Source organism: Condylostylus longicornis, unplaced genomic scaffold, assembly GCF_029603195.1.
Source record: "Condylostylus longicornis isolate FDR11 unplaced genomic scaffold, ASM2960319v2 ptg000005l, whole genome shotgun sequence".
NCBI classification, from domain to species: domain Eukaryota; kingdom Metazoa; phylum Arthropoda; class Insecta; order Diptera; family Dolichopodidae; genus Condylostylus; species Condylostylus longicornis.
In genome coordinates this window covers 3,402,433-3,546,611 of record NW_026577974.1, presented here as the reverse complement: position 1 = coordinate 3,546,611, position 144,179 = coordinate 3,402,433, and the positions used below count along the sequence as shown (strand labels likewise).

The window sequence follows — 144,179 nt, the reverse complement described above, 5'->3', positions numbered from 1 at the left end:
CTGACAGTTTCTTTTCTCTTCTCGTCTTTATAATATTTATATATGTACAATTTAAAGGTGTTGTGTATACAAATATGTACAATTAGTGTTCACATACACATAATTTTTGAAATCAGCATACAAAGAGAAAAAGCCACAAAGTAAAATCATATTTTTCTACTTTTGAGAATTCCAAAATTTTTGAGTATGATGAAATTTTATAATATGAAGCACGTGTTTAAAATTGGTCCGGAGAGAAATGCGCTCTTAATTTTTTTTTTTTGAGAAGTGTTGCAAAATTTAAGAAAAAAATTAAATTCAGGTGGTGCTATATAAAAGCATCAAAAATAACATACAAAAAAAAATCAGTAGAAAATTAAGGAATTTTTTATGTTATTTTCTAACATAGTTGTTTCTCGTATGTTTATATTAAGAATAACGGTAAAAAAAAATTACAAGTTTATGTTGATAAAAAATAAAAAAGTTTGTACAACAAAACATTTTTGTGTTGTTTTTTCTCTCTGGTATTTTCTTTTTCTGTTGTAAGAAAGGATAATTTAAATTACAGTTAAGTATAAATATTAGCGATGACGATGAAAAATATGCTAGCATGTGCCTTTTATAGCATATTTTTAATGTTATTGATGGTTATGCGATTTACATTATCCTTTACCGCTAACATTTTAATGTTATATAACATAAAAGAAAAATGTATTTACATCTAAACAACCATAAATATTATTATACATTTGAGTTCTTATATATATCCTCCTTGATATATATATATATATATATATATATATATATATATATATGCACACAGGTGGATTTTTTTTAAAAGGTAATTTGCAATAATTTTCTTTTTAGAGTTAATTTTAAGTAAATAACTTTTTTTATTCTAGAAAATTTGGGAGCTTAATAATATATAAAGGATATGGTTGTTAACAAGATTAAAAGTTATAATAACATTTTAAATTTAAATAAAATGGAGGAATAATTCATAAACAAAATGGAGTTATTTAAAATTTTATGCAGAAAATTCCGTATTTTTCAATAATAATCTTGTTTTTAAGCATATTATTAAAATTTGATCAAAATATTTCATTTTAAAATAGGCAAAGTGTTCTCAAATTTTTGTTGATGTCTCATTTTTCGAAACAGCATTCAAAATATGTGTAAATTGAATTATAACCTTGTTGAACAGATATAGCATATTTTGGGCTCCGTGTTGAACAGCTATCCCAAATTTTTAGGCCCAGTGAGATATCACCTGCATAGGCTGAGAATTTCGCGCTCTTCCCTGGGCAGATTTTGTAGGAACAGTGACGAAACCGCCGTGCACATTCTTTGCGACGGCCCGGTACTGGCTGTCCAGCGTCGAAATTACTGTGGACAGGTTTTCCTAAGCGTTCGGAAACTGCGGAGAATTTTAAAAATCATCAATTTACAAATTTAATTGCAATAGTTATTAAAAATTTATTACTTCTACCTCAAAGTTAAAGATCATCAACTTAAGAACCATATTATATATTCTTCCTAAAATCCATACCAATTACATTCCGAGTATTCACAATACCTGAAACAATAATAATATGAATAGGTATATGTGTTTAACAAATGATTTATAAATCTCACCTAGTTATATTATACGTGTGTATAATATGCGCCTATATTCAAATTGAATTGCAGTAAGTAATTTTACTCCAATGTATAAAAGAATTTTTGTTCCAGAGAACAAAAAAAAAAAAAAAAAAACAAAACAAATAAAATGAAATAAATTTAATTTTTTTTCCTTTTTTTTTTTTGTAATTCTGATGAAAATTTCAACTTTTATAAAAACAGTTATTTATCAACACAATTTTCTCCAATTTTATTTATTTATCCGTTACACAATGTAGTTATGTACCTTTAAATACCTACCTAGGTATGTAAGTAGATTTGAAGGGAATCGAGTTTGGTAGGAGAACCCCCCGAACTACCACAACCATTCCTGACTTATTGTAGCCTCGAACAAATCTAGTAAAACACTACTGTAGGTATATAGGTACTTTACTTTCATTTTTCAATTCATATTTTAATATAATATTATACATGCCAAGGATGCCTGTTCTATATACACACACTTGTATATCTGGAATATGAAAAAAACAAATAGAATTACTCTTTTCTGTCTATCGTTTATTTTAACACATATTAAAGATTCGTAAAAATTTTGTATATGCTCCCATCAACTCTTGTTCTACAATAAATTAATCATATATGAATAAACATGCATACATGTGTTATACACATATATGATTTTTATATTCTCTTATTATTATTATTTTTTTTAACTCTTTGTATTTTTTCTTTTGTTATTTTATATTTGTTATTCTTATTATTTTTATACTGCTAATATATATCCTGCAAGCACAGGTGTTGTTAACATTGATAATGGCTTTTATAAAAATTATTGTTGCTGATTTGAATATATTTTTTTTTTTATTTTTTTTTTTCTTTAATATAAAATAAATATGTTTGCAATAATTCTCTCAACAATGTTCAACATAAAACAAGAGAAAAATTGAAACAAAAATGAATTAAAAAAAAAATATAAATAAAAATATAGGCAAAACAATAACAACAATAATAGAGAATATACGAAGGATATCGTATATGTACAAAAAAAAAAAAAATGTTAAATTAAAATTTATTTGAATAAAAAGAGAACACGTTTTTTTGTTGTATTTTTCAATAAAAGGATTTCAATTATTGTAATCGAATTATTTTTTATTTTTTTTTTTATATTGTAATATTATTTGTAATCCTGAATTGTTATACGCCTATATTTATGTTATACACACACATTATATATATAAATAAATAAAATATATTGTCAATGAAATCAATAATTTTATTTAAATACACACATTGAATTCATGTATAAATTTTACATACATACGAGTATATACCTGTACAATTATACATAAATATTATACGGTATAATCAAATTAGTTAAATACAATTAGTCTGAACAATTAAAATTTATTATTGAATTTCAAATTGAGTTTAAATGGACCAACGAAAAATACAATAAATACAAAAACAAAAAAAAAAACAATACCGTAAAATTTTTTAATTTTTGATTTTAACAATAGTTGGGAAAAAAAATAAAATTTTATTGGAAAATTCACATACAAAATACAAAAAAAAATATCGAAAAAAAAAAAAAAATAATTTTTATTTATAAAGAATTTTTTTTCTACCGTTATACCTAGAATACAAATTTGGAAAATTTTATTTTGATTCTTTCTGTTTAAAATTTATTGCAATACTTTTTTTTTTGTTTTTTTTTGTTTTTTAATTTAATTGCAATAATTTGCAGATGTTACAAAATATTGTGTGTATTTTTCTTTTCTTTCATACAATAATTATGAAATGTGTAGGTCGTATACGATAGTATTGTTATTGTTGAGTAAGAGAGAGAAAAAAAAATTAAATTTTTATAAAAAAATTAATTTTTTTTTTTTTTTTGTAAATCATGGAACATGATTTTAATAGTTCAACATACTAATGAAAACAATAGAATATAAGTGTGATGATTTAAAATTTTATTATGTTCCTTTACCTATATAGAATTTGTAAAATTAATTTTAATGGGAACAAGGTAATAGAGAAATCAAATACAATAGAATAATTATATTTTAGAATATAGATTTTTAAAAACATAAAGAGTTTATATTTATACTAGTATTTGATAATGTTATCCAGTACTTACGTATTTCCTATCATTCTTGTGAATGAGGAGAGCCCTACATTCTTTCCGTAATGGTACTAAGGAATATTCACTCTCTAGGCCCGGGTTTTGGATACATTCTCTAAGTTCATAATCAAGTGAAAATTTCTGCCTAATTCAATTATCGAGCTCTTATAGTGTGCCCAAGTAGGCTATAGGCAAAATTCTTCCAATGCTCTGATAAATTTCTTTCAAATTATTTGCTATATTGGTAATTCTTAGTTATCTCCTTCAACAAACTGTGACTCGATTCTTCAAAGGTTTTTTTTTTTTTGGTTTAAAAGAGGAATATTAGTCCGATTCTTCTGCCAGTATGTGATCTATCTCATTTCTTTCTATTGCTCACATATCCCAGAATAAGGCGCACAGTAACTCGATTCAACCTAATCTATTTGTTCGACTTTTTAACGCAACTGTACCTTGTTCTAGAGTATATTACGAAAGTATTCAGCATTTTGTTGGCAGACAGCCGCCCTTTGTCATCTTCTATTTTCTCTTTCATGTTTGAATTTCGAACATATCACGAAGACAGGCGTTTCTGTTTGACAAAAGGGTGGTTTAGTAGATTCATACATTCGAAGAATTTGTTTTTTGGTCCAAGTCCCAGTACCTACACAGGTTTTTGTCTTATCTAGGTAAAAATTGATGACATTTAACCTAATGGAGTAATTAGTAAATTCACTTTTCGATATGCTTTTGTTTTTTAGTAACGAGGCATAATTTTTGTTAAAGGTGCGTTGATGTTCCAGGGACAAAAGCTCCTCGATAAAGGCAATCATTCCAAATGGAATGAATCACCTAAAATCAAGCATACTTGCATATTAAATAATAATTCAATGGTAAACAAAGGATAAATTTTGATTTTATTTATTTCTAAACAAAAACCAAAATTCTGTATTGTTTTTTAATTTAACATGAAATTTAAAGTATTCTAAAAGAATAATCGTTGCATGTAATTTAAAGTGCATTTCTGTTAAATTTCATTTACACAATAAAAAACTAAAAATGAAATTTTTGTTTTGAATAACAAAAAAGAAAAAAAACTTTTTTTTCTCGTAAACTTTTTTTTTTTATCTATTCAGTGATTTTGTATTTGAATATTATTAAAACAAAAAAAAAATTTAGATTGTATAAAGTAAAAATTGCTTCGGAGTAAAATATAGTCGAAAATTGTATTAAGAGAGCAAAAAAATTTAAGATTTTTAAAATTTATTCTAAAATGTTTTAGAATTTTGTTTGGAAAATGATCATATTAAGACCTGATGTCCTTCTTATCAATTCTGAATAATGATCCTATAGAACTACAGCACGCATTCTAAAGTACACATGCATTTTAGTGTATATTTCAGATACACTAAAATACAGATTTCAGATTGTGATAAAATTTTAGCGATTTTTCAATTACTCATTGGTTACTAGTGATTCTTAAATCAAAATTTTTAAATGGCTAGCTACTAAAAATAATTCAATGTTTACAGATCGACATCACTTGTGCCTCTTAACTCACTATACAAATTATACTTTTGGTTGAAAAAATTATAAAGCTCCCGACTATTTTAAATTTCCTTATTGCATTCAGAACTTCTGTTATACTGAGTTTATATCTTGTTTTCCGGATATTCCTTCATAAAAAATTTAATGAACACGTCATTTTTGCTCACTTAAATTTCAAAACCATAAATCATAAGCAAATTTCCTTTTCAATTTATTTAACGATGTGATCGACCTCGCTTGATCTTATTTATGTGCTGAACATTAAAATCATATTATTTTCCTTCCTTTTCAAAAAGAATTTCTGAAAAATAATTAAGTATTTTTTTTATTCTGTTGAATTTTTTTATTTAAAATTTAGAGAAAATATCCTTTTTATAAAATGTGACATAGCTGCGTTTTATTTTGTTATAGTTTTTTTTGTATTTCATATCTTTGGCACTGTAACAAAACTATTTTTAAAAAGTTTTTTTTTTTTATGTAAAATTAAAAATAAATGAAATTTCATTTTAAATTATTTTGAATTATGAATTTTGTAATGCTTACAACTCTTGAATTTTTCACTTTATTTTTTATTTTTTTTTTGTTCAGAAAACTTTAAAGTTGTTTTCTCTTTCCTTGTTCTTATGTTTTATGCCTGAGTTTTATTTGTAACTTTGGAATTACAATATTATACAAAAAAAGTATAAAGGACTCGGAAAAACAAAAATTAAAAATTTCAAAATATAAATTCACCTTAATTTTAATTATATTTAGTGTTGACAAAGCAATTTAATTTATTCCTCTTCTTTGGTCTCCCACAGAAAAAAAAATCATAAAAACGAAAAAAAAAAATTCAACAAATCCAATAATAAAATGGCCAAGAAGGAAAGAAGTAAAGAAGTGTACCTACAACTTTTAAACATGAAAACTTAAAAAACGAAAAAGAAAGAAAAAAAGAGATCATCTTGCAAGTATATTTGACACCAGAGTTTTGAATAATTTCCCTTTTCTTCCTATTGTATTAGTATAGTGGTGAGTATAGAATCAGTTGTGGTAAAAGAAGGCAGAATATATTTTGTTGTTGTTTTCCTGTTATTAAATGATTTACAACTACGAATTGCCATAAAAATCATTCTATTAATCATAGAGCAGACTATTACTCATTTGACTTTTTCTTATATTCTGATATCTCACAAAAAAAAAAAAATTTTTTTTTTGGAAAAAATTAAAAAAAAAACTTTTTTTTGTTCATTTCATCCAAAACTTTATGAAAACTTTCCGCATCGTTAAGTTCCCATTTAGTTAAGTAGAAATTCAAAAATTCTTAAGATGAAAAGAGATCCTTTTCGACCTACTCTATAGAACAACGAATTTAATAAGAAAAAAAACATGAAGAAAAACAAATGACCAAAAGTATAAGAAAAGAAAAAAAAAATAATAAAAAAAATTTATTGACCATAATGAACTAATGTAAACTTCTTTACCTTCAGGCAGCAAAAAAGAAAGAGGACAACAAACCAGATAGAATAAATACGATAGGATATACAAGATATTACACAATACATACATACATAACATATTAATATAATGTATATATATTTTTTTCAATGCAATGTAATGAAGAAGCTAAGATAACCGAAACTAAAGGAATGTGTTGAAAACTTAAGATTTATTTATAGTTTCAAAAAAACAAAAGTGCAGAAAAAAGAATAGGAAAAACACAAAATTTAACTTGTGAATTTTCAACAAAACCACAACACAGCAAAGAAACTAAAAATTCAAAACATAAAATAAAAACAAAATGGTGGATTATAAGGAAATAACTGTAGCAAAAAAATGTTAAAAAAAATTTTTTTCCTTAAAATTACAGTTTGATTAAAAACGCTGCAAATATTGGGAAAAATTTAAAGAGTGTGGTAAATAAAAACGCGATTGAGAAATTATGAGCTCAAACATTTCAAAACAGTTCATGAAAACAGACGTGAGTCATGTAAGAATGCGCATACTTAGATTTGCAGGGTCAATCTTACAATTCATAGAATATTCATAGAAAAGTGAAATGTTGCGGTGAGTCCATTTTGTTCGTTGTGATTGTAGTACGGAAAATTTATTCAAGTTCATCAGATGTTTCAGGAAAGCGTTGCAGGTAAGGCATTGCTTGCATTGTAAGAGGCACAAAAAAATTTTTACTGAGTGGCGCCCGACAGTAACAATATTTTCTTTGTTAGAGTCCATAGGAGAATGGAATGTTGCAGTTGGTTTATTTTGTCCGCTGTGATGTCAGTACGAAAAATATACTTAACTTCATCAGAAAATTCAGGAAAGCGTTGCAGATAAGGTATTATATTTGTAAGAGGCGCAAAAAAGTTTTTATTAAGTGGCGCCCGACAGTAACAATATTTTCTTTGTTAGAGTCCACAGGAGAATGGAATGTTGCAGTTGGTTTAGTTTGTCCGTTGTGATTTTAGTAGGAAAAATATACTCAACTTTATCGGAAAATTCAGGAAAGCGTTGCAGGTAAGGCATTATTTGCACTTGCAAGAGTAAGAATACTTTATTTGTTAGAGTGCATAGGAGAATGGAATGTTTCGGTTGGTTTTTTTGCCCGTTTAGATTTTTCTGTGGAAAATTTGTTCAAGTCCATCAGATATTTCAGACAAGTTCTGCTGTTAAGGCATTGCTTGTTTTGTGAGAGGCGCAAAAAACATATTATTGAGTGGCACCCGACAGTAACCATATTTTATTTGTTAGAGTGCATAGGAGAATGGAATGTTGCGGTTGGTTCAGTTTGCCCGCTGTAAGTTCAGTACCAAAACCTTACTCAAGTTCATCAGAAGATTCTGAAAAGTGCTGCAGTTAAGACATTCCTTGCTTTGTAAGGGGCAAAAAATTTTTATTGAGTGGCGCCCGATAATAAAAATATTTCATTTATAAAAGTGTAATTGAAATACGAAGAAGTTTTACTACTGCGTGTCCCTCCATTTTCTGCGAGTGTTCATTGATTTTCTAAACAAACTGTTAGATTAGAAATACTTTAAGCCATATTGAGATTAGCTTATGATTTAAATAAAAGAAAATATTTATTTAGTTGCATACTTTTTTGCAACAAATTTTTATTATTCTTTTTCATTTTCTTCTTATCTATTAGACAGATATGGTCTTGGATTGCTTGAAAAAAAAAAATTAAAAAATAACTTGTAATAAATTTCAGTAAAAGTTTAGACAAAAACAAAAAATTTTTGAAAAATTTTCTTTTGTTTTATTTATTTTTAAACTTTTTTATATAAAAAAAAAAGATTATATTTTTTAAAAGTTTGCTTACTTGAGGGTATAAAATTTAGGATATTAAGAAAACAAAATTGCGTTTTTCAAATGTAAAATATAGTGATGTAAATAAGTTGAATTTAGAAAAATTTAAGATCAATAATGAAATTTGTTATTTTGAGAGCCGAACGTCTGATACTCTGTGCTAAGAATTCAGTTCAATTTTATGGTTCAAATTATTTAAGTTTACGTGCAAAAATAGTTATTACACATAATTGTAATATGGCATGGTTGATACATAGTCTGGATTAAAAATACTATGATCTTACAGAATGACTAAAATGTCATGGCGAAATCTCGTAATAAGCATTAAGATTTTACTAAAGCATTAAACTTAAAATTTTCGTTAATGTGACAATAAAAAATTAAGAATTAAATAAGTTCAATGTGCGACACTTTTATTAATCAGAGTATTTCTCATTATTATTTTTTCATTTAATGCCAGGAACAATGACTTTCAATATCAACTTTATGTCAGCACCAAATTTATCTGTAGAATAATTAAAATTCGCGAATTTCAATTTTATTTTGGAATAAAATCATAAGAACTCTTTCTACTTTATATATTCCATTTATATTACCCAGATTATATACAAAACATAAAAACTCAAAATTTTCTTTAGTTTTGTAACCTAATTAAAAACACTAAAATATAAATCATATCAATGGAACACACAAAAAGGCTTATTATTTTTAATAATAACTCTCTTTGACATGCAAAATTTTTGCCAACCCTCACAAATATTAAAAAAATAATATGAAAAGAAAATGAGACCATTCAATTCAAAGAATACAAAGAGAGAAAAAAAAAGGGCTCGTCAAATTTTATAATGAAAGAATATTGAAAATAAAGTCAGAGAGGGGGTGGGGGCAGGGGTGGGAGTGAGAGCTAACTAAATTTTTTTTATTAATTTTCCTTTTTAATCATGGCTGAGCATATAAACGACAATGATTATGCTTTATTTTAAAATAGAAAATGGTGAAATACTATATCTATAAAGGATTCAACTCACATACCTTTATAAAAACAAAAAAAAAAATTATTACCATTTTAATTTTCTACAAATCATTTTATACTTGTAAATATTATAATTTCTATATTTAAAATAAAATTTCAACCTTAAATATAGCTGAAAATTTCATGTGTATACTCAACTCTTATGTATATTTACACCATTTTTTGTATAATGATGAAAAAAATTATGGTTTACTTAAAGGTATGAATATGAAAGCAAATCATGTACTTGTTTAACTTTTAAGCTTAACTTTATATACTTAGATATATAATTCGTTTAGATAAGATTTAATTTTTACGATAAGTTAAATTTACACAAGAATTTACATACACATTATTACATAATATAATAATGTTTATGTAATAAAGTTCTAAGTATGCTATACTTATTGTTTATATAGCATCGATACCTGAATAAAAATTTAGTACGTGCTTTGTATTTAATTTTCCCGTTTGTTTGTTACCTAAATTTTAGACAAGAGTATAACATTTATAACAATTGAAGTTCCCTTAAATTTATTTATAAATTTTAAATTGATTTGAAATTTAGATGCAGGTCAAATAGATTAAGTCATAACGATAATACCACATCGTAATCCACCAATCACAGCTCGAACTTGAAATAAGAATATCTAAATATTTGTAACAATAATATATAGTAGAATCGACTGTCTGTTCCAATTCAATCTCGAACATAGAGTACCCCTTCTAGATTAAACCAACTTGCGGGTTATACTTTTTGGCTTTAGTACAACCCGCATGATGGGCAATAAACATAAAATATTAATTGCGTAAATTTAAAAAAAATTTCACCTCAAAAATACTCACCACACTCGTGGTGAATTAAGTGAGTAATTCGAAATTGAGATTACATTTTCGATATCTGGTCTAAATTGAATTGCGAATTTTGAAACTTGCAGGTGGGTATTAAGTCTTCGGATTGAGAACATCATATCTGTGAGAGACTGAGTGTCAATCGGGAATAAAACGAGAAAAAAATAGAGTTGACCTTGTCAACTCTGTGATACCCGTACGAATTCGTTATCCTATGTGCGAGGATAAAGATGCCATAACTGACTATGTAGTTGCCGTATATTGATTTATGAAAAATTTCAGTACAATGTGTTTTTCAAAATACTGTGTGTGCCAAACTACTGTTGTAAGTTGTATGGCAGTTACCAGAAAGAGCCAAGAAATTTTAACGAATTTTATCAAGCACATCGGCCCTACTAATATATTCCCTTGTGTGAAATTTCAATACCATAGCTTTTATAGTTTCTGAGATGTAGCCAAATAACTTTTGCAGTTGTATGGCAGGTACCAGAAGGAGCTGAGTAATTTCAACGACTTTTATCAGACACATTGGCCCTACTAATATATTCATTTGGGTGAAATTTCAATACCATAAATTTAATAGTTTCTAAGATATAGCCAAATAACTTTTGAAGTTGTATGGCAGGTACCAGAAGGAGCCAAGTAATTTCAACGACTTTTATCAGACAGATTGGCCCTATTAATTTATTTGTTTGTGTGAAATTTCAATACCATAGCTTTTATAGTTTCTGAGATATAGCCAAATGAATTTTGAAGTTGTATGGCAGCTACCCGAACCGGTACCTCGATCATGTCCAATTTAAATAGGGTTCTGGCACTTAGTACAATAAATCATTTGTGAAAATTTGGTGAACTTAGCTCAATTAGTTTTTGAGTTATCGTTGGGACGGACGGACGGACGGACGGACGGACGGACGGACAGACAAAGCTAAATCAACTCAGAATTTGACGCTGATCAAAAACATACACTTGAGTCTATATCTAACACCGTTATTTCTTAGCGTTACAAACGGTAAGGCAAATTTAGTATACCCTTCGAACATACGTTCGTACGGGTATAAACAATGTAATAATGTACATGTACCCCATGTTATTCAAAAAGTTGCCAGTTAGAATTATTATGTTGTGAATGCTTATTATAAAAAGTTGTTAACAATATACGACCAAATTTAGAAGAACTGTTTTAATTGAACTGTTAGAACTGAAATTTTAATTTATCAAAAACAAGTTTGAATTTTCTAACACCGCTTTTGTATGTAGATCCGCTTTCGTGGAGAATTATGCGCCTTCCATTTTGGTCCTAAGCAGATTAATAATTTTTTAAGATTTAGTCATTTTTGAAATCCAATCATTCTGGCTATGATTACAGTTTTATTACTCTTTTATCTAAACACGTATGTATGTATGTATATAAATTTATATTACAACATTGTTATAGGTTTTATTATTATTTTTACTGTTGTGTATATACAACGTAGGTAACTTCATCACTTTTGTATGCACGGATGTATTTTCGCACAAAATCTACTTTGTCATGCTCATGTAAAAGGCATAAAATTTTTTTCTAACGAATGTAATTTGTTAACTAACTGCTTCGTTTATAACATTACATTAAAACACTGGTAAAATTTTGTAAACTGGTGTAACATTTTTTACTGAATACACAGCCATAGATGAAATAATAAGACTAAATACAGAAAACGGACACCGAAAACAAATGAAAGCGAAAATAAATGTCCACTGTCGGGCGCCACTCAATGAATTTTTTTCAAATCGAAATTATAAGAGCTTGAATATAGAAGCGTTCAAGTTTTCTGCAGTTATTTAACATGCGGACTTTGATTTTTTTTTGGTATTCGTATTCAAGCATAACAAGCCTTTATATCCACACCTGACTTAGTGAGTGATGGGTAGGTTTTCGCTGTTCTACCATCGAAAATTAATTAAAATATTTTTTGCAATGAAATTTGAATTGTCTTCGGAATGGTAAGGATAATAGTCAAATTTTTATTCTTTTTTTTCAAGTTTTTTTTTTCTATTTTAATTTTCTTTTTTTAAATAAATTCATCAGTGTTTCTCCACTTTGTGATTTTTCCTTTTACAATTCTTTTTAATTTTTTTTTGTTCTTATTGCGCGCTTTGTGTTAGTTCTGTGAAACGTAAATAATTGCAAAATCGTGACTTGGCACTTAATTCATGAGTTTTCTTAATTTTTGTTTTTCTTTTCTTATTTTATTCCGTACTTTTATTATTCTATTTTTTTTCTGTTCTTACTTTTCATTTTTAAAGTAAAAGCCCCTGGAATGTAAAAAGAAGAAAACAAATGAAAAAAAAAAACAAAAAACTGTGAATAATTTAATGATGTGAATACGTGGAATAAGGATCGGTGTTAGTTATAAACAACAAAAAAACAATAAAACAATGAAAAATTAGAAAAGAAAAGAAAAACTTTTCCTTTTTATAATTCATATTTTTTAGAAAGCTTATAAAAGGACTATGAATTAAAAAAGATATAAACCAATAAGCGACCCTAAACGACTCAACTTTATTTTGTTTTTCTCGTTTGATATTCTTCCATGTTATTGTCCTATACATTATTATACCTATATGTTATGTAAGTATGTATTATAAACTGCGAACATGTCAACGAAACACCTTGGGTCATATTTTTTAGTTGAAAAGCGGAACAACAGTAAAGTATAAAAAAATAAAAATTAAATCAACTTCGTCACAGTAAAAATTCTCAAATTAATGTTCTCTTTCCTTCACTTCCCTCCACTTCTCTCTCTTTTTCTCTTGTTTTTTTTCGATATTTTAATTTTATTTTATTACTTAACGCCTAGCGTATAAAATAATAACAAAAATGTGAATGATTGAGTGAAAGAAGGTGAATTATGATGATGGTGTGGTGACTGGTAGTATGTAAATGAGACGTAAGAGTATATTCTCTGTTGATGAGAATGATATGATGGAAAAGGGTGTAATGGGGGCTTGGTATACATAGGCATGGGTAAAATGGTGCTACGAACTTTTTAATATTAAAATTCAAAATGTTAAATAGAAGTTACAATATTAAAATAATGACAAATGTAATGATATCTTTATGTAATTTTTTTTAATAAGGACGCTATTGTACGCGAATACACAAAAAAAAAATTTGTACATGAAAAGGGGAGAGTGTTATCGTTGACACAAAATGGCTATAAAATGACTAGCAATTAGTTACGCTAAATTTTTTTTTTTTTTTGCCATTTATTTTTTAATTTTGCAAAGTGAATTTAGATGGCAATTTAGACATTTTGGATTTTAGTATTTTTTTTATATATTATAGTTTAATTTACTTAAAAGTCACACAATTTCTTTTATTGATGTTTAAAATTAAGAGTGAATAATTTATTCAAGTGGGGATAAGAAAAATTTTAGAAATGATAGATTTTGTTAAGTAAAAGTTGAAAACAAATTGACTTTCACGAGTCCACGATTGATATGGAATATTGGGCCGCCTAGGTTGGTTGGATACCAGGCAACCCCAAAATTTCTTTTTTGAGTACCATCACTATAATGAGTACAGCTCTGGAGTGACGTGAAGGGTCTTGAGAATAAGACGTTTACTGCCGTCTATGCAAAATTCTGAAGTAGTCTCTTTTGTTTTTTTGGAACCAAACCCCGTCGGCTGCCTTTTAGATATTTTTAACACTGAATTGGATGACAACAATTTACAATTATCATGGATTTATTGTACAGTCTATCTCGGATACAAGGCATTATCTAAAGTACTTCTTCGAAAATCATCACTATAACAAGTAAGGTTTTGGAACAACATGAAGAGCCCGCTGTCTATACAAAATTCTGCAGCAGTTTATTTCTTTTTTTTGGTTTAAAGCTTAGCGGCTGCCTCGTTCCATATGTTTTATTAAATTAAATTTTTTTAACACTAAGTTTGGAAACAATAAATCATGATTATCGTGGATTTATTGTACAGTCTATTCGGGTATCAGATATCACTCAAATTACTTCTTCAAGAATCATTGGTCTAATGAGTGAAGCTGTGGAGTAACATAAACAGTCCAGCAAATTAGGGTTTCACTACTGTGCATACAAAATTCACCAGTTGTTTTTTAGATTAAAAGTCTGTCGGCCGTCCTCTTCCTGGTGATGTACTGGGTTATGTTCTGTGGTTTATCAAAGATTAAAATTATTATTCGCTTCTTGAAATGAAAAATTGAAAAAATTTAGAAAACAAAATAATTTTTCAATATGCACTAAATCTCACGTCTCGTATGTGTTAAATGTAAAATTTTTTTTTAAATGTTGTCAAAATATTTTTTTTGATAAATGTGATTATTTTTTGATGAATTGTTGAAAATGATTATTGACAGGCAACTTTACCTACATCCATAAAATATTTCCCATTATTCTCTTTCTTAAAGAATGAAAGCCTATAGTTTTTCAAAATGAAAAATTTTATAATGCAACACACCAAATCCAAATTCTATAATAAATTTTTTATCTTTTATCACGATAAAACACAAAACAAAAAAGGAGAACAAAATTTAATATCTAGGTCTACGACAATTTTTTAATCAAAATTTCTTCAAATATTTGTCAACCTATTAAAAAAATTTAAGAGAAATGTGAGTAAGATATATGTAGGTCCCAAGAATAAAAATCAGAAGAAAAATGATTTATATAAAGCATAACGTATTTAAAAAACGTTCTTTTTAAATATTTTTACTAGACAATAAATCATAAAAATTTTTTGAATCAAAACAGGTTTGTTATAATATCTAGCCTATAATTCAACCATTAATAAGGTACGTTAAAAATTGTAATCGTAGAAAACAAGGCTATTTGTAGATTATTACTGTAAGGAAATTATAAATTTACGATCTGTAAATGTTTTTATTTTTTGAAAATTCGAAGAATTCGTAAAGTTCTTGAGTGTTCTGGGAGTGTGTTTAGACTGTCGTTTTTGCCTTCTGAATGCGACTTTCTTCCTAACTTTAACGCCGAATTTTAAACAAATTTTCTTTGATCTACCTTACAAAATATTGATGAATTCAAATTTGGAAAGGTTTTTTCATGGATTGAGGGTTATAACAGAGGATATTTCATAAAACTTGTTTCAAAACTGAGAATTTTCGAGATCTTAGAATAAAATTAACAAAACACGGTAATGTCGTTCAATTGAGAATGACAGTTAAGGATTTTTAAATTTCTTTCTATTATTTTTGAAGGCTTTTGTCGATTTTAAGATTTCTATGTTCCATTACTGTTTTCAAACTGGATTAAATAGGGATTATTCCAACTTTCAAGTATTCTTAGGTTTTGGGTTAGATTATGTTAAATTATCGCGGCCCCTCGAAAGGTACACATAGGCCAACTAGGCCCGTTGGGTACCGTCGGATCTCTCCTTTTCCGCCTTTCATTCGAAACAGCCCGAGCTCTGAGTTTTAATTGTTCTCAAATTATAAAATTCCATATTATAAACGTTTCTATAAAATATTTTTAAGCTTTCTAATTTTAAATCCATTTTTCCGTTCCAAAAATTCATAAATTTTTCTATAAATTTTATAAGTTTAAGTTTAAAGTAAAAAAGAAATTTGTAGTCAAAACATATTCTTTAATTTTAAGATTTTTCCTTTATTTTTGTTTAGTTTTGTTTTCTATTTTTTTTTTTTATTATACTATTATTATAAATTTTCTATCCAATTGGTCAACATATTAGGATTTTTTCATTTCATCACTATACACAACTATAAGAACTAATGAATTTGTATAACCTAAGAAATATTGTATTAAGGATACTAAATAATAATAAGACAAAAAGTTGAAGAAAAAATAAAAAAAATTGAGGAAAAACAAAACTTTTCATAAAAATTTTCCGCAAGGATGTTATCCTCATTTTCGGTTTTTGTTTTTTTTTTTTATTTTTTTGCTTCAACTTTTTTATTTCAATGTTTACTTATTGCTATTCTCGAATGTGCTATTATTCTTATATTTTTTTTTTTTGGTGTTCTAATACATAATTCAATTGGTCCTGAAACGTGATTAGATCGATTATTTTCTTCACCCTCCAATTTCAATACATTCTTAAAGGCTAAAAGTAAGAAAAGAACAAAAAAAATAAAAAAGAAAGAGAAAAAAAAATAAAAAAGAAAGAGAAAAAAAACAAAAAAATATAAGAAAAAAAAAACCAGAAACATGCAATAATAATAGCAACAAAAAAAAAATAATAAAAAATAAGGAAAGCAGAAAAAAAACTAGAAAATTTACGATCATATTTTTACCGTTATAATGATAACAGTTGTTTAATTTTAATTATATTGCTAAATTTCGACTTTAACTTCACACTTCCGTCAATAGTAATCGTTTTCGAAATAAAAATTTCGTGAATGCTTTCAAATTTCCGAAATTCGAAATTATTATTTTCATAAATATGGAAAGTTAATTTACGAAAAAGAAATTCTGAGAGTAGAGAAAATAGAAATTCAAAGAAAATTGTCACTAGATTTTTGGAATGAAATTTGCTAACAAATTACCCACAAGCGAATAATTGATGTGTGGAAAGGATAAATTGTATTGAATAATCAAATGCTGATTGTTAAATCCAATATAAACTGGAATATTAATTAGAGTTTCTTTCATAAAATATTTCGCTTCCTTGGTTTTGAAATATAAAAGGGCAATTTTCCACAGATTTTCTCTTAATAATTTGATTTTTTCGCTCATTTATTCAGAATTAAGCCGCTTTCAATTATGCAGCTTAAATAAAAACTGGCTTTATTGTGCCTAACACAAGAGAATACCACAACGAATAACATTAAGATAACCTAAAATTTGAAAGGACAGTCATTACACTGACAACTTTCTTTTGTAATCTTAAAATTAATAAAATAATTTTTTGTTTTTTCTAAATTAACTACACATTGGTCCTATGAAAACACAAAAATAATCTTTTATACTGATGCTTGCTTTTCCTTTATTATTTTCTTATAACTTGATCAGCATTTTTATATATTATTACAATCATATAAAAAATTTGACAAAACAGATGAAAAACCAAAAAAAAAAAAAAACTCCTTCATTGTCCTTTTAACAAAATATTATGTGTGCACATACACACATATAATATATAGGAAATAGCACAAAAAAACAAACTGAAACAAAATTTTCTTGTAATATTTTATGTACAAAGAAATACGGAAATAAAACATAAAAGTAGAATTATGTGAGTTGAATTATATTTTTGTATGCATGTATGATTGATGAACATTTTGTAAGAGTACAGCAGAAAAAAATTTATCCTTTTATATTTTGTAATGGAAACGAAACTAAGGATTAAATAAAAAGTATTTAAAGAAAAATATAGAAAAATATAAGGAACAAAATATTATTAAATAATTTTCTGTCAATATAAGCAAAATTATGGTGTCACTAATGATATCCTTCAAAAATTTTCCTAACTTAACTTTATTAAAGTGCTATTTAAAAAGGCTAATTTTGATAGTACTTTGATTACAGTTTTGGAAATACAAGCAATAATATTTTAGGAAAAGAAATTTTAAAATTAAAAGAACAAAGAAAAACTATGAAAAAGTGCACGAAAGAGAAATTCGATTAAAAAAATTTCGACCCTTTTTTTGTTTAACTAGCAAAACGCATTTGAGGGTGTAACTCTCCACAAAAAATTTAAAGAAAAAAACTCTTCACATAAGGTATGCCTTCTTCGTAATAAGATTATGCTATGTACATTACTGTTATGTAGGTTTATTTATTGAGGAAAAAAGTTATGAACAAAACAGTGCTACGGTTTCAACGACTTCGAAGCTTTTATGGATATTAATCGGACAAAAAATTCCAATTTGTATAAGAATCCCTAGAAAAATAAAAAAAAATAAAAATAATAAAAAAATGCCATCCGCAGCTTCCACCGAGTCCGTCCTATTGCCTAGTTTTGAAGTTAAATTTTTCTCAAAGCTATAACTTCTAATCGTGTCTTCTATTGAGAAAGGCAGAAACGGCACGTCCTTCAAGAAATCCTCCCACTTTATCGAGATCGCAATATTCCGCCCCCTCACAACCCCTCGCAACGCTCCTTACAAGGGAAATGATGTCTGTCCCAATAACATTCGTAAATTTTCCTGGAGCTTTAGCAATGCAGTCGCATTCAAATCTCAACAACTTTACCAGGCTGGAATACATTCACGTCAATATAGACGGATGGCAGCCTCACATTTTTTCGCAGCTGAAGCGGCATATCATGAGTCCCCTGGTGGATCTTGTAACAACTGCTTTCTCGTGCTTTCTTCAAAACTCTTTTATTAGAGGTAACTCGAATTTTTCTTTTTTCTTCCATTTGCTTGCAATGCCGTATGGATGTAAAGTGAAGACTGATGCACATGAAATATAATACTATTAACTATTATGATTATTTTTACTGTAATATTCATATTGATCTCGGTACACACCTGTATATTATACTAATTAGAGATAAAGGCATATTAATTATGTTATGCATAAAAAGATTTTAAATGCTAGCATATAAAATTTCCTTTTGTTTTTTACGACATAATACCGGCAACGTATGAACCTACTCATGCTTGATGTGTAGAATTTTTGGTATCCATACTCACTATGCATTTAATTTGAGTTATTTATTAGTTCTTCATATTATAAGCTTACCTATAGACTTGCTTCCCTAAATAATTTTTGTATGACAGTTTTTTTTTTTCTCTTTTTTCTGTTTTTACTTTAATAGTAATTTTATTTTCCACTCACTTACTAGTGTATGGGGTATATTTATATGTTTGTTGATATATTATAGTTAAATAACATATTTATAAAATGATGATATTATCCTCAAAGGACATCTTTTTGTTTTATTTATTATTTTATTACTTTGACGTATATTTACTACTTAGTTAATCGTTCTGTTGATTACCCCAATATATAGCACACCTTGTTTCCCTCCTTAATATTATATAAGTATAGTATTATAGTAAATCGTCTTGATTTTATTATATGGTTGTCTTTTTGATATTGGTTGTTGTTGATTTTTTTTTGCTTATTATTGTTTGGTGTGATTTTGTAATTTTTTTTTTTATTTCATTATACCTGTTGAACAATATTTTACAAGAGAGGAAATAATTAAATTTGTCTATGTGTGTATTTTTGTTATTATTATACTGTTAATATTTTAGAAGAATATGGGTACCAGTAGAAAATAGCAATCCTTAGACAAATTTGTATATTTTGTAGATACCATATTATAGAAAGTTATACAGTGTTACCATTATAAATGCTTGATGATTTCAAGACTGTTGAATGTAAAATTTCTTAGTTCAATTTTATTAATTGTTCATATATATTTATGTAGTAAGGTGTGTATGTTATGCTCAAGGTGTAGATACCATTGATTGTAAACAATGATAATGATGATAATACAACATAGTAATGATCATTACGACGATGATAAAAAATAATAATAATAATTATTAATGGGGAGTTATTGAAAACAGGAAATTAGAATATCTTTCTTTTTATTGCTTGTTTTCTTATTTTTCTTCCTTGACATTAAATTATTACGGTATATGAGAAAAAAATTGAATAAAATATTAGTGAACTATTGTAGTTTCATAAAAATATTGTCCCAGTACCGGTATAAAGCAGCATGGAGCACGTTATGTGGATTAACAGATTGTCAAACTTAAACGAACCGAAAATATACAGCCCGTGGGTGACACCCGACTTAGTTGGTTTTTGACGGGTATGAGAGGAATATCGTTTGTATACCGTATTACTTGTAAGCAGCCAGAGCTACATACATTCTTTACGGAATATTAATTGTCTTTGGAATATTAAAAGTATAATTTATATTGTATTGAAATTAAGTTTAGTTTTAAAATTAAATGAAGTGAAAAAGTAAGTGAATAAATTAGCGAAGGATTTTTTTTCTAACGAAAACTAGTATAACATTATGATATCAAACTAATTTATAGTATCACAGTAATATTACATATTATACAACTTTGTAAAGTAACAAACTAATTTAATGTTAATTAACTATAAAAGTTTTTACAAAAATTTTTATTATTTAAATTGACAAAACTCTTATATACGAACTATATGAATTCTTGAAAACATTTACACAAATATAAAATGAAAAACTCATATACAAATACAAACATTATTCTTACAATTCATTCTTAAAAGCAAATAACTCTTATTAACAATAGCATTTTACATACTTACTATAAGTTTTCTATAAGATTTCGTATAGGATTTCAATTATCATCACAATACAGAACAGTAAACACACAGTAAACATACAACTACATCATATGTAAATTTTCCATTATAATTGCAATAATTCTTAAGAGTTAATAGAGAAATAAATGTATTTTAAAATAAAATAACTCTTTCTTATAACGCTATGATTACATTTATAATGTAAAATTATTTTATGTAGGTTAAATAAAATTCATTTAAAATTTTATTTAACAACAAACTCAAATTCTTATTATAATTTTCAAATAAAAAGAAATGTTTAAACTATTTAAGAAAAAAGAAGTAGCGGAATTACTTTTTTTTGTAATTTTAATTTTTAAATTTATTTAAAAAGTTCCTTGAAAGTAGATTATGTAAATAAATTTAAAAAATATTCTTAAAATGTAAATGTGTTAAAAGTGTAGTACGTAATGTTTAACTTGTACGAAAAATTACACTGCTCTTACTCTAATAAATTTATGCTACTCCTATGGAAAAATATGTAAAATTAGGCTCAAAATTGCGCTACAAAAACTTCATACAGGGGGCTATTCAATTCTACTGGTTGCTCGACTGTCAATATAATGCCAGAAAATAGGCAAGAAGGAAACTATTTCTCACTATCTCTGCGAGTGTCCGGGTCTGAGCAGAGCTGGACTAGTCAGGTGTAGGATATCACGACTGGCTCAACGGCTTGCTGGTGATCACGGGACAGTTGTAGTAAAACGTTACATTTTTACTAATCGGGATGCGGTGGACCTGCTGCACCGGCTGCGCTAACCAACCATCCAATCATCAATGTAACTATGTTCTACACTACACTCACGTTTCTTTTGAATTTCGGTCTGTTCTTCTCTTAGACTTCTGTTCAACTTTCCTACTATTCTATCGTGCATTATGAGGCATATTATTTTGGTCACATCATTAAGTACTGCTATGTCTCTCCGACTATGATATTCTAATAGATCCCCTTTTTCTTTGGGTAGGCTGCTTATTTGTCCGATCTTCTCGTCCCTAGACATACCTTTATCTTGCCACACTTATCTGTTGTTGGTATTAGTGCACTATCTGATAAAATCTCTCCTGTTTTAAGCACTTTAGCTGGAATATAATCTAGTTCTTCGGCTTTATTGAGCTTTAGCTTTCCATTTGCCTCCATTTCTTCTTTAATGATTGATTCCTTCTTTCGATTGCACTGTCTTCCCTAGTATTTAGTTCTTGACTTTCAAATTCAGTATGTTGGGTAGGTGGGTTGGTTTCGGCAAAGTATTCACTTCGTCTTCTTAATAGCTCCTGCCTTAATATTAGTAGACTGCCATTCTTACTCTATATCAGTTTTAATTTGCAGCAGTTCTTGTTGGAGAGAATATTAATTTTTCAATGGAGTAATCACGTGATATTTTGTTCTGCGGCTATTCGAGCTTATGTTGATATGTTGTTGTTGAATTTTGTCTGATCACTTTTTGCCATTTTTTTACTGTTGTTTCTTAATAATTGTTTTCTTATGTCCTTTCTTTGTTCAATAACAACCCATAATTTATCTGAGCTCCATTATTTCTTATGTTTGACGGTTTCCAAGATTTTTTCCAGTCCGTCTCCCTTCGTCTTAGTGATAACAAACAAAACAAATTTAGCTAATATGAGTTACTTGAATTTCGTACGAATATTTCGGAATAACAAAATATCAGAATCTTTTTTATTCGGAATCGCCTTCTTAGTTCGGATATGACGGTGTATCTAGTGCTGAATTTAGATTTGAAAGTACTGTGACTTTAAAATTTTTGACGACGGTAACAATAACAGTAGAAATTATTTTAAAATTTTCTTTTCACTCCGGTTAGTTTAGTTCCGTTTCTCTTTCCCTTATTTATATTTTTTAAAATAAAAATGCTGGAAATTTGCATATGTCAAATTATTTCATTTTATTATTAGTGGTGGCTCTGCTATTGCTATACAAGTAAAATTATATAAATTTCTATTCATGTATGCTATATTCATCCAGTAACCTGAACCTAGGAAAATATATAAAATGTAGAATATTTTTCACATTTTTACATAAAATATAAATTTTGAATTTTGTCAGAGAAAGTTTTCATTTTCTTCTAGAACCACAATAACAATGCCGCTTAATGATATAAGGTGAAGTTTCTCTCCATGGCATACATTTTGTGTATAGGTATGTAAAATGTTTCTGGTAGCAGATCAGAAATATTAAAAATCAACGTCATCATGATAAGCGCTTCCAATGCATCTTCTTTTATGATGCATTTCTATATGTTATATTCCTTAAAATCGTGAAACAAAATAACAAAAATAAAATATTATAATGAATGGGTACTCGTTTATTTCTTTCGCCTTTTACAAATTTCTTATTACTTCAATAGTTCAGTTTTTGTTATAATAATAATAAAATATCCTTAACAGTTACAAAGTATTTTTCCTGCACATAACTTATATATTTCATCTTCCGTTCACCGTTTTACATGCTAAAAAACAAAAGGAAGAAAAAAGAAAATCCCATAATGAAGACAAATAATCAATCTAAGAATTTTTTTTCCCGTTTTTTAAGCTGATTGCTGTCGACTAGTCAGTCAGCCATATAATGAAGTCGATTATAATGGTGGTTTGTAATAAGAAAATATTTTATATTCGAAAATTATTTTTAGTAATCTGTTACATATACTCTACACCAGCATATAGATCAACTATTGATGTGGTCAAATATGTGTGTGTGTAACAATTCTCTGTAAATTTGAATTGTAATATTTTCCGTGCATAACTATTTTTATGTACTTAATTTACATTGTTTTATATATCATATGTAGCATAACATTGTTTGTATATAGATATGCAATACTTGTACATTATTTTCTGATTATTTTGATTAGCGATGATGGTGGCTATGATGATGATGATGATGATGATCATTATTATGATTATGACAGGCAAATAATAATAAAAACATATAAAATATGAAATGTGAAATGTATAATTTTTTTTTTTGTTCTCTAAGGTATGTAGAAGCACGTATGTGAAGCGATATAATATGAAGTTAGTGACTTTATAGGTTCGATACTGTGCATATACAGTAAAGGAAAAAATGAAATGAAAATAATATGTAAGTATATAATTCCAAAATAATATTTCAATTTTATCACAACTGACGGATCAGCTCGGTAGGTGGTCAGGATCCTTGAAGGAAAAGTTTTTGAGGAACTCTCTTTTTATGCTTAGTTGGTTGGCATCTGTACCGACTCATAAAAATTGATCCAGCGATTAAATTTTATTGTAATTGTACATATGTGGAAGCCGTCATTCAGCAGGTTCTCGATAATATATCTTCGCAATTATATTAGTTATCTTGAACCCAACATCATAAAATCGCAGGTGCTGGCTACTCAAAAACCTTAATTCTATTCAGTAAGATTTAGTGTAAATGATAATTCAAAACACAATGAGCCGTGAGGAGATCGGCTGATATTTATTCCTTCTATTGGAATCGATGATTTCTATAAATATCGTATACATACCAGCATAATTAATGCATTTTTATGTTTTGGTTCGAAAACCTATTATTAAATTTCAACTGTCTACACCTGTGGTATTCATCATATTCAAAACAAAATTTCATTTCCATCTGTATATAAGTTCAATATTCATACTTTTATAGGAGAGTAATAGTAACAATAAAATAACAATAATAACAACAATAGTAACAACACGAATAAAATAAAATAATGAGAAAATGAATAATATTGGAAAATAAAAAATATTCTTATATACAAAATATGGCGAAAATAATGGAGCAAATGAAAGAGCAAAATAAATATTTTTCTATATTACACGACCAGAAACACAAATAGGTATGCAATACTTGTATATTTCCAGATACATAATATCTATATACATACATTTGTACATAATAATATGAGGATGAAAAATTTTTATAACACAAGGTATTTGAAGTTTTAACAAATATTGTACAATAATAACTGTATACAAAATACAATAATATTATTTTTTATTATTATTTTTTTGTTTTCTTTTATAGTAAAAATCATGATAATGTTAACATTAAAAGTGGATCGAAAACTAAACACAAAAAAAAAAATCTCTATTGCCGCAGATTTTCTCAAGTGCTATGGGTACAATGAGGTCAGAAATGGTTGAATTGATTGTTACAAACTATTCGCAGAAATCAGGATAGTTTGTTTTGTGTTCTCTGTTATACATAATACGAGAAACTATATAGCTGTACAAAAGTACAACAAAACTTTTACAAAATGAAAAGTTAAAAAAAAAATCTGAGTAAAAATTTTAAACTTTTTTTTTTTCATTGTTTGTGTTGACCATAACAATAATAATAAAAACAAAATATTGATTAAAAATAATACTGAAGAAAAAAAATGTATAAACACTAAAATAAGTAATAACAGTTATAGAAATAAAAGTTAAGGTATTTTTTTTTTTTTTTTGTAAAAAAAAAAAATTATAAAAAGTTTGGAGTTATTACAATAAAAGAACATAATAATAAAAATAAAATGAGGTACAAGAAATGAGTTTATGCGGAGGAGGAGAGAAAAACTTCAATAAAAATTAGATTAAGAAAATTTGTGAACTCAAGTTCTCATAAAATAAAAAACAAAAAGGCTAATCGATAATTTTTAAGATTATTCAATTTCCTTAATGGAATGAAAATTTTTGATATTTGTTTAAAATTTTTGTAAGGATACAGAACTAGAACCAAAAGGTTACTTGCAGCTGTAGTCAACAAGAAATTTTTGGGGATGAAAAATGGTTAGTATTAAAGATTTTTATATGAAATGAGACTGTTTTCTTACTGTTAAGATATTTATTTTTAGACTAATACACAGTCGCGTCTGGAAGTTGGTTGGGAGGATGGCAATAGTTAAGTTCTTAGAACAAGTATTGATGGTTATGTGAAATTTTAGATGGATTTAGAATAAGACATCGTAAAAGGACGGAACTGTAAGAACGCAATGGATAAACGACCGACTTTAATAGAAGAGGTGGTGGAATACTTGGAACTAATTCTGCTGAGTCTTAAAAAAACATCTCAAAAGTAACCACTGGTAGCAACAGCAGGAGATCGTTTTGGCAGTCAAGAAAAAATGAAATACGAAGACACCAGGATCACGGTTGGGCGCTTGAATATTCACTATCTAACAGTTTCCACTGTTCTGACAAGGATATTAACTAAAAAACATCTGGGCATAGACATGATACAGTAATCCTGGGCTTGTCGTATGATATTATACGCAGGGTCTACCTGAGGCCTCCATTCTAAAAAATATTATACTCATTTTAATCTCAGAGTGCATGACAAGGCACCTCACATCTGGGAAAGAGAGACATAATACCCAAGCCATTTGAATCGATTAGTCTCACATTGATCTTATTGAAAACAATGATGCAGGTATGACAGACAATGATTCGTAATTGAATCGTCAAACGCAACGGTTGGAACTTTGATTACCGAAAAATTAAAAATAATATTTAAATTAAATTAAAATTGCGTAAGGTCGTGTAAACTTACTGTAACGTTTATCACAGTCAACTATAGGATAGCTGACTGTGAAACATGCAAAAGCAGAATTAGTGGTGAAGGCATTAGATGTGCAGGTGTATATAATAAGCTATATCACGTTTCGGTAAAGTCTTCTGGTATAGGCAAATACCAGAGCAGTATTCTAGAAACAAACAAAAGATTAAAATTTTTGTGTGGCGAATGTGCTTTGTACATACACAATGTTGATTCGGTTCTCCAAAAAATGGACTGTTCGGTGAAAAGAAATACTGAACACCTTAAGGAATATAAGATTGGTTTCGAGAAAGCTCTGCAACGCAATGAAAATTAAATAATGGGACTACTAAAATCTGTTGAACAAAAATATATGGAGCGATTAAATGAATTAAAAAATGAACAAAAAAAAGAGATGGAAAAAGTGGTTACAACCACCGAATGTTTAGAAAGGAATGTGAAAAATTAAATGCACTGCTGAACAATCATACAGAAAAAGTAAATGATTCACTAACGAATTCAATAAAGAAATGTCATGGAGTGTGCTTAAATTTAAATATTTTAACAAATAATAACAATGTAGGTCAAACGGTGTCATTCGGCGATGTTATAAAAACAAATAAGGGAAAAAACAAGCGGTACCAATTATGAAAAAAAATTTCCTATTAATAGTGAAACCTAAGCAAAAATAAAGGAGTGATAAAACGAAAAAAGATTTAAATACAAAAATTTTAAAATTAATAATGTGGAAAGTAGATATAATGGTATGACAGTAATTGAAACAGATTCTCAGGAAAATCGCGAAAAATTAAAACGGAATTGGAAAAAAAAATGAAGGTACTTATGAAATTAAAATATCTCGAATTAAAAATTTTATAAAACAAACAATAGGTTTTGATGAGAATCAATATGGTTTTTTGGAAAATAGTGGTATAGAATCGGCTATTGCAGCTACGTTAGAACAAATATATGATGCGCTGGATGAAGGGCACTATGTTGGAGCCGTATTTGTTGACTTAACAAAAACTTTTGATGTAGTTAATCATCAGAGACTTTGTGATCTGTTATGCAACATGGGAATAAGAAGTGTTTCAAATACTCTACTACAAACCTATTTGAAAAATAGAACGCAATGTGTTAAAATTCAAAATATACTTAGCGATGAAGTAACTATAAGAATGGGGGTACCACGAGGCTCTATATTAGGCCCACTTTTGTACCTGCTTTATATTATGAACATACTTAAAAACAAGTTTACATCAAACTATAATATTTATGCGGATGACAACAATTTGATTGCAAAAGCAAAATCATTAGCAAAATTAGAAGATATATTAAATAAAGATATTAAAACTGCTGGCTAGATTGCAACGAATTGTGTATCAATGCAAACAAATCTAATTTTATAATATTCAAAACTCCTAAAAAAAGTTTAGGAATGATAATTGATGAAAATCTGAGATGGGACAACCACATAAAAAAATTTAAGAAAACAATCATCCCTATAATAAGCATGGCTATAAAAAGATCTGGCGGCATACCAACACACGCAGCTAAACTTGTTTACAATGGCTATATTCTATCAAAAATCAGGTACAACATATGTAGCTGGAGTCACTGTTCTAGATTTCATGTAAAACAAATGGGTACAATAATGAATAAAGCATTAAAAAATTTAGTCCTAGAACTAGTACTAAGAAATTATATCTCAGAACCAATACTTTTGATATAAATCAGCTAATATATTTTGGAAAATGCAAATACATTTATAATATTTTGAATAATAATTTTAAGTCAAAATTAATTCTGACAAATAGAGAAAATATTAATAGTTATTATACAAGAAATAGGAGAAACTTAAATAACATATACCTAGAGCTAGGACAACGAAAAAACGAAATAGTTTAAAATGTAGTGCAATAAAATTGTTTAACAGTCTTCCTACAAGCATTAAAAATAGTAAAAAATTGGATATTTTTAAAAGCAAGCTGAAACAACGTGTAAAAAATTTTAGAAATTAGAATTGATATATAAATATTACTTATTTAGAAAAAATGAAATAGATTGTTAGTCTTAAAAATGAAAAAAAAAAAAAGTGAATTATACTCGTAATTAATAAATTTCTTATTTATATTTTGTAAAGTTATCTGAAATTAATAAAGTCTTTAATTGAATTGTAATAGATTCGAACTGATGTACTGGTAACGGACCCTTAAACAGTTGCCAGCATCAGATAGAAAACCGGTCTTAAGCGATGAATTCTTCCTTATGTAAGGAAATATTTCTAAAGAAATAACTTTATCATTCTGATTTCTATTACGATATATCAAATTTTTTTCAATCATATATCCATCTTTTTTCATTTTATTACATTGTTAACACAAAATTTTATTTATCAAACATTTTATCGTCCTTTTTAACAAAAAAAAAATAACTAATAATTATTGCTTTGGCTATTAAAATCAATTATCAAATACATAAAAAATATAATTTTGCTTGAATTTGTGCTTTCTTATATTTGCTTGAATTCTTATAGTAAATTTAAGGAACCAAGAAATAAGGCAGAAATTAAGGCTAAATTTTCCAGTTTTCATTTATTTCATCGTATTTACTCTTTCTTTATAATATTATTAATATATATTATATACATACACATGTATGTACATATATTGAAAATATTATTTATATTGTAATATTATAACTGTAAAAAAAAATTTCTTAAAATCTTTTCTTTTTAGTATCAAATTGCCTTTTATTAATTGCGTGACCCAAACAGCTTACTGCCATTATAACTTAATTTGATTCGTGTTACTGGAACAAAAGAAATCTTAATAACTTTTATCATGGTATTAATAATATAACAAAATAATTTTAACAAAAAAGGAAAAAAAAAAAAAATTTTTTTTAAACAAATAAGAGACTTTTTGCCTTTAATATAATAATAAGAAAATAATACGAAATTTTGTGAGAAATGTCTAAAGAAAATCAACTTAAAAATAAAAAAGAGTTCATATTTTTTGTACTCCCCATTCCGTAAAATAAATATAAATAACAATAATGAACATAAAAGAAAATCATTTTCAAAAGGTCCTTTGACTTCTACCACCATATTCATTTAATTTTTTTTTTGTGAAAATTATTGTAATGAAAACTTAAGTAATAGCAAACAAACTTTTTGAAATCAATATTACTATATAGCCGAAAATAAATAGAGGAAAAATGAAGAGCTTTTTGAGAATACAGGCGGACGAGTGGACGGGGGATTTTTAGTAATTTTCAAAAAAAACAATACAATATTATCACTTTATATATAATAGAATTTATCACTAATTAGTTATCATATTAATTAATGAAAATAAAGTGTTATATTAGATTTTTGTAAAAATTTTCATTTGAACAAAGTCTTGATGAATTTAATTTAAAAATAAAGTGTAAATTATACGAATAAGAGTATATAGGGTATAAGGTCCTTAAAGAATTTCATTCGTATTAATGGGATTTATGTCGAAGAACCAAAGCCGGTACAGAATCTTCCCAAATTTTGGCATTCTTATCATTTTTATTGCAGCTTTTTTGCTTTCTCTCTCAAAGACTCAGTTTAAATATTACGTACAATATGTAGCAAAATAATAGTAAATGAATTATATACTGCTCTTCTTTTAATATGAAAATAAGTGCTCTTATTGCATAACTTCAGGAGGGTACCAAAAATTTAATAAAAATTTAAACCATTATGATTGGAAAAGAAGAGAATTATAAAAAAATTTTCATTATAAATAATTATTATTTAGGTACCGTAAATGGGCTATTAAGCAAATAAACAGTACGAAAAGTTAAATGATTGCACAATCAACAAGATTAATTGAAAAAAAATAGTTTAAAATTTACGATTCACATTTCTCTTATACTCCAAAAATTTAGTTCAAGTAAATAAAACATTATAAACAAAATCTTATCCCTTTTATTTACAATGTAATTTAAGGTCTTAATCATTTTCATATTATTTCACCTAAATAGAAAAAATAAAACAAAAAAAAAATGTTCTAATTAGTTGATAGAAAAAAAAATACCTCAATTACCCCCGTAACTATATCAGTGTCAGTCTATTAATTGTACAAATTGAACGAAAAAAAAAATTTTTTTTTACACAAAAAGTGAATTTTCAAATTATCCTTAACAATTCATTGCACTAATGTCATACAATAAAAAAACACATTACATCTAAAATGTATGCATATAAGGACATAATTACAAAAAAAAATATAAAAAAAAGGTTAAAAAGAGCCCTACTTAGTTAGTTTTGGTTTTTTTTTTCATTTTTTTCTTCGTTCTCTTTCTCTTGCTCTCTCTCTCTCTCTCTTTCTTTTTAATTATTATGGCGATAAATTAAACTATAGTTGTTTTTTGAACATTATAAAAAATTCACTTTGACATTTTTATTGCGTTAATTATCATTTGGAATACCAAAAGAACGAAAAGTACGAAAAACAAAAGTCCCTATAAATAGTTGGTAATTATACAAAAGAAAAAGAACCTTTGAACCATGAAGAAGTCATTTAGAACCGAAAATTCTAAAACACAAAAAATAAATGCAAACAAACGACAAATTAAATATATTTTGTAATTTTTAGTCGTTTGTTGTTTTTGTTTGTTTTTTTTTGTTCGTCTTACCCTAATAGAACCTCTACTTATTTTATTTTCATCTACATAATATTATTTCACCTTTTTAAGTTCATATGAATTTGAATTAAGGCGGGCGGCAAAATCTTTTGAGCCAGAAAAATAATCAACATCTTATTTTTGTATAGCTTTTTTAACACTTACTATGCTAAGCGAAAAACACCATAATTAAAATAAAAATTTAGTCTCAATTTTGTATTAAAGTTTGTAATGCCATAACATTGTAATTGTGAATTGTCAGAAAGTATTCGAACTGGTATGGTCCAATTATTCTAATAATTTTGTAAACCACGATTATACGAAATCGTGGTATTCTCGAAATTGCACAGGTTGAAATTACGTCTGACGTTTTTGAATTTAAAAATAAAATTTTATAAATGATAGAATATTGTCCTCCCGGATTCCTTCTTGAGTTACGAATATAGATGAGTTCTCGTTTAAATTTCCATTCCAATTATAAATTAAGATTAAACACTCAATTAAGTGAAGAAATTCCGAAAATTTTCAATTTGATTTCGAATACTTGCCGTCATTAATTATTTATCAATATCACATTAATTTCTGGGTTGTAGCTGCGATATACACCTCACAGTTCTTGTGATTTACTGGAACCACATTTTAAAATTCTGCATATGGTTGGTCGTATATCCTAACGCTTTTTTATCTGTTGTTTGTTACCAATATCTCTTTTTTTTTAATTCCTTATTTTGTATAATATATTTTTTTCTTTTAAAAAGAAAACAGAAGGGGTATGTCAGAAAAATGGTAAAAAATCCTATAGAGTTTCCGGCATTTCGGGTTTTTATTTTAATTTTCATGTTTTTTTTTTCTTTTATTCTTTTCGGTTATTTTTTATTGTATTTTATTTTAGGTCAATTTACTTTATAATAATGTTATATAGAAATAAATATTTGCACAAATATAAGAAAAATTATATAAATTATATAATACAATACTTCTCATTAAAGACAAATTATTCTAACTATAACGTTACGAGTATGTTACGTTCGTAAAGCATACGAAATCATATTATATACATATAAGCCTAAAAGTATGTAATCATAAGTAGATATATGTATATAGATTAGTAAAGGAACCACTATTATATTGAATTTGTTACAATGTACAAAATATGTGTGTGTAAAAGAAAAGTTAGGAAGGAAATTAGAATAAAGTGAAAGAAATCAAGGTAGAAATTGTAAAATAAAAGAAAAAACTAGAATTTCGTGCGTGACTAAAGGTATTTAATGCTTCGGAAGCTTTAATCTATGCTCTGTACTCAATATAACATACAGGTATACTATTAAAGATTTGATAGAAAACCAACTTTTTTCAATTTGTTTTGAAAACAAAAAAAATATAAAATAAAAAATGTACGAAAAGGTACAGAGTGGTGGAACAGGTATTTTTTTTTCTTATCCCTGTTATATTTCACATTGAATCAACTTCAAATTCTGTTTAAAGGCTAAAGTGGTTCTCTATATAGATTAAAACTACATAAAACAACAACAAGCAATTATAATAAGGTGAAAACGACGGCCTCATGATTGAAAAATGTTTAAACTAAAAATTGAAAAATATGTTTAAAGCTCAATCATTTGAGAGATCAATAGTACATTTTAGGAAAATCATTGAAGTCTAAATCCTTGCTCTTTTTTGGACTTTACGGACATTTTCTTATTTAGTATACCCTAGAATATCGTATTTAATTAAAGCCAACTATGTAAAAAAACGAAGATATTTGTAAAAATAAAAGCCTCCTTCGTATTCATTACTTTTTAAATTTGGTTCTTTCAGTTTGTCAACTTCACTTTGGAAACTCTCCAAAATTCTTTGAAAAAAAACTTGATTGTTTTGAATCAATTGTCCTTTAATAAATACAAGACTTATAGTTGACAGAAAATCATTTTATTTTTTATATGTTTTAAGCCGCACTCATGTTAAATTTTCCATGTGGTTAACTAGTTATTAAGTTGGTATTATTTTAAATTAGTCTTATTAAAGAGTTCTCCAATTCATATGTGTTGTTTTTAAAGCCTTTTAATACTTTGTATTATTAAAACTTATTATATATTTAATATATCTATTGTTTTATATGTTTATAATAAAATAATACAAGTGAATTAAAAGTATTACAGATTTTTCACTAAAAACGGAAATTGTAGGTTTATAGTATGTTGTCCGAGTGTCTTTGAAGCTGACGTGGAGCGCTAAAGTTATAATCCGTCATCTTCGAAGTGGTGTGGGTCTGTCACGAAAAACTCAATGAGCAGAACAGGCACAACCGAGTTACTTTGTAGTAGACGACAAAGTACGTTGCAGTAGACGGCAATGAACTGATGGATTTGTTAATAAGGTTTTGGGTTTTATTCATAAGATAGGTCTGAGGGAGGTACTCTAAACCATTACTGCACTAAATTGGGGGCACAATAGATCTAACTAATTATAGATCGAGGTGTGTTATCACCATGTTTTTACAATCTACTTTCTATAGGTTCTCCTGTACTATATGACATCCTCTTTGTAGATGTTAGATTGATAGGAGATGATACGAGTACATCGCAAACTGAAAGATCTGATAAATTTAGTTTGAGCGAATAAATTTTTAGTAGTCTTGTCTAGAGCTCCGCTTCAAGACCAACATTTTTAATGAATCCAAGCAACTTTTCCGGGGAAATATTCTGCAATGCCATGTTCATAAGTGTAGATCAACACTTCACGCCCCTTGGGCCAGTTTCTTTAGGTGAACACTTGAGAATTCTCACATGATTCCTCCTCATCTTTATGATCGTCTCAATTTGTTCTCGATTTTAGTTTCCTAAAAATTCTTTTACTCGTAGAAGCCCCGGACATGTCCTTGTTTACGAGCTAGAAAATGCTGCTATTTCTATTTATACTGCGATATCAGCTACAACTGGGGCATAGATGCCTTACAGTTTACATGCATGGCTTTATAAATCTCTAATATCACAATGTTTTTTACATTAGCGTGTACATATTACTCTTACGATAATAATATTTTTCTTTAGTTTAAAAATCGTACATAACAGATACATACATTTGCACATTTAACTATGTACGTACATGCTTATATGTGTATGATATATATGTCTATATAAATAAACATAAATATACAAAAAGAATACGGACATCCCCACTTCCCACAACGGGTAAATTATGTGCTTCATTAAATAATTTTAATAACTAAAACAAAGAGTAAAATAATTAATAACAATAGAATGTATGTTTAGCATATAATATGTATTTATATTATATGTAAATGTATATGTTCAGTATTATAATGATTATAATGATTTTCTTTATATAAAATTTTATAAATTCATACATACATATAATGTAATTTGCCCACATATACATAGTGTACCTAATAACCATTGTTTTATATAATATATTTTGATAAATCCCATTAGACTTTATCTGCAGAAATTTATTATTGCACCCTTGGGTTACAATAATTAGATATTGAATTAAGGAATAGAAAAATATTTCTATAGAGATTTTGTTTTCACATACAAATAAGAATAATAAGAAGAAAAATAATTTAACAAAAGAAAGAAAATGGTGATAATAATTAGCAGGTGATAATTAATAGCCATAGTTTAGAATATTTTTATAGCACATAGTGGGTACTTACATTAAGGTCTTAAATATTTAAATTGAACTCATTCATTTAATAAATACTTTCTGCATTTTTACCATTTAAGAGAAAAATCTCCGTAAAGTAACCAACAAGCTTTGATAAGATGACATATAAGCTTCACTTTAAATATTTAAATGATATTTTGCGAGTGTTTAATATTAAATTTAGTGGCTGCTTCTGGGTATCTAATAATTTAGTTAAATTGAGCCTATTGTGGTTTCCAGAGAACAAGTTAAAAATAATGCATCGAGTTCTTATTCGAAGACATGCTATGTAAGAAAGAAAATTGAAGACGAAACTGAAATAAACTCGTTTGATAAGGGTGGTATCTATCAAAAAATCTAAAATTTTGATTTTGTGTCCAAAGACTTTGATAATATCTTTAATATAATTACCCATTCGAAGCGCATTGGGTTTCATTGTTCAAAAATTTGCTGTTATTACTTAAAAAATCTTTAAAACAACTATAAAAACTTTAAATTAATTGACACCTAACGTTATGCATTTTTGTTAATTATTTCATTTTTTACAATTTTTGTTTTTCAATATTTTCGTGTTGCGGGAAATGGTAAAAATGTTAAAGTTTAAATTAAATGTGAAAATATTTGCTCAGAATTTTGTTTCTTTGAGTTCCTATTAAAAACTAATGTTAAATTTAATATTTAAAAAAAAATAAAACCGTCTCATGAATATGTGTACAACTGCACAAAAAATAGAAACAGCAGAAAGCAAGAACAAAATCTTGTATTTCTACATATTAAATATTAATTTTTGGTTCTGGTCTATGGTATGCCGCTTCTGTTTTTCATTTTTGTTTTCGATATGTACAACTAGCACATATAACTGCCAACATTAAATTGTTTCTATTCTAACTATGATATTTTTTTTTGTGTCAATTACAATAATATAAGAACTCATACATTTATAGAAAAATCTGAATCATGTAACATTGAGCATGATTTTTATGTACTGGTACTATAAATATCCGTATTTGTTTATATGTATGTATAATTGTTGGTTAGTTATAATAATTCCACAAGAATGCACAATGGAATAATATGAGACCCTAAACTTTCATATCATCAGATACATCTGTTACCCTTTTAGACTATTGATAAAAATTGATAGTTTTTTTTTTCACTAGTTGTATTTTTTTTTTTAAGAAATAATTGGTCAATTTTGGCTAGCGAAACCAATAATAATAAGCAGAAAATAAATAAACGGAACGCAATGAGGAAACTTTGTATTATAGTTAGCGGATGATTGGGGAACGGGAGAGGAACTGAAATGAAAAGAGAGATGAAAAAATTTCAAAATTTAGTGATTGGCTCTGGCTGCATTTTTTTTTACAATTTCTTTATATTTTCCTTGTTTTTTTATATTTCCTAACTACCATTTAAACAGTAGACATATGCAACGTTGTAGGTCCAAATATTCTAAGTCTATATATTTATACATTTTGCATCCCCATATATACTAATGTGATGTACTATCTATATGCAGATATATTCCTCTGCAATTAAGACCCATAAACAATAATTGGAATATTTCGATGGTCAAGGATTGGTTTTTTTTATAAATTATCAGAATCGGAATACCGCATATGTACATATTTGTTTTTCTAAAATATTCAAGGGAGAGTATTGTGATAAGGTCGTGAACGAATTTCTAAAATTTAATGTAGTTTACTAACTTTGATTTCTTTCAGCAAATTTTTGAAAGTGGTGTTATGTTGCACTTGATAGTGATATGTGGTTTACTCAATTACCTTTATTAATATTTTGGAGTTAATGCCGGCTATTACAGGCATTTGTTAGCAAATTGCCGGAAATCTTAAAGGTTAAAATTTATGCCTTTTTAAAATATTGCTTAAATGTCGCTTAGCAACCTTTTGATCCTCATAAATATCACCGTATTTGTTGTAGGAATATTATTAATTTTACATGAGTATACCGTTACCACTGACCCTATATATGCTTTTTATTATTGGAAAAATGTTCATGTAGAATGCAAATCTAATACAAAATTAATACCATATAGATAGCATTTGTCTGTTAGAGAGCTTGTTATGAACATTTGAATGACTTTTTCTGTTTTATTTTTTTGATTAATTTTGTAATTGTAGGTTTGTTTTTTTTTTGAATTTGTTCGTTCGACCTCTTTTTTTTTCTTTGCTCTTCTTTTGTTGTCATAGACTATGTAGCCTGAACTAAATATAACCAAAACGGTTTTACAATTATTCGCATTTATATGTATGTTAATGGTTCGTTCCAATTTGTAGAGCATATCGCACAATATTTTCCAAAATGGACGATTATAACATTTTATGGTGAAAATCCTATTGTGTTAATAGAACAAAAAACTGATATAAAACATATGAGTACAATATAGGAGTAGAAAAAAAAACATATAAAACAAATATAGAAAATAAATCAAATAGGGAACTACATTCAGTATATAGTCAGCTGGAGTTTTTAAGGGTAGCAATATATAAAAACTAAAAATCAAACAATCTAATAGCAAAAAAAAAAGTAAAAATGAAAGAGGGCAACACAAGTACAAGACTGCCGAAGCAAGGGAAAATTTTCTGATATCGTAAATTAATGCCACAGATAAATGAAAATTTAACTGGTTAGTTGAAGTGATTCTTATTGAGTATTCATTTATTTTATATCTTTTCAATTCAAACATATAGATTTGTATTTATTTCTAATTGAATCACATATAAAAATCTTCATTTTGGTGTATTATGCACTGGGTTTTATAGTTAAACCGTAGTAATAGTCTATGCTCTTTATATACAATATTAAGTATTACAGGCAATTAACCATATTGCTATTGAGTGCAGCTTAAAATTTTCATTCTAATTTTTAAAGTATACGAAGCGAAATTTGGATTTCATTTAAATGAAAAATATTTCAATTGATTTTCGGTTGAATTTGTGTAAATTGTGTAAGTGTAATTTTAATTGAAAGAAAACCAAAAGCTTTATACTGAAAACAAACTTCTGATTCATATTATTGAAAAGTTTTACTATTGAAATAGTTTTTCTGAATTAAATACTTCAATTAACGCGACCAAATGGGTAAAATCGTCTCAAATTTTGGTTTTATTGCTTATTACCCCGTAATATATGCAATTTTTAACAATTTGTAGATTGACTGCAATAAAAATCAAATTGATTTCAAAAGGGCGTTGAATATCATATGGAACGAGCTATAGTCAATTGATTATTCCGAAGCATTTATTCTCACATTTGAATTGATTTTCATATATTAATGAATTAAAAGAGTATACAATTAAAATGTAGTATATTGAATTTATGTTAAGATTTATTTTGATTTCTAAAACCTCCTACTATTCAAATTTAAATAGAAATTTTAATCGAAATGAAAAAAATACAAGAAACAGAACAAATATAAGATATATTTATTTTTAATTTATTAAATATTAATGAAATTTAAAAAAAGCCATTAATTCTTTTTAATGTATAACACTTTATAAAGTAGGTACCTATAGTATTATGTATTTCGCTTTAATTGAGAATTTAGATCAAGAACCCATATGCAGACATATTATTTAGAAGGTAAAATTTAAAAATAACTAAATTAAAATCGGGTTAATGAATTTCCGATTAACGTGACTGAAGAATACACCATTAAAATAATTGTTATACTATTACTTAAAGATTTATTGGAATTACGTATATGGTATATACGGGTACTTTTACTTGGTTTGAAACCTATCAAATTTAATATTTAGTTAAATTAAAATCAGCCTGATGTAATTTTAATTGCGGTTAAATCTTTTAAGACTGCCTTATTGAATTTATTTTTAGTCATAATAAACTGAACAAAGTCAAAAATTTTATCGTGTCACCCTAAACCTAATACGAGTATGTTTAAGTAACTGTACTAGTATATAACGAAAGATTCGTAATAATATTAAAATGTTATTAAAACGGCAATTTTTTGTATTATCTTCTGATTTCATGTAACATATACGAAAATTAAAATATTCTCTACTTGCAGTAATTGTTCATATATCTGGATTATTACTAAATATTCAGTTCTTGAGTGAAAATTATCTCCTGAGAGAAATAATGAGAATAAAAAATTACAAAAAACAAGAGAGAAATACGAAATATCACCATACTATAGAATAATTGATTGGAGAGAATAATATTACTCAACCACATGAATGAGAATAAAATTATTTTAATTAAATATTTAACAGAGAAGTTTGTAAAATCTTACAGAAAAATTATTCTCTGTAATATTTTAAATAGAATATTTTTGTGAAGAAATTATATGAACTACGAATATTTTACAGGACTTCATGTTAATACATTTTTAATAAAAGAGCCAATTCGCACTCACATTATAATTGGATATATTTCTAAAATTGAGCAATAAAATTATTTAGAGCTTCAGATTCAGGTATTCTTTATTGTTTTTCTCTTACATCATTCACAATTTTTATATTCGTCTAAATATAGAATGAAATTTTGAGAGATTTTAAACCCTAAGGAATTACCTTTCATTATTAGATTTGAATTTTTATAAGGGACAATAAAAAAAACTATATATATAAATAAAATATACAAATTTTCGTTTCCCGAAACTTATATTAAATGGCGAAAGCTTACACGAATTGCGTGTTAAATACCAAATCTATAGACTATCATTTACAATTACTGAATTTGCAAGACCAGATAATATTCGAAATAAAAAGGATAAATGCATTTGTTACTTTAAAAAAGTGGCAGGATAGGTGACAGCAAATATGATATTTAGACTAATTAATGCCGCAGTATTCACCAAATTTGCTGGTATATGAAGAAAGTGCTCTCCTGGTTTCCATTTACTTCATGCAATTGTGTGTCTTTCTTGCAGGGACGTGATGAGAAATATGATGAAAAATTTGCCAATAAATTTGAAAATCGGCTGTAAAATTGAGGAGAATTCCGACCAGAACTATTTTTGTGGAAAATAAATTGAGAAAAATTTTATTTTAAAGGAATAGACTGTAGGTAGACTGTTTGTTTTTGCAAAGTATCGAGATTATTAAGCCTCAAAATATATTTGTATACAATTATAATTCAAATTACGAGTATAAATGAATATATGTGTATTAAAAATTATTGCCCTTGAGCAATTTTCATTCAAAGAAGAAATTTTGTTTTAAATTTCTTGTTATCCTGCTTTGCTTTTATTCATTTTGTTTTACTTCCTTGAATCTCAAAATTTTAATAATTTTGTATTTGGGTAAAGTCTTTAAATATTTTCATTCAGCTTTAGCTAAAGTTTGTTTAATTTTTCTTATATAGTTTTTAAATTCATTATTTAATTTCTTTATAGATTTTTAATTTTATCGATGAAAAGGATTATTTTCTAAATTTACTTGAATAGCTTTAATTTTTTAAAATAATTTTATGTGTACTTTGAAATTTTTAAATTTTTTAAAAATTATAATTGTATTTTTGTGTATTTAAATATACACACATACATACAATGGACATGCACAAAGTAAAATTTTTCTACTAGATGAAAACTGTTTGTTTTGAAAGAAATCTAAAAAGTTTGAAAAAAAAAATTTTAGCTTTAGGATATTTAGAAAAATTTTTGTTGAAGGAACTTAGACATTAGAGTCAGAAAAAAAAATTTATAATTATGAAGTTTAATATAAAAAATTTTAATATAGTTTAATATCGGTTAAAGCAAATATACCATTGAAAGGACATTTATTCTATTTCGGATTTGGTCCGAGAGTAACTCAGGAAAAAGGCTTAAAAAATAAGATTGAAATTATTAAAAAGTCGGCTTGGGCTGCGGCAGGTAACGTAGCTTTTTTGTGATTGTGAGCGGCCGCAGTATATACAAAATATTAAAAATTATTAAGAAAAAAGTTAAAATACTCACGAATTTCCTAATGGGACATTATAAACTCAGTGTTGTCTGAAGAAATTAATCCTGGAGAGGTAAGGTTTTTGCAAATTTTATATGGGGGCAGAAGAGAAGAAACACTTTGATACACTTTCTTTGGGAATATGGAGCGTTTAACCTCAGAAAATGGGAATGTCTTGGCAACTACATCCTTGCATTGAAAAAGAAGGTTGCGAGTAAAAATATAACAAAAGAATTTTTCAAGAAACAAATCATCGAAGACGTACTCTAGGTGTAATAATTTGGATTGAGATAACAGCAGATTCAAATCAGATTTCTTGTGTTGCGCAGGTTACATCATATTTCCCAATGTGCAATCTTATTAGATATCTAAAATTTTCTTTCGAAAATACTACGATTTGTTGCAATTTATAAAAGATCACATAACATTATTAATTATAATGTCAAACTCAATCTAACACCTTCTACTCCGCATACTATAATTAATTAATACACTTGAAAAATATTTTATTTCTAAATAATTTTTAATTGTTCTCTAACATTTTGAAATTGTCATAATAAGCGGTTTTTTTGTCAATTTTATTACAATAAAATTTTACACATTATTTAATTTTGTAAATTAAATTTTCAACATTAATGAAATGTGATAACCAATTTTGTCCTTCAATATTTTACATAATAAAATCTAGGCTGTGATTAGAGAAAACGCGCAATGTTATAACAAAATTATGTAATTTAATAAATATATGGTCATAAAAATGTGGTAAAATAATATAAAGTATTTTAATTATGATGTATTAATTATACACTAGACAGTTATAGTGGTTGCGGTTTTTAATGGAGAGTTCGTGGCAATAAAAATAAAAAAGAAAAACATGTGATTTCTGTCCTTTTTTTTTTAAAATGTAATTGCAATTTAATTGTTATGAATTTTTTTTTTTTGTAAAATAACAAAAACATTAAAAAAAAATTCTTGTTTTTTATTTTTAAATTTATTAATTGGATCGAAGAGTCCTTGGAGAACGCTGAGGGTAGACAAAGAAAAGGACGGATGGTGCTTAACCATAGAAGATTCCGGTTTGGAAAATCTAAGGAAAGTGGAGTTCCGACTTTTCCTCAACTTCTACCAGATAGAATGGTAAAAAGTGAAGAGTGCTGCCGTCTGGAAGTAATAATAGAATAATAGAATTTAAATGCATACCACATTGTCTGCAAGAACCCCGGATATAAACAAAAAAAACGAGTGCTTAATGAAATTTATATATAGTAGTAAACTAACAATCCAGAATGAAAATTGATGAGTAATATGATTAAAATAAGGAATCTATCTCCGGCGACAGACAAATCATATTCAACTTCCTTAGCTTGGGAAACTTTTCAAAATAATTGTGCTTAATCAATAGATTGGAGCTTATTTAAAACGCTCTTCATGTATAGGATAGTTCACATCTCCTTTTATGGTCCATGGAGGATATTGAATTGCCTAGGGCTTAAAAGCGGTTGTTGATGATGCTTATCATGGAGGCTGACATGAGAAACCGAGATAGGAGAACAGAAAACTTCCATGGTAGAATGAGGAAGAAACTCTCCAGTAGGTTCAAGGTATTGGTATAGGCTGTCACTCTCAACTTACAAAGTAACTGCACTGACAACTTACAATTTAATGACAAAGAAGGCAATGGGGAATATTCTGCAATAGAGGTATTTTCCAGCAATCCGCGACCTTACATGTTGATTTTTAAGAAATATGCCACCAGACTGAGTCTAATCGAGTGGCCCGATCATTATATTACTGATGGTGGAAAATTGACGCTGAATTGGAAACTGACGGAGCTCAAAATTAAAAATGGAGCTCAAAAATAAAAATCAGCTATCAAGTCACTCCAACAACTCTTAATATTTTAATTTTATTATAAATCTGAACTGAATACTTACCTGGAATCCATATTACTAGCCATACAAAATAAGCCATACAAAAGTGCATCTTGTATTTTTGTGAAATTTTAAAATACAAAAAAAAATTTTTTTTTTTTAATTTTACATATTTATTTTTTTTGTCTCTCTTACTTTTTTTTTAATAAAAATGTCTACATGCACCCTAAATTAGGTGTAATGACTACATTTTGGTTTATTTCCAAAAAAAAAAAAACAATCAGGGTAAAAAAAATTTTATTTCTTCCCTAATTTTTATTTTATTTCTGTTTTCTTATTTATTTTCTCCATATTAAATCACCGCAGACGTTGTTATATGGATTCTCAAAATGTTATATAAAATTTTTTTTAGAAAAAAAAACAAGAGAACAGAATATTTATTAGAGTTCACATTAAAAATTAATTTTTATATAAAAACCTTGCCAAAAAATGTCTTCTTCTCTTAAGCATAAAATATTCAAAATAGCTAGATAGAATTTCCTTCCCTTCTGTTCCTTCTGTTTCTTCTGTTTTTCCTCTATAACATGAATATACTCGTATATATTACAAATTATATGTATAGTATGGGTGTATATGTGAAAAATATATAGCTTAAGTTAAAATTAATTTCAATATTTCTTCATCCGAAATAACTATTTTTTGTTATTATACAAGAAAGTCTATAAGCTTCTCGGAGTATTTTTATGTTGTTATGTCTTACATGTTGTAGTTGATATTGTAATAATGTGCCGCCTTCAAATTATCAACCTCTTACTTTTATATGCACACATACATATGGAACATTATTATTATATCTTAATTTATAGGAAAATATTTTCCAATTGAATTTCTGGTCCTGTTTTTTTTTGTGGTCCCTACTATAAAATTTTTTTTCTCTTCTATTCTTTCGTTTTTTTTTTTATTTTAGGAACTATTTCTACATCATATGCTTTGTTATATTGATGTCCTGTATTTTACTCATTTTTTTTTTCTTTACTTCTTCTCTTCTATTATTATTGATTGAGACAACGACGACGTAATGTCTAGGTGTAAATTTTTTGTCTTAATTTTATTGGAACCCACTTTTTACATTAAAAAATTTTTTTTATTTAAAATCACCATACTACCGTCATCGTTATCATCATCATCAATTATTATCATCATCGTCGTCATCATCGTCATCAATTATCATCATTATTATCATCACCACATGATGATGTCGTTATTTTATCATGTTTCTTTCAATAAAGTTATCAATATCATTAAATCGCATCAAGGAGTTTAAGGAGAACATACTTAGAATGGAGTAAAAAAAATATCCTAAACTTGATAATCTCAACTATTTTTAATCATTTGTAAACAATATCAAAAACTATTTTTAAAATATTTTGTTGCTCATTGCTTAATTTTTATATTGTTATATTGTATACCTTTTGAAATCATGAGCATACCCAACATGTGTGTATGTCATTTTTTATAACAATTTTTTTCCTTAAATATAATATAAAAATAAAACATTTTTTTAGAGTTATTTACTTTAATGTCATGTAACTATTTGATTTAACCGTTAATAATATCAACTCGTTCTATAATGAGCCTCGCTCTATGTGAGCTAAACTCGAAAACTCCAATATTAAAACTTCAATTTTTTTCTTATTTTTTGTATTTTTGATAAAAATATACGTATACATCGAAATATATTCACTCATTTATATTCTACACAAAGTAATCAAAAATAATATTCACCATACTCTCTCTTAACACAAAAAAAAAATGAGTGAATTTTTAATAGAAAAAAAATTAGTGAATTTTTAATACAAAAAAATGAGTGAATATTCATAATAACTGCTTAATATTTTAATTTATTAGAAAAATAAAAATTCTTTCTCTCCTACGCTTTATTCCGTTAGACTCTCTCGACTTAATTTTCATAAGGATAGCGTATCTGAATTCCGAACATAAATTATAAATTTCTCTAAAAAAGCTCTTCTCACTCAATTGTTGGAAAATTTAAAGCAAAAAAAAAAAAAATCAAATAATTTTCATTATAAAAAAATCACAACTTATTTCATTTTACTTTTCGCAAAAATATATACTGATATTCCGAAATTATATATACTAACATACATAATATAAAATATATTATTGCACCTTACAAAAGCTTTTCACATTTTAGTATTCTGTTATTTTTTTAATCCGTGTCATTTATTTGGATTTTGACTTAACAGAAATATCAAGCCATAAACATTACGTGAGTCATCTACAACCAAGTGTATGATTTTATTTAAAGTTCGTAAGGTAGTCCTAAAAGAGTCGCCTGCACAAATTTCGAAGGGCACCAAGACTCCAGAATTTATTTTATCATTAAAATATTAAAAAATTCGTGAGATTTATGACATTCCGTGTCATTCAAAAATTGAGATTTCAAAACATAATGTGCACTCTTTATTATTATAAAAATGTGAGCCAATAAAACGGTCTCAATCAAACAAAATCAACTTTTAATTTAGCCTTAGTAATCTTAACACAATCTTAATATCAATATTAATAATTGCAAGAATAGAGAAGGATTGACAAATAATATCCAAGTCTTGATTTCTCTCACAGAGAGTCCTTAAATTATTATTTTCATTCTCATTCTCATTTTCTTTTGCGCTGAAAATGTTCTCAAATTTTTGCTCAAAAATTTTTCTCTCTCATGTTTCTTCTCTCCAAAACATAGTTTATAATAAAAATAATATTTTAATAATAAAATAATACGATAGAAGATTTTTTTTAAAATATACACATAGAAAAAAAGCGTTTATGTTTTATGTTGAAGAAAGTTTGAGCCCCAATATGTATATGTTGTGTGTTGTGTTGTGTTTTGTGTATGTATGAATGTATATGAGCATAGAAAAATTAGAGCGCATGTAAGGGTGAAATTCAAAGTTATTTTAAATAAATGAATAAGAAATAAAAAAAACATAAAAAACTTCGTCTAGTGTAACACAAATTTTGAAAAGCTTTTATGCATGCTAACCTACATAAATTTATCCATATTTAAAATCGTATCTAAAAATATTGTCTTTTCTTCCTTTTTCTGTTCTTTTTGCATATTATTTTCATTTTTATGTATTTCAATAGAGAGAAAATATCATCCAAGGATTGTGCCTTTTTTTTCCCATCATTTATTTGAACAAAAATTTGTGTGTGTGTGTATGGTGTGTAGGTAAAATTTTATGCTCGTAACAATTTTGTGAGATAAAAATGTGTTCTGTTTTATTTTCTCTTGTTGTTGTTGTTGCTTTTCGTTTAATACCACCCGTTCGTGAGATACATAATTTTCTTGTTACAATTTTTTTTTCGTTTTGTATTTTTTTTGCTTTTGCTATTTTTTAAAAGTTAGTCTCTTATTTTGTTATAATGAATATGTATGTGTATATACATTGAGTAAGCAAAAATGTGGAGCAGAAAATAAAAAAAAAACAACAGAAAAAAAAATATAAAATATTAATGTAAAATTGTATGTTTGTATGTATGTATGCATAAATTATATGTGTATAGAATTGTGCTTTATGTGTGTATTTTAGAGTATTGGGTGGTAAAGCACAATATTTTCAGGGCTTTTATTTTCTATTTTTTTTTCTTCTTCTTCTGTTTTTATGTTTTTTCAGTCCCAGACCGACATTCGTTGCATAGGTTTTTCGGAAATTTTTTATCATCTCTAAAAATAGTTTAGATAATAACGTTGCCGCAGACTGACTGGCTAAGGGCTATTGTCGCCAACGCCGCCGTCTTTGCTCTTCCAAATTTTAAGTTCTCAGGAAAAAATTATTTAATTTTTCTTTTTTTATTTTTTTACTGTTATTATTATTTATTCATTTGTTTTCTTTACAATTTTTGTTAGTAACATTTATATTCTTTGCACTCAGTGACGAAATAAAAAGGAAAAACGGCGACAAAAAAAAATTTTTTTTTTTTTGATTTTTTTTGTTTATTTTTGGAGAAAAAAAAACACAGCTCTGTTCCGTTCTTTTTTTTTTTTTTTTTGAAATGATATATTCTTGTTGTTGTTGTTGTTTTTCATTATACACAAAAAAAAGCAAGAGAAAAAAGCAAAAAAAGTAGTCGATAAAAAACAAGCATTGAAATACCGTTAGTCGAAAACTAGCTGCAAAAAAGGGAGCAAGTGCGTTATGAAAAATTAATAGGAAAAAAAAAAACAAAGAAAAGGTAAATCTAAAAAAAAAAGTGGATATGAAAAAAAAAAATTACAAAAAAAAAATTAATAAAAAAAAAGAAAAAAAAAAACGATAAATTTTTTAAAAAATAACTGAATTTTTCTCTAGTAATTTCAAAACTCGTAAACTCGTTAACCGAACTAAAAAAAAAAAACAGGAAAAAAAAATTCCAGTTAATTTAAAAAATATTTCTGTATTCTAAAAATACTGTTAGAATAGTAAAAAAATATATAGAAAGAGAAAAAATAAGAAAAAACAGAAGAAAAATCACAGTTTTACTTGAACGGTTAAAGTTTTTTTTTTTATAGTTTTTTATTTGAATTTTTTCTCTTCGTTCTTTTCTGATTTTTGCTGTTTCGTTTATGATTGCGAAGTAAACGAGTTAATCTTTCATGTACATTTGGTTTTGGTTATTTGTAGTTGATTACAAATAACAAGTTTTTAATTTTTTTTCTCTTTTCTCTTTAATTTTTTTTTGCTGTTTCTTTATTTTTTGCTTCTTCTTGATTACTTTGTTTATTTTAAATTATTTAATGTTTAAAATTTAAGGGAAAAGCAAAATGAAACTATTAACAGTTATAATGAAAATATTGTACAAAAAAAAATGGAAGAAAACGACGATAACGAAAAAAATAACAGTAATAAAATAGTTGGAGACAGAAAAATAAATTTTAGTAGGGTAAAAATTATTTGTAGTTGACCGAGTGAATTAAAAGTGGGTGTGTATAACTTTTAACTTTAATAAAATAAAAAACAATAAATTTTTTTATTAAAAAAAATATTAATGGAAAATATTTTATAATGAGTTTTTTTTTTAACATTTTAAAAATTAAAAGAAGAATAAAAAAATTATTTAAAATTTAATTTTTTTCTTTTTGGAAAATTCGAAAATTATTACAAAATTTGATCAGATTAGATTTTAGAATTTTAATAAAAGAATTTGGAAATTAAATTGAAAATATAATAAGAAATATTAAAATTATTATTTATTAAAAATTATTTGTTAAAGCAAGAAAATATTAAAATAAATTTTTATTGAAAATTATTTGGGGTTTTTTTTTTATAATAAAAAAATTTAAAACTAGAATTGAGAAAAAAAAATATTAAGAAAAAATTTAAAATATTATAAAAAATAATAATTTACAAAAAAACCAATTTAATGATTAAAAATAAATTTATGTGACGATTCAATTCCAATATGTAAAGAGAAGCATTTGTACTCCAATAGGTAAGCAATTTGAAAAAAAATATTTTTTAATCTTTCCAAATTATATTTATTATATAAGATGTAATTTTTATATACTTAAATATTTTACCAATTTTTAGACTAAATAATATTTTTATCAAAAAACTTAAGAATTTTTAAGCACTTTATATAGATGACTATGACCTTATTAAAGAATATGAAAAACATAATTGAAATGACTTAAAATTGAGCAATAAATTTTGAAAAACTGAAAAAGTATTGGAACAGAATCCGAAATTTGATCCATAATCCTCTCAAACAATCGAAATTCAACTGACGAAATAAATGAGCATTTGTCGGGCAAAAAGATTTCTTGTCTTTGGTAGTTCAAACGAGCACTAGCTTATTATTAAAAAAAAACAACAAATTATATGTTTTGTCAATTCAAAATTATACCAAATAGACGTTCCACATTAAAAATATTATCCGAGCCTTACTTATGGAAGACTTGTATTTAAATTTAACCCAAAATAAATTATGGAAAACTTCATTCGAGAAGTCGTTTTAGCCTTTCAGCACATAAGAATATTTCATAACTTCTTTTCAAGTCTTCCCAGCAACCTATTTCGAAGTCTGACTCACCAAACAAAAACTTTAGGACTCACCGAGACCTTTTGAATGATATTTCGTAACAGTCTGCCTCATAAATTTTTTCCAAACTCCTATTCGGTACACTTCTCTAGGCTTGTAAGACGACATCCAAAGGTGCTCCCTATAATAAATTTTTCAAAGCCCTACAAAAAAAGTTTGTAAAATTTTTTGAAAATTACAGATCTTTGAATTTGTTCAGAAACAGCTACTCTTATCCCTAAAAGTTCAAAAGTTGGAATTTTTTCGAATTTTCTTCATTAAGTGTCGTCGTATTATAATTTAGTTTATGGCGTCCAGGGCCTTTTTCTGTTAAACTAAAATTTTTGTAAATTCTTTGTGAAATTTTTTTAAAATTATATAGTATTTAGCTTTTATGTATATTTTTATAGTAAGTTTTCTAAAATTTCATTTGTTTGGAAAAATTTAAAATTTGTTATACAAAATTTCGCTTGATATAGAAGCATTGAACATCGCCTCATACAAAATTTTTTTATGAAAATAAAAACTTTATTATCCTTCCAACATTTAATTGTACTTCAGTGCACTATTCAAATATACAGTAATTATTAGTTTGACATTCAAAAAATATTGCATGTAAAAATATAGGTTGTAAAATAATAAGTTATACAAGTAGAATTTTAGTAGAATTTTCATTTAAATTAGGTAAACACTTAATATTCTCTATACTATCATAAACTACGAGTACGTATACACACCTATTTTAATGCAATTTATAAAATCATGATCACGCTATAAAGAATATTCAAATTTTATCGAATTATACAATTATAGCATTAACAAAATTATATAATAATATGTAGTTACTTGTTATTTTCTGTAAATACTTATTTTGTTAATATTATGCAAATTTCTAGAAATTATTACCCTTGTATAATATAAGATGAAATTACTTTATAGTCTTATAGATTAAACTGAAATAATTTTTGATAATGTTTTATTTTAGGGTAATTACCAGAACAAGAGTTTACATATAATATTCTGAAATTTTAGAAAATATGCATATTACTGACTTTTGCATATGGATTTTAGTTTTTTATGTATTTGTGAAGGAAAATAAGAAATTTTAATGGGAATTTTATGCTTAGGGTGTTTTCAATGTTGCTTTGTTAATATGAATTTTGCATTATAATTGTACTTTTACTAATTTTGAATTATTTTATTTATGACTGTCTAGAAAAAAAAAAAGAAGTTACTATTACGAATTTTTATGATGAATTTTAATTTAAGCAAAATTAAAGAGTGTAGAAGAATAGCCCTGGTTAAATAACTATATTCTGGTAACCATTAAAAAAAATGTACAAAATATCAAACAACTGAACAATTACAGTTGTCAATTTAGGTCACTTAATTCCAAATAGTCTTTGTCCTATGTTAACTGGTTTAGATCAACTCAGTAACGGCATTACAGTCGGACTTCAGCGGCAATTAACAATGACACTGCAAGGTCTCTACGACGGTACTAAAAAAGCTCTGCAAACACACTACAACGGCAATTAATAAGCACTTCAGCAGCACTTAACTCACACTACAATGGCACTACATCCACTCTAAAGTGACACTTAAACATCTCCACAACCCCATTGAACGGCACTCTCTTCAAAAAATAATTGTGAATTTCACTTTAAATCCTTCTGCTACACCTACAAATTTTACAATAATTTAAATTATAATTTCTTTTTGTTTTCTTGTTCATTTCTTAAGTGTCTGGAACGAATTTTCATATTTAATTTAAAAAACAATTCACGTGCATATACTAAAATTTTTTCAGCTTCTTATCGATTAAACGTACAATAAAAATTCAATTTAAAATTGAAAATATTTTATTAACCTTAACCTGTAATATTATACCCTAATAAAAGCAAGGTTTATTGTCACTTTATTGCTCTTTGTTTGTAATTACTATTACGTACACTCTCTGTACGAGTAGATAGAGTGCCACTCTACATAAGAACGAATAAGTTTTTAAAAATAATTAAAATAAAAGAAAAAACCGTTCGTCTCATCTTTTTTTTGTTTCCATTTTATCCCAAAATATTCAAGTGAAAATTTTCTCTTCATTTCAGTTTTTATTTTAATTTCTTTTTTTTTCTGTAAATTTTCCGAACTTTATTTTGTTAATCTTGTCACGTTTCTCTTTATATCCTGTCAAATTTAACTACTAAATTACAAAAAAAAAAAAAGTTGTTAAATTTTCTTTTTTTTTACGATTTGTTTAAGGTGATTAAAATAAAAATTTTCAAATAAAATTTAAGGGAAAAAAAATTGTTTTTTTTTTTTTTTTTCTGGGTTAATGATAATTTTAAAGGTTTTTTAAGAGCACAATTGAAAATTTCGATATTGTGCATATCCAGTACTTTTAATTATTTTTAATAGATTTGATTATTGTTCTTGTATTAGAAAATTCATACACTTTAAAAATATTTTAATGATGGAAGAGGCGATAGTAAAATTTAGAAATAAATTTTTTGGTGTAGTCACTTATGTGTCCCTTTTTTTTTTAAATGATAAAAAATTCGATAGACTGGTTTTAAATCTGCTTTCAAATTAAGGTTCTTCAGTACCTAATGAAAATTTTATTACATTTTAATAATTTTCTGTTTGATGAAATCTTTTGGAAGAATGGAATTCAATATACTGAATGGAATGAGGATTATATAATGAACGAAATTGGTTTTAAACCTGTAATTTTTTAGCTTTATAGCTGAATAATTTTAAAAAATCAAAAAAAAATTATGAAAATTTTGTTGCAATTCCATAAAATTAAATTGAGAAAGTTGTGATGCTCGGACTGTAATAAACACAAGCATGCTTGTAAGCTCTATTTCGTAATAGATTCAGCATTTTCACAATCTAATTGGCCAAGTTGAGATTTCAAATTTTCTCTGGTATAAGATTATTAAGTATTTAGCTAATTTGAACCTAGCAATAAATGAAAATGACTATACTTAAATAAAAGCGTCTAATGAACGCTACAGATGCTTTAAAAAATATTTCAGAAAAGAGAGCAAGAAAATAGTTTTGAAATATTTGGTGAAAAATTTAAAAGAGAATTAAGATTTCTCGTATAACAAAAACTGCAACGCATATGAGCTAAAAAACATTCACATCTTCTCCATAATTTTTCCATCCTACACAGAAATTTCTTTATACCTATTGTAAAAATATTAATATCCTTTTTTTTGTGTACATGTAATGAATATAACAGAAAACATAATATTATTATAACCTTTTCCTCTTTTATACAAAACAAAAAAAAAATTAATAACAACAAAACTCTCAATTCTTCTATCAATTAAGTAAACATTTTACTTACAAGGAAAGGAAAATTAAATCAGCCTTCATGTCCCTGCCTGCTTCCCAAAAATTAAATAAGAAACGAAAAAAAAGAAAAATATTAAGAAAATCCTAGTGAAAAAATTTTTCTTTTTGCCGTTTTTCTTGTTCTTTTTTCTTATCAGAAAAGTCATTCCGGTTCATTTATCAGCTTAAAAATGAAAAACAGGAGAAGAAAAACTCGTGTACAAATCTACACAGAGAGCAGAAAAAAAAAACAAAATACGTGATGAATCAACCGTATATTATTTGTATTTCATATTATAACTACATACATACATATTATACGTATATACAGACATATAAACTTGAAATAATATCCTTAATAACGACATTCTTAACCATTTCACTTTAATATTACAACGTACAAAATACCATACATATTTATGTAGGTAGGTAGTGAATATTTATAGGGTATAATTTTATATACTATAGTACAATAATAATGTATAAATAAAGAAATATATATGATTTGTACCCCTGAGAAAAGATCCCTCAAAGATAAGAAATTCAATTCAAGTGCAACAAGAGACCGAAAGCAAGACTGCTTTTTCTAAATGAGCTATATAAACAAGGATTTCTAATGATGGGTCTCAAAAGTAAATTTTTTTTTCGAATTATGAACTCGGTTTGATCAATAATTAATTTGCGAGATTTTTGAAAAATTTTAGTTCCCGAACTATTCTTGAGCAACGAGGCTCAATAATTGAATTGTAACGAAATATTGACGAAATCGTGAAGAGCTCAAATTTAAAACAAAAATTTTTTCAAAAATCTTATATTCGAAAACAATAAATTAAATCCATGGCTCAGAAACTCTTACAGAAAAGGGAAAGAGCTTCTGCATCTTCTAAGAAAGGGTTTTTGGACCAATAATCTCGTAAGTCTTTTGATAACATTTTTCAAATTTCTATAAAATATTTATAGAGTAAATTATAGAAAATTAAAATTTGAAGTATAGTGTTGTTGCTTCTGTTCACACATATATTTCGAGCAATTTATTTTAAACTAATGAGCAATTTATTTTAAAGCTCTGGTCGAAATCGAACTGATGAGAATTAGACGAGAATTCCTACCTTGTCCGACGAACTGTACTTTCATTCGGATTTCCTATACTTCCTATACAATAAAATATAGCAAATTTTTTTTCTCATTAATTAAAAGTACAGAAAATCAACTAAATAATTGTTAAATAAAGCATTAATAAATGCGCCACCTCACCGATAGTTAGCAATCTTTATAAAGCATTTGAAATTCCAATTGACTTTTGCCAGGGATGTTAAGTCTAATTTCAAAAAGAAGAAAAATAATAAAATAAACTTTTTTTTAGCAAATATATTATAATGTATGTTTTTTTTTTGTTCAAGGATTGCTGGTTTCCGTGTGTGATTTATTTTAACATTTTTTATACAAAAACACAAAAAAAAAAACATTTTTTCACATAGAAAAATGAACTTTAAAAAAAATATATAGGAAGTACAGCAACAACAGCAGCAACAAGAATAAATACAAAACAGAGTACAAAAAAAAATAACAAAAAAAAAAAATAATATATCCTTGTATCCTTTTTATTATCCCACCAGTTTTATGATTGTATTATAGGCTCACGTACAAAATGCGTATCTTTATAATTTATTATCCTTTCCTTTTACATGTATGTATGAATGTGTGTATGTAAGGTAGAATTTTATTTTTTTTTTCACATTTTCTTAATACCAAGAAACAACCCCCCCCCCCTCCCTCTCCCACTGCCTATTGTATATATCAAAAATGTTGAAATATTTCTAAGCAACTTAAAATTTTTACCTTTAAAAATAAAATGATTTACTATTGTACCTTGATTGCTTTGTAAAGTTTCTTACGGCTTCATTAGAAAGAAATAAAAAAAAAAGAAATGAATTCCAAAAGGTATGTAATTCTTGCCACTTAATTAGCCATTTATGAAGAATGTCAATATAAAAAAGGGTTCAACTCTAATTATATTTAAACATACTAACATAAATTGTAAAGTTGTTACTCACACATATGGACATATGAACATGTACATTGGATTCATAAGGGCATATCATAAAAATATTTGTTTTTGTTTTGTACATTTTTAAAAGAAGTTTTGTATTAAAAAAAAATTTTTCATAAATTTTCTATAACAGCTTGTAACTGACATAAATTTAAGATTTAGGTTTCTATGTATATAGAAAACGATAGAAAAAAAAAAACGGATTTTCAAAATTGTAAAATAATGACTTTTTGATATTTTAATTTATTTTTGAAATAAACATTAAAACTTTATGGCACGTGCGGTCTACAAACCCCCCTCAACCTCTCTTTCCCTGCTTTTGGTATACGGGAGAGAATGAGTTGATATTTCAAAGATAAAAGCAGAAAATTTATGCCTATTAAAGAATGTTTAGGTGATTTCCAAAATTATTCTTGTACATCCCTGCTGAAATATTAAAATTTTCACAAATAAAAAATTTTATTGTAAAATTCATATTGAAAAACTAGTAATTTTAAGTAAATGAGTGACCATTTATTAATAATCTCTTTGTATGATCAGCAAATAGCACTTGAATTCTCGTTTATCGCTTGTTATGTATAACTAGCCGTATTCTTCCAACTATTATTTTGTATTCATATAATATGTATGAATGCTTCTTGCAAATTCAAAAATTTTTTCCTCTTATATTGAACACAAGATCATTTTCCGTTGTGAATATTATTAGTTGGCTGTCATAAATTTTAATTAGATTTCAAAAGCAAATTATAATGAAAAATATAGCAAATATGTGATATTGAGGACTAGATTACAGTCTTATATACCAGATAACCTTAAAGGCAAATTGTATTCTTAGTCTAATAATTCAGTTGTCTATAGTTTCAATATGTCATTTTATTTAATTATAAACTACAATAATGGTTTAAGAATTTCCAATTGTTTGCGGATGTATAAGATATAAAAACATCAATGTTTTGGAATTTTACAGAGGAGGAGATTATGTTTATATAGAAAGAAAATAAACAACGGTGCATTTATATGCGATATTCTTAATCAAAACGAAGGATTGTGTGCTTAAATTTTTCTTTGATATTTATAATTTTCGTGAAATATTTGTGTAAAGTTATAAACACAAGTACTTAGATTTTCAAAATGCGGGACGCCTATAAAAGCGTCTATAAATTCTATATAAATTCCTTGTTCATATAGTGGCTAATTAGAAAGAAATAGTACAGAGATGTGAAAAGCTATTGTCATATTATCAAAAGCACAAGAATTTTTATAAACATAATGGTTTCTTGAACAGATTCAATTTAATTAATCCTCAACCCTACAATCAAAAAATCTGAATCGTTTATCTTAGGCTATGACCTAAGTTTCTAGAAATATTGTTAATGTTATTGCGGTCAGATTTTTGCAAACATTTCGGAATTCGTTTTCCCCGTTTTTTTTATTCCCTGGAATATTTTAAGGTATACAAATGCAAAATTTTTAAAAAGGGGAGCCAAAATCCGAAAGGATTTAATAACAAATTTTTTGTTTTTTTTTTTTTAATTTACATATTCCAATAAAATATTCAAACCACGTTAATGCACTCTGGAATTTTTGGATTTTTTTTTCTTTTAAAAAATTTCCAGATTTTGATGAGATTTTTTTTTGCCGAATTTTTTTATCCGATATATTCATGATTGTTGTTTAACCTCGTTTCGAGAATTTTATTATTCATTTACATACCACAAAAAAAAATAGAACCGCAATTTTGACGTAACATTAAATTTAGAATGGGTATGATGAGAAATGGGGGAGGCGCCGCCTCGTAAGAAAATTAAATTTATTTTTTAAGGTTAACGTTATGAATTTTAAAATTATTATATTTTATTATTCTTATTCTAACTTTTTTTTGTAATTGTAATTTTTATGACAACTTTTGCCATAAAAAAATTTTTTTTTTTTTGTCCGGGAAAATCATGTGAAATTTAATTATGACGCTATATGTATGCTAATAGATAATTGACATAATTATAAAATTCTGACGTTCAACAACAGTAAGCTGTAAAAAATTTTAAATTTTATGACCTAGCTACGAAAAATATTAAATAAAATTTAATAATTTGTATAGAATGAGTTCATATGTGTAACTCAAGGCGAATTTAAAAGAAATAAAATTTTTAATGTGACTGCCATAAATTTTAGGCGTAAAAATTTATATTAAAATTTGTAATTCACATACTAATAATATTAATGACAATGACGTAAAATTTTTTTTGCAAGTATTTTTGTTATATACTTGCGACGTCACTGATTATTACATCAGTATTTAATTTAATAACAAATTTCTTAATTTTTATTTTTTTATTATTTTAATATAAATATTAATTTATTTTTATAGAAAATATTAAACTTATTTTTTTATAAGCACAATTCCTGGACCTAGTTTTCCTTTGAAACTGCTGAATTTATAAAATTTAATAAAAAAATTGCATATAATTAGGCGAATTTAATTTAAGAGAATTATTTTAATGATAATTTTAAAAAATGTAAGTATTTAAAAAAAAAAATCAAAATTTTCAATTAGCATTCATAATAATATTAGCAAATCGAACTTTTTACAAAAATACCATTAATTAACCTCAACTTGAGATCTGAATATTTTCTTATAATATCACCCGAAATCACAGTTATTATTCACGAAAATTTCAAAAAAATTTGCAAATATATTTGGATTCATTAACGAAATTCAGGATCATTATTGACCTTTTATCATTCACAATATTTTTAATAAATTCTGTGCGTCTGACACAAAATATGATTTTTCAAGTATAAAACGGTTCGAAGCATAAAATTTATTTTTAATAAGATGAAATTAAAAACCTACTGATCTAGATATTTTGATTGACCTTTAATTTCATTTTGGTCTTTTTTTATGCTCTTTGAATTTTCTTTAATGTCTGAGAAGTTTTTTTTGTTTTGTTATTAATCACAAATAAACCCGTAAAAAACAATACAAAATTTTATAATGAATTTTTTTCTGAATCATTGATTTTTCAAAGAAATTTTTATTTTATAAAACGATTTTTCGCTTTAATTTCTTTATTTTAATTTTAATTATTAAATAATATATGAAAAACGAAAAAAAAACATTTTCGTTTGTTCTTTAACAGACTTAAAAGAGATAATTAAATGTCAAAATCAAACAAAAAGCAAAAAACGGGAGAGATTTTTCAAAATTGACATTGAATTTCGAAAATGGCTAATGAAAAAGGATTGAGTTTTGTTGTGTATAGTTGTTTCGCCTGAAATACACAAACATTTTGCTTGAATTTAATTTTGTATATTAAAAAAAATTTACAAAGGATTATTATGCAATTTCTCTGTTTGGGAAATTTTATATTTTAATTTTTATAAAATATTTTTTTCCTTTTGCTTTTGTGTTTTGTGAATAATTATATTGTGAATATATCCCGGATGTGCATATGAATTCACAGTAGAGTTCTGATTTTCATTTTAATCATTACTCGCACCGTAGCACTCATTAAGTACTTGAAAGTAGGGTGAGTAATCAATATAACAATATTAATTGACTTATTCTCACAGATTTAAAATTAAGAGAGAAAATTCTTACGATTATTGGGTCTTAGTTATCTTATTACGCATAGGTACTGGTGCTTATCGTGTTCATCTTTAAATTTTGTATTATACTCGTATGTTAATTATAATTAGATTTTGCTGTATGCAATTTTGTTTTCACTGCTATGTTCCATAATTTTGATTTATTTTCATATTTCATTGAAATTAATTTATGATAATGGATTTTTGATAATTAATTACCTATATATTATATACTAATAAAAGCTCCAATAATATGTTAAAAAAATAAAATATGATTTTGTCAGTAATTAGGTGACATACAAAAAACATAAGATGAATATTGGAAACAGAAAATAATTAGTTGATGTTTTCATATAGATTGATCAAACAGCAAAAAAAGAAAATTTATTATATTTTCACAGAATGGGGTAATCATCCCATCATCCCCATATTTTTGTATACTCCTATTCAATTTTCAGGACATTTAATTTAGAATTTAAAGTGTATTCAATTTTAAGTTCAAAAGGGTTGAAACTGTTTATGTAATAAATATAAGGAAACAGCTAATTTATACAATTTAACCCCAAAGGGTTAATCAAAAGTGAGGACGAGTATATCTTAATAGGTTAGAAAAATTTTTTGAACCAAGACATACTCTATTTAAGCACGCATTTGTTACGATATGGTAATACTTTAAATTTTTTCTTTAAAAATTATCTATACAGGATGATTCAGTAAAGAGTACAATATTATATACCATTGTTTAGGGCATCAAAAATGGGTAAAATTTTTGTTTGGAACTAGTTGTCAAAACTCAACAGCTTCCGAGAAACAGGAATTTTAATAAATTTTTTACGAAATTTTTACTTTCCCAAGATTTTTTGCTTATAACTTCCCTTTTGAAAAAGATAGAGGCTTCAAATGAATAGTTCCTGAAAGTGAAGAGCTTGAAAGCAATGTATTATTTAATTTTGTATTTTATGTACTTTCGGAATAATATCCATTCGAACTTTGGAAAAATACAAATTTATTCCATTTTGTATTTTTTTAATTTTTTTTTATCTCTACAATTTTTCGTGAAAGTTTCAGAAACTTTAAATTTTTTTATTACAGAATTTTGGCCACTTTCATAAGCTTTAATTCAAATCGTTCCATTGATAAAAAATCTTTTACGTTAAAGGAGATATAGCATAAAATCCATTTCTATGTTAAGATTTTAAGGGCCTGTATATTAGAATATCCTTTGTGATAGTTAAGCACATACCGAATTTGAGAAATTAAAGCATTTCTAATTAAATTTAAAATAATTTAATATTGTAATTTCAAATTTCATTTTTCTATAAATTGGAAATTTCATTCTACTTTTATTAATTAGTTTAAAAAAGTAATTAATCAATTAATTCCTCAATAATACCATTTAAATGCAGTTCAACTTTCAAACAAAAAAAAATTAAAGAATTGACCACCGCGAGATTTTACCTTTCAGGTTCATTAATGATTAATTGGTTTTTTTCTTTGGAAATTGAGGGAATTTAAATGGAAAATAATTATTTTCATTTTTTATATTTTAATTGTATATTTTTATATTTGTAAACCAGATTAGCCGTAGGCTTTATATTTTTAATTCTATTGTTAAAGAAAGAATTTTATATAAATACCCATAAATACCCATAAATACCCATTGATATTTTTTCTTAATGAAATTATACAAATTTTTCTTTTAAATTATTTTCAATTCATTTTATCTTCTGTTAAAGAAGTATAATTAATTTTTTTTCTTAGAAAATGGCTGCATTCGATTGAAAATCCTTTAATTAAATGCAATATACTTTTGTATACAAAAAGTAAAGAGAGAGAGAGAGAAATTGGAGAGAAAAAACAACATTGCTGAAAATTTTCTTCTCAAATTTAAAAAGTAAAACTTTTTGAAAAAGAAAAATTCAATTAAAAATTTGAGATAAACGCTTCATAAATCAAAAAGAAAAATTATTAAGGATTTTAAAAATGATTTTCGTAGACGGGCACCAAGTGATTTTAAAAGAATTCGTAATTTACTTATTGAATATGAAAAAGCATTGTACTGCATAGAAAATTTTGAAAATCCGTGGAAGCGTTTTCCGGCTAAACTATAATTTTGAAACAAATTCTTTAAAATCGTACTAAAATAACTGGAATAATCATGATACAACGCGAATATCCAAATAGGCGAACCCAAATATCCGGCAGGTCTATCTAAAACAAAACTGTGTCACTATAATTCTCTAAAAGTAGTCCAACTAACCGAATGAATGCAAACGCGCCTTATATGTCGTAACACATCACTTACTCAATTGTTAAACCACTTGCACCTGCAGGAATACCTAAATCGTTATGAATGTCACTATTCCCTACATTCCAGAGAATATCTATGATATCATTACGAAGGACCTTGTTCCGCAAAGTTTAGAATGTTTAATACGTATTTGCTTGAAAAAACCATCCCGTGACTGGATACCATATGTTCACATAAGCTTTATTACTTGGTAAATTTTTGTTTCTGAAATTTACATGTACAGATTTACTCTAATGTGATTTTATTTTCTAGTTGTTTCCTGCACTTTGTTTTGAAGATTCTTTAACATTAGGGTCAACTGCCGATATTTCTGTATTGGCAGTAAATGCAGCCACGCCTTGAGCATTACCGACTGCAGTTTATCTTTTCGTAGAGTATTCCTTCACCTATCTAACTCGAAAAAGTCTGCAGATACATACGACTTCAGTATCCCCACGAATTGTAAAGGTAATTCAATCTCTTGCGGTTTGATTATCAGTTTTTCGTTCCAAACACTGGAAATTTATTGTTAGGATGTGAAACTAATAAATGTGCGCATGTTTACAAAGCACTATATTCAGTCCTTTATTGATAATGTACAACTTTCACATTTTCTTTGAAACTACAACTTATTGTTTGATTGACCTTCACAATACGTCTACGTTATTCAAATATCCCTTAATTTATTCGATTTTGTTCGGATTCCGTTTTATATACATAAAATCCCAATAAGTTAAAAAAAATTAAGTAGATTAATTAAAAAATAATACAATATTAAATGATATTGAGAGTACATAAGATGTTCTCTTTGTACCATCATAAAGAGCATTGAGAAAAATACAAAACATTGTCAAGGAAAAACCCGACTTTCACAAAATTCATTTATATTTCCTTGCTTTTGAATATTCCTTTTAAATGTCAGGGAAATTTAATGAAGTATTATAAAAAAGAAACTAAGATTCGTCTGAACTTTTCATAAAGAATCATTCCGTTTATACGATGATGTTCTTGTTATCATTTATAATATTTTGCAAAGCAGATAATGCTGGAGGTTAAAAAGCAAGCAATTCATTTCCTAGAAGCTTCTGTATTTTTTGCCTTACCAATAATTTTTTGTGCGAATTTTTAGTCTTTTATAAATCAAAAGTATATGCGTATACGCTTTCTTTTCTCTTATATAAAAAAAAAAAGATCAAAGAAAATTTTTCGTAAGGTTAATTGAAAAAAAAATTCATTTTAAATATTCATTGCGTCGCAAAAGACTTTTGTATATTAAAATGTAGAATACAAGAGTCTTTGTATTTGACTTTTTGATAAATATCTTTCAAGCAATTCATTTAAGCTAATTTCAATAATCAAAGTTGTTTCATAATATTTTTTAAAGTTTTAATTCTCTTGTGAACATGAATTTGTCTCCTTCCGTTTGTGGAGCTCGTTTTTCTTATTTGTAAAACGGAAGGATACTATTTTAGCGGCAAAGAACCACGGTTTGTGAGAAATTCCCAACGAAATTTAGATCTGAGATTTGACAGTATAAACTTTTAAAACTTGTTCCATTTATGGATAAACGCACAATTGACGTAGTAATAACGTAAAACATCGGCATCCTGTGGGATAGATAATAGTCTCTTTTCTAATATTCATCTTAGATTCAAGTTTTATTGAGGCTAGTATTGTCAACTCTTTTTTGCTCAACTAAATGTGATAAGTTCAAAAATTCCCATTTTTCCCTTTCAAAACCCTATTTTTCCAATATAATTTTCCTTTAAAAATTTTTTTATTTATATCCATACATTTAGCATTGTAATTAAATAAAATACGTATTTGATCATGTTTTCAATTGGTACAACTTAATAATGATAACTAAAAATAGGTACTTTCAAATTTTAATATAAGCCATACAATGTCGGTTTATGAGCTTCAAAATAAATAAAAGGGCATTTTATTTTTGGTCAAGTAAAATGGTCAAAAATAAAAAAAGAAATCAAAATCAAATTAAAAATTAAATATTAATTAAAGTTTTAGCCTTTTTCCCTTCAAGACCCGAAAATTCCCTCAAAATGGGAAATTTCCCACAACTTGGTAACACTGATATTCTCTCTTCTACATTAAAGCGGAGTTTAATACAACATAAATTCCATTCAGTTGAAATCTCTCATTCAACCACATGTACTTCCACAATCTCGCATTATAAATTGCTCAATTTCAACACGTTGAAATACTCCCATTTAATTTTTCACTCTCTTTCCTGTTTATAACATTTTCTCTTTATCAAGAGAGAATTTATATAAAATTAATTTTTTATATTACTGCCGCCACTTTTTCTTTTAAAATATTTGGACTTAAATCATTTTTTTATTGCATTGAGCAATTGAAACAATTTAAAATTAAATCGCGGAACTTTATTTTTTACACCCATTTTGAAAAAAGAAACGATTTCGTGGAAAGTTTTAAATGATTTTATTGATAGGATTATATTTAAAAGTAGATTTATATCGAAAATTTTCTCAACCTTGTATAACAACAATTTTTGTTTTAAAAATCACTCTTTTAAATTAAATACCTACTCTAGAGTAATTCTTAAAATTTTTATTTACCATACCATTTACCCATATACAATAGTAGGTACCAGAATATAAATTTTAAATTTCATATATTAAGAGCTTAATATTTATGAGACCAAAATTATTTCCTTTATAAATACAACATCAATTATTGGTTACAAGTATAGTCGCAAAGTTCAAATATTGTTGGTGTTAAAGGAAAACAAAGGTATAAAAATAAAACAATATTAAGAGCTCATCAGATCAATTGTAGGATACTTGAAAAATTTACTGAGATTTCCGGAACTCAACTTGAATATAGAGTATTACGTCGATACCTGAATATTTTGTTGATAAATGTAACTCATACCAACTGACAAGAGAGAAGAAACAGTTTGGGTACATTCTCGCTAGTGGGTATGTCAATGCAGATTATTTCCACAGAAAAGTCGCTCAGATTCACTGGAGAAGCTTAGGCAAGATACTGGGGATTCTTGAGAGGGGTGGAATAATTTCTCTAAGTTGCAATCAATCATCGCCCCAATCTACAATCTAGAATCTTTTAAAGTATGCCAAATTCCATTGCCAGCATTCCATTATTCATTTCTTGTGATTTTGAGTTTTCGGTATCACAAATTATATTATGAAAATTGTAAAACCCATTCTGAATTTTGTACTTAATGTTTTTTTATAAATAAGCAACACCAATCCATTCACGTAATTTTATAACGAAATAAAATTTAAATAAACTTATAACCTACATGTATGTAAAATTGTGTGCACATATAAAATACTTTTATATAATAATATATGGAAAATTTTATGTAAACGGTAAGTGCTAAAAAAAAGAGGGAAACCTCAACCAAAAATAAACCTTTTAATTACGATCACGTAAAATAAACATTACCTCATCAAAAAAAATTTTCGTTTTCTCCATCAATTTAAGTTTTTTTTTTTGTTCTTGTTTTTGCTGGTTCCTTTTTTATCAATTTCAGTGCCATGTTTTATAAATATAAAAAAAAAGGGAATATTAAAAAGGACTTTTTAAAACAGTGTACAAGTTAAAATTAAGTAGGTTTTTGTAAAAATTAGTGATTCCTCAAAAGTAAGCCTTTTCCTTGCAAAAGCTCAAGAGCGTAGATCTGAAAATAACTGTGGAATCGCGAGCATTTGTGTTGTTTATTCCAATGCGAGATGTGGTATACATGGAGTTTCGTTTTGTGCGCCTCTGCCGTAGAAGGTTTCAACTTCTGTAAAAAAATACTCTATAAATTTTTAAAATTTTTTGCAATCAAAAGGATGGCTCGAAATGTTAAGTCTGCAAGCAAATTTACCATCTGCACTAATAACGGGTTTATGGGGATAGCGTTGGCCTCTAAAGGTGTTTAAACATGATGGATGAGCATGTTATTGTAACGCTATATGGTTCTAAAAATGAACTAGTCAGGCGAATATTGGAGACGTGGGACGAACCTTTCGATTGCAGTGAAAATGGAAGTCTAGGCAAAACCTCATAAGCGTTCCTAAGCTACTGTTAATAATCATTAACTGTGGAGCAAAGTTTAAAGAAGGATAATCGTAGCAGAACGAAAAAATGATGGCCAAATCTGCCACGGCGATGCTGACAACGAAGCAGTTATTCACATTCTATGATCGTGTTTGTTAACACGACGCAGTCTCTTTTGAAGTTTCACTTCTACCCTCGTCTTGTTGATTTACTTTAATGGAATATTCAGGGATATCTAATTTGGTCGAATGAGAGCGGAGAATACAAAATTTGCTGGTATTAAAACAGCCATAACTGGTCCAAATGTACTCTGTGAGCCTTGCCTACTTTGAGCTTTAAATTCTTTTGGAAAATAAGCACTAAATATTTTTTGAAATTTAAAAGTGTTTTTACCGTTTTTTTTTTCTTTTATTCCAAATTTTATTAATGAAATTGTGCCTCTGCACTACAAACTTTCGGAATAACAAACCACAAGCTTTCATATTATTATACAAGTTAAAATATCTTATGGTCAACATTACGAGAATATTTTTTTTTTTTTAATTTTTAAATAGCCGAACAGTACGATGGTCTGTACTTTTGCACTAAACAAAAAAAAAATTGGAAAAAGTAAAAATTTTTCTTCAAATTATCGAAAAATAAAAAAAAAATTAGTTGAATAAAATTCTCTTTTTTTTCGGAAGAGGAGAATAAATGAAGAAAGGAAAACATTAACAGTTACGATTTTACGAAAATAAACCCAGAGTATTCTGATTTTGCAAAAATATAAAACCAAAAAAAAAAAAAGAGGAGTAAAATAAGAACGGAAAGAACCAGCAAAAAAACATCAGAGTATAAGAACCATTTAAACTAAAGTATTAAGGATTTATTTAACAAAATGAGTTTTCATGATGAAATTCAAAGGATTTAAAGGATTTAAATATTATAAAAACAAAATAATGTTATTAAAAAATATAAAATGAATGAAAAAAAACAAGAAGCAAAAAAAACATTTGTTATCTAATGGATAAAATTCATGTCTTGATCATAAAAATTCATTTGATTTCACAACGTAAAAATATTCTATATATAGGATTTTAATTTCGAGGATTTATTTTCTGCCATCGTATACACTCTTTTTTAAGTGATTTTTAATAGTAGTAATGGCAAATATAATGGTAAAGGTGGTAATGGTGGTACCTACTTATATTTTTTAGTTTTAAACTTGCTTGAATCGCTTGAAAGTAGAAAGGATATGAATAAATAAAAATTAAAATAATCAATTAGACAGCACTTCAAATTTGGAATTGGAGAATTGCTTAAAATAATATTGAAGAACGGATTTTTAATGTTAAGTATAAGAAAAATGTGTCATCAGAAATGAGAAAAATCAACAACACTTATTTATTTTAAGCTCAACCACTGATTAAGATTTATGGAAGAAAATTGTTAATAATTAAGAATAATTTTGGTGAGTATGAAGTGTTGATCCACAGAAGGAGGGAGTCTCTAGATGGTTACGTCCTCGTAGCAGAAGACAATCTTACAAGATACTCGAATTTGTCAAAATGATAAGTTTTGAGATAGCGTTTTAGGCGTGATAGTCGGATGGCTGGCAGGGGGAGGAGGGGAGAGGGGGGGAGAGGGCAACAATAGATCAGCTTCTTGGGTCACGATGCATTACTAACCCATGTATAATGTAATCTAGTCTAATGTCACGAAATAATAGAAGAGCCAACAGTTACAAAAGTGTATGATGGAAGTACGGTTTATATATACGAACATTAAGGTCATAATAAGATTCGAATAGTTTAAGAATATTAAAATTAGTAGAACAATCGAAGAAATAACAAATTCTAATAATCTTATTTGAAGCCGGAAAATATATTCGGGAAAGTTATTAAATTTTTTATCATTGGTGCTTTGAAAAAGGATTGGATTTAAAAACACAATCAGAACAGTTTAGTACAGTACAAATTAGTATACATAGGTTATTATATAATTTGGTGCAAATCTTGAGCTCGAACAGTTTCAAAATTCAAAGACAATTTACTTTCGAAGTCCTTATATGCATATGCTTTGTACATACTAAAGATATACGTATGCTAAAAAGGTCAAAAAGCCAGAAAAGAAATTATGATATTTAAAACACGCTGTTCTAACATTGCCTATGAGCAAATAATTTAAAAATGTAGTCTATTTTATGAAAATATAATTAAAAATTTAAGTAAATATGTATATTACTTTAGGCACAATAATATTATAAAATATAGCCGAGAAATATTTTATAACAGAACAAGATAATATTATGTTAAAATGACGTAAAATCAAGTTACATATACGTTCATCATCATCATCATGAGCTATACAAAATATAATGAAGATTGACATTGAAGCTTAAAATGGTAAAATATTTTACAAGAATACAAAAGTATGTGGGTATGTCTATTTTGTGTTTCTAAATATATATTTGGAATAAAATGTTTAGAAAAATATTTTTAAAATGAAAGTTTTTATGCAATAGGTACTTTCCTCATTTATTAAAATGAAAGAAATAAATTTACTCAAAGGATCCTATTTTTTTTTAAATTAAGCAATTAATTTATCCAATTTTGATCAGATCTGGAAATTATTCTAAGTCAAAGTAAAGTTATTTAACGATAAAAGTGATTTATGTAAAAGTGTAGGCATATGACGTAAGATGTCACTGACGCAGTCACAATAATATCATTTACACAGGAATTATAGCTATACACAGATTATAAGGTTAATATAATATTATATCTTTACAACACCTTGCTCGGAACGAAACAAGGAAGCAGATATGTTAGAAATGGGGGGCCCAATTCTTTCTTTGTAAGCCGTGCTATTTTGCAAGATGGAATCATGCAAAATTCGTGAGGTGCCAAGAAGCGAAGTGAAGGAGAAGTAAAGCTATAGAGATTGCGTCCGGGGCTTTGGTAAGTAAAAGAATTTTTGGGTAATTACAATCAAGAGCGCTTTAAGACGAGTATTCTCACAGATTTAATAACGGGTAGAGATCAACTAGTCTTGCAAGTTTTAAGTGGAAGAAAAAGAGCCCCAAATGCACCTTTTTAATGAGTATTTATTCATAAAAGAAGCGATAGTTTTGTGATTCCTCCTTGGTAGACATGTCGTTGCGATCTGCGGTATATTTCGTCGGAAAAGTTGCTCGGATTCATTAGAAATGTGGGTCTCGGGAAGGTGCTTTAGATAAGACACTAAGCGCTGGTTGGGAAGGCACAATAGTTCTTTTAGGCAGCTGTGCATGATTAACCCTATTAACAATCTACAATTTACGAACTATTCCGCGGAATACTAGAAAATGAATGACAACAACAGATTAACCATGAGATGTATTGTAGTTCACCAATGCTTGCAGAAATTGTAATCACAACATTCTTAATATTCATTAAAATATGACATTCAATTAAAACTAATTAAAATCGTAATATTGTTATTACGATAAACGAAGAATCAAGGTCGAGTGGAACTCAATTAAGTAATTTTCAGCTTAAAAAGGACTTTTAGATTTCTAATTATTTTCATTTAACTTTTCAATTTTAATTGCAAACCACAGATTTTATTCATTTTTGATTATTTATATCGGTATCTGTATACCTATATGTATGTATACAGATGAATTTAATGAAAAATATTTAACAAACCTGCATTTCATTATTTTTCTTTGAACATTAGAAAAAACTTTGTGATTTTAGTAATAGTTTGTGTTTTTTTTTTTTTCAAATATAAAAATAAAAAATTCATTACATTTTAAATATACAAAAAGACCATGAGAAAATTGCTACAAACTAAATGTTCGTCATTGAGAATTTATTTTTTAATTAATCTCTAATATACTTACTTAAGGGTGTTTGGTAATGAGATCAAAGGAAATAGAATCGTATTGATTTTATTAATTAAAACTTATTCATTGTTTTCTTGGAAGAGAAAAGACTGTAAAACACATGTGTTTAATAGGTCTTGTAATGAGGAATTTTCTAATGATTTCCTTGAAAGTTCCGGTTTTCTTAAAATAATTGGTATAAAGAATAAATCAAAAGTTTAAAGGCAATTTGTATACTTTTTTTTCCTTCCCGGAGACCGAGGCTCTTAGGCGCTTCTCACGTCGGCATATAGGATCTTTTGTGATTCCCATGCCCGTCTACGTTAGCCCTATACCTAGGCACCTGACAAACCGCAATATGGCAACCACATCGAGCAGCGAGATCCTCCTCGGGATCACAAATCGTCCACCCCGCCGGGTAACTATCACAAAACACAAGAGACATCCTTTAAAAAATCCCAAAATCTCTTAGTTGAAAAATTCAAAAATTTCTCAAAAATTTGATTTTATTTCCATCGACCCTGTATTCATTAATTACTTATGTGCATCTAATAGAAAGTAGACTATATACAAGTATAAATATCAAACATACTATTACAATATAGTACAAGTATATGAAAAATAGAAAAAATCCTTTCTATTTATTTTAAAATTAAAAAAAAAAACACAATAAAATTTTAATAATACTTTTCTCTCTACATGTTTTTTTTTATAATACAAAAGAATTGCACATGCAAAGTCAATCTTAAATTGATATTATAAATCACTCTGGGGGTTGGAGACATAATTAAAATTTTCTCCTTATGCTATACACTTAATAAAAAAATTTCTTAGATAAGTTCAAAGAATTAGGTTTATGGGTCATATTAATTCTACAACGATTTGGGTTTATAGCTGTAAGACCGTAAACAGCTAATAACTTTTAAATTTTCATAATGGCGCTTCGAAAGTTTTGTTTCCTGCTTTTAGATTTAAATCACAAACCTACTAAACATTAGTTACAGCTTACACCAGAGAAATACCACAAAGCTGTCAAGTCTAAAATATGAAATATGTGAAAGCCCCAGTCAGCCCTTTAAATTATGACTGGCAAGGTACGCCTATCCATACTATTTCTTTACACACCACAAAAATTACAATATATAGCTGAAAAATATAATTTCTTGAGTTGCTACATTTTTACAATTCGACTGATGCTGAGTTATATATATAACTTTCAAATGTATCCATATCCTCGCCCGGCAACACTGTGGAAACTTAGAAACTTAGTGTAAGTTTTCTGAACTATGATTGTACTCGAATTAGCTCGTATTTCACATTGAAAAATAGATTGTAGTAATTACGAGAATATTCATCTTAGTGTTTAGAGTCTTTAAAACACAATTATTGCTATCGACTCTAAATTTATTGTGGAATAAATGTGCGGTCAGCTTACTCATTTAGTCAAAGAAATACCATTTATATCTATAATTAATTTGTTGAGATTGCAATTAACTATTAAATTTTTTTTTGTTCCATCTTTTGCTTCATCAAAGGATATCATCGGCAAATTACTATCCTGTGGATTCCAATAATTTTTTTTTTTAAATTAATTTTAAAAATCATTTATTCATACTGAATTTTTTTTTTATTAGTACATTTTTAAATCTCGTTTTATTATTTTTCTCGTATAGGATGAATGCCAGTGAAATCGGAAATCTTTTGTATAATTTCTTTTATCCTCTTTTGTGTTTTTTTGATTTTATTGCTCTTTGGTAATTTTGTTTTTCTTTTGGATTTTTTTTTTTTTAATAATAAGAGAATAAGAGGAAAATTTTTTCTTTTCCGTTTTTTTTGCCGTTTTGAATAATTTCAATTGAAATAATGAACGGGGTGATCTCCTCAATAAACATACAAAAATATTACTGGATCGTTTTGAATTTGAAAGATTTGAAGAGAATAAAAAAAAATTATTAATTTTTTTTTACCGTGTGCAAAAGGTATGTGTCCAAGGGGCTTCGATTTTATATAAAATTTTGAATTTGAATGGTTCATCACAGGGTTTGATGATGATGGGTTCAGATGATTTGCGTTAAATTTTTCTTCTTGTGCATTTTAGTATGGTTTTACTACCTTTCGGAAGGCTTTCAATTTCAATTGAAACATCCACATTTTTCTTATAAATCCGATGAAAATGCATAATCACCACCTAGGAAGAAGGTTGAGGAATATTTAATATTCATTTATACGTTCAACGCTTTGAACAGTGAGAACCGCTGAAAAACCTATGAAGAATTTTGATTTCACGCAAGAGGCGGAACAACAGGCGCAAGAATATTGGACTCCATTAAATTTGGGGTAAAATATTTGTGATATTCATTTCTCAAAATAAATTCTTGAGTTCTATACTTAAAGTCTGCTCATATTCTGCTAGTAATCGAGGACACCTTGTATACCATTCGATATTATATTTATGCACTACAATATTGCAGATATTACATAATATCTATAAGTAATAAATCTACATAATAAAACATGTTATCCTTTCATAAGAATTCAAATATTTTTAATATAAAACTAAAGTAATAATATTCCTTTTTCTCTATTTTTTTTTCCTCTCTTGTTTTTTTTTTTTTTTGAAAAAGGAACACAATGATATAATTTATTTTCGTGTTTTCCTGTAAAATTTCAAAAAACAAAATGAAAAAAAACACTAAATAAAATCCAAATGAGAGCTCAGAAAAAGAAGCAAGAAAAAATATGAGAAAATTCGTAGGAAATTATACTAAAATGTATAAAAGAGAAAATTTCCCTGGAAAATAAAACGCAAACTATAATATAACGCGTAGGCAACAACGTATCCGTTTACATGCCATTACTATTTTAAGAAGGCAATATTATGAGTATGTGTATGTGTTTGTAAGAGAATTGAACTTTTAGTGATCGTTGTAATACGACGGAAGATATATATAAATATCCTTTTTATGCAATAAATATGGTTATCTTTGAGAAAAATAAATCAAAAAAAAAGGAAAAGAAATCTAGCCATTCAAGTGGAACTTGAAAAACCTTTTAAGTGCTTTTTTTTCTGTTTGGAATATTTTTGTATAGATATGCTTGACGTACTATATGATTAATATATTGATATTCATATACTATATATATATATATATATATACACTATAATATATTTATATGTAAGATTTAATATATGGTATTCCTTTTTTTTTTTGGTGCCGGAAAAAGTTTAATATTTGATGATCTTTACAGTTGAAGGATTTCAATTGAAATATTGTAAAAAAAAAAGATGGCAGAAAAATTAAATATATAAGATGAATGCATATAAATTCTTATACCTACTCTAAAATCATACATATTTGTTGGGGTATGCATTCAGTAACTTATATCTACACGTACTTTCATCAAAATTCATACTATATCATTGAATCACTTGGAAGGATTTTAATATATTTTAAACATTGAAAAACTGCTGCTTGTAACCAAGTAGTGGAGGTAATAAAATTGTAATAGGAAGAAAAAAAAAAAAGAAATTGTCTTCTAATTGAAAAATTTTGTAATATCATTTTTTTACAAATTGAGGAAGAAAAAAGCAGTGTTTTTGCATCTTGCTAATTCTATCAGAAGAACAACAAGAAAATTTTTTCTTTTGGTTGTATTTGCATTTATTAACATATTCATGCAACCATAATTACTAACCACAATCAAACATTGAGTTACAAACAAACATATCTCGATTGAGATAATAGACATCAACATGTTTCATAGAATTAGTTTGATTTCACACTAAATTTTATTTATAATAGCTGTCTACTGGTTGGACAAAATTTCTATAGAAATCAACAAAACCCCGCTTACAGACATGTTGAACCCAAAAAAGAAAACGGAATCAAACATGTTTTACCTTAATCAAACATGTATGATGGTAGTTGATTTATACAGCTTCAATATTTTGTTGGATTAATTGAATTTTTATTCCGTTTCAACATGTTCGAAATAAAAATTTTAATACCATACTTCACTTAAAAACATTAAAGCCTTCCATTTGATTTTTTAAAGTTAAACTTGAGTTCCATGAATACAATTAGTCTACCGTAATTTTATCTTTATATTAAAAATTTAAGGTTACTGATATTTATTGTTTTTTTTTTTTGTTGGTATTCTATATCGGATATTATAGATATAAGGTAAATTACTTTTATACATTAACATTTTATTTTAAAAAAAGTATAATTTTTACAGTGACCTCGCTCGGAGTTGAACCTGAGACTCTTCAGTTCAACTCCGAGATTCGGTGCCATTGCAACTGCACTCACAATTTTTGTAACAGGTTTGAAATCAGATTATTTTGAAAAATCACATAAAATTTAAAAATTATTTACAACAATTTGTTTGTGTATGATTATTACTTAATACATACTGATATTTAATATGTATACAATTTATTTGTCTTTCTTATACTTCTGTTATATTCATAACTATAAATGCAGTAATAATGTTTTCAAATCATAGATTTAATTTGAATTTCTTTACATCTTTTATCTATCAAACAGTATGAATGAATATCAAACAAAATTTGAACGATTTCTGTTCAAATAAGTACACAAATAAAGCGTGTATGTATAGTATGAGCACTTATAACATATTGTTATTCTATTCTAATTTTAATCAACATTTTGATTATGTAATTTAAGAAAAATTTGTTATTGTTGTTTATTACCAATATTATTAGAATACTGAAATTACGAAAACAATGTTCCATCTATGAACATGAAACATAAATATTTTTTCAAACAAATTTATTCTAAACTTGATTTCTGAAAAATTTGTATAAATTTTTATATAATAAATATATACAGTTATGTACATAACTTCATATGTATATTTAATTTATTTTAATTAAAACATAAACAAATGAAAGCTTATATGCAGAAATTTTTATGTTTGATTCTACAATTAAAAAATTTTCCTTTGAGGGCTATAATAAACCTTATACAGAAATTAACACAAACTACATAGTATGCAATGAATGTATAAATAGAGAGCCTGATTTTACATAGTACGAGTATATAAAATATGTGAATGTAAAAAGAAAATATTAAGGGTAACAAAAACTGTTATACATAGCTACTTCTTGTTAGCTTGTATGTTTCATACAAAAATTGTACCTCTATGTGCTATATGGTATAAAAGCTATCAGTATCAAGTATCATCAAACTATGATATTGCATATAGTATAGATATTATAGAAAATAACATTTATACGCTTCTAAACATAATGTTTGTAAACATTAACTAACTATAATGAAATAATCATCAACATCATTTTTTTTTTTACTGAAAAACCACAAAAATGAAAAATTTATAAGGTAACATTCTCTGTACACATGCATACATACGTAACTATACATATGGCATGTATGAACAACTAAATATTCATTATTTTATTTACTTTAACATATAAGAACAAAACGTAAATATTCTCATGGTAAAATTTCACTCTAGGATATAAAAAGCATACAAAATACCTAAAACGTACAAGAGCAACGAGAAACATCATATTACACTCATGCAATTTTCATGTTAAAGAAAATTTCCTAATATAGATCCTTTATTTAGAATGTACCTAGATGTAGAATGGTACACAAAACTATACACATATTTATATATTGTGTACATGCAGTAATTTTTGTGTATGTTATACTCGCATACGGAGAATAATGTAATTTTAGATGAAATTTTATAAGCCTAACACTCAAAGTGTTTGAAAAAAATATATATGAAATTTATAGAGTGACAATAATATATAAAAGAAAATCATATATTTACTATATATATATATACATTCGCATTATGTAAACGATAAATATACAGTAGAAAATATTTGTAATGATTGTATAAATTTACTCTACCTATTGACGAAATAGTTTGTTGTGCAAAAATTATATATATATATATATATATAGAAGATGGCAGATATTCAATAAAAATTTTTTATATTAACGTGCTATTCCAAAAATATTTTACATACCATAATATATAATTCACTCGATAAGGGATATAAAGTGAGATAGTAGCTCTACAATCAGTTTTTCTGTGGACTAAATTAGGTGTGGCTTTGAACCAATTATTATAGTTTCTAAGGAAGTATAACAAAAATCAAAATTTTGTTACTGTTTTAGTATAACCAATTCAAAAACGACATCCATATGAATTTTTCTGCTCAACACTTCAATATTCAGTCTCAGGTTATATTCAGCACTGGCTTGAAGAACAACTGAATGAAGACTATAGAGTAATCGAAATGTGTAAATTGGTAATACACGTTGCTAATTACTGCAATAGGGAGCAAAATTTTGCCTTTTAAAAAACTATGTTTAAAAATTTTAAATTTTACGCATATTTTTTTTCCCACCTGACTGTAGTTTTGTTACAAAAATTTTATATGCTTCCATCAACTGGAATCATTTTACGTTTTACATGGATTCTCACGTTTAGCAACTATGCATTTACTATTTTCCTTTTTTTTCTATTTATATTATTGTCAGACTATTTTGCTTTATATACTCTTATTTTGTCAGATGCTCGTAGATTTCAAGATATTTTTTCATTTTAGTTTTATCCGATTTACAAGTGTGAACTTAGATTATTTCTTGTTTGCTTCATATATGTCTATTTCTTTACATGTTATATAGCTATGTAAGAATTTCAATATTTTAAATTGAATATATACCTGTAACATGTATGAAATAGATATGAAAATGTCATTTGAAGAATTTTTATATTTTAAAATTTTAGGTTATACTTTTAAAAATTAAAAATTATAAACTTTAAGGGTAAAGCGACTGATGCTGTGTATTGAGGAGTACCAGAAATATCTACAAAAAGTTCGGTAGGGAGCACGGCTTCCAAGGGTTGGGTCAATGTGGAAAGAATTCAACCATAGACGAAAATGAACACTTAGTGAAATTAATGAGCCACTTTCGATAAGAGCTCATGGATTAAAAAATCTCTCCCCCATCGAGAACATTAAATATAAAACCGTAGAAAGTCATACAGAAGCATAGTTTAAAGAAGACAATAAATGTAAAATCTCTAAAAGTAATCAGTAAAGGCTTCGTTTGAGTCTTTTTTCAGTTCAAGGGTTGCGAGTAAAAATTGGGATATTGGTCCGTGGCTATCATACTGGTTGTATACATGTGTGGTGACACCTATTCTTACATATAGGGTTTTGATATTGTGGCTACCGGTGTGCTGATTCAAATATATAAAAAAAAGCTCAAAGCGGTGCAAAGATAGGTACCCGCTGCAGTAACAGAAACTCTCAGGACGATACCTACCATGAAGGTCTTCCTCGACATGGATTTGGTTACAGTAGGAAATACATATGTTAAAAATGTGGCGATAAAGAGTACCTTAATATTTTATACAAAGAATTTTCTGAAAATCAGGATGTATACTCATAGTCGAATTGGTGAAGAATACGGATTTAATTTCAAAGCTTCACTTCTTAACTTCTAGGTCTAGTGCCCGATGTTTGGTTGAAGTACAAAATATTGATTCCGAGAAGCAAAGATTTGCCGAAACCTTGACTGACCGAAGTTTTATCTATTTACACTGATTGTTTTAAGACACGCAGTGCAAATATTCCAAGATTATTCTGTTAGGCAATGTGTGTTTGATTGCCGAATTACAGTAGTGTAATTTAGACCTAGGTGCTTGCGAATTAGATTTTAAAATTAATTTGAAAATTAAATATTATAATTCAAATCTATTTTTAGAATTGTGTTGTAATTATTAAAATAACTATAAAGGTAAGTCACAATATTTTAACAGGAATTTTTCAATTACATTTTCTACAAAAATTTAAATAAATATTCTATATCTATAATACACACCCCTATAACATATATAATATTTATTTTTTATTTAAATATCAATTAATCTTAAAGTGATTTCATCAACCAATGTTATACAATTTAATAAATCGTTTAACATTTTACATCATAAAACATCAAAAAACCATCATGTTTAACCTAACTTTTCATTGTAAAAATTTACATATTATTTACATACAAAAATAAAAATATTCATATACTCGTAAGTATATACGTATACTATAAGTGTTATAAAATATTGTACGTCATCAGGATTTATAATTAGAAATAGACAGGTGGTGTATAATGTTCTATTTATAAATAAAAAAAAAGGTAAATATTTGCATATAATACGCATTGTGTATAGACACATAGAGTGTATGACATTAATGTTCTCTTATTTACTATGTATAACATTATAATGATTATATGAACAGGTATACCATATAGTGTAAATGTGTATAGTTATGAACATTGAACATGAATATTATAATTATGTGAAATTGTATTAAAGTCAAGGTGTTGAATTTATAAGATGATTTGCTTTAGGGTGCTTATACTTAAATTTCCCCCTTTTTCAATAATTTTCTGTCATTTTATTATTATACTTAACATAATAATAATATAGAGGTAAAATTTAATTTTATTATACTGTATAAAAATATTGTATATAAGAAAATTTTTCCATCTTAACTTAAAATAAGGATAATTTAAGCATCAATTGCTTAATTTTAATTTTAATAAAAAACAAAACTTCATGAATTCTTTATTTATAATATAATTTAGTTTAGTTTACCTAAGGAGGTGTTCAGTTCAAATTTAATATATAAATGTATATTTAATTATACATATATATACCTACATTTATTTATAATTATTTTATCATTATATAAGGAGTATAACAGAATAAATTTAGTTTATTGTGTCGAATCTTTATATTTATAACTATGTATACATTTTTAAATGGTGTAATTGCGTGCTTATTTAGGATAATTAAAGGGGTGTAACAAAGAATTGCCTCTTTATTTTTTCTTTTGTTGTCACTTCGCTTCTTATTCAGTTTCTTCACAATTCAGTTATATTTAATTCAAAATAATATTAAATCTTATTTTATAAATTATCTTCGTTTTTTTTTTTTAAAGATCTTGTGTAGAAATTTTTGACAATCTTTTACGAAATTTTTGGAAGAAATTTTTTGAGCTTTTCTATTTTCGTATATAAGTAAAAATTGTGAGTAAGAAAATTTTTTTAAATTTTTTTTAAATTTTTAAGTGAAAACTAATATCGCTATTACCAATAATGGGCAATTCTAGATCAAATAGATGAAACACCCAAGTATTTTACCTATAGTAAATGAAAAAGACAAATTTATTTCCAATATTGTTATACAGAATTGCTTTCACATGGTCTAAAAAGACAAATTTAAGCTAATAAATTTAATTTACTCAGTACAAGACCGTGGGAAATATAAAAAATTGCATATTTTTAGGGGCATATTGTTTACATTAACAGAAGATGTTTTTATATGGAGCTTTTCATCTAACTTTTGAAAATTCTATAATTGTGTGCATAATTTAAACAAAGTGCCTAATTATGAAAGAAATATTTTAGACGTCTTACCTGTAATTAGAAATTTAAAATTTTTGTTTGTGTAAATACGCACAATGGCGTCCTTTTTGCACTATTAAAATTTTGAAGGGCCTTTTAAATATTTATAAATATTTTTACTTTTTGTAATATTCTGCATATTTGCTTAATTTTTTTATGGAAAAATAACCAAGTTATCTGTTACTGTCTATTAACCAAGATAAAACTCATTAATCAAGTCGCCTGTTACAATAAGAAAAACACATTAATTGTTGTAAAAAAAACAAACTACCAAATATACAAAATAATATTAATTTAAGTAAGGAAATTAAATCTCAAAATATAAAATAATTCTTTATGAAAAGGAAGATCCCATTCCAAAAATTTATTTACTCATAAGTTACGAGTCATTTAAAAATTAAATTAATTTCTTCTTAAAATAAATTTTTTCAACTAATTGTCAATTTTTCATATTTAATTGAAACATAAATTTTTATGAAGTTTATATTCTCTTAAATATTTATATACACTATACCTACCAACACACCAGCATTCGAACATCGTACACAAAATATTTATGGTATATGAGCAAATGTTGCTCTTCTACACTCATAAAAGATGGAAAAAATGTTGATAAGAAAAATTTTTCAAATGTCATAACAAAATGTAAGCATTGGAATTAAAAATAAAACAAAAATAAAAATATTATGTGAGAGAAATGTGTAGATTATTATTTTTACCGTTACATTCCGTTTATTACATCTATATCTATATATATAAATGTCAATAATGACTTCATAAATCAAAACTGACATATTTGTTCCAAAAAAAAAAAACAGAAAAAGCAAAAAAACAAAAGGCAACCAAGCAAATGATCATCTTATAAAAATTCAACATTCACCCATTTTGTACCTTATCCGGAACCAGAAAGAAAAAAAGAAGCAGGCAGAATGAAAAAGGGAAACATCATTTCCTCTGAATCAGAGCAAAAAAAAATTTTAAAAATAACTTTCAAAAATATTTTTTTTCTTGCTAAATAATCTTTAATTTTTAAAAATAAAGACGAAATTTTCTTAAATTAAATGTGAGTTAAAATTTTTAGTACAAATCTTGTATGATTGTGACTTTAATACAAAACAAAAATCGTAATAATTTGTGTATACACATGTGAATTCGGGGTTATTTAAAGTAACCTGTAAATTTTTAATGAATACAATATAGACACGTTGTACCTTTAATAACATTTAGGAATGCCAAAAGCAAAATTTTCAGTCTCCATCTTATTTTACAAAATAATGACCTACTTTTAAATTTTTCTTAATTTATTTCTTGTATATTGTACAAATGTATAATGTTAACATTCTATTTCTGAAGTAATATTGTATTAATTGCCATTATGCATTGTAGTTTTCTAAGTACAAGGTATTTCAAAATTTGAAATACTCGGAAATACCTTTATAATGACTGTATAATCCTTTGTAAAATTTTTCATTTCCAATTGTGATTCGTCAGAGTCCCTACTCCTTTTCTCACCATCCACTCCTCCACTCGAATACGAATGGGACATGGACGTACCTCAAAAATATATTTTTTGTTGAACTTGGGAGCATAGGGCTTCCACTAGACTTTAATTTCATAAATCAATTTCTTAAGCAGGCGTATTTATTTAGAGTTAATATTATTAATTAGTATTTGAACCCGAAACCGATTAGTTAAAGAAACGGCGCCATAACTATTGTACCATTGGTTCCATATATTCAAGTTTAATCACTGCCTTGAAGCAAACTGCAATTACTTCAACTATTTTGATCAAGCTTTCTAACGTGTTATTCAAGTGTGAATTGTTTCTACATGAATCCATTGAAAACTCTCAATTTATTTTTAATAAAGACTTCATCACCACCATTTTTTTTAGTTTTCTGAAATCAGGGCTTTTCCAATGCATCGGCCGTCCGTCCTATTTCTTCATGTTCTGGGAATCACAAAAATTTTGACATCCTATTTCTGCACTTTAAAAGCTCAATGCGCTTAACCAGTTCAAAGAGTTTCGCAAGACAACTTTCCAATAAATCAGTGGATAGCTCCGAAGGGATTCAACGTTCCGAATCATGAAACTCCACAGTCTTGCATTAATTGTCTGGCATGATCATGATTGTGGGTAATATTCGGTGCCATTTTCACAAAACTTATACATGTGGAATTCCATGATTTGGAGCAGAGAAGAGTAAACTTCAATGAACAAAATTTTTGTCTTAAATAATTGGTAAATGCCAGAAAACACCTTGTATAACAAATTAAATTGAATTTACTGTATTTTTATTTTAATTCTTATTATTTCCATAAGACTTCATTTGAAATATTATCCTGTCATTCAAGGTATAAGAGAAATAGGCACTCTTTTAATATAATATTAGGAAAATAAGTATATTTGTGAAAAATAGGCGTATATTATAATATCTACTTGTGTATATATCATAGTTGTTTGTGTGTATATAATTCAGAATTATTAAAAAGTTAAACTCGTATTTTCATTTTCTTGTTCAGTCGTTTTCTCATTTTGCCTTTAAAATAATTTTTTTTTCCTGTTTTGATTTTTTAATATTATTATTTTTTTCCTCAACAAAAGCATACATTAAATATAAAAAAATTTAATGAAAGGAAAAAAGCAGAAAGAAAATGGAAATCTCATAAGAAATCTGAAAACTCATCATTCTAAGTATGTTTTTTATTTATCAACATTTTTTTTTTTGCTTATAGCCTTTGGAACTGTTATACATATAACAATATAACAGTTCCAAACCGTATATAATAACTTTTTAGCTACTATTTCATTCATTTATAATTTCCCTAAAGTCTCTGACTCTATTTTGACTTTTTTCTATATATAGAATAAATACGTGTGCCACAAACATACATATATATTAATTTTTTTACTATAATTGTATATAACAATTGGTTTTCTATTATTTATTACAAATGAAGAGTATATTACTCATATATTATGGTCATGTACCAACTACCAATCTAGAAAGAATATTTTGTAAAACTAAGTTCAAATATAAGCACTTCTTCCCTTTCCTGTAAATTATGGTATATATGTGTGGGTAATATTTTTTTATTGTGCAAGAAATTAACCTTAAGTCACCGTACCGAATCTGAATATATTACGAGTACAATGCATTTTAAGATTTATATATACATGCAGAAATTAACATGAGGGGCTCGTAATTGATAGCATATATACCCGGTATATATATGGTATATATACGATGGTACCAAACACAATGTATATATAGCCGGTATATATATGGTATATATACGATATATATGGGATATATATACGGTATATACGGTATATATACATTATAATCATGGTATATATGGGATATATATACGGTATATACGGTATATATACATTATAATCATGGTATATATGGGATATATATACGGTATATACGATATATATACGGTATATATATGGTATATATACGGTATATATGGGATATATGGCGTATGCATTAGTATTATTTAAATTTAAAAGTCATCCAGTTTTCTTAACACCCATATTAACGATTGTGTTTCTTGTTTTTTTATTTTGAATCCCTTTTATACATCTTCTTTCTTCTTCCTCAAATTTTCCTTCCGTCTTCCTATATATATTATGTTTTCCAAATTTAGAATTTCTGATTTTTTGTTCTATTGCTGTTGCTCCTTTTAGTTCCTATCATTTCAATACATTTCTCGAATGTATTTAACAGGAAATATAATACTATAAATTTTAAACAAAAAATCATCAAAATAATAATAACAAAAAAAATTAAGGTAGAAAAAAATATTTACCTGCTTTTTTTACCTGCTGATTTTTTTTAATGATTTTTTTTTATTTTATTTTTTATTATAAAAAAAGTATTAAATGAAATATTCACCCTATGGAACTTAAACAACAACAGCAGTTTATACAAGAAGGTTATATTTCATTATAAGAATATTTTTTTTATATACTATAAAAATTAAATGTATCCTTCTTATACTGCACAAGTATATACGTATATATACACAAATATATGATGTTATTTATACCCATATATTTTGTTTTATATATTTTCAATATAACGTAAATCTCGATTTTTCTCTTTACTTTATTAATGTGTCCTGTCAGGAATGAACAAAAAAAAATAAAATATTTGTATAATTGTATGTATGTATATATATGTATTGTATACACTCACACATCATAATATTCAAATATATAGTAATATATAAAACTGTAAAGTCCTTTCTCATATTATCCTGTGAAGTCAATTGTAAATTTCGAATATTTTTTCTTCTTTATTTTATTTTATTTTTTTCTTTATCTTTAGAAAATTTATTTCCTATGCAAATTGTTTCGTTATTTTTTTTCTGTTTTCATTCTGTTTTTTTTTTTTTGGAAGTTTGTTATTAGAGATCGGACCATATTAAAGTGTTGTTAAATTAATATTTTTGTTACAATAAGTGATCTAAAATCACGAATCAAATTCTTCACAATTCGAATTGCAACATTATCATGTGCTCATGGATTTTTGCTTATATTCGTCCAGTATTTGAACTGTGCAAAGTTGTTTGATTATACTTTTGATTATTAATCTTTAGATTTGAAAAAATTTAGTCAGGAATAGGTTGAATTCAATATATACCATTAAAATAACAATGTGTTGAGAATTTGCGATGAATTCCGTGTTGAACATATTTATTTAATTAAAAATAATATTGCGGAAAAAGCTAACTTTCCGGATGTTTTAACAACCCTCCGAAATATTATGATCCAGAAGAGTTTCATCATAAGAAAGTTTGTGGAAATGATTACCAGTTTCGTGGCAAAACATTGGCCAGTTAATTGGAATACGAGAAGAAATTGATTATTTGAAATAATGAATATATGGGAAGGCAGAGTAAATCACAAGAATTCCCTATGGATTATGCAGAGCTGATCTGCAAGAGAAGATTTTCAATATTGGTTGATCGTTTCGTTTCGGTACTTAATTACGTACTTTCGGGTTTGTGTTCCAACATAACGGTATACCAATAAAATTCTCAACTTTAACCGAAATGAAATTTAATATTTTTTTCATCTCTTTTGCATTCTAGATAAAATTTTGTATAATTTACACATCTGTATTCAATACACAAATACTCTTACATATACAATTTTTTTTTAGTAAAATTATTAACTTTTCTTTCCGTTCAATACATTAATTTAACAAAATATATTGAAAAGTGTAAAAATATACACAAACACACACTCATACATAGATCGATTTTTGTTTTGAAAATTAAATTTCACCTGAAGGATATTCAGGTTTATAGAATGAATGAAAATTGATTTATTGTGTCACAATTGCCAAAAAGAGAAAAAAAAAGGACATCCAACTTAAAGCACAACCAATATACCAAGCACCATATATAATATACACAATATATAAGTAGATTGAATGTAAAAGTAGAGGAAAATTCCTAAATTGATCCCACCTATTGATGAGGAAAAGTTTATATTTTTGCTTAATTTACTTTTGATAATTTCTTTTCGCTGTTTTTTTTTTTCAATGTTTTCTTTTCTCATTTTTTTACTTTAATTTTGAACAAAGGATATTCATAAAGGATATTAGAAATTTGTTGTGAACTGATGGAAAATAAGAAACAACAAAAAGGAAAGAAAGCGGAAATGAAGCAATATTGTTTTTCAAAAAAAAAAAAAAAAAAAAATTTGCATAATTCAATTTGAAATCAAAAGAATGGTCGCTTTTCTTTCTTTTTTTTTTGTATTATGCCCTTATGGAAAATAATTTAAATTATATTGTATTATTATATAATTTCTACTTAAGGGGTTTTCATTTTTAAAGATGTTTCCTTCTATTATATTGTAAGAGAGAGAGGAGAGGAAGCATTTGATTTTGGATTAAGAGAAGATTAATGAATTAATACGGTCGTATCCTTTAATATTGAAGTTTAAATTATTTTAAATATAAGAAAATATGTTAAAAAGGAGCTTATACAGATTTGAAAGGAAGAAATGTGTTCCGGATTTGGACTGACGCTTTTATATTCTCTTTCTGAATGCGCTGCTGCGTACAGTTATTTAGACTCTTAAGTATAAATAAAATCTCTGTAACTTAAGCAGTAATCCCAACAGATTTCGAAATATCAAGGTGTAAATTGATTTTTTTCTTGTAAAATTTAAATTCGAAGCCTTAGAGTTCAAAGTTTGTTTCATAAATATCTCCTGATTACAATCGATTTTCTCAACCAGAACAGGATGTTTATAATTTTATATGAGCTCTGGGATGGGAAAAGAGCGTTCTCATTTGCAAAATGCTTGCCAATTTCATGAAATATGCTTCAGATGTGCATATTCCCATTAAAAATTGTCATTTTTATTTTCAAACTCTAACGAAAAAAATAACATTAACTTTAATTAATAATGTAGAGTAAATAACAAAATAAAGTTTTGAACAAATTTTGTATATCATCATCAAAATAAATATTTTCTTTTCGTATAACTTAAACCAATTACTTGCTAATAAAATATCTAAACTTGAAAATAACAAAAATTTTTTTATTAAATTTAATTTTGTTTAATAAAACTTGTGTTATTTATTTCATTTTCACTTTAAAAATTCTTTTTACTGTTCTTCAGTCGTTTCTCTGATATCTCTAATTTAATTGTCAGAAATTGAATAACAAAAAATAAAAATCTAATTAATTTTATAATAATTAAAATTTGTTTATTTACATTTTGCAGATATAGAAAAGAACAACAACAACAGCAAGATGCAATTCTCATTCTAAAAAAGTTTTCTAATTTAATTCGCTAAAATCATTTTATACATCAGGTACGTTTATTTTTTCAACTGTTATACTAATATATACAACTTGTTATACTAATATATACACAACTATTTACAAGTAATGTTAACAACCAAAATAAGTATACGTAAATAAAAGTACGTTAAATTTTGCAAAAATATTTTTTCTACCTGTTTTATACCTTTACATTTACATATATGTTTAGGTATAACATTATTCGTTTGAAAAGTCAAAAATAGAAGTCAAATATTTTATATTTACCGAATAAAAAATTGTTCACTTTTAATATTACAAAAAAAAAAAAAAAATGAAAACTTTTACATTTTAAATTTATACTTGCATTTTAAATAAAATGGAGGAAAAACTTTTACAAATATACAACAATTGGCAACATAAATGACGCCAAAGTTATCATAAAAATTATCTACGAAATATTACGTAAAATTTTTTATTTTATTATACTAAAGTATATAACGCTAACTCAAGTAAATAGCATTTATAATGTGAAAATGTTATTGTGATATTTGTGTATAACGCATGCATGACATAACACAAGCAAAACAACAACGAGGACAATTTAAATAAAACAAAGAAAATTAAATTATAAAAGTTATGCTTTTCATTTCAAAAATAATTTACACATAAAGAAAAGAGAGCATTAACTCAGTTTTACTGACTGAGCTACTGATTCTCTTACATAGAACACAGAAAAACAAAAACAGAAAAAACAAAATTGTTATATGAAGTATAAAAGTACATGAAATTATGCGAGTACATTAGTGTCGAAACAGTAATTACAAGTACTAATGTAGAGTTGTTACCATTATTATTGTGTGTTTTTTTGTTTATTTTTTAAATTATTTATAATGATAGGAAATTGCAGCGCATCATATGAAAAAATTTAATTTTTGTCACAAAATTTAATTTTTAAAGTTTTACTTAACTTTAGTTTATTTTTGGGTATTTTGTTGGAACATAAATTTATGGTAAGTATTTGTAGACAATTGCCCGGACTTTTCAATCGCACAAAAAATTTATGTCTTCCTTGGAACTCCTTTAGGGGTGGGAATTGGCCACACTTGATTGTCTAGATCGGAGGATATAAGTGGCTGAGCTCACTGAATACTGCCTGCCGATTGTCGGTTTGAAAAGGCTAGGCATGTCGGAGGGCAGGGTTTATCGTATCTGTCTGGAAAAGGACGGAACGATGGAGTACTTACTGTATGAATACGCGGCGGTGGCTTGCATACAGCTGAGATTCTTCGGAAGGGGTTTTATGATGTTTAAATGAAGTCTCGTTATACAACAATTTGTCAGGGGTCTAGATATATTACTAATGTAGGCGGGGATGGGAATCACAAAAGATCGTATAAGTTGACATGAGAATAGCCTAAGAGCCTTAATTTTCCGGTGGAAAAAAAATATTTGTAAAATTGTGAAAAGATAAAATTCGGTAAGGTAAGATTCATCAAAGCGGATTCTAGTATAGGTAATAGAATTACAGTGGAGTACAATGCAACAGTTCCGGCCTCCCACAATCTCTGGACAATCAAAATCATTCGCCGTCTGCACCTTGACTTAAATTTAGGATGCCTTGTAATTTTCGGCCTCATATACATGAGCAAAATTTCAATACCCTGCACGAATACAATACCCAGAGACTACGTCCGCATGTAGTCATTAGGCCCCGGATATGATGCTTTATCATTTGGTGCTAAAATGTATATAAATGTTAAAAAACTCATTCAATAGAAAAGACCGATAATAATATTTTTCTCGATATTTTTTATTTAAAACAATTTCAAAACTTGGAATTTTTGATATTTAAAAATTAAAAAATTTTTCAGTCAAGTCAAGTAAGCAAAATTTTCTTTATTGAGATTTTTTGTTTTAGTTGCTTGTTTGTTTCATAACTATAGGTACGTGCCAAATTTAATTTTATATTTTGAAAGTGTGAAACTTAAGTGTTTAAGTTTTAGTATGCAAAAAGTTTTAAAAAGAATCTTAGAATAGAAACAACTTAACTTTATTGCCAAAGAATTTTTTACATTTTCTTCGATTTTTGTATGATTTTTTACAATTTGTGCCATTTGTATCTTTTAGTTTTTTTTAAGTAGGTACATTTTAAAATATAAAGACGTGCTTTAAATACGAAGTTTAGGTAATGTATTTATGAGTGTGCAAATATAGTAAATGCTGTATAAATAAGAGAATTTGTAATAAGAAAACTGATAATATTGAAAAAGGTAGATATACGAAATTGGAAATAATAAGTTTAAAATGAATTTCATGTATAATATTTAAAAACTTTTCAAAAAGGAATCGAATTTAGATTAGAAACAAGTTTGGTGGAAGAATTGTTTTCTTATAAAACATTTAAAAAATCATTTCTGTTCTATATTTTGGAAATATTCTTACAATATTTTTGTAAAAAGTAAAACCGCTGGAGCACGCCGAAAGAAACACCTTCGCATGACAACACCCATTCGTACCTCGACCGTGTAGGCCGCATTCCGCCACGAACAGGCAGGCGAGCCTATACCAGCTTGGTTTTAATTTGAGCCGAATGAAGCGCCAACAAAACAGCGCCCTGCTGTCCAAAAACACATAGATGGTACAGTTTTTATACCCCCTTTCTAAATTAACTCTCAGACAGATTTCTCTTGCATGTATTTCTGCTTCGAACACCGTGCAATACGTGTCAAGGGTCGCATATACGGCCCTTGCGGGCGGACACCATATATACCCGAACCTACACCCGACTCCGTTTTGGACCTGTTTGCACACCGCACGCTCTAACTCGACTCAAGTATTGGGCCACCCCGATCCCACGTCCATCGATCGAAAAGCAGAACCCTGTACTTGCGGACGAAGTTGTACCGCGGCAGGCAGGCATCCGACATGGTTATTCTTAGAATCGGATCGCTCTCACCGAAGTCTCTGTGAGTCCTGTGGGCCATCTTTCTCCTTGTCCTCGCCAGAAAGAAGTTGGTAAGTCACTAGCCGAGTTTCCTTCATTATATGAAAGTGTAGTGGTGGCAACCCAATCATCACCTCCAACGCAACGGTAGGAGCCGTCCGCATTGCCCCGGTCACTCCCAGCCGCCCAGTCTCTGCAGCCTTTCCAGCTTGGCCCGCACACCCGCTTGCTCTGCCTTACGGCACCATACAATCGACGCGTAGGTGACGATGGGCCTAGCAAGGGCCGTATATAGTCACAGTGCTATCCTGGGACTGACCCCCCAGGTTCCACAGATGAAGCTCCTACACGTCCATAAGGCCGCCGTAGCCCTCCCGATATGGGTATTCCAGGAGAGGCGACCATCCAGGGTTACCCTCAGATACTTCACCTTCCTAGAGTAACTAATACGTTCACGAAACAGAATTGGCTCGTTAATTTATCCCTGCTTCTGGTGAAGGCAACCAAAGTGCTCTTGATGAGATTTATATTTAACTAAACGCCTTCTCACCACCTTTCCACAACACGTAAATTTTGCTGTAGAAGATCAGAAATAGTGCTCCCAAAATTGCCCCGTATGACGAAGGCCACATCATCGGCGTAACCCCAGACACGTGCCGCGGTAGTAGCACTTTTCATCTCCACGTAGTGGAGAAGAAAAGTGTATCGTCAGCTATGGTGGACTTAATAATCCTATTCTGTAGCATCCGATTGACCCATCTGCTCGTCGTCGCATCAATCCCTCGTTTGTGCAACGTTTTTCAACTCATAAATGACATGATATGGAGTGTTGTCAAAAGCTCCCTCTATATAAGGGAAGGAGCTTTCCCTTCTAATATCTGCGAGCTTCCTCTGGGGACATACCATCCCTGATGTATGCTGCTATACGGCGCTTAGATGTACCAGAGAAACATTGTTTTTTCCCCTGATATCCAAAAACTGATGACTAACTCTAGTTACTGATATCAAGCATGGTTAGATCGCTGCAGACCGCATTACATGTCATCTGAGTCAATTAGAACGTCAATAGCGTCGAACTATTTTGTGAGAATAAAGTTCGCATATATTCAGATACCATATAAACCTAATAGAGGACCAAACTCGATTTTAGATCAGGCAGCGTAACCCACACTTGAACCAAGGTTTTGTGAAGCTTTTTTTCATTTTTATTTATCATTCATTTCAATCGTAAAGCTTCTACATTGCTACAGGATATTTAGAAGTAGGTAAAAATTCCTGGATTCAACGGCTCCTCACTCCATGACGGCGTCACTTCTCAACCTCCTCTTTCCTTCGACTCCTCTCTCCCACGCGGCTCACCAACTTTCGGAAATTTTTTTCTCAAACTTTTCAAATATAAGTTTAATTTATTCTTGTATTCGTGTTCTCTTTTATTGCTATTTTGTTGTTTTTTTTTATTTTATTGTCATTTTCATTATGGAAAAAAATTAAAATGAGCACAGAGAAAATAATAAAAAATCTATACAAATATTCAGGTATATGTATGTATGTATCTATATAACATGGTATTTATTCAAAATCAAAATAATAAGAGCAACACAATACTGAAATGAAAATTATTTACTTAAAAGTACTCTAATGATTTTTATGGTTCGAGATCCATACAAGAGAAAAAAAACATTAAAATATGCTTTTTAACTTTTCTAATTTATTTGAGCTTTAATATTTGCAAGGGAACTTGGGTGGTTTTAACAATCAGTTTTTCATTTTATTTTTTTGGTAAGCGGGTGGTAAAATAAAATATAATAAAAATTTTTCTCTCAATGTTACGAGTATTAATATTTTTTGTTGTTTTCTCTTTAACTGTTAACTTTAATAATAATTTTAACTTACTATAACTTGGTTGCTTGTTCGCTTGCTTGTACTGAGTACTTTTGTTGCTACAATATTTTTTAACAACTTCCTAAGAACATCAGTCATGGGAATTGTTTTTAATACACAATCTAATGTAAGAAATGCATAGGTGTGTTTATTTTACCTGCTATATATGGTACGAACCACTATAATATATTTGTATGTAATGAAAATAAAAGAAAAATAAAATACAACATTTACAGTCACTTAAATTTTATATTTGCTGGGGAAGTTTTTGTTGTTTTTTTGCTGTTCATTTTATTTTTCGTGTTTTTCTCAAGATTTATTAATGTGGCAAACATTAAAAAAAAATGTAAAATTTAAATTTACAAAAAAGAGAATTAAAATGGCAAGCAAGATGAAAAAAACACGAAATATGCATAATTCGAAGGATGTATTGATGGCAAGAAATAATTCTTATGTACGCTGTAGGTGTACACTCATTTCTTATTAGAGAAAATCTAAAGTTACAGTTTGGTGTCGTTTTGTAAAAAAAATTTATAATATTTTCATTTATACACCTATATCAACATACATACCCATAGATTACGTTAATATTCTAAAATAGGGCAAATGAAAAAAGTCGTCGTATGTTTCTGTTTTTAAGAGCATATCACTTGATAAAGTACTTGTCATAAAATGGTACACATTTGTGGATTAAAAACAAAAAGAGAAAAAAAAAGAAAAATTTTACAATTTCAATGCTTCTTGATTTTTTCTTATACATATTTATTTTTTTATACCCCATACACCATCCTTTTAAAAATATTACAATTTTTAAGAAAATAATGTAGATATGCGGCGGTAACTGATATCATTATATAAATTAGATATAATGTGTGGCAGCACCGTGGAACAAATTTATGTATAGCGCTTGCATAAATTCTAAATTTATACACACAAATTTACATAGGTACATTTAAATTATTTCAATTTTTGTAAAATTGTAACGGAGTGTAAAATAAATTGTAACATTAATATTTTATGTAAAAATTAAAATGTTTTTAAACTTATTATTTTTTTTATTTAAATGAAGAAAGTAATTTATGAAAATCTTGTTGTTAATGTAGAATTTTTGTTCAAGTAATATAAATGACAATTTTATATTATAATTGTATGAAATTTCAGGCAATAACCCTATTAAAAAACTTGTTCTTTTATGGAGACCGAAAAAACCACTCAGATATCAACATGGATTTCACATACATGCGTTCTGTGATATGGGTTCGAATATAATATTTATTTATCAATATAAGTTGATTATTCTATATCAATCTATAGATTTTGAGATAGAATTGCCGCTTTTGTTAATTACTAGCCCGTCAAGGTATAAGAAAAGGGAAATATTCCAGACTTGCTCTAAATCGCCATTATAGACTTGGTTAAATCACCCTGCGCCACTCGCCTGGTCTGACTGGATAATACAAAAGTCAAAGCTACCAAAAAGCTACTCTCTTGTTCACAAAAATCTCCTTCCTGGCAGTTTCACAGCTCTGTTCATTACAAATTTCTCAGGCTTAAATACATTACTGTAATTTGCCCGTCTGTTAGCTATAATATGCAATCTTAAATGCTAACAATACTTAAATACTAATATGTTCTTAGTTTAGTTCAACTAAATGTCTTAGAACCATCAATGAAAACGATGAATTTTTCGGTTTACCAGGGCCTAACTCAAAATTTATGCTTTTTTAGAATTTTGATGATTTTAGCCTCCGAAAAGCCAAATACTTCTGATATCCTGCTTTTTAAAAGTCATATCGGAATAAATCCGTTTGAGCTATATTCTTCACTTCCACGTCCCTACTAGATAAGTCATAATTCCTATGTGTTTTCATATTATATATTTTATGTAATAGTTAAAATTATTCAGCAACTTACTTCCTTTAAATCATTACTTTGTGAAATATTTTCGAAAAAGTGCTATTTAAATTTGACAATTTTGTTTCAATGTAAATATTTTTAGAATTTTTTTTGCCAAAAACCTCCCTGCCAGCAAAATCCAAACAAAACCCTAAATGTACATCAATTCATACCCAAATATAAACATCATATTTTTATGTAAACATGTAAATTTTTTTTTTTCTGGTCCCATTTTTTATCAGCACATTATACACACAAGAAACCTCTATATTAATTTAATAATAAAATACAATAAACAAAAAAAAAAAACAAAGTGTCAAACCTTTAAAATAATAATAAAGATAGACAAAAACAAGAGAAATTAAGTTATTTTATTAACAAAATATACGAAAAATTGGGTTTGTACATACAAAATTTATGTAGGACACAAAAATCGAAAGACCAAAAGGTAAATAATTTTCCAACAATATCACCATATTCAACACCCAAAAAAACCCTTAATAAAAATTGATAAATTTTAAATAATCAGAAGAACAGCGTAAAAAAATAATAATCAAAAAAAAAACCCAAAATTAAAACAAATCAAATGACCGAGATCCCTCTAATATACACATAATTAATGAATAATCAGATTAACCACAACCGTCAAAGATATTAATTTGGAGAGCCAAACAAAAACAGACCAAAAAAAAATAAAATGAAATAAAGGAAATTTATTGAGAGATAGATTTAGAGTTCTATACAACTGGTATAAATACGAACCAGAACAGAAATAAAAAGAAGGATACCCATTTAGACAATCCCTAGTTTCCTTTCTAATACTTATATACGAAACACAATAGAAATCTGGGTCACATTTTATGATAATTTTTTCTACGTTGTTATTTTCCGAGGGGTTTTTAATTTTTTTTTTTCTTTCATTTTAAAACCACAATTTTTTTTTGTCATGGCGTGAATTATTTTGTTTTATAATATGTAGGAAAACTCATAAAAAAAATCTAAGGTCGAAAATATTTTATTTTTTTTCCCCCGTTCATGTGTATTCTATCTATATACTTTATTCAAAATCAAGATTCTCATTATTATTATTTTTTTTTCTGTCTCTTTGTTAGCCTTTTTTATTTGAATAAAAATTTTTAGAAAAGGACTAACGGAAAATGAATAAAATTATGGCTATAATTTTATTTAATAGTATCAATATATACACACGTACGAAGTACACGGAAAGAAATATTGAAGCAAAATTATTGGGGGAATTGTGCTTTAAATGTCATGATGACAGTAGAATATATCCAATCATATTATGCGATTGTATGGATAGAATGATGTTCAGTCAATAAACTAAGGTCAAATTATTGATCTGTTCCACTATGTTTTCAAAAATTTAAACTGACACTAAGTAAAACAAATAGAACAATAATGCAGCAAAGACATAATATTAAGAATTATAAAATGCATATCAGGGCATTTAAAAACCAAACCAAGTTAACTTTAAGAACCAGTTAATTCTTTGGTTTTTTCCTTGTTTAAATCAACCAATTTTGTAATATGGTGACATTAACAGCTGCTTTTTATTCGCAAACTATACACAAATGAAGTTGCCTCAATACTTCAGACTAAAATTTGTATTAGTATCTTAAGCATAATGCCTCAACAGTGTTAAAATAAATTTTTTTTTAAAAATTTCTCTCAGTGTTCATGAAAATTCCGAAAAAAGTATACTTCTTTAAAAATAACCAAAATATAAGCCTTAAAATAAAAAAAATTCGATTACATATTCAAAGAGAATGTATAAAAATAACCAAAAAAAAAACAGGAATTCATTATGTCCTTTTACATACAAAAATAATTACCAAAGGATTCACAAAAAAAACGAAAAAGAAAGTATAGAGATAAAATTAAAAATGTGATGTGAAAAGTCGGCAAACCAACATTGAGTCGTGTCCATTTCAAATATTAATAATAAAATAAAAATTTGTTCAAATAACATTTAAGAGTGCCCGGCTCGTAAACCAGAATGAGAAATCATACAGCCAGTACTAGAATTCATACAGCCGTCTAAGGCTCAACCCGCCAAAACTAAGAACTTTTTTTAACTGAGGAATTCAAATTAAGTATAAGATACAGACCGGGTTAAGTTCGCCAGAATTAAGCCGCGGTAATGCTAAACTTTTCTTAAACATAAAATTCGATTTCGATATTTTAATTCAAAACACCAGGACACCAATTAAACAGCCACAAATCAGTCAAAATTTATAATCGTACCATCAACAAATTATAAACTTTTGTCAAAAACAAAATGTTTGTCGAGTTTATAAACCCAAACCAAATAATTTTATTTTATTTTATTCTTTTTTTTTTATGATACTGTAAAATAAAAACCCCAAATGGGGAACTGAGGAGGAACAAAACAAAAAAAATGAAAATTAGTTGGTTTTTAATATAATTCGTGATGTTTGGAACGATTTTGGATCAAATCACGATAGAATTTATTGTACCTACACACCTACATATATAAAGCGCTTGTATGTGATATAAGCCCACATATCAGATCATATTATGTATGTATATATATATTCATGAATGGTAATATATACCAAATACATACACACAATAAAAGAAAATAAAAAAAATAATGAAATCATGCTGATTTTACTTTTAATATAACGAAGAATAATAAAAAGCCAAGGTTATTGTACTTTTATGAAGAGATTGATGAAAATGAAATTCATATTTTTTTTTTTTGTAATTTTTTTCCTTGTGTTCCTTTGTAATTTAAGCTTTTTATTTTTATTTTATTATTTTTTTTTATTTTTTATTAAAACGTTATTTCATTTATGAATTTTACGTCAAAAGCCATAAAATTATATGCAAAAGGATAAAGGAGTTAAATGAAAACAGAATGGAAAAAAAAAATTAATCGTCATAAAAAAATATTGCATATTTTTTTTTTTTTTAATTCTTATTTTTTAATGAATTCGGTTTTTTTTAAATTGTAATAATTTTTAGGGGAATTCTTAATAATTCAAATTTAGCTTAGACTAAAGAACAAAGAGCTATTTAAAGAAATATGCAAATACTTACAAAATTTAGTTGATTGTAATTGCATTTGTATGATAATGTTACCCTATAAAAATTACACATCCATTTTGTTTTATTACCACACATTTATGTAACCAGATAACAAAATTTCTTGTTTAAAACTTCATAACTTAAATCAACTAGTTTGAAGTAGTATAATAGTACAAGTTTGAACGTCACAATGGAACAAGTTTGAATGCTACGATGGAACAGGTTTGAATGGTACAATGGAACAAGTTTGAATGGCACAATGGAACAAGTTTAAATTACACAATTGAACAAATTTGAGTAACGTACCACACATTTATGTTTAAAATAAAATTTTTAGTTGACGTCTACAAGACTTAATATAAGCAAGTTCGAGCAAAACAAAAAAACAAGTTTGACAACGTGGCAATGGTTTGACAATAGAATAAGTTTAAACCCCAAATAGTCGAAATTTGAACAGAACAATGGAAAACATTTTGAATGGCGCTAATCATCAGATTCGAACTATACAATGAAACAATTTTTAGCGACACAACAAATTTAAATGGTAGCAATTCTAGGAATGCAAAGTAAGAAGCAATAGTAAGTAAATATGTTAGGTAGTAGGTGAGCGTAAAATGACGATTTTTTTTAAGCAGTCTTTATATAATAATCTAGTATATCGAAAAGGTTTCATTCTAAAAGAATTCATTGTATACACGTTGTTTCAGTAAGATTTCAGTGAAGAGAATAGGTATGATAAAATGTAGCATGATATCTGTTTTTTTCGTTTAGGGACAAAGTCCTTGTTATATGACCATTAGCTAGAATAATGTGGACTGGCTTAAACTGAAATTTGTTGATAGTATCCATTACTTTTCGGCAGTTCAATTCAGAATTCAGTAAACGACATCTTGGAACGGCAAAATTATATTCAACTATTGGCTAATAGAGTTGGCCTAATATTGACTAACTATTTTCATTAGAATACGCCGAATACGTATAACAATTTGTCAAAGACATTCTTTCATATTTTATGATTAAAGTTATTTGTTTTTTACTCGACTGCATCTCTTTAATTAGAATTTTGGACAAAATATACAATATAAAATACAAACCAAATTTTATTAAAATTCAACATTATTTTAAGCAAAAAAAAAAAACAAATTCTAGCAAATTATTATAAAAACCAAGTTATTTGGTATACACAAAAAAATGGTGAAACTTTTTTAAAATAAATAAAAAAAGTTCTTTTACAAAATTTTAAAACAAAAAATTTTTCGAATTTTTTAAATTTTTAAATTTATCATTTCCAGAAGGCAAAAAAAAAAAAAAATTTCATCTCATTAAAAATTTAATTCAAAAACAAAAACTTTGAAAATATTTCAAATATTTTCCTATCCCAATATCACAATGGAATTTTCTCATTAATAAGCTCTTATACATACTTACATTAAATTTGTAATTGTAAAACTAGTTATAATATATAGGGTATGTATAGGGTATAGTTACTCATTTCATAATATCCTATTAAAAAAGGAGAGGAAACTTTATTGAATTTAATGAGAAATTGTGGTAACAATGTAGGATTTTGTATTTTTAAAATCTCACCATCAAACATTCAGATTTTACAAAAATAATAATTTTAAATTAAATTTGAATTGAAATTTTAAAATAAAAGAAAACATAAGTAAAGTGTCCTTACAGCAGAGTTAAAAATTCATAAAATTTTCAAAAGTTTTGAAGAAGGCTTCAGTTTTGTTCAAAATAATTGGTTATCTATGACTATATAGCTTCGGTAATAATCCAGAAACTTACGACTTTTCGAAATTATTCTAAATCATACCCTCTTTAACACCAATTTGATTTTGTTTCTGTTATACATTTCAAAATAAGTGGTCTTCAATCAATTGGATGAGATATGAATTAAAAAAAAGGATGACATACTCCTACAAATGAATTTATATTTTTGGTACTCAAAATATTCAAAAATAAATCTAAAAATAATTTCACCAAACCATTTGCTTTTTCTTGTTTTCCCTTTATTTAAATTAAAATTCTAATTAATAAAATATAATATTAAAATTTTTCAAAAAAACTTTTTGGATATTTTATTGAAATTTTGAAGAAGAAGAAGAAGAAGAAAAACCAAGCCACAAAACATGAAATTTACGCCTTTTTTATAACACAAAAAAAAATATTCCCCAAAAAACAACAAGAAAAAAAAAATAATCAGTTAAAACCCTTTTTTTCGTAAAAAGAAAAACCCGAACATAACCGAAACGAATCATTAATTATGAATGATTTATTCATAACTTTGATACGAATCGAAAAACAAAAACAACATTAACATTTTAAGGAACAACAATATTATTATAATAAATAATTATAACAGTGGTGAGAACTGATAAATCTTATATACATTATGTATAACAGTAGAAAGTAAAGGATTTTAAAGAATATTAGAACCTATTAGGTAGATACGAATATAAGAACGGTGTTGTTATTTTAATGAATAAATAAAATGAAGATTAAATATAAATAAAAGTACGGATAGGGTTGATTATAGACTTTTCAAAAACTTTTCAATTTATTATTTACATAGTCAAATCCATCCCTTCCAAATTACAATTCCTTTTGCTAATATACAGTGATTATAATATTTAAAAATGAAAAAATTTAAATAAAGTGAATTTTAAAGGTATATAAGAAGGAAAGAATAATTTAAATAGAAGTAAGCAGAAGGTGGTTAAAATTTAAAAATTCATTGGACAATCCACTAATAACGAATTGAATTTGATTAAATTTTGTGTTGTTTACATTCCTTTTGAATACTACTTGCTTTATAAATATGGGAAATCACAAATTTTAAAGGTTTAGATGAATCTTTATTGTGTCAATGCCTCAAGATGAAAAATTCGTCAGGGTATTTCCACTCTCCTACGGGTGAGAGCATTACATTCTCCCAAAGATCTGCTCAACTTCCACACAGAATTTGCAAATGACTTTATTTTGAAGGTCCAGCCTACTGAGATGACCCATAAGTTTGTAATGCCCCCATAAGACTCCGGTGAGAATTCTTCTTTGATTCTTGCTCAACCCAATAATCTCTTGTCATGATTTTCCAAAGACGACTTGACCTTATGCAGCTTCTGAAAGCATTTCCGACAAACAATATGAGAACGAGTGTGAAAATGCTAGTACACATCTCCGGCGCATGGATGGCTCCTTTTTCCCCCAGTCTTCCCTGTCGTTTACATATTTAAAGCATTTCTATAAACTCTTCAATTAACTTACAAATTAACTGTATTATATTAATTTTAAAAGGTTTCTAGAACGGTGTTCGATGACTTTTCCATGTTACAATATTAAAAGTAAGAAAAAATGGATTGGATTATTAAAGAGTATAGACCTGAATATATTTTTAGGTTACTTATTTAAAAAGAAAAAATGTAAATTATTAAAAAAACAGATTTCCATTAAATCTTTTTGAAATATTTAAAATTAAAATACATCACTTGAATATCTAAATATAAAATATCTATATGTACGTGCCATTATCATGGACTGAAGAAATAATTAATCAAAAGGAAAAACCAAAAAATAAATTTTCATGCCTTTGTTTTTTCCGTTTTTTTTTTGGTTATGCGATCCTCTTCATTTCTAATTTCTATTAAAAAGAAAAAATCTTAAAATTTTGGTTGTGGTAAATTGATTTACAAAAATGTGTTAATAATTTGTGGTTTAAAATCTAATAAAAGTGGGAATGAATAAGTGATTTGTGACGAATAAGATTTATTATAGCTATCTATTACATTTTCTTATATTTATAAATATTTCTATGTTGGAATTTATTAAATTTTTTGAGTAATGTTATTGACATTTTGAAACAAAAATTAATTAACTAATTATGAAAAATGGAAATTGGGTAGAGTTTTATTAGTTTATAATCACTAATCGTTAAAGTAAATTATTTTTATTATGATGAGCTGAATGACTCAATCGCGTTAAGAAATATTCATGAATACTATGTCATTTGTTGCGTTGAAAAACAGATATCAAGTATTCAAGTACATAGAACACTTGATAAACTTAAGTGATTTAGGCATTTATAATTTTTAAAATAAAATTTTGGATTTGGGATTCCATTTGTGCGGCCCATTCCCGTCTATGCACTGTAAATGTCTGCCATTTGGGACAACCTTGACGTTCTGCTTGAAGAGGGATCGAATCTTTGCTGGTAGGCTACTGAAAGATGTCATCATGCGAAGTTGTTCCTTCCACCTTGCCCAAGAAAGTTTTCTTTGGGGTTGTTGGGGATAAACCAAAATCGGTTTCGTGCTATTACTAATTTATATTCACAGGGCATTGTCCGGTGAAGTATTATTTGCATAAACTGTGCAAATAGAGAAAAACAAATGGTTTGGGTAGTACCTTTTAGGAAACTCACGCCCCTGAGTGATATTTCCAGGTATTTTCTTCAAACTGTTATAGTATAAATTGAATATGTGAAAACTAACTTCAATAAACCATGGCCGGCTGCGGTGATCGGAGGAGAAATTTTCCTTTACCCATATCTCTGTTCAGTAATTCTACAATATTAGGTTTTCTGAACTTGTACTTCATGTTGCATAGGGAAAACCAAAAAGGCTTTGTAAGAAAGCCAATTATTTGAAACAAATTTAGAAAGATTAAACTATAATACTAATTTCCCTACAATATAATAATTTGAACAATGTGAGGTTTACCCAAAAAAAACCCATATATTTTACCTCACTGTATCTGAGAGTATTTCAAGATTCATTTAAAAATTCTGTTAATCTGGCGAATCTGTTAAAACCACGGGGAATAACCCTATAATTTCCTTTATTTTTTTTTTTTGTATTTTGCACTTTACTTATTTTCCCTTAAAATAATTTACATACGGTTATTATTTAATACAATAATACACCATTTTGGATTATACAAAAGCTAAAATCTTTTGTGATTATTCCCATTTCTTACATATAGATGCTAATATACATTCGCATATACATACGTATATCGCCTATAATATTATACTGTTAAAATTAATATGAAATACTTTCAATTCCCAGGTTTGCAAACATTTATTTTTATGCTCTCAAAAGTGTAGATAATTTTATTTTTTCTGTTTTTTTTATAATATTAAAGAAGACCTAAAACTAAATAAAAACAAAAATGGAGGAGTTTTATAATGAAAAATCCTATTTTAACCTTTATTCATCCTAATGCCTCTATATATTTCAAAATTATCTATTATGCTACTCAGAACAAAAAACAAAAATATCAAAAAACAAAATCAAGGAAAAGATGTGGAAAGTTTCATTGATACTTTGACATTTTCCGTAGGGAAATTTGCATTGTACCGTTATAATATGTTCAAATATTCTAAAGATTCCTCCAAAATGAATATGCCTAAACGTTAATGTCAGTATGTATATATTTTGTACAGTTCTATTGAAATATATATATAAATCTTTTGTAAAATATCTATTATATTTGTACATTGTTTTATAGTACTGGCAACATTCAATAAAAAATACAGCTACAATATCATCTATATACGTACTGAAAGTAATAGAAACACAAAGAACAAAAAACAAAAATATTACCCAGCAACATTGTATTATCCGAATTATTGCCTTTAATCTTTGGAATAGTCATGATAAGAAAGTAAATGAAAATGAAGGAAAGAAAAGAAAAACAAATAGAAGAAGTAAATAGAGTAAAGAAAAATGTAAAAAAAAGGTATAACGGGAAAACGCAACCAAAATGAAAAATTACATTTTTATTCGATTACTCGTAGTTCAACGGAGCATATTTTATACGCACTTCGGCAATTTATTATAAAAAATCTATATATATATATATATATATATATATATATATATATATATCAAAAACTATATGGTAAAAACAAAAACAAAAATGACGACACAAAATTTTCCAAATGAAAAAATTCTACGTGAAAAGTTTTTTGAATAAAAAAATTAATCACAGCCCCTCTTTTCCGCACTATATTCTGCAAATTTCGTAGATATAGGTAGATACGTTGAAAAATTCACCGCAAACATCATTCACCATTGTTTTTGCGGGGCATGTTTTTAGAATTTTAATTTATTTTCGTGGAAAACATTATTAACCTACTGATGGTTAGTGAATTTTGGTTTTTTGAATCAGGTGAACTATATGAAAACCCAAAAAATTTTGTTTAAGTTTTGAAAAAACCGGATGAAAAAAGCAATCTTAATTCTGAAAAAATAATAATAATTTAGATTGGTAAAAATATGAATGTTTGGTATGGTTTTGGTTTAACTCAGAATATATTATGTGAAGACAGAGCTTGGCTGCATCATAATGAAAAATTTTAAAACTTCCACCTATGACTTGAACAACTGTCCTTTAATCGTTAATGTAAGCTTTAATTGAACAAAAAATTCTTTATTCAACACACATTTTCTCTTTATGAAAACCCTACGACACTATTGCTCTTACAAATCTATTTCAGTCTGACAAACCTAACAGTCTCTTGGTAATACGAAATTTTCATTTTCTCTCACACTTTTATTTCCGATTAAATTCTTTCATCTTATATTCTTGTTTTGTTTTTCTTTTTTGTTTTGTTCTTCCTTTTCCTATCACGATTTTTTTTTTTAATAAATGTAGAGCATAACCAATTTATTTACGGTATAATTTTATTTACACTAGATATCTCTTTTCAATGTGGTTTGACTTTTGGTTGAAAATTTCACTCGGTTCAAATATTTTACGATACCCGATTTGAAACATTAATGATGAAAGAGAGATCATCATCACCTATATGCTGGGATGTACGAATTTGTAGGTATTTATGTGTTATTGGTGGGCCGAATTTTGTTTTTCTTTTTTTTTTTTCATTTTCACTTTTAATATTATTTGAATTTGAATAAGGATGAGTTAATTTTAATCTTAAAGTTAAAGAAATTAAAAAATCCTTAGAATTTAAATAGATTCTTAATCTTTACATATAGTTGTTGCTTTGTAATTAAAGAGAATATGAATTGACATATTCAAACTTAACAGATTAACCCTTTTTAATCACTCCAAATATACAAAAGCAGCCATCTCTGGAAGAAAAAAAATAATTTGTGAATGTTTGGTGGTGTTTTTAAATTATCGTGCGATCTGTCAACCGGACAGCCATGTTTAAATCAACACAGAATCTTACGCTCAGCAAGAATATGCATATATAATTTGTGCTCGCACCGCAAACTGCTAATACAAGTGGCTACAAATTCTATACCGAAGTTAATACACCTTTCACGAAAGATTAGTGTTTAAATATGAGTTATATAACAAAATTTAAGAAAAAAAATTAAACAGCAATATGTCCTAGGTAAAATTAAAATTAAGTTGTCGCTTCGCATTGAAACTGTTATACACATTTTATATTCGAATACACACTTAAATAAAAAATAAATTCAAATATGTTCAATTTCAATAAACAATACCAAAATCAATAATTATATGGAAAAATATAACAACTACTATAATAGCACAATGATTAAAATAATTATTATGATCCTTTAAAAACTGCTGGCTACTTCAATTAAAAAAAAAATTTTATTTCAATGCACGTCATAATATTTATTTACCACTCTACTCTTCCAATATTTAAATGATTTAAATTAAATTTAAATTTGAATAGTTTATAAAATAATAGCATAATAATTATTATGATTGGGAAAATTTTAAATTGAATAATAATTTTCAAAATGGAATTAATATAATTAGGATATTAGAATTAAAATTAATATTTATCATCGCATTAATACAATATAGTGTGTATAATTCAATTATTATCATTATTATTCAGCATTATTTGTGTATTTAAAAAAAAATAATTAAAAACTGTTATACGAATGAAAACTACTGTTGGGATCAGCATATAACCGACTAGATTTAGTCTCGTTGCTAACAAAAATTCAATAATATCCCCAAGAAACTCAACTCAATAAATATACAAAAGAATTTAAATTTTGGGTCTCAGTAATGATCCAACTGCTGGTAACCGTGGAAGGTCTGTTTCCTATTTTTCTAAAAATTGTCAAAAATAAAAAATATACCTAAAGTTAAGTGAATATACCTTATAAGTTGATTAATTTATAATATTGCCAGAGTAAACTGCCATAATTGAGATCTGAACTGCCAGATCAACATGCAGACTGAGAGAATGACTGACTGGCAAATCAATATCTCTCTAGCTAGAAGTGGTTTACTTTTATTCAATGATGAAATGTGTTTTTGTTGAAAACTCAATATGAGATTTGGTACAATCGCAGTACTCACCTTGTTATGCACGATATTATGTGGTCGGTAAAAATATATCAATAAATCTCTTATATAAATATTATTCTATTAAATTGCTTTTGGTTGGCGGTGGCTATAAAACAAAAGCTTTTATATATTATTTTTTTTTTTTTTTGCAACCATTATAACCACAAATTTGAGGTTATCATAAATTATTATTGTTTCACGAAAAAAAAAACAATTTTTTTTCTGCATTACGAGTATTAAATTATTTTTTTTTTTAAATCTATATTCAAAATTAAATTAAAGAAACAGAAGTATAAAATATAGAGATAACAAAATTTTTTTTCTGTGACTGTAAATAAATAAATCAAATTGTCAAATAAATTATAATTTAACAATAAAAAAATATTTTACATTGTAGTAATTGGTGTCAAATATGAGTATAGCATGCATATGCACATAGCGCAAAAGTTAATTGCAATGATTATTGTGTATAGATTCACCAAATTACAAATACTAATTCAGACGAATCACAATCAGTTGATTTGACCGTATGCTCGTTAAAGTCGTAGCTCAAAATATTGTTATAGCTGTTAACACAAGAAATTTATGCAGATGGATCGAAGACCAGCAATGGATTTGGGATATGTTGAGAGGGTACCACTATTTCAAATGTCATCAGAGAATATGTATCAATCTTTAAAGCAAGGCTCACCTCATTTAGCCGCACTTCAGAAGATGCGAAATGAAATATAGAATAGATGCGACATGAAGAAAGAACTTCAGAAGATGCAGAATGTCGGACAACAGAACTTTTCCCGGAACCTTCCCTCTAACGTGGTAGCATCAAATCCAATTAGGGGTATCGAGGCTGATGTATGTAGGGCGCCCAGGTGCTGAGAAATTAAAGGAAATTAAAAGGCTAACGAGCTTACACGGAAATGGAAACTTAATTTCTCGGACCCGAACCCTGAAAGCTGGTTTAGCAGGGTCAAGGAAAATCAAGGAGTTAATATACAGGCATGACGCTATGTCAGAAGTTTGTGGAGCCCTCCAGGGAGCGGGAGAAGGAGCTCACTTGTCATTGCCTCTCCATAGAGTCCTTAAAAAAAGATGATGGGGCAGTGAAGTATTCACAGTTCGAATAAGAGAACAACTTGTTGGCTCTCTAAACGTTAATCGAAAGTGCTACTGAAACTGATTAGGGGTCTGGAAATAGTGCTTATGTAAGTGAACGGCGTATCACAAAATATCCTATAGGTCGAGGTGAGAAGATCTGTTCCTCATGCTACGGGAAAAAAAACCCTATTTTATTATCATACATTAGAACATTATTTTGGCAGAATAGTTTGCAGATGACACTTAAATACCCGTTCTCGAGAACCTGCAATTTAATTGTTGTGCCTTTCCGGGTTAGTCATGTATCTAAGCCGTACAGAAGTACCAATTTTAAACGTGTGTGTTCTTATTCTTGCAAATAATTCAAAACTATTTCTTAGTTGCAAATGTTAGGAATTTTGTTATAACAGTTCCGATAATAAGATTTTGAGATTTATGCTTCCATCCTGGGTTTTAATTTATTTTTGGAAATTTCTTGGTAAAAAAAAAACAAAAGCAAAGGAAATAAAAGAAAAGACTTGCTTGGCCATATATAAAATTTGTATAGGCTTAAAAAGGCTGAAATTTAAAAAAAACAAATAACAAATGAAAAATCGTGCTACATGATTAATTATCCTTTTTCTAAATGATGTGCTCATCAAGTCTGTTTGGAACCCATCTGTGTACACTTTCTACCTACATTATTCATGTATCATTTTATTCTTAATAAATTATTTGATTTGATTTCATTTTTATATTATCATTGAGTGGGGAAAAACTTTTTATTATTTTTTTCTATGTGTCATGCAAGCTATTTCAAGTGAACACAGTTGAAAATTTTGCCCATATATTAAGATAAATGAATGAAATAAAATCTAGATCATTTTTTATATCTCATTTTTTTTCTTCAATTACATCCAACTGAGTTTTGTTAAGTTTTTTCTTCGGAAAATCTATCATGAGCAAATAGAACTCTGTTTGTATTTTCAAAAAGAACAAAAAATGATGTGGTCAGTACATAAAAGATCGCATTGTAAATTTTGTAAAGAAGGTACTGCTTAAAATAAGTGATGATACCTTCTTATGGTCTACTGTAAAAGTCATATTGTAACCTTACTTACCTCAAACAGTTGATTCCATCATCCTATCTCAAATGTGCATCATTTTTTAATACGATTCAATCAGCAGACTGGTAGAGTTGAAGCACAGTAAAAATAGCTCATTTACGTTCCTCTAGTGTAAAGAATAATATGATGTCAGTCGAAAACTCTAGTTATGAAATCTCATGCGATCATAACACAACCCTTACTCCGTGGCATTCAGTCGGTTAATATAAAAAATCTCTTCTCATTTCTATTCCTGAATTTCTTCTATATTATTATTAATTTATTTTATTCTTCCTTCTTGTTTTCTTTTTATTAAATTATCCAATTCATTCAATTTCATATATGAATACTGTATACATTTAAGTTTTACAAAGTGGACAAAGAACAAAAAAGAAAAACGAAAAATCAAATAAAAGACAAGAAACTCCAACTGGGACTTCCCTATTTGTGATTGTAAATTTCTTACATTTTTATTGTTACTTATTTTTGAAAATTAAGATATAACTTGGACAAAGTTGTAACAAATTGCTTACATTTTGTATGATTTTGATTTATTGAACAAAATTTAAACCAAATTGTTATACACTTCAAATGAAATGAGATCGAATATTAAAACCTATTATCATCAATGAGGCTCAATTTTTTGTATCAAACATAATTTAGGAACCTTCAAGCAGGTTTCCAAATGCGGAAGCAATGTGAGAGCAAAGAAGTAACAAAGCAACAAATATTTTGTAGCAGAAAGCAATTTTGAGTAGAGAGCAATACTTAAGAAGAATTAAAAATAATAATGAGTAATTTGATTTGAAAAGAGCTGCGGGAGCAGAGAAATAACAATATAAGAGGGAACATTTATAAAACAACATAACGCAACACAGGTTTGTTATTGCATTTCTCTTTTCATACTTATTTAAATTTTATTATCTCTCTGCTTTCGTAATGCATTTACTCTCAGTTCGCAACCATAATTATTATTAATAAACAACTCATTTTATTATTTTCTACAAAACTCTTGCATTTTCTATGATTCTCCACATTCTCTCCATTGCCTTTCATATTTATACTCTCTTACATAATTTTAATTCACTTATAATTTAATTATCGAATGGCTCTCGGTCACGTAATTTGACCTTTCGCTACGTAGTTTTAATTTTCCTTTCTACTTCTCAACTTCAAAAAGACAAAAAAATAATATAAAAATTTTCTTAATCTTTACTTCACTCAACCGAACAATTATTATTATTAATCTTATATAATATTGGTCATTGAAGAATAATAACAGTTAAAAAAAAAACTCTTATATAAACAAAAACGAAAATAATGAAAATATTATAGAAAAAAATCTGAACATTCTCAATGTTATAAGGGCGGTGGTATTATAAAAAAAAAAAGATCTAAAGATGAAAATAAATTGAGCTCAATTTTTATATTTTACATGAAATGTTGTAAGAGTCCGACGTATTGAAAGGAATTGTTTTTTTGAAAAATTACTTTCCGACCTCCTTTACTGTTTGTTTTTTTTTTTTTTTTGTGTTCTCTTTGCTTTTTATTACACTATAAACAAATAATTCGAATAAAAATGAGAAAAAATTCGTAAATAACGCATCAAAACAAAAGAGAAAATGTCAAGAAATTTCTTAAACTGTCAACATTAAAATTTGTAGCTTTCACTCAATAACAATAACAAAAAAAAATAACAAAGAGAAATAAAAATTGCAATAAAAAAAAATAATAATTTAATGAAAGCCAAGAGAAAAAAAAAATATACCAGGATATACGGGATAAAATAAGTAAACATAAAAAAAAAACGAAAAGGAAGAAAAATTGTAAAATTTAATTGAAAAAATTTTCTTCTCTTATAATTTTTTTTCTCTTTTCTACTTTTCTTATTTTTTAATATGAATTTTCTTTTCCTTGTTAATCCCAAGAATTTTCTCATTAAAAATTGTAACAAATTCTACAAATAGAAAAAGGAACAAAAAAAAAAAATTCATTATACTTTTTTACTAGAATTTAATTAATAAAATTTAAAAAAAAAAAAAACAACATGAAGGAAAGCAGTTTTTTTTTTCTGCTTTTTTTTTTTATTAAAGGAAATGAAATGGACACAATAAAAATGAGAGGAGACTATAATATCGGACAGGGAGAAAAACAAACAGCATTGGTAATAATAATAAAGAGCAATATTCCAAGTTGAAATTGAAAGAGAGAAAGAGAGGAAGGAGGAATAAAAAAAAAAATGAAATTTGTTCAGAGCAATTAAAATTATTTCGAATTTCTTGTCAAATCTAGGGTAGATTACAAAAAAAATTAAAAGGAAATGCGAAGATTTTTTTTTTCTCCCTCTAATTTATTTCTAGGTTTTGTGTTATTTTCTTTCTTGTTTTTTTCATTGTTTGCCTCCAGAATAATTATTTATTGGTTTCTAGTGAAAAAATGAAAAGCATAGTTATGAGAATAGACAATATTGACAAGAATTGCAATTAGTTTATATAAAATAAAACAGTGTGATATTACACAGATGAAGATTTTAATTTATCAAACGAAACAAGCAGATTGAAAAGGGAAATTTAATTATTTTTATGGTACAAGGTGGTAAGACTTAATATTTTCTTAGTCTCCTGTTTTAAAATTTTTTAGTGCGCTTTGTTATTCGTCCAGGTTAATGCATGTTGTAGATAACTCTTAAGCACTTATAGTATTGTTTGCAGTTTTTCTGTGTTACTTTATAATACGAGTCAGGTTTTACTCCTATATATCAGGAGCGACTATTGACATTTTTAGGCTAATTGTGTTTTGCGTTTTTAACGTCTTAATTCTATGTTTAATGTCCTCATCTGTGCTCTAGTTGATTTAAAGAAATTATTTATCATTTAAATATACAAATGACTATTAAGAAATATTGTTTCACACTTGCATCAAGCAGTGGATTACAGTAAAAGAAGAAGAAGAAATTGAATGCTGCAAATTTTAATTAAATTATTGTGTGATTAGGACATAAGAACGTTCATGGTGGTAAAAGAAATTAAATTCAATTCCAAAATTCAATTATAATAAAACATCGACCCTTTCTTACCCTTCCTCCTGCCACACTCCCACTTCATTTTTAATTCAATTGCATTTTACTATAATTTTTTTCTTTTTAAATAAAATTAATTTATCTTCAAAAATATTATTCAATTGAAAATATTAATTTTTAATTAAAAAAAAAAAAAACTTTGACGCATAAAAAATGTGTTACCAAAAATAATGGTTTTCTTAATTTAAAATTTCAACTTTTATTGCACATGTACCATAAGTTAAACCTTTTTTGTTTTGGGGGGGGGGGATTTAGCACTATTTCAAATTCGAAATGCTTAAAATCTGCAGCCATTTTCGGAAAAACGTAAAACTTTTTCAATTCATTTTATTTCTTACCCTTTTTTTAATTTTTATTTCATTTTTATATCTCTTAAAATATGTAGGTATTTTGGTACTTTTTCTCTTATATAATAAAAATAAAAGAGAAAAAGAAACAAGAGTCCTTGACATTTTAATTTTAACACTTGACCAATTTATTACACAAATATTTTCCAAAATGTTTAATTTATCCTTTAAGAAGGTTTTCGTTATTCTTTTTTATTTTTTACACATAAAAATTGAATTGAATTCCAATCTGAACAATATGGGTTTTAATGGAAATTTTTGACCATAATAATGGGGATAACAATTTTCTTTTTTCAAAAAGAAGAGAAACTAAAAACGAAAATTTGGTTTAAAAAAAATAATTTATTTTTTTCTTTTTAAGTTTGTTATTTACCATTTGTTTTTGTTTGTGGTTAAAAAGCTAAATGTTAAAAAATTTTAAACAAATTTACCATAATATATGGGCTTACAGTAGTATTATAACAAAAAAATTTAATGACCATGGTATGAGTTACAGAACAGCTTTGACTTTCTCAGTATTTTGATCAAAGTGAACCCTTGTCGTATGAAGGCTGGCTGAATGGATTGTGCATGTCCACAAACCCGTTGGTATTATCAAATTTTTTTATTAAAATTATGTGATACCAGGATGTCCTAGTGTGCCTACATTGGAGCCACCAGATTTTAAGAAAATAGTTCGATATAACTGTGGTATTCTTGTGTAGCACGAAACATGCAGAGGATGTGAAGAATGGCCCTTTTCCTTATAACAGTAACGTGTTATAAGGTTGGCAGTAGAAAATTTCAACGTCTTTCAGTTAAATTGAGATTTTCTGCAAATTTGTTCTCTTAATTCTCTTATTGACAACATAAAATTTTCTATATATCTGAAGGCTTTCCAAAGTCAACTGAAGAGAATGTATAGTGATACTCTCTACTCTGCTAATTGTCCTAGTATAATTCGAATTGTATTTGCTTACCCGACATGACTTCAATATTAACAGAACTCTGTCTGTTCGTTCTTTTTTCAACAGTAATGGATGAAAAGATTAATAGCAGAAAATTCCTCTGTCTTTCAATTAGATTGAGATTTTCTTTATATAAATCCCATATAGGATTTTGTATATATCAAAACTAATAATCTAATATAATCTCATTGATTCCTTAAAAGATCTATCTACAATTTATACACAAAAATATCAAAATCCAAAATTTATCATTTCATTTAATCAAAACTATAATATTAAATGTTACGTAAATAAGCGTATCACTGTATTTGCATAACCTTTACCATTCCTTTTTCATTTTATACCTCAATTGTAATAATCAAACTTTTAATCTAATATAATATTGTCCATGTATGATTGTACACATACAAAAACTACATATATACATCCGATATAAAAGTGAGTTTCAATTCAATTGAGCTTCAAACAAATAAAAATGAGAAAGAAAAGGAAGAGAAGAGAAAAACACATAAAATTAGTGACTATAATGCATGACCCCATATTTTTTTTTTTTTTTTAAACTTTTCGGGAACAGATTTTTATTAAAAATTTATTGTTTGTGATAATTGGCTTCAATACATAAATTCAACAAATAAATAAGAAGAAAAAAACCAAGAAGAACCTTAAAAAAAAGGATTTTCAAATATTTACATGTACAAAGACGAGGAATAGCAGTACATGTGTGTATGTTTGTTAGTAGATATAAGTAGGATCTCAATTATATATTTTTCTCTCTTTTGCGTTTACACTAAAGCTATGCGTGTCCTTTAACTATATTAAGAGGATTTTAATAAAAAAAAAAAAAATTGAAAACTAGAACCAAAGATATAAAAAATATAACAGGAAAATAAGAAATTGGATGAGATTTAATAAGCTCCATCCATCCATTCATTCATTCATTCAATTTCTTGTCGTTTTCCCCTTTTTAAGATTTTTTCTTATTCTTATATCGGAACAAATAATAGCCCGATTTTTCTTTATGATTATACACAAGTATAATAAGATATATTATACTATTATACAAATGTGTATGTATATGTAATCATACCTTTTTGAAATGACCAAATAATAAAAAAAAAGAAAGGAATATACTTATATATCTTAAGATCTGATTTACACGTAATATTTTTTTTTCACTTTTTTTATTTTAGTTTTCGGTTTCTATACTTTTCCATTTGTCATTTATTATAAAGTTATACTCATAATGTTAAGAAGTGTACAGGTTGTTTTATTTTGGGGAGACTGTAAGATTCTATGAAAACTTATGCTTTAAATAAAAAGATAAAGTGTATAAACTTGTTTGGCTCCTGAGGCGATGGGCGCTTGATTGTGTCGAAACCCTTTCTAAAGTCGACGAAAGAGAATATGTGGCTGTATTCTGTAAATTGTCGGTTTGTCCTACTATGACTCAAAGTGTACTTGCTTGCCCAACCTGACTCCAATACGGACAGAACAAAGTCTTCTCATCGCAAATTATGTCTTTCATTCTTTCAACTTAAGCGGCTCTATAGATAATTGATGTCAAATTCGTAATGCCTTTCCAATTATCGCAGTATATATCAAGTTGCCTTTCTTTGGTATTTAAATAATTTTGGTATTTAAACTTCATGACTACACAACACTTTTTCCATTCCATATTTGTGAAAGAAATGGGTCCAGAAGGCTTTTGATATCCATACTAGGCATGAAAAGCCTACTGGAGCCATTTATTTCTACTAGGCATGAAAAACCTACTGGAGTCACTTATTTCTACTAGGCATAAAAAGCCTATTTAAGCCTACTAAAGCCACACAAACTCACTGTGACCTGTTTGAATTTTTTCCTATCATAAGTAAAATAAAAACTGCCATATTTTACTTACGGTAGGAGGATAACCCTATATTTTTATGGTTTGTCTTGCTTAGTTGGTATCATGCATTTCTGCGTTGATTGCGTATCTTATATTACTTATTTTTCAAAGTGTTATTTCCATATTTGCAGAAGGGCTTCATCTTTTGTTACTAAGATGTTTTTGAAATCTCTAATAGAGCGTGTTGTGTTTTTTCTTTTCCGGCAAGTCGGTTAACTATTTGGTCCAAATCAAATATGAATGTTGCTCCGATTCGGATGGTGTCGATTTAAGGTTCTTTTCTTTTTCTGCTTACTTCCTATATTCGGAAGAGTTGTTATAGCTTCCAACAGCCGTTATAATCACATAGCCTTTCTTCTCTCCAAGATAAGGTCCCTAGTTTTTTCAGAAATCCACTAGCTTCGATAAGTTTCGTCTCTATCCAGTGTTTTTTCGAATTTTTTTTTAATTTTTTGTTTTTCTTGGCCTTTGAAAGGTTAGAAAATCAAAAACAGCCTGTACTGAAAAGAAAATTAAAAGACTCAAATACAAAGAAAAAAAATAAAGGATCTTTTTATTTAATTTTTTTTTTGCCTTTCGTTTTTCTTCAATATTTTCTTTTCGGTAACAAACATAAAATTTATCGTCCTGAATTTAGAGTTTGATTTATTTGATCCTTATTGGGTCACAAATAAAAAAAAATTTTTTTTATTTTTTTTTGTTTACATGGATTTTTTTTTTCAGGTTTATCCTTTCAATGTATTTATGTATAAAATTTTTGGCCCAATGATATAATGAAGATATGTTTTTTCTTCTCATTCGTTTAAAAAAAAAATAATAAAAAAAATAAAATAAATTTTTTTTTTTCATTATTGTTATTATTATTTTTATTATTATTATTATTAAGGATGTATGGAATGAATGCGTTGTGATTTTTTCTTATTATTCTTTTTGCTTTCAAGGATACTAAAGAGAAAATCATATAGGCATATAGAGGCAGACTGTATAGAAGGAAACAAAAGAAAAAATTTTTAGAAATAAGAAAAAAAAACAGCATATATAAAGGATGCAAAAATAAACTACGGAAAGGGGTGCCATTCTACATGGATATTAGAGACTGAATGGGAAGAAGAGAGAAGAAATGGATAAAAAATAATTTTTTTTTGTTTCTTTTTTTCAATCCCTAAAGATAAATAGAATTTTTATAAGAAAAATCATTGAAGTGTCAACCAATTTTGTAAATTGGTTTAAAAAAAAAAAATTTTTTTCTTATTTTTTTTGCTGTTGTTTTCTTCTTTTCTCATACATGTGTGTATAACGTATGTGTGTGTAGTTCAAAGTGTATAAAAAATATTTGTTTTTTCAGTAGTTGACTTAAACAGTTCGTATACAGGTTAGCCCCAATACGTTTTTAAAAAAATACTTGAAATTGGAAAGGTCTTACAATTTTTCCTTAAATTTTTTTCCTGAAATTTTATTTAAAATTTAAATTTTATTTTAATTGTACGGCGATTCAAATATTTTATAATTAAAAAACAAAATTAACAAATTACTAAATATGCGGTCCAGTAAGCTTAAAGATGAAATTTCATGTCGTTATTTGATATTATTTAACATACAAGGCTAGATGACATGGTATTGGGTATAGCGTCCTCATACAAAATTTTCTTTATTTTTTATATCCGCGCTGAATTCTTAGTCCGAATTGTTGCAGAATGGTATAATAGAATAATAATTACAAAATATTAGTTTAATCAGTAGCCATCTCTTGCTTAGAGGCAAGATGGTAGGTTTTATTTGAAGATTTCAATAAAAGGTGGAAAATCGAACACATGTAGTCTTTATTCTCAGAAAATTAATTAAGGAAATAATGCAGTTATTTGATTCATTAAAATTTTTCTACTGATAACAATTACAGGCTTTCAATTATCTATAATAGAACTCCCTAAAATTTTGTTTTTTTAATTAACTGAAAATTTTAACTCTTTATTAACTCTTATTCTATTCTTAAATTAATTTGATACTCCAACTCTGTTCAAATAATCATAAGAACTCCAATCTCTTTGTATAAATTTCCAAAAAAAAAAAAAAATATACAAATATTTAGAAAAGTACTGAGAAAAGAAATGAAAAGGACATGATTTGGACATAAATTTTCTTTATTCTATTTTTTTTCTTGTTTTTTGTTTAAAAAACAAAATTTTCCCCAATATAGAAATGATAATATTTAGATTGTATGTATGTGGATTGGTTACAAAAGGATCGCATTATACAATACTATTATAAACAAGGAAACACAATACAAAATGGGCATATTGGATTACAAGTGGTACTGAACCTATTACAATATTTTTGTGTATAATTGCTTGTATATTGGACTTGTTCTGAATGACAATATGAAAATTTTCAAAAATTCTCGTTTTGAGTTAATTTTAAGTATTTCTTTTAAATTCCTATTCAATAATTATATTAAAATTTCTTGTATACATTTTTTTGATATTCGTGCTTGAAGAAGTACTACTTTTGCACTACTTTCTGTACAATTAGACCCACCATTTTTTATTCAATAAACAAATAAATTAGTATTACCTACAATAATGTGCGATTAAACTTACGAAATACATAGTAAATTAGGCTTCTATACTCTACTAATTTAGGAAACAAATTTATGAAACACATTGGTCTTCTATACTTGACTAACTCAAGAAACAATAAATTTATAATTGAATAGTTTTTTAATACGATTTCAAAATCAAATCCTTTTAGAAATCGTCGGTCATTTCGTTCATCCCCAATATTCAATAGAATCACATGTTTTCTAAATAATTCTGTTCCCTTAAAATAATTCATAACTAGTAAGATATTCAAAGAATCCAGAATTTTACTATTTTTCTTTTCTACTAGGTGAAAAAATCTCGAAAGAAGAAGAAAGAAGAACGGCGCTATCTGCCTTTTTCCTTCAACAGTAAGGGAGCGTGACTCCTACTACATCTAAACTCTGAAACCTCTGCGGTAACTTGGTTTTTCCGTACAAGAATTAAATACCTTCCATAAGGAAATTGGTATTTTGTGTTAAATCGAAACGTTTTCTCCATTTAAGTCTTTCTGTTATAACGTCATTGTCTAACAGCGGAGCTTACTGTTAATAAATTTAAAATTTTAAATTCCTTTTAATACCGAAAATAACTATTAAATATTGTAATATTTAAATTAAAAATGAAAATTACACAAATTTATCATGTTTAAAAATATTATGTAAAATCAAATCAAATGAATTTCTATAATTAAATCCTTGTAGACCCATGATATACATAGGTACACACATTACAAACTCTTACATATTTCTTAAAATATTGTTCCATAGTCATTTTCCATAATAGGTTCTATACCATGGTGTCTATACCATATTTCATCCTTTCAAAATTAACTTTCATATTTCTTTATGTATAATGGATAAGAATAAAAATGAAATGATAATATTCGTTAAGCCTGCCTCGTTCATTCCTGATTATTTCTATAAAATCCATTCTAATATTGACTTTTATAACATTTTTTTTTTGTACATGTACATGGTTATCATTTTAGTTTTAAACAAATTTTTCGTCCTTTTATTTTTTCTTTTTTCACTCTACATGATTTCTGTTCATTTTAGAAAGAAGGATAATAATTTTAAATTGAGAAAATTAAGGTAAAAGAAGGAGGATACAATCAATTTTTTTTTTTGTTTTGTATGGCTTAAGGTGGAACAAAATTATTGTTATAAGGTTAAAATCCCGTTATAAGGTGTACAGTTTTCTCCTATATATATAGTTTGTTGTTATCCTTGTTGCTCTCTCTTGTTTTTTGTTAATTTTCTTTCTTCTTCTTTTACACAAATATTATACTTATAAAATTCAATTTAGAAAATTGAAAATGCTTCAAAGTAGAAAATTAAAATACCTAAAATTTTTCTTAAAAAAAAAAATAATTTATTTTTTTTTTTTAAGTTTATTTTCAATATGTGAAATTATTTTCTATGGCCATTACTTTAATTTACATGGCAAAATAAAAATTTAATACCGAAAAATTCTCTATAAGAAAAACATTCTCATATTGTAGGTACACGTAGGTCCTGCTTGTACTTTAAAATATTCTACATAAGTGTATATACAATATTATTTTTACAGGGATGATATTTTACATTTAATATGTAAATTTGAACATGCCATAATGTTGTAGAATTTAACTACGGGCTCATATATTTATTAAGAATTTTTTTGAACAAAATTTTGAGATAAAAGTTTGGGAATGGCGTACGCAATTTGACACACGCATTTATTGGAGCGTGAAATGATTTTTCTTTTAATATAATAAAAAAAATATTAAAATTAAATGTTTTGGTAACAAACATGAAAAATTTAAAATGATCATTTTTGATTTTATTCATTATTTTTTTAATTTTTATGAATTTAATTTCTGTTAATTTGGTATTATGCAATCAGTTCCGTCATATCATATGATTATTATTAGAAAATATTCAAATCTAGTGAATTAAATTCATATTTGAGAGAAGAACCTGTGCCGGATCTACCCTATACGCAAACTAAGCATTTGTAATGGGCGCCGGAAAACAGGCTGCCATTGGAAATTGAGAAAAATAACTAAATTTTAAGAAATAAAAACTCATATTTTTATTTCTTAAAATCTGGAGGGGGGAGGGGGGTAAGGGGAATGTGAGCGGAGAGGGGTGCACTTTTTGGAAACCGTGTAGAGCACCAAACAAGTAAGAGGTGCGCCTAATACTTTTATGTTATTAATAATTCGACGAGGTTTTCCGTCAATACGTGTAAGGTCGTTAAAAGAACAGCCGTTCATTCTCATGCAACTGTAAGTCACTGAAGAATTAAAGCTGAAGCCTTCCCATGTATAAAACATTTTAAAAAAAACCATATTAAATATCCTACAGTGAAAATCGAATTTAAGGCATTGAAAATTGTATTCCATGATGGAAAATTGTAAAAATAAAATTTTATTAAACTATTTTTTTTATTTAAGAATTTCTTTTAAATTGTAATGGAAGACTGTAATTTTTAAAGACATTTTTTTTTAATTGGAAAAAATAATTTTCCGGATTTTTGCTATATAATGAAAATTTTAATGAAGTAGGCTCAATAATAAAATAAATATTTATTTTTAAAATTATTTTTCCTTCTCTATTAATTATTTTAATTAAATATATAATAAAGAAATTGGTAAATTATGTGAATACTCAGTAATATTATTAATCATTACACTACATTCTTTGTAGAGTTTCCTAGAAATATTTAAAGAGAAATAATTTAATATTTAAGATTTATTGAATGAAATATTTTATCAAAGGTATTTGTTCACCGTCTGTTACCTAGGGCGTATGTGTTAAGTATTTAAAATTTTCATCTTCTAAAAATTTGTTGACAATAAGCAGAGCAATTTTGATTTCAATTTAAGTACTTTTAATTATTGAACTTAAATTCAATAACTTTATATATTGTGTAATTCTATATAACTAATCTCTCTTTTTCATATTTTCATTACAGATCGATATACCATTACGCATAGAGGTAATTTCATTTGATATATTTGTATTTGGTGTAAAGCTGAAATTTGATAATTTGCAGAGTAAAATTTTAGTACTCAAATGGGGTGGGAAATCAGAAGGAAGGCGATGATAGTCGAATATATTCCGGTCCAGAATATTCCAGCACGTTTCACGGCGTGCAAAAACTGACAAATGGGACAATAAGTCGTGCTTTGAAAGTTTATGGGGCGGCGGGCTTTCTGAAGTTTAAATTTTAGAGCGAGGAATGTAGTTCTAATGTCAGAAATTCGACTATACTTAATTCTAGAACGAAATATTATAGGAAAGGCTCCCGGCCGTCCGGAGCAAACTCTACTTTAACTAAAAGTTCTAAGACATCGTGACTAAGGCAGGACTATTCTTTTAAAACACTAATTTAAATGCATTTATTACGTTACCGAAGCTAAATGACTACGAACCTGGAGATACCGAATATCTCCTATCCTGGTCTAAAACAGAGTACAAAATCCTATTTGGGATAAATTGCTCGACGGGTTTGAAAAACAAACGAAGGCGTTTGTTTTGTTTTGACGAAGGTGGGTGATTTATCAAATTCTTTTTAGGTGTTTGGATGGATCTTGGGAGGAAAAATATACTGTGGGGGGCTGCCAACCTAGTTGCCTGTTAGATATAGCCAACTATCTCTACCAGTTATCGGCATTATATATTATAGTATAATACAATAGACGTGCTATTATATTGTCACACTTGTGTAATTATTCGCTACATAGAACTATGCAAGATGAAAGTGTAAAGCTCAAATGTGAAACTCTATCAAGTATTTCACCTACGAGTACTACAAAATCAATTATCATTTTGAAAGGTTTCAGCCATTAAAAAAACAAACTAATTTAGAAACAGTGTTAATAGAAGTAAAATTGAAAACATTCTTTTAATGCAGGGTTTGCCAAAGAAATTGGTTAACCTAGTCCTCATGACGCTAAGAGGCACGAATGCTAAGGTAACAGTACAGGGTAAGGTCACCGACACCTTTGAAATTATATCTGGTGTGAAACAAGGTGATGCACTTTCCACAACTGTGTTCAACTTGGTTTTAAACTATGTCATCAAGGAAGTGAACCCTGGAGGTACCATACTAAACAAATCGGTACAAATATGTGCATATGCTGACGACGTGGTAATACTGGCGAGAAATGTCTTTGAATTGGAGCAAACATTGATCAAAATGGAAAAATTGGCAGAAAAAATAGGTCTAGCAATTAATGAAGAGAAAACAAAATATTTATTAAAATCAAGCTCTACCTCAGCAAGCAGAAGTCAAAGACTTATCATTGGAAATCATAGTTTCGAATGTGTTGACAGTTTTACCTATTTGGGAGTAAAATTTGATAAATATAAGGACACAGAAGTTGCAATACAAGAACGAATACACGCAGCAAACCGTGCATTCTACTCAAATATCAAACTGCTTAAGTCCAGTCTCTTATCAAGAAATGTAAAGCTAAAACTATACAAAACTTTAGTAAGACCCGTTCTTAGTTTCGGTTGTGAGGTCTGGACACTGAAAGCGTCAGAAGTGAATCAACTTGCAATCTTCGAAAGAAAAGTTTTAAGGAAAATATATGGACCAGTACAAGAAAATGGGAGATATCGCATAAGATATAATCATGAACTTGAGTCGTTGAGTCAAAACTGCAACATAATAAAATTCGTGAAGGCTCAAAGAATCAAATGGTTAGGTCATGTAATAAGGATGTCAGACGACGCAGTAGTAAAAAAAAATATTCAAAGGTTATCCAGTTGGAAAGAGAAAACGTGGACGTCCTAGAAAAAGATGGCTTGACTCCGTGGAAGAGGATCTGGTTAGGATGGGTGTAGCTCATTACAACAGAGTTGCTCACAACAGGTCCGATTGGCATCGTATTTCGGAGGATGCATTGGCCCACCCCGGGCTGTAAAGCAAAGAAGAAGAAGAATTTAGAAATAATTTTATGGAATTTTTATTCATTTTATATTTCATAAAATGTGAGAGTGAAATGCGCATAATAATTTTATTATTATTATATCCTGTCAAATCATTTTAATTTATAATTAAATCTTATTGAATTCCAATAAACATATAACAAAGTGTACAGACACATACATACATATTTCAGAATTATAAAACTGCATAGAAAATAAATAAAAAAAAAATTAGAATATAAAATAAGAAAATGAAATCAATTTTGAAATTATTTTCAATTTATATTAAAATATACTTTGGTTCTCTCTGTAAATTGTCAGCTCTATTCTATGTAGTTTTGCTGTACATAGTTAGTGCAATACATTTTTCTTATATACACTCATATACTCATACATAAATCAAATTGAATTTTTTTTTCTGTTTTCTAAATTATATACTAATACAGCCATAATTATGTGCAAGTATGTGTGTTGTATATTAAGAGAAAAATTGCTGAATGCAAAGGATTCGTTTCCCTTTTATAGTAGATTCATATGAAAATAGAGAAAAATGTGGTTATTAGTTTCAATCAACCCGTCCTTTCGTTTGAGTTCTTTTTGCTTACAAAATTTTTTCAAACTTTTAAAAAGTTACCTTCACTGATAGTTATGAGCTTCCGAGACATAGAACAATTCCCGCAAAAATACTTAAAAAGTAGAGGTTGAGTATGACATTCATTACTCACAAAACTGTTTTTGGAGAGTAAGAGGTCAAACAAATTTAAAATGGGCAAATGCAATAACATGCGGCTGGGATTTGGAATCTCTCGGACAGAAGAACATTGTAGCTATTATAGGACTTCCAAGCTGATAAAAATGAGAAGAGGAAGAGCCAATCCGCAAACAATTTCTATAGACACTGCGGTTATTGGAGAAGAGAAGAAAATTATGACCCATTTCCTTGGCTCGTGTTCGGATCTTAGGTGTAGAATTCCGTCGAATGCACAAACGTTCATGATAATAATAGCGAAATTTTTTTACTTCCCTATGTTTGAATTGTGCTATCATATAAACCGCTGATTTAATCCGAATTTATTATTCCTCAATTTTGTTTTTTTTTATTATTCTTCTGCTTATTTATTTTAGTTGTTTTAATTTCTCTTTTCATCAGATGTTCAAATGAATTATGCAAACAGGATGTCCTTTAAAGAATAATTTCTTGGGAAAATTTATTATTTTTTCTTTTTATTTTATTATTATACATATGTACACATTTATACAAGTATATAAAAACAGACATATACAAAAAATAACAAGAAATAAAATAAACAATAATAACAATAATAATTGAAAATATAAGTAGAGTAAAAGAGACAAAGAATATATACGTATAGAAAAAAAAATTTTTTGCTGCATTTTTTTTTTATAAATTTCTTTTATTGTTTTTTTTTCTTTAAATTCATTCTGTCACAAGACTTTAAGAAGAACAAAAAAATCAAGGAAAAAAAGAATGAGAGAGAAAACTTAACTTTGGATGTATGTTGCCCAATGATGGCTTTTGAATTAGTTTCATGTCTACGACGACGATATGCTGCTAACTATTTTATTTTTTTATTTTTTTTTTTATTAGTCTTGTTTGATGCTCCTTTTGTTATCCTCTGTACTCGTTATGTCTTATATTTTTATTGTTTTTGTAACGATATAATTTCAGTTTCATACTTTTAAGAATCCCATGTGCATTTTAGACAATTTTTATGTAATAATATGAATACAAAATAATAAAGAAAATATACTTAGATGGCATACTATCCTGGAACATGTTCCTGTACTGGATATAATGGTTTTATCCAATTTTAAATATGTACATATTATGTAGAATTACAAAATGTATTTGTATATCATTATAAATAAATAAAATGAAATTGCAATTTAATATACGAAATAACAGAGATATTTAAATATTAATAAAAGATGTTGTTAACAACACTATAAACTTGTAACATTATTAATTTGTAAAAGTTTTGACAATAACTTTTAATGTCATTCAATTGAAAGTGACAGAAACTTGTTGTTACAAAAATATAAAATAATTAATGATTTTTGATAATTGATTTGTAAATTTTTGTATTATGCCTGTATATTTTAATTGACAGATTATTAATTATTCAATCTTAATTAAATAAAAAGTAATTAATAGATATTTTGAAAATTTTAAAATTGCATATAATTAGGGGCTGCATATAATAATCAATGACAAGATACTGTATAATTTTATATGAAAATTTAAGTATTATATCAGCTGTATATTTGTAATTTACTCATTTCTTAAGATTCTAATAGGTAAGAAAATTAATCGGCTTGATTTATTAAAATTTTGAAAAAATTGCATATATTCAGGGGTTAAATTATTTTTATTTTAACCAATTCTATTAATTTTCAGGTCCGTGCCTATTCTTATAATAAAAAACAAATTTTGTATATTGCAATTTATATCACGTACTATACAATAGGTGCGAAAATGAGCAATTCTTACTCATAAAGTACTAAATCCTAGTCAGTATGCAATATGAAATGTTAATATTAAAAAAATACCATTTTACTTAAGCTTTTAGCATCCTTATAAAATTAAAACCATATAGAAAATGATTTTTAATTTATTAAAAACATTTTTCTGCCTTTTCAATATCTCTTTATGCATTATTTAATTAATTAAAATTCTAAACATTATTTATGTAAATGGAATATTCAGTATTTGCTATACAAGTGAATATTTTCGTCACGATTCCTTGCATCTCTGTTATATTCATCAAATTCACTTCATCAATATTAAAATTAAAGTATTCTAAGCACTATATTATATACATATTATTGATGATTTACTCAAGTATAAGTTCTTTTACTTAATACTTAAACCACATAAATTTTTTAATATTTTACGAGTATTTTCATAATGTTCAATTATAAGTAAGTAATATGTGGTGTAAAAATATTTAAAAAAAAAATAATTTTCAATCAATTTCATTTATAAATTATTTATTTTAATTAAAATAATATATTGAAATATTCGTATATTAAAAATAAGATTTTAAAATTTATTAAATTAGAAAATTGAAATCAATATGAAAATATTATGACTTATGTGAATAATCAAATTGCTGTTATAGTAGGAGAGGTTTGAATATTAAACGTGGCGTAGAGGAATAAGGGGTATTTTACACGTGTCGTAAAGAATTGAAAGGAATTTTAGACATGTCGTAGAGAAATGAGAGGTATTCTACGTGTGTCGTAGAGAATTGAGCGGAGTTCTACACATGTCGAAGAGGAATAAGAGGTATTTTACACGTGTCGTAGAAAATTGAGAATAATTCTACAGATGTCGTAATGTCAGATGTTCTACAGATGTCTCTTGTCACAATGCAAGGAAACGAAATTGATCTCAATGATGTCAACAACAAAGCAATTAAGCTAAGAAAATATACAATCTATATAAATACAGGTATTAATTTCGGCAGAAGGCAATCCTATAGAAAATTACGGAAGGCATTCATAAATATACCCTTATAGCAAGTAAACATAGGTATATAATACAACATATTTGAAGCTTTAAGGTTTTTTAAGGTATAAAATAATCCTAAGGTCTGCTTTTGATACAATTCTTTTTAAAAACTATTTTTATCATTTTAATTCTATATTGCAACATAAATTTGAACTTAACACATAATTTAAACTTCTGTCGCCTTCAAATTATATTGAAACATTGAACTATTATATTACAATTAAAATTTTATGAGTATAATTCCTTACTTCATAAAATTTACGATAATGTACCCTTTCTCATCAAAAACATACTATTAAAATGCACTTAAAATATTAGAATGCACACATTTATTAAATTTTCACTTCATCATATCAGCGCACTCTCTTCAAGGAGACTAAAATCTCTCTATAAGTAGCTGTTATTCAAAATAATATTATAATAGTTGAACTAAATTATTTTCCCATCATAGTTATTTAAAATAGTATTTAATGTTCTTTTACTCCTTTTCAGCATTAAAAACGAAAATTCAATAAAATTTTTTTAACATTTTTACTGTCTTTTTCCACATGATTAAGCCATAAGTTTTTTTTACACTGTACAAATTTATTACATTGGGCAAAATTACTATCGGAACTTGTTATTCTAAAATAGTCTAGTCTTTCGGAATTCAAAATATGTTGATTTGTTATTGATTTTGCTTGTCGATCGAATCATTCGTTGATGCGTTGACTGGTTGAATTTCTTACATGCAATATTGATTTTTTTTTTCTAATAATAAATTTTGGATTATATTAAAGTGTAATATTGCAGTTTATGGAATTGCCGCAAACAATTCTTTTCACATTATTTATTTTATAGCTTAATCGTAAAAAATAAATAATGAAAGGAGCATTAAAGAGAAAATAGCAATAAACTGAACGTAATTTTTATTACCCTGTCATAATTTTTTTTTTACCATTAAATTTTTTTTTTTTGTTTTCTTGTATTTTATTACAACTTTTGCATACATATATATAACAAACATATTTTTAGAATATTTATTAAGAAATTCGTATAGGAAAATGGTCAGAAACTTGACTCTATTACCGTAATATAATTTTTATGCATTTTCCTTATAAAATATGGTTCTCATACAATTACGAAACATGAACAATAATGAGAACAAAGAGTACATTATTGAGAAAATTCTATTTACTCTTAAATTTTGTAGAGTTAGCATAAAGTTTGAGAACAACTGATAATTATTCCTGTGTATTATATAAAATTGAAGACCTTTTATATCTATACTTTATGCCTGAATCAATAGCTTTGAATAACTTCTTTTATGTTATACATTTATTTTTTTTTTATTGTTATCTTTTTTATGTTATTTTAATGTAGTTTAGCATCATAGTATATCCATAATAATATAGTTATCCTTCTACATCAGAAAAAAAATTCAAAACAAATTCTATACTATAGAATGCAACTTGTATCACAAATATAAAGAAATAAAAGAACTACGATAATATCGTAAAATTTCAAGGTATTTTGTGTTCCCGTTTGTTGTCATGTTTAAATTTAAATGACACTCTTCTTACGATGCTTTATAAACTAAAGGAAAAAGCAATATGAGGGGTTTTAACTGTATGAAAAGCTGCTCATAAGTAAGGAGATTTCAACGCCATCATTACTATGATATTGAAGACAGAATTTTCTATACGAAAATCAAATGCTATATTACAGAACAAAGCGATTTTGAGGCACCAGTAAAGGTCTGAACCGTGCTAGACTGAAACAGTGATTCAGTCTAGCACGGTTCAGACTAATGATTATTTGATGAAATAACTCTGATACGTGGTCCTGCATTGTTATTAAAAAGTTCGCATACTCTGCGATATTCACTACACTACCCCCATCGGGAAAGTAAAACCAAATGCATATGTACATGAATATTATATAAATTTTTAGTACAACTAGTACAAATGAAATAAATATAAGATAGGAAAAAACAAAAAGAAAAATTAAATATTAAAATTCAGCATCACATAGAGCACAGTACATTATGCTATAGAGAATAAAACTTGTTCTTTGCATGTTATTCATGTTACGGATTAGATTTTAAATAGCAACATGAAAAAACAATAGAAAATAGAAAAACTAGAGATAACTAGCGTATATCTAGCATACAATCATGTACACAATACACCAGATATTTTAATGCATGCACACATACAAGATTGAAAATGACAAAGTCAAATTATATTATATTTAGACCTATCAATATGAAAAAACCAACTCATATTACAAATAGTTTTCATTTTTAAAAGCTTTTTTCAATAAAATCTAATTTAATCTACAAAAATGGCAACGAAATGAATAAAGAAAAAATGAGGATTTTCTTGTCTTTTCATATTTACCTTTGTTATATTGAGAGCATTAAGCTGAAAATTCTTTGAAAATATTAGATAAGATTAGATTAAATTTATAGATTGGCATGGGTCAACTTCAGACCAGGTCACTACAGCCATAAAAACTAATTGTAACACCCGGCCGTTTGTAAAACACCAACTAGACCTACAATCCTCAAGTAATTACAAATTCGTCCAAGTGCACCATATATTCCGCCAAGTAAACCAATCGCCTGCTGTGCAATTCTTCACTAAAACAGGGGATATGCTTAGCCGTCTCATCTTCATTGTGACAAAACCTAGACAAACGGCCTCCAAATTATCGCAATTTGTGCAAATGGTAAACCAGTCTGCAATACACAGTGCGTACGATCCCAAAAACTTGTGCGTACAGCCCATCCAATCTGCCCTAAATACCTTCATATCATAGCTCGAAAGCCGGCAGAAATGCTCGGGTCAAACAATTCTTCTAAAATACCCCCAACAAAAATTATGCTGAGGGGGCTATAAATACCTCCAACAACATAGCTTTGGTTCTGCTATCAAATTCCATTAGCGCTTGTAGGCAATCCCACACCACATTCGATTCAATTTGATAAGAGTAAAGCGCCCAAATCACCGCCTTACTATCCGAAAATATGTTAATAGTTTTGTTCACATATCCTCTACGAATGTTTTCACGTATACAAGACATAATCTTTGCCTGGAAAACTGCCGGAGCGGCCCCGAAACTCGAGAAAAGCCTAAATAAGCGGGGTCTAAACCGATATTAAAATATACTCTTGAAACTATTTTCATACATTATTACAATACACTTTTCTCTTTGTTTCACTGATCAACCTTACAATTTTTAATAAACACAATTAAAACTTTTAAATCTCATATTCTCACTCTAACTAAAACTCTCAATTTAGTAAAATTTTACTCAACATTACATTTTTTCTACATAACAATAGTAACTGTGACAACAAAACCTTTTGAGTTCATTTTACAATATTTTCGTTAAATTTAATTTTTAAAAAGTTATTTAATATGTCTATTGTTCAACTTGAAAACCATATAAAAATCATATATAAATTTTTACTTTTAAGCAATATTTTTTTTTTCAAATAACAAAAATATTTTAACACATGAAAATATTCCGCTAGAAATAATACTTTTAGGTACTTTTAATTTGGAATTCGACTCATATAATGTACAAAGAAAGAATTCCAAAACTATTGCTAAAAACAAAAAAAAAATATTAATTGCTGCGAATAACAATTTATTAACTTTTATATAACTTTTATTTTACAAAACAAAAAAAAAATAGTTACAATTTTGAAAATTTCAAAAAAAAAAAAAGCAAAATGACAGCAAGTCTTTTTCATTTGAAAGTTTCGAGTTTATTGTTAAAAATACACAACAAAAAGTGAGCACAACTAAAATTCATAAAATTCATTGTCTTTTAAAATATTTCTCTTTTAGTCACAATTTTCAACACTTAAATTTTTATTGAAAAGTTTCTCTTTTTGTTTTTCAAACTATGAGTTGAAAATAAATTTCGCTATTACGCAAAATTGCGTTCATTCTGATGAAAAAAAAAAATTGTTATAAAAAATATTTAAAATTTTTTTTTTTTTTATTTTACTGAAATTTTTCTGAGTGTTATACACTTCAAATATTATGCAGTGAAATTTAATGTTTTCTTTCATTTTCATAAAACTGAAAATATTTTTATCAAAAATTTTAACTTTTATTGAAAAATAAAGGCTTTCCTTTCAATTAAATTATTTAAAAATCTTGAAAACAAATTGGTTATGTATTGGGGGTTTTTCAATTAAATAAAACTTTTGCCAGAGTAGGGAAGTAGTAATGTATTAAATGTAATTTTAGTTGGGTAGTGAGAGAAGAGGGTGGCATATCCAATGTTGCCACCACAAAAATAATAGTTCCGTTGCCAATACACATTCTTCCTGCCTAAACCTATTCCAGTCATTGTGAAATTCAGCTGATCCTACATGGACAATCCACGAGTTGCTCTAACTTATTGCATTTGAATCACTCCTCAAAAAGCATCTGCGTCACATAAGAGTGACACATTCCTAGGCATGTTTTGTTCGTCCTCGGCCGTCATAATCACTTCATTATCTAGATTCCTCCTGCTTAATGCAAGTATGCCTCGTGTTCTTGCATGCATCGTTTCTCTTCGGCCATACAGCTCAACTCCATCCATGGTGAAAGCACCAAACAAACAACTCACACAAAATCTCCGGCATATTAAAGACATCCAAATCCTTCCTTTCCGAAATTAAAATAATAATTATCCACCCGAACATCGGTCACCGCAGAAGACTGACATCCTAGTCAGTCCGCAGACGACTGATATCCAAGACAAATTTCTCCAAAATTCTGCTTTGAATGTAACTCGAATGAAGTTTCAAAGCACTCTTTGCTGCCAAGTGAAGTAAGACCAACTAGAGTATCGTCGTGAGAGCTTTCGCCACTGCAACGCCTTACAATCTGATTACCTTGTCGAGCCTCTTCACCTCGGTGGACTGGCACACTACAGATGTTTGCATGTATGGTCTATAAACTATTAAAGTTTATTAATTTGCGTTAGAATTTCGCCATTTGTTCCTTCTATTTAATGCTTAACTGTTTGTGCCATAGATATCTTCCATTTACAACCATGCAAAATTGTAAAATATGTGAGTAGCCACCGAATGTATAGCATTCAACAACAATTAAATTATTTAATTTTGTATAATATTAATGCCATACTTTTAATATTATAAAAATTTAAAATGAATTTAATTATTTTTTGATAAAAACAAAAACATACCGACAGTGTTATAAAAACGCAACAACTACATACAAGAAACAACAAATTAAAATTCAACTTTTAATGTTCATTTAATATTTTTTTTTTTATTATACATAAATATTCATTAAATAAAATACTTTTAATTAAAAGTTATACGAAATTCAAAATAATCTTAATAATTATAGCATCCTTAATACTCATTAAAAGACAAAGAGCACAAAAACACAAAAATAAAGGAAAACAGAAAAAAAAAATTTAATTGGCTGTGTTAGTTAATGAGACACAAAGGACAAAAAAAAAATAAGCCACGAAAAACAACATAACTGCTTTTAAAAAACATAACCTTAAACTTAGAGATGAACATAAAAAATGGTATAATATGCAAATAAATAACATAAAAGTATTGTTATATAAAAAGTTGATAACATGGTGAAAAACAAATTTTTAATAGCAAACAATCGAACAAATGTAGGGTTTAGGTGGAAACACCATAAGAATTATACCAAATTTTAGGGGGGAATGCGTATGAACGGCGGCTACGGTCACATATATGAGATATTCCAGGAGCAAATCGAATTTCCGAGTGTAATTTTACCATGGTAGAAAAACATAATATTTTAAGAAAAGAAATTTCAGAGGGGAGCAGATCTGACAACAAAGTAGCGAAAAATAACCTTGTCGAATTTATGATCTTAAAATATCCCGATGGTCCTTCTAATAAAATATTTTTCAATAATTTTATATTTTCCAAATATCCTAAACAAAAACTCAAATTTATAACATGAACTCAAAATAAAATATTATCCTATAGAGTGTATAAACCAAAAAGAAAAAACCGAATGAACAGTCAATGAGGTCGGAAAATTTATTTATCTTTAGTCTTTATATAAATATAATAACAATCTACACAATATATTGGACGATGCGTTATGGGAAATCTTCTATGTATATTCACCTTATACATGTGATATTCATCTTCTCTATTATCCTACTATACCTAAGGTTAATTTTTAATGAATAGAAGAGCAATATATATATTGTATATAAAATAATGACAATAAGAAATAGCAAATTGTGTCATACAACCATTCATAAGAGTGTATACGTAAACATGCACTTATAAATATAGCTACATAATATTTATCTACAGATACCAAAGACATTCTATTGTATAATATAGTGTATAATAGACAATATACATAATCTACATTTACAATAATAGGAAAAGGAATGTGTACAATTTTAATTATGAGGGCTATACAAAAAATCATTGTATCAAGTATAGGAATTTGGTGTGCAAGTTGGCTCTGTTTCAGCAACATATTAAAACTTTATAATATAATATCGTTCCAGAGAACAAAATACGACAGGCCGGTCATTTTCCTGCTGCCTAATAAAACCGAAGTACGACTCTATTATAATGTTATACAACAGCACACTATCTCTTCTAAGAATGACAAAGGAAAAAAAATAGATAAGAAAAGAGATTTTCATTTTAAGAGTTATGTTATTTTGCTCGACAATTCAAGAAATTGTGTGACAAAAATTTTTGCTTATAACGGTTCCGAACCACATTTTTTGATCTAAATATTTACAAAAAACAATTATGCAGGAGTAATTTATTTTTTGGCACCATCGACAAATATTATGATTTTCTTATAATCATGTACACACCCTTATACACACACACACACATCCCAATTCATACAAATATATCCATAATACACATATATGTATATGTACGGTTATAATTATGTCAATATTTTGTCATGATAAAATTGAATAAATTATGCAAATTTTTAGCTGCTTGTGAAGACTTTTCACAAATATTAGTCACTTTTCATGGAGCTCATTTATATATATATATATATATATATGTATATGAAGGAAAAGTTCTTATAAGAATGATGAGGCGCATTATAAAAAAAAAAAAGAGAGAGAAAAAAAAAGTTTCCCTTTGCTCATAATAAAAAATATTTTTTTTTTTTTTTTTTTTTTTTTAAGTAATTGTACGAGTACACTAATCATGGAAAAAGGAAATTCTTAAGGACTATTCTGTGAAATTTTTTTTTTTTGCTCATTTTTATTTTCTTCTCTTTTTCTTCTATTTATTTAATGGTAATTTAAGTTTTTTTCTTATTTTCTGTTTTTATTTTGTTCTTGTTTTGTTGATTTTCTAAAGAATTTAAATTATTTTTTTAGGTATATTGTGTATAATTTGAGTTAAAGAAGAGAATTTGAAATAATTGCTGTTCTTAATTTTCTCTCTTACAATATTATTTTAATATACTAAATATTTTAAGTATTAGAGAGAAAAGGAGAACAAAGAAATGCAGAGTTAAAGGAAAAGTTATTCGAGTTTTGAATCCTTAATTGACCATTTCTAAAAGCAAAAAGAGAGAAAAAAAATATTTGTTGTACATTGATATAATTAATTAACTAAAATTTTTAGTTACTGAGTTGAAAAGAAAAACTAATATTTAGAAAATATTTTGATGAACACCGGATAAATTCTTGAAAATTTCTGAATTTTATGCAAAATACTTAAGTGTTACAAAAAAATAATTTTAGTGTTGTAGATTAGAAATTTTTATGTAAAAATACTTGACATTCACATGACATGCAAAAGAAAATGTCTTAAACGCTTTGAATGAAATAATCACTTTTTTTTAATAATCATCGACCCATTGTTTATTTATACGGAGTAATTCTCAAAAAAGTTTCTCAGGGCTTAGGAACATTTTGACTTTTCGGGATCCTGCTGTGTTTAACAAGTATTTCGCTTTTGTAACATCCGACACCAACTACTTTCGTAGCCTCATCTTAATGATGGGTAAAGACAGTCCACGAAATGTTGAAGGGCCTCAGAGTATTCCGAATTCAGCCTAGAAACATCCTTCGCAAGTGCATTAGTGGCTTGAGTTTTATTTATGGCGATACTTGTGTGTAGTTTTACTTAATAATCATCATTTAATACATAAATTTTCGCCTCTGTTCGATTCACTTTCATTCAAAAAACAATTTCGAATCAGGGGGAATATTTTAATAAAATTTATATATTTATATGACCAATGGTTGAGTCATTCAAGCAAATATCATGGGTCCAAACTCGGTAAAATTACTAATAACAGAATCATTAGTATCATGCAACAGCTCATTTGGGTATCCAACATCCTACTACACACACTACTATCACACAATATAAAGGTAGCAGGAAGTACATATACCTGTTGAAAATTTATTCACATATGTTCTGAATTTCACGTACTAGAATGGCTTCGATGTGAATAATTTTATTTTATTTTCGAACAGAAATTGTATGGCAGCAAATCCTAACAGAACAAAAACTAAATTTCACTTGACTGGCGACAGAGCCGAATATAATGTAAAAATTTTCAAGAATTTTAGAAAGATTGAGTGTTATTTGAGCCGTGTGTTTTGGTAAAAATCTATGGATTGTGTTAAATGTGTTTTCCAAAAATTCTAACAGAACATCGTGGTTATTCATTTTTGACATAAAAAAATTTGTTCAGTAGATTTAGTCACTCATATCACCCTTATCCTTATAATCTGAATTACCCTGATGTAAATGAAATTTTCTTATGATATCAAAACTATTTTAATTTTTAATAGAAAAAAATGTTATCTTATGTACGCTAATTATTCTATAAACTAATTTATTCTAATCAATAATATTCTCCCTATCCTTATCTCTTCTTTTATAATATTAAAGAAATCTTCGTAATCTTTGTAGCAATTTTTAACAAAAACAAAATTTATAATAATAATTAATAAAAGAATTCGAGTATCATTGAAAATTTATTTGTAATTTTCGGAAAAAAAAAACAGCAAAACAAAAATTTAATGGCTCCTTTTGGCCCTATTTCTATGCAAATGTCAAAAAGTAAAATAGAAAGTAAATATAATTAAAATAATGATAAATACCGTCATTTAAAGAAATAATGTGTATCCACGATAATTATTATTGAAATCCTTAATGTATATAAATACGCAAAGATATAAGGAAAAAGGAGCATAATTTTAAAGTTAAAGAAAATTTCAGAAAAAAAAAAGAAGCAATAAGATGAAATTATAAAAAAAGAACAGAGAAAAAAATCACAACAGGAAGCAAGAAGAAAAGTAAACGGAAAAAGAATCAACAAAATTAAAATAATTTTTTTCTTCCTGCAACCATAGATAAAAATCTGAAAAAAAAAAACGCTACAAAAATTATTTGCTTCCTTTTAATTTTCAATGTTCTTTACGTTTTTGAATTTTTTCTAAATAATCTTTTCTTTTTCTTCTTAATTTACATATAAAACTGATATTCTACCTACTATTTAATCAATCGGCCGTCTAACGTTTCATTTTTTTTTATATTTAGAAAATAATTTTTTTCTAAATTGCGGGCAAGGACCTAGTACGCCACTTCTTCGTCCAGAGCTCTTCTGTGCAATTGAACCACATACGGTTCGTAGAAACATTCGTAGAATTAAGAAAGAAAATGGACAGGTGGCGTTCGGAACGATGGAAGAGTCTTTCGAAGTTTCGACTTACCAAGGAGTTTCTGGAAGACTACGAAAAGGGGCACTTTAAGAAGATCGTAGGGTTAAGAGGAACCTAGGTGAGAATTCTCACCGGTATTTTAACGGTCTTTTGATAAGAATGAGGAAACCTCAGTACACCTTCTGGGAGATTGTTGGATTCTCACCCACAAGAGACAAAACAAACTGGAGAACTACATCCAATTTGTTAAGTTTCTGGAAATCATGAGAAGAATGGTTTTAGGATCGTGTTCCACACCTAGTGAAAGGACTTATATGCTTATATGCTGGTCGTTGTTTACTGTTACCCCATCTGTATAATCTACAATTCATTAATGCTTAGTTGTATAATATTAAAAGCTCAAATTAATGAAGAAAACTCATTCTTTTGACGATTATAATCGAAATCATTTTTTAAATGAAAAGCTTTCAGAAATCCGGCTTTGAAAACTATTATCGTACAACAAAATTATTTCTGCATATTTTAAGGGAACAATGATATTAATTCCGAGCTTTCGGAATTAATTCCGAAAATTACCTTATATTAAATATTCGTCTTCATACAACATTATTATTATCAATATTCAACCTTCGATTTTAGGAAAATTTCAAATATCGAATAAAAATTTACTAGATTCGATTCTATTATTAAAAATTGCTGAACGCCCTCATTTCTTATTTTTCTTTTTATGCTTTAAATTTAATTAAATGTCCCTGGAAGGAAGCAGTTGATTTTTTATGATGTTGCCATTCATTTAAAAAAAAAAATTTTCATTTTTATAATTTTTTTCTTTCATTCTTCTTAAATTATATAACTTTAATTTTTTTCTTCCTTTACGAGATTTACAAAATGTTTTAGTTGGGAAAGTCTTAATTTTTTTTTTTTTTATGTTTTTGCATAAAAAATTACTTTAAGATTTATTCGAAAAAAAATTAGATAATATTTTTTTTCTCTTTCTTTCTTTCTCTCTTTCTTATAATATCATTGAAAAATTTTCATATCAGTTAAAAAAATCTGGAAAAAAAAAAATTAAAAAACAAAATCGACTTAAACTCGCGTTTATACCTTTTAAAGTGTCTTTAAGTTTATAAGAAAAAAAAAAATTTAACAAACCAAAAAATTTTATAACTACACCAATAAAAAATTACCGACCGGTCCCAAAAAGTAATCAAAAAAAAAAAAGTAATACAAAGTAAAACGAAACTGAAAAAAAACGATTGACGCGAAAAGTGAATGCTGGGGAGTTGAGGTGTCTCACGATCAATTTATCGTAACGAAATGAACTATTAAAGAAGATGAAGTGTACCAAAGAGAGCTCTTAAAGTGGATTATGGATTTTTTTTTCTTTCTTTAACTTTATTTTTATTATGATTGTTTCGTTCTTTATGAATGTGTTTTCCTTTACAAAAAATTATTAAAAAAAAAGAAATCCTCGTTGATTTTCTTTCGAATTGGATAAACTCACAAAAAAATAGAATAATTTTTTAAAAGTACATTGGTTATTTTTGGATTTCTTTTTTAATTCTGATTTGTTCTAGTTTTTGTTATCTCTTTGGTGTATACGTTTCACAAAATTAGAAATAAAGAAAATTTATAGTTGAATATATTTTTTTAATTATTATTAGGGGGCAATTTTAGTGTCACCATTAACGTATTTTTGTAAGGTAATTTAATTTCTTCATTGAATCAAAAGAAATGGTGAGAAGAGCAGGGTTTTACTCTCATATACTTGAAGTCTCAGAGGAAGAACACGGTTCTTTGCACAATTTGATCTTAATTTTAGCAAATATTTCTGTGTAAAATTTTATCTTCAGTTTTAAAACAATGGCGATTTTAAAAACTTTGCTCTCATTAGAGAAGAGTAACAATAAAATATTTGAAGTTTTAAGAAGAGTATAAAATTTAAATAAATATACATACCCAATTATAGTCTTAAATTAACAGGAAACAAAACGTAAAACAAGTGAGGTGGGCTTGAAAAATTATTACTGACTGTTCTCAGAGTTTTGAACTTTTCGACCTTTATCATTTGATTAGAAATATGAAAACATATAGAACTGGGGATACTGCAATAAAACACAGCAAGCATTTCTAAAATATTAAACTTCCAAACACAAGTGATCCGGTTTTTAGTTCGAAATCGGAGTTTTTCAATGACAGAAATGATGACGAATCTTCAAAATTATTTTTTTAGCAAAAATCTACCATAAATCTGCCTTAAATATGTTAGCATATTACGTGTTTTAACGTGTGACTATTTAAATGTCAGAACCAAAAATTAAGAACTACTTTATTTACAAATTTTGGTGTACTCGAAAAAACCTTACAATGAACTCAAAATTACTGTGAAAAAGATTAACCATCCGATATTAAAAACTACTCTGCACAGAATGAATGAGATGACGCAGAATAAAAAAAATATGGTGGTTTATTTTGGTGTCTTTTTCATTCTTTTATATCATTCTCTTCACTTCTATACGAGCCACCAAATGAAATATAAGCGATTCTCATGAAAATTAAGACCAAAAATTACAGAACAAAAAGCAAGAAAATAAAATGAAAAACAAAAAAATTTACCTGAAACAAGAGCGTGAAAAGTGAGCACAAAAAAAAAATTTCCCTTGCTGTCTTTGACACCAGGATAACAGTATTATATAACAATGTGCGGTAGTTATTAAAATGAAATATGAAACAAATTCTGGATAGGAAAGGAAATAAATGATAAGATGGTCGTTAATTTGTTCATTCAAGTTTTCTCTCTTCTCTGTTTGTACGTACATTCTTTCTCTCCAATAACACTCTTTCATCACATCTCATCTGAAATTTAAATGAAATATTAATTGTTTACTTTTTCTTAATTGGTATAACCAAACGTTGTTCCAGAACAAAAAAAAAACAGAAACTCAATGGTTTTGGATTTTTTTTTGTGTTTTCTATTGTTTTTGAAAGAAATTTTTGTGGATTTTAATAGGATTTTATAATAAGCTCCCGTTAATATTACCCGCCTTAATTTATATTTAATATGAAAAATTTTTGTTTAAAAAATTAATTTTAAATTTCATAAAAGTTTTTAAATTTCATATTCTAACATAAGAAGCAGTTAAGATGAAATTTTAAGCTGATTAAAAAATTAATTTCAATTTATTTGTGGTGAAAAGTTTGAATTTGATTTTTTTTTTGCTTAATCACGAATATTTTGAAATTAAAAATTTTTATATGTAAGAGTGAATTAGTGTACTTTTTGTGATCGTTTTAGAGAAATTTTTAACACATTGAACTTATTCTGAAAATTATTGTTTTTTGGGTAAAATTAATACAAGAAACAGTAGGTAGGTTTAGAAACATTTGATTGACGTAGCTCCAAATAACACAATCGTGCCGTTTTCACCACTTTCCTTTGAGCAATTTATTTAAATCCCCGATATAAATCTTCGATCCCTCGTCCGCACGACTCCTTATTGGCTAGTGATCCGTATAAGCCGTTGCCGGGATAGTGCTTTGACCACGATATCCTTTCTTCCGGAGACAAAAAGAAAATAAGATTTAGGTGGCCCTAATACTAATGTATGAAGCCCCCTATATCCCAAACCAATCTTGATACGATTGTATTACTTTTCCATTACAGCCGTAATGGACAGTTTAATAGCCACCTTAAGTAGATTAGTCGCTTAATCGCCGCTTACAGCTACATAAACATGTTAAGTTTTAGCCCACACCGCTTTCCAACCATCTTTTTTTGCAGGCGTAGAATACTCTACACGCTTTTCTCACCCTCTCCTACACGTTAGTTGCTCAATTAAGTTTTAAATTCAACACAATACCCTGGCTCTTATACGTCGAAATGACGAGCAGTTAGGGAAACACCATCCAGTCTACAAAGCTAATAGATCAGAATCATTCTTTTTGTTATAAAAAGTATTAACTGCGTTTTCTTCGCGCTCTCTTGCTCTAAGAACTCTCTCAAGTCATTGGTGAGTTGTTCTCACCAGAAAATGGCTGCTATTGGAAAATCAAACCCGGAAGCTAGAATGGCAAGGCTGTCTCTATTATATGCTACTGCCCGCCTCAGTTTAGGTCTCATTAAAATTTTGTACATTAGCCACAGCATTTGGGAAAGACTCCCTCCAAGTCTAGGAAGGCCACCAGAATAAATTTTTTGTATCCAATAAAATACTGCAACACCCGAACAATCCCATTGCTCTTGATCATGATTGCTACTGAACAAATAGCCATTCTGGTACTAAAATAATTCAAAATTTTAAAATTGATTAGAATATCAATAACCTTATGATTAAACAATCAAAATTAAAGTTGGCAATGCAAAATAATTTTATTCATTGAATTTAAAGACCTTACATACGATTGTATGTACAACTCGTATTAATTCAATAAAATTGTAATCAAAATCAACTTACAATTCAAAAAGAAAAAATATTTAAAAAAAAACCGGAAATGAGAAGTTAGTCAGTCAAATAGGAATAAGGAAAATAAAAAACTAATTTTAACTTACAAAACAACTACCATTCAAAATGAAAAATTAACTTTTTTTTCCATTTTTATTTTAACTTTGTGCACAACAAAACGTCATTTTAGCGTGCCTTAATACAATTTGAATTGCAATTTATGCAAAAATATTTTTTTTCCTTTTCTTATTCTAACTTATATAAGAAAATGTCTTTTGAAATTCACTCTATGGAAAACTTAAATTAAAAATTATATGAAATATATCAAGTCAAAGTGAGTAACGAAAAGGAAAATGAATTTCATATTTTTTTTTAATTTAAGCGCATTTTTTTTTAAATTTTTGAAAGAATGTACTGAGTTCAGATATTACTCTGTTCAATATTTTCAATTCAAAAGTTTGTGATAAATTCAGAGATATTGCAAACAGTCAGGAGAAAGTATTGAAGACAGCGGTAGTTCGGAATTTACAATAATTTAAAATTTTTAAGAAGCGTACGTATGATACCACAGAACTAGAATATAAATTGCAAGAAACAATTAAATACAATTGAACTTACTAGGGCTATAGCTTTAGAACTTGATTTTTTTTTATCCTACTTCACTTCTAGGAGGAGCATAGAGCTGCGGTATGATTACTGTAAATAACTATGAACTCCTTTCTGACGTCATTGAGTTTACTAGGTAGGTGGTGAACCTACCGTACTTAGAACTTGAAAACCTCATTAGACGTTAGAACTTGATAACTCCCAATAAATACAACTTGCACCCTCATTACTCGGTATTCCTCAGTATACCTAATTCCTGAATTAAAATGTACTCCCTTGAAAACCAACAAATTGCAAAAACCTTGTTTGTTTTTTTTTTATTTTTGCTCTCACCATTCCAAAATATTAAAAATCGTTAAGAATATATCAAAAACACCTTAACTTCCGGTTCATTTTCATATTAAAGTTATTCACATTAGATTTTCACTACTTCTCTTAACTTCTCAACACCACTTAACTAGTTCTGTTTTTCTCTTTTTTTGTTTTTCTTTAGAAATTCTTAAAATTTAAATAAATGTTAAAGTTATAACATTATAATTTTTGTATTAAACAAATATATACATAAATGCATACATACACGCGATACAATAATAAATCTACATTATTAAAAAATTTATATGAGACAATGGCAACAGAGGAAACCTTTGCAATAATGTTATTTTAAATAAATTTAGAGGATACAGTGCGAAAAAATTAATAAAATGAGTCAAAAATAATATTTGAGTTTAGTATATTAAGGCCAAATAAGTAAGAATAAACTTAATTGCAACGCAAATTAAAATAACGTCAAAGCAAGAGAGTGTGCAAATTAAAATTAAAGCAAGAGAGCGTATCACATTTAATAAGAGAAATTAAACTTGTGTTGTCATATAATTAAATTTTAAGAGAGCGTTTTAAAATGAGCAACAAGGCTCTAATCGTATTTTCCGAATTGTCCGCTTTATTTGCTATTATTAACTAATAAATACTGCAATAAAATTACATTTTTCTCAACTAAATTTCGAAAAATTTCAATACTAACTAAAATTTTATTTATTTATTTTCTAAACAATTTATCAATGAAAGTTTTCTAGCGTACATAAACTTCATACCATCTATTTAACAAAATACAACGATTAACTAGAAAATTATTGTACAATCATTAACTACTACATTACATTACGAAGGTTAATACCACCATGTAAGCAACTCTCTCGTGCAACCATTTTTATTTTTTTGTATTAAAACAAAAATGTAGACTTAAAGTCCATTAGCAGAGCATGTGTACGTGTACATAAAATATAATATTAAAAAACACATTAAACTGACATGAAACTGAAAAATTTTTGTTTTTAAAGGTGCATAGTTTAAATTTTTGCTTGTTACACCTTAGTGTATAAAACATTACCTATATTGTACCATACCTTAAAACTATCTATGCTTTATTCCGTTTATTCTCTATATTTATTCACTGTGAACTGCACAAGCACAGCTCTCAGCCTTTTGCAATTTACTCTCTTTTTTTTTGCTTTGTTTTCTTTTTCTATTCCTTAACGTTTCTCATGTATAACTGAACAAAGTGATAAGTAAAATATTAAAAGTTGCAATTTATCCTTTTATAAAACAAAAAGAGAAAACCGGTAGAGAATTACTGTTTGTAATACGAATAGAAAACGGTTCTTTTGTTACCTTTTATTTTTAACATTTTTATTATTATTATATATAGGTAACTATGTATATAAGTTTATTTTACCTCAACGGTATGTAAGTAAATAAGTACATATGACATATAAGTATTACAACTTTTTGAAATTATATTCTACGAATATACACTCTTAGAACTCTTTTGTTTCAACACATATGGCAGTTATGTGGAGGTACCTACATAAATATATGTGTGTATGTATGTATTTAAAATTCTTAAAAGTAATTGTACCGTAAATTAAAACAAAGAAAATGTTTCTATTTCAAAATGTATTGCGGTACAATTTATTATTTTAATGTTATAACAATTTTATATCTCTATATAAAGGTACTTATATTACTAATGTGTTATTGCTTCCGTTGGGACGGGAAGAGTGCAAAATTATTTGCACTATGCGGGGTATACTTAACGGTATAAATTTTATTTAAGGAAATTAAAAAGTATTTTCAGACGCATGTCTTTACCATAAGTGAATTTTGAAGTAATAATAAAATTTCAACGGGAAACGGAATCTGACAATTTCACTTTCATAAAATATACGGAAAAATATTTCACTCACCTGTCATACACTCATATTCATATTAATATTATGGTTTAGAAATTCTAACCATTTTATCATACTACCACAAAAATTCAATGATAATGGAATTTAAATATTTTGAGTTACTTAAATTATGAAAAATTACCAGATGATCAAATTTTTAGTATTTTTCATAAGTAAATAATGACCTAGTTCAATTTAAATTACTTTCTAAATATATAAAGAGTTGCCAATAATAATAAAAAAACTGTAAATTTTTTCAATTAATTTTCCGTATATGCTATATACAAAGATTTTAACCCTTAATAGCAAAACATTAGGACATAAATTCTGAATTCAAAAGAAAATAAATTAAAATATTTTATAACAAAAACAACAAATTATATAAGATGAGAAGAAAGTGATAAAGAGACAATGTAATAAAAATAATTATAATGAATTCAAAATGAATGCACGAAATTACAAAAAAAGGATAGAGAAAACAGAAAAGAAAGTGATTTGAAAACAAAAAGTAAGGGAAACTCAGCACAAAATTTCTTCAATTACATTCAAGAGCGCTACTCACTGACACTATGCAATCTAGAAATTTTTTATATTAAAATTTTTGTTAGCATCTTGGAAGGGTATAAGATGTTTGTTTCAAATTAAAATTAAAATGGGTATTATAAATTAAATTGTAAAAAGCTAACCGAAATTTATTCAAATATTCTTAAATAATTCAAGAAGTGTACGAGCACTTAAAAATCAGGCTATTATCATTCACCATATACATATTATCATTCACTTGGCTGTTGTAAATTTCCTATGCTTTCAAATTCTTATAATAATGGTAATGTTTGTGATAAATCATGTTTTAAAGTTGAAAGTGTTGTTTCATATAAATATTTGGGCATTTATATTGACAAAAGAATGAATTGGTCGGAACATTCACGTTATTTGAATAATTATTTTAGGAACGTTGTAAGAAATCTTTTTCAATTGAATTGGTATTGTTCTATAAATGTTTCAAAAATGGCTTATTTTGCAGTTTTTAATTCGAAGCTTCAATATGATATTGTTTGTTGGGGTGGATCTTATATTAATAAGATTTATCCAATTTGGATTGCCCAGAAACATTGCATAAGAATTTTACTAAAAAATTATAGATTTACACCTAGTTTTTCATTATTTAAGTATTTAAATATTCTTCCTCTTCGTCATTTATATATTTTTAAATCTTTAAAAGTTTTTTTCATGAGGTCTGGCTACTTGGTGCAGAGGTTTTATTCTAATTACAACCTTAGAGTTAATAATATGAATATGACAATTGTTCCAAGAGCTAGACTATCTCATTTTTCACATTTTTATATATTACTTGCGCCCAAAATATTTAATTTGTTGCCAGTAGATCTCAGGAGTGTTCGAATTTTATTCGATTTTGTGAAGTCTCTTAAAAAATGGTTATTTGGTTTCGATCATAACGATATTGAATTTTTATTGAATAATAAATTAAATTGATGCATATTCCAAGATTTCTATTTAGCTTTAAATTTAAAATTTATATGTGATTTTTAATAATTCATGCATGTTTGTTATATAACGTTAGTGTTGAATTGAATCAACATGAATTTTTTAAATTGGATTTAAATTATATTTAATTTTAAGAATTTATTCATTATTATGTAATTTTTACTTTTAATTTTAACAATAAAAGCTAAGCAGAATTCAAGTTATATTTAACAAAAAAAAAAGAAATAACAAAAAATTCAAATAATTATAAAGTGGCAATAGTTGGGACCATCCTTATTTTTTATTTTTAAGTAATTCTAAATACATATTAAATTGTAACTATTTTTAGTTTTGAATTTTGTAACTTTAAAAATAAGGAAAATAAATAAATAATAAAATATTAGTTGGAAAACAACCACATAATTTCTGGGTATTTTAAATAAAATTAAAAATTTTTTATTGGTGAGATTCTTTTAATTAATTCTTTTTTATAAATTCTAATTGATGCATTAATCAATATTAATGAAAAATACCAGATGATCTAGTAAATTTTCAAAATATAAGCACAATGACCCAAAAATTTTCGAATTACATAATCATCGAATATGAAAAGGAAAAATCCTAAAGTCGACCAAATTAACTTTAATTTTTTTTCATTTATTTGTTTCTGTTACCATTTTTTTTTTATTTAAATAAAAAATAAAAATTAATTGTTTTGTGTTTTGTTATTTTTGGTTTTTCCCTCATTTTATTTAATACAAAAATATTTTTCATTCCGCATGGAAAATCACAAGTCATGTGCCAAAAGTTTTTTTTCTATTTTTCTATTTTTTGCTTTCTGTGTCGTCATTTGCTAGATTGTTTCAAATATATATTTATTTCATTCTTTTAGTCCTTTTTTCTCTTTTGCTTTTTATTGTTTTTTTTTTCTGCAATTCCAATTGAGAAAAAATTGTGTGCCAAATAATAATTTCAAAACCATAAGAATTAAAGTAAAAGTTTTTCACAAATATACAAAACAATAAAATAGAAAAAAAATTTAATATAAAAGAGTAAAAAAATGAATAAATTGAGAAAGTGAAGAGAGAAACGGGAAGATAGGGAGAGAGGAATGAGAAAATATTTTTTTTTGACAAAATGACTATGAATACTAGGAAAATATCTGAGATATTTTTCCTTCATAGTTTTTTTGAATTTTTTTTTTTGTGTTCCGAGAAAAAAATTTCTATTGTAATTTTTCCTATCCAAAAGTTTATTGAAAAATTCACAGAAGGGGAGGGGGAAGGTGCAGAGGATGCTTTACTAAAACATTGAAAAGTTTTTTCTCACATTGTTATGCATAACCTTCACATACTACATAGTTCTTCTCCTCTGTAATATAAATTATCTAATATTTTCAGTTTTTATTTTTCTTTAATTTTAAATTTAAAAATGCATTACGTACCATTGTTTTTTTTTGAAAAAAAAACAAAAGAAAAAACTTTCAAGTCAAAGTTTTAAGTTAAGAATTTCAACAAAGACATAAATAAAAATCAACCTGATTATAAAGAATAAACCATCTGTCTTGACTTGACTCTCTTTTTTTCTTGTTCTTGTAATTAAAAAATTATTTTTGCAATTTTAATACAATTTTTGTTGTATTTTTTGTTATTATTAAATTATATGAAAATAGTATATTCATTTAAGTAAACGTTTCAAGCACACGCCCGACTTTCAATTGGATCGGGTATAATGTCAGAGAGAAAAACGAGTAGAACAAAAAACGACAAAGTGTTATATTCTAGAAAACTAAAACTATGCAAAAGCAACACCTTCTGGGAGAGTTATACTTTTGATCATTAGGGAAAGGAAATACTGAGGAGTTTTGTGCTTTCACGCCGGCGGAGTTACGAAATTTCGAGTCTCCTAAGGTTCTTGAGCTCATCAGGAGTGTGGATATCGATCGGATGGTGTTGTAGGATATGCTCCGAACTCAGTGGGGTGGGGAGGTTCAAAATAGATTTTTATACGCTGCCGCGGTTCACTGTTATCCCGGTAGTACAAATTCACAATTTACAAAAAAAAAATAATTTTGATAACGACAAAGTGTGGAATGCTCGACTATTCTAAGTGAGTATTCTTTATTGAGACGATTTATTTAAAAGTAAATATTTGTTATAATAAAAACTAATAGGCTATATAGATTAAGAATTTTTTCAGATTCGGAACCATTTTAGAATTCATTTTCATTAAAAATAACATAATCTAAAATATATTTTTCTTCTTTTGTTACAGATTTTGAAATAAATTCAACCAAATTTATTAAGGTACGTAATTTGAACACTCATTATAATATAAATAAATTAAAATATTGTAATTAAAGTTTTTAGATTTCATATGTTTGATTTTGCAAATGACCATAATCAGTTACTTTGGCAACATATTGCAATTTATGACACGTACGCCATGATGCGTTGAAATTCATGACCAAGGTTTAGGTTCTCGCATTTGATATATACTTCACAAGTTGTTTTTTTCCCCTTTCTAACAGAGGAAATTAATTTTCTTTGTTCAATATTTCAAACAATATTTTCAATTTGGGGACTATGTATTAAATTTTTGGGTATTTTTCAATAACATAATATTACTGAGCTACTTATACACAATATTAGAAACACATGTTTTCAAATCATATTCATATTTAAATTAAAAACTCTTGGTGGTATTTAATTAAAACAATTCATTTTTATTTATTCATATTTATTTCCTACAGCTTCTTTTAACATAAAATGTTTATTATGTGTATAATTTTGCAAATTTTAAATTTGCTTAATAAAATTATACGATATAGTCACGTTATAATGTAAAAATCATAAAATTCTATGATGTAATATGAATTTATGTTTACAATACCCATTTTGTACCCGCTACAAATAACTCAAAAGAACAATATCTATTAGACCAATTTTATTAAATACACTAACATACGCATATGAACAAATATTCACTATGAATGTTTTCTTAAATTGTAGGTTCCCTATATGTTTTTTTCCGAAAAAAACAAATTCAAATTCAAAATTTATATGAAATAGCACAAACAAACATTGTAACAAGGCGAAAAACGAAAAAAAAAACTATGTATGTAAACTTTCTTCTTCAAAATTATTCAACATATACTTACATACATACATAAATATTTTATGGTTGTAGAAAAACTTTACAATTCTTATGTAGTATATACTTTGTTATACTTGTTCATATTATAAAAATTTATCACCATATTGAATTTTCCAATGTTATAATGCTTGTCGAGGGTTTGCGAAAATTAATTTCGATTTAATATCACAAAATTGAAAAAGTTTTTCGACCATAAATCAAGAACTAACAAAAAAAAAAACAGGAATAACAATAATATAATAAAATAAAAAAATTAAACTTAAATATCAAATAATGTGTGCGTTAAAAAGAGAAAGAATAATAAATTTTAGTGACAAATACACACAATTTTTTTTTCGGTTTCTTCATTCAATACTCTCATCTTTTGTTGGTATTTTTGTTGTCAGAGAAATTCAGTAAGCAGAAGTTTCATTTCTTCTTTCATTATTTTCCAATATTTCCTCCTTTCTTTTGCCCATTTGTTTTAACTTTTACTCTTGTTTCAATTTCTTTTTTTTTTCTCTATTTTGCTGTTGTCTTTCTCATTTCCTCCAAAAAAAACAGAATGTTATAATAGAAAAAATACCAGAAATTCATATTTGTTTTTGCTTTCTTTCTTTTCTTGGCAGTTTCAGTGAATTTTTAATCTTTATTTTTGATTCTAGTTAAACAAGAGCTCTAGTATGGCAAACATAAACCAAAAATCAAGGAAAATAAACATTTATTTCGTAGAAAAAAAAAGTTTGCAAAATTAAACGAATAACAAAAAAAATTTTTAGTTTTCTTTTACCAAAAACAAGAAATTATTTTGAGATAAACAAGAAAAACAAGGGCTATACGTATTCAATTATGAAAAAAATAAGATTACCAACACAATTAAGAAAGCTATGAGAAAGCAAGCACAAAAAATAAATTGAAAAAAAGTGAAATTCTTTAAGATTTTATCACAACAAAAATGTATGTGTGTATACGTGACTATTTTGAAGAAATGTTTGTTTGAATTTGAGCAAAACTTGAAGATAAAATGGAAAAAATTTTAATTGCATTTTGTAGCAAACACAGAATTGCAACAAACAAACAATTTCAAATAAAACAATTTTTAATTTGTTGACGAATTTTCTTCTATACAGACAAGATGAATTAAATCGTATGATTACGAATATA

At 27.0% G+C, this 144,179-nt stretch overlaps 1 long non-coding RNA gene across 1 annotated transcript; it reads left to right on the top strand.

Moving 5' to 3' along the window:
* Positions 1–47,672: 47,672 nt before the first annotated feature.
* On the top strand, positions 47,673–116,055 carry LOC129615439 (uncharacterized). Its single transcript, XR_008697455.1, has 3 exons — positions 47,673–47,820; positions 83,815–83,905; positions 115,937–116,055. It is a non-coding gene; the product is annotated as an uncharacterized LOC129615439 (long non-coding RNA).
* The last annotated feature ends 28,124 nt before the right edge of the window (positions 116,056–144,179 follow it).